At 39.4% G+C, this 105,728-nt stretch overlaps 1 protein-coding gene across 1 annotated transcript; it reads left to right on the top strand.

Annotated features, from left to right (window-relative positions):
- Positions 1–25,096: 25,096 nt before the first annotated feature.
- On the top strand, positions 25,097–101,240 carry Ptbp3 (polypyrimidine tract binding protein 3). Its single transcript, XM_059254408.1, has 15 exons — positions 25,097–25,225; positions 27,564–27,597; positions 47,894–47,978; positions 57,836–58,005; positions 65,073–65,219; positions 76,016–76,180; positions 80,727–80,837; positions 82,053–82,227; positions 88,214–88,291; positions 90,228–90,367; positions 90,605–90,638; positions 95,543–95,635; positions 96,860–97,076; positions 100,739–100,816; positions 100,962–101,240. The coding sequence occupies exons 1-15, from the start codon at positions 25,212–25,214 to the stop codon at positions 101,092–101,094; spliced, it is 1,674 nt and encodes a 557-aa protein (XP_059110391.1). The 5' UTR covers positions 25,097–25,211; the 3' UTR covers positions 101,095–101,240.
- The last annotated feature ends 4,488 nt before the right edge of the window (positions 101,241–105,728 follow it).

Genomic DNA, 105,728 nt, shown 5'->3' with positions numbered 1-105,728 from the left:
GAAATCCATACTTTCTGCTCATTTTTTGATGAACATTAAACTGTTCTAAAATGTATGTTCTGTTCAGAAACAAACAAAAAACTAAGATGGTACTAACATAAAAGCAGGCAGGTAGACCAGTGTAATGGAATTGGGAGCCTAGAAATAAACCTATCAGTTGCCAATTGTTTTCATCAAGTACGTAGACATCATTCAATTTGGGCCAAAACATCCTGTTTTACAAGGACGTCAAGATAACTAGAAATTCACATGCAAGGAACTGGATCCACCCTTGCACTTCACAGAAAAATCAATGAAAGATAGATAAAGCCCTAAACATAAGAAGCAGAACCGTAAAGTTCTTAGACAGAAACACAGAGGTCCAGTAACAAAAGCCCAAACAAGAAATACAAGGCATTGGGACTCATCAGAGCGTAAAAGTTCTTAGGCAGAGGGTACACAGCTGTCAGCCCACTCACTGTCCCTTGCTCTGTACTCAGCAAACCTATTTTCTCCCTACTAAGTGTTTTTACTTCCCCCCTTTTCCAATTTTCGTGTGTGTGTGTGTGTGTGTGTGTGTGTGTGTGTGTTTGCTCTTACATGTATGGGGGTATAAGTGTGTGGCACACATAAGCATGTGTCTGCATCCATATGGAGGCTAAAGTTGACGTCAGGAACTTTACTCTGTGAGGCAGTGTCTCTCATCCAACCAGAGCTCGTCAAAAGAATATGGCTAGTCTTACTAGCCAGTTTGCCTCGGACACTGAAGCTGGAATTAAAGGCAGGTACCACGTCTGCCCAGCATTTACCCGGGTGCCTGGGGGGACCTGAGGCATTTGCTTTAACCTCTGAGCCTCAAAATATTTGTGCTTCCAAAAGATGCTATCTAGGAATGGAAAGAGCGCTGGGCATGATGGTACATGACTGTAATCCCAGCACTAGGGAAGTGGAAACAGATGGATCTGGAGCTCAAGGCCATCTTTGACTTTACCAAGTTCAGTGCCAGCCTGGTTACCTGATACCCTGTCTAAAAGAAAAGAAAAAGAAATTGATGGGCTGGAGAGATGGCTCAGAGGTTAAGAGCACTGACTGCTCTTCCAGAGGTCCTGAGTTCAATTCCCAGCAACCACATGGTGGCTCACAACCATCTGCAATGAGATCTGGTGCCCTCTTCTGGCCTGCAGTCATACATGCTGTATACATAATAAATAAATAAATCTTAAAAAAAAAAAAGAAGAAATTGAAAGGACGATTGACAGAATGGACAACCAGATTTATAAATTGTCTATCTGATAAAGAGCATTATCTAGCATTTATGAAAAGCTTGTAACATAGCAAGAACGATAAATGGCCCAAGTTCAGAGTGGACAAAGAGGGCCACTGAAGAGGCTCTGTGGGTAAAAGCACTTGCTGTAGAGACTGATGACCTCAGTTCAGATGCACGTGGGTGGAAGGAGAGACCTGATTTCTGCAGGTTATATTCGCTGTAGCACTCAGGTGCACACATGGGACTTTAATAAGTGATCAGAGGGGCTGGAGACATGGTTCCATGGTTAAGAGCACTAGTTGCTCTTCCAGAGGACTCAGTTCAATTCCCAGCATCCACATGGCAACTCACAACTGTTTCTAATGCCTGTTCCAGAAGACCCAATGTCCTCTCTGCCTCTGTGGGCACTGCATGCATGTAGTGCACAGACATACTTACAGACAAAATGCCCACACCTACAAAAAATAAGAAATAGCCAGGCAATGGTGGCACACTCCTTTAATCCCAGCACTCAGGAGGCAGAGGCAGGCGGATCTCTGTGAGTTCGAGCCCAGCCTGGTCTACAGAGCGAGTTCCAGGACAGGCTCCAAAGCTACACAAAAACCCTGTCTTAAAAAAAAAAAAAAAAAAAAAAAAAAAAAAAAAAAAAAAAAGCTGCCGGGCCGTGGTGGCGCACGCCTTTAATCCCAGCACTCGGGACGCAGAGCCAGGCGGATCTCTGAGTTCGAGGCCAGCCTGGGCTACCAAGTGAGATCCCCGGAAAGGCGCAAAGCTACACAGAGAAACCCTGTCTCGAAAAACCAAAGAAAAAAAAAAGCTAAACTTTTAAGTTAAAAAAGAACTAGAAGCAGTACACTTGGAGGCTGAGGCGGGAGGATCATTTGAGCCCAGAAGTATGAGATCAAACTAGGCAACATACGACACTCTACATTCAAAACAAAAACAAAAACCCTTGTAGGAACTGAATAAATTCTCCCCAGGGGTTGAGGATTTAGCTCAGTGGTAGAGCGCTTGCCTAGCAAGCACAAGGCCCTGGGTTCGATCCTCAGCTCTGGAAAAAAAGAAAAGAAAAGAAAATTCTCCCCAAAAGACACGCAAACAGGCAGCAAGCTGGATAGGGAAGAGTGTAGCCGCATTAACTATAAGGGACATGCAGCTAAAAACCATGAAATTACGTCACTTTGCATCTACTAGGATGGCTACAAATGAAAAAGATAATAACCAGTGTTCAGGGCACGGAGAAGTTGGAACCCTCAGACATTGCAGCAGGGAATGTAAAATGGTGCAGGAAGCATTAAAAAGCCCTATCACAATCTCAGGCAATGGCCTTAGCGGACATCCATTCGCTTACCTGAGAGAGTAGGGCAAACACTCAAAACAACCGCCAGATGGCGGTGTTGCGTTAAAATTCAAATTTATTAGCCAGGAAAACATTAAGCTGGTAACATTGTGACAGACAATTAACATTAGAGTTAAGGCAAAAATATGAGATTCTCTATAGGACTACCCTTTAAAAAGAAAGAATATGCCGGGCAGTGGTGGCGCACGCCTTTAATCCCAGCACTCGGGAGGCAGAGATAGGTGGATCTCTGTAGGTTCGCGGCCAGCCTGGTCCACAGAGCGAGATCCAGGACAGCCACAGGGCAACACTGAAAAAACCCTGTCTCAGATAGAATATATATTTTGGGACAACAATAAAGGTTACAATTTAAATCCCTAAAAGAAATGTTTTGGCCTCAAGCTCTCACTTTTCCTGTTTCTGCCTCTCAAGAACTAAAATTACAGTTCCTGTGCTCAGAGAAATGATACTTTACCATTAAATGGTCCTCCATTTGGTGGCTAACAGCCACCTGCAACTCCAGATCCAGGGCACCGAAAGCCCTCTCTGGCCTCTGTGCATACATTCATGTGTGTGCACACATGCACACATGCACACACAAATAAGTAAAAAAGAAATATTTTAGAAAGAAATTAACTCTATGTTACTACCAAGAGCAGATATTTTCAGTGGCTTTAGGAAAGTCAAGGGTCTCTTGGAAATGTTCGTTTTCTTCTCACAGATAGGTCACTCTGCCCCAGAGTTGCCTTCTGAGAAATCCCTGGGGTTTTGAGGGTGTGGCAATTGCTTCTGATGTGGGACCAAACCTTCCACACAGAATTCCTGGGTCTTTTCTTGCTTTGTTATGCCAGTGGTTACACAATAACTGTAGGGTAAATTCATCATTGTATTCTTATTTATGTTCTTTCCAGTGATGTATAATTCCAAAGACAAAGGGGGAGTGGACAGCCTCTTCTAATACTAGTCTTTGGAGAAAATTATCATTACATTTTCCATCTCCTTTAAGATTGAAAATTTTGCATTTGTTTTGAAAGATTTTAAAGCAGAGGAGAGATTTTTTTTTTTTTTTTTTTTTTTTTTTTTGGTTTTTCGAGACAGGGTTTCTCTGTGTAGCTTTGCGCCTTTTCCTGGAACTCAACTTGGTAACCCAGGCTGGCCTCGAACTCACAGATATCAGCCTGGCTCTGCCTCCCGAGTGCTGGGATTAAAGGCGTGCGCCACCACCGCCCGGCTCAGAAGAGAGATTTTTATATTCACTACACTGTCTTGAAACCTATTTTTGGTTTTGTTTTTATATTAAAGATGGGGTCTTCCTATGTAGCCCAGGCTGGCCTCAAAGTCACATTTCTCCCACTTGAGGCTTCCAAGTTCTAGATTACAATGTGTGTGCTGTGGGTGTGTTGTACTCAGAGTCCCCCAAAGACCACCAAGAGACCGAATCTGAAACAAAAGCAGAGTCTTTGTATTGTTACGAGTTAACTCAGGACTCTTTGTCCGTCTGACACAGCAACAGAGCAGGAGAGACCCTGAGTAGCAATGGAGCAGGGTTTTTAAAGCAAGGAGACTTAGGGTCTACGGATTTCATAGGAACAGACTCAGGATTGGTTTATGCGAGTAGCAATTATGTTAGTAACTTTTAATTGGCTAGGGTTAGTTAGGGGTTACCATTTTTGGGCAGGCCTGGACAACTCCCAGGCTTTGTCCTTGAACTGCCATGGAGGCTGGCTGGCCTAGTACGTTCACACTGACCCATGCACGTAGCTCTAAGTTGGTGAGGGGTCCCAGACAGTAAACAATTGGCTGAACCTTGAGCCATCAGAGTATGTGCAGAAAGGGAGCTACTGCAAGGACTATGTCTTTTGTTCATGGCCCTTCCAGAAACTGCTTGCTCAGGTCTCAGGAAACTGAAATTGAGGCCTGATCTCTGAGAGAAGACTGAGCAGCCTGTTATGGCATCTGCCTGGTCCTTTAGGTGTGCATGTGAAGGTCAGAGGACAACTTTGTGCGGTTCTCCACTTGCACCTTTAAGGGAGTTCTGATGATCAAACTCAGGTCACCAGGCTCCCATGACAAACGCCTCCACCGTCTTACCAGCTCCTTACCTGAACTTTGTAGTAGTAGTTGTTGTTTGTTTTTTGAGACAAGGTTTCTCTGTGTAACTGCCCTGGCTGTCCTGGACACAAACAAACAAACAAACAAACAAAAAAATCCAGATGACAAGTTGCTGTGGCGACTTGTAGCATCACAGAGATGACTGATGCTAGAAGAGGGCTCCGGATCCCCTGGAGTTGGGGTTGTGAACTCCTAGATGTTGGTGCTGGGATCCCGAATCGGTCCTCGGAAAGAGCAGTTAGCTCTTACCCTGTAAGTAAGATGAGTCTAGCCATCTCTCCGCCCCGCCCCATTGGTTGTTTCCGTGGGACTCATTCTAACCAGGGTCAGATGCTACCTGTATGGTTTGGATTTGCAGCTCCCTGATGATTAGCGGTATTGACCATGTTTCACACACTTCGGGGCCGTTTGTGTATTCTCTTTTGAGAATCGTCTATCCAGGTAATTCACTTCTTTTCTGATTAGATTTTCTTTCTCTGGAAATGAATCCTGGCCGGTCTGCAAATCTTGCCTGCCATTCCGTCTGCTGTTCGTTCCTCTGTTCATTGTTTCCGTTCAGAAGCTTCTTAGCTTGATGTCATCGCTTTGGCCAATTATTGCTTTTGTTTCCTGTGATTTGATGATCATACCCAAAAGACCTTTGTCAATAGCATTTGTTCTGAAGGGTTTCTCTATTTCCTTCCTGTGGCTGCAAAGTTTGGGCTCTTAAATTTAAGTCTTTATCCCCTTTGAATGGATGATGAAAGATGGGTTTCTAGATTTCTTTCCTATTTCTCTCTCTCTCTCTCTCTCTCTCTCTCTCTCTCTCTCTCTCTGGTATATGTGTATGGGGTGCATATATGTGATGCTCACATGTTCGTGTGCAGGTGTTCATGCATGTGCATTCTGAGATCAGGGTAGTACACCAGGCGTCATTTCTGCCGCTCCACCTTGCTGCCTTGAGACAGGCGAAGTCAAAGTAGACCTCTCTGTTTTGTTCCTGGTCTTAGAAGAAATAATTTCAGCTTTACACGTTCAGTATGGCAAAGGACTGGGGTTCATCATATATCGCCCTCATAGTGTGAAGCCACATTCCCCCGTCCGTAATTTATAAAGGATATATATATATATTTTTTCACCATCACGGCTGTCAAATTCTAACAAATGCTTTTATATAGCTGTTGAGATGGTGGATAGCTTTCTCCTTCACTCTGTTGCTGGGATGGAGTGATCACGTTTGCCGTTTTCTGTATATTAAACCATCCTGCATCTCTGGATTAAGTCCCACTTGACCATGATATATGTTCTTTTTATCCACTGCTGGATAAAATTTGCTAGCATTTTGTGACAACTTTCTTTTCTTTTTGCATCTCTGTTGATCAAGGATGTTAGCGTAGTTTTATTTGTGGTTCTACAGTCTGGTTTTGGGTATTGGGCTAATGCTGACTTTACAGAGTGAGCTTGGAAGTATTTACTCTCTTTCAAGTGTCTGGAACAGTTTGAGAAGACTCTGCATTAACTATTCTTTAAACCTTTGATAAAATTTAGCAGTGATGCCATCTGACCTTGGGTGTATCTTAGTTAGAGACGTCTTAGGAGTGATTCGGTCTCATTACACCGTATTTTTCTGTCCCTATGTCCTATGGCTCAGTTCCAGTAGGTTATATGTTCCATGTTTTCCAACTTCTTCACATATAGTTATCCCTAATGAGTCCCTATATTTCTGTGGTTCCAAGTGTAATGTCTCCTTTTTTACCTCTATATAGTATTTTTGGGGGTCTTTTCTGGATTAGTCTAGCAAAAGATCTGTCCATCTCATTTTTGCTTCTTTTCTTTTATGTGTGTGTCTTTGGAGCACGTGTGAGTACACACTCATGTGGGTGCATGGTACCCTGCGTGCCTGTGCATGTAGAGGTCAACTTTGGGTGTTCCTTAGGAGCCAAACACTGTGGGGTTTGTGTGTGTGTGTGTGTGTGTGTGTGTGTGTGTGTGTGTGTGAGAGAGAGAGAGACAGAGACAGAGACAGAGACAGAGACAGAGAGACAGAGAGAGAGAGAGAGACAGAGAGAGAGGAGGGAGGTGGAGGGAGAGACACAGTCTCTCATTGGCCTGGAGCTCACTGACTAGACTAGCTGGACTGACCAGGGAGCCCCCGGGGAACTGGCTGTCGGCCTCCCAACACGCCACAGCTCAGGGCTCTTTGTATATAGGTTGTAGGATCTAAGCCCTCAGGTCCTCATGCTTTCAGGACAAGCATTTATCACCTGAGCTGTGTCCTCAGTTCTGTTTTTTCAGTCCTTTCACAGCATGTACTTATCCTCTCCGTAGTTTTTTTTTCTGCCAAGTTCCGGTTTGTTCTCGTCTCTCTAGTTCCGTATGATGCATTGTTCGGCTGTGTGTCTGCAGACTTCCTTCCTCTGACTGCTGCTTTTTTTTTTTTTTTTCCCACTGAGTCCTGGAGGTTTCAATATGCTGTGTTTTCATTTTCATTTCTTTCAAGACATTTTAAACTTCCTTTTTTATTTTTCAATGGCTCGTTCATTTGAGAGAATGTTGCTTAATTGACAAGCATTTGTCCAATTTCTAAAGCTCCTCTTGCTGACCCTTTTCTCTCAGAGAATGATTTAAATGTTATTGAATTTGCTGAGACTCAGATTATAGCCTAGCATACAGCCCGTCCTAGGGGATGGTTCACTTGGTGATGAGAAGGAAGTAACCATGTGCAGCCATTTCTGCAGCCTGCTCGAAGACATGCCGACATGCCGTGCAGATATCTGCCAGACCCATTTGGTCCATCGTATAGTTAAATGGTTCTTTGTGGATATTTCAGTCTGGATAATTATATATTCATAGGAGAGGGATAGTAAGGTGTCTGAATATATTGTGTTATAATTTGTCTCTCTTTTTATACCTAATGGTATTTGTAGTCTATAACTAAGTGCTATTGTATTCATTGTATGTTTATGAATTTAGAATAGCTATTTTTTCCTGTTGGATTTGTCTTTTTATTCATTCATCAATGAAGAGCCAACTTCACTGACTTTTTTTTTTTTTTTAAGATATAATCCCTGACTGGCCTTAAACTTGACATGAAGCAGGGGATGGCACTGAACATCTTCTTTTGTTTGTTTGTTTTTGAAGCAAGGTTTCTCTGTATAGCCCTGGCTTTCCTGGAACTCAGACACATCCAGTTTATTCAATTATTTTCTCTTTTAGATATGGTCGCACTATGTAGCTCTGGCTGGCTTACAACTTGCTACGTAGACCAGGCTGGCTTCAAACTCACAGAGCTCCACCTGCTTCTGCTGGGATTCAAGACATGCACCACCACACCCAGGCTTTTTAAATATAATTTTAATTTAAAGTCTATTTTATCTCATACAATTATAGTGACTCCTGTTCCTTTTTTGATTTATGTTTTCACAGTGATCTTTTCTCACCCCTTCCTTTGTATCTGTGTGTGTCTTTTCTAGTGAAGACAGTTTCTTATAGGCCACATATAATTGTGTCTGTGTTTTTTGGTTTTGTTTTTCTATCCACCAGTGAGTCTATACCTTTCAATTGAGGAAATCCAGCTGTTTGTATTCAAGGTTATTGTTGATCAGTAAAGACACACTTCACTGATTTTTCTCCTGGTGGTTCTGTGTACACTTGTTCCTTTCTTGGCTCTCTGTGGTTTGGTGGTTTTCAGAACGCTGAGGTTTGATTTTCTCTCTCAGGTGTGTGTGTGTGCTCGGCTGTTAGCTCTCGCTTACCAGAGTGGACAGCACCCTTTCACTTCGGGGGAGGACACATTTCACTGTTTCCACAGGCTGATCTGGGGGGTTAGGAAGAAGCCCCTCTGCTTCTGCCTGTTTGAGAATGCAGGATGTCCTGATTCCCGCTTCACTTCTGAAGGCTAGCATTCCTGAGGGTATGAGTGTAGCTTCTACCCGCCACCCCTCAGTGTGCGTGCCTCCCTTTTAACTCCATTTGAATGAGGAGTCTCAAGAGAATATACCTTAAGCTCAGGAGTTTGTTTTCTTCCTGATTGGTGCTGCTCTGTCCGCCACCCCCAGACAGATGGAGTCTCACTGTGTAGCCCTGGCTGTCCTGGAACTCACTAAGTAGACCAGGCTGATCTGGAACACACAGAGATCCACCTGCTTCTGCTTCCTGAGTGCTAGGATTAAAGGCACGTACCACCATTCCCTGCCCACTACAGTAGTTATTAACTTTGATTGCAGATTGAAATAACTTGGGAGAATGTTAGAACATTCTGAGCCTGGCTCTTACATAAAGGGGTTCTCATGAAATCAGTAGTGGTTTATACTGGTTGCTCTTCTATTGTTCTAGTAAATACCTACGATAATCAGCTTCTAGAGAGTTGGGGGCTTCTAGTCCATGGTTGGTTAGTACAAATACGTTTAGTCCTGTGTGAGGAAGCACATCGCATTGGAAACATGCAGCAGAGCTTCACGAGTGAGTTGAAGCTTATTCACGGCCAGGAAGCAAATGGAGGAAGAGATGGGTCCCACAATCCCCTTGGATGGTAAAGTTCCCAACAGCTCAAAGCTATTCCACTAGGCCCCATCTTCTACATTTTCTGTCACTTCCCAATAGTGTTAAACTGGGGGCAAAGCCTCCACGGGCCTTTAGGGGGCTTTTCCAAACTCAGATTATAGCAGGGATGCACACAGGAAGCTGTATGCTGCAAAGTCCTTCGGCTGGTTTTCACATGCAGCCAAGCTGAGAATCACTGATCTTGACCAATACAATCTTTATTCTCTTTGTCAACGTCTCGTTCAGAAGTGAGTGGAGGATCGGGTTTGGACAAGTCTACGAAGTTCTCCTGGAGAAGCCAAAGAGGGTGTCAAATCCAGAGTCTTCATGGATTATATATAGAAAATGACAGGCCAAACGGCCCTTTTTGCACTTAGCAATTCCTCAGCTGATTTCAACTTGAAGCAATTGATCCAGTGTATTTTGGGGTCCCACGCCCTGCTTCCTCCATGTGTATGCAGATTATAGCATGCTTTGCGTCTCGTGTTCTGTTGCTTTGCTCAGCATACCACTGATACAGCTGATTCCTTCAGGATCCTGTCCTGCCCTCCCTCCAAGAACGGAGTGAGTGACCACACAGCTAACGCACAAACGAGGAGGACTTTTATTTGCAATGCGCGATCAACAATTAAACAGGAAAAACTCGAATAGGAACCCAAATAGGAAACGGGAAGGTCCAAACTTCGCCGTAGTGGGGTACCAACCCACAGGTTGCTGGCAAATTGCAGCTCTGGGCTCTCAGCTGGCTTGTGACACCAACTGAGAGTCGTCCTCTGAAGAACAAGTGTGTGGAGCAGGCTGCAGAAGAGGCAGGTCTCAGGCGAGTCTGTCTCAAAGGTTCTCCAAGGCAGGAGCATCTCCCTTCTCCAACAGTGAGACTGACTTTGACTCCTTCCGTCTTTTTCTGAAGTCTGGGGCTGACCTCACCCCCTCCTCAAGCTGCGCTGGCAAAACTTCTCCATGTATGGGGCTCAGCCAGGCCCTGATTAGTTTGGTGTGTGTACGATAATGGATAGTAGGTGACTCTTTTTCTCTGTCAGTTAAAGAATTAAATGACGGGGCAGAGTTCAGAGCGATGCAAAAACAAAATGTGTTTGTAAGTGTTATAGACTCTGGACAGGGAGGGGTCCCCGAAATGGATGCCTCTGGGAACAAGGGGGTTTTGGTTTTCGTTTGGGTTTACAGTGTTCTGCCTGGTGATTCTCCCTCCCTCCCTTTCTGCATGGGTCTAAAAGGTGTTGACAAGCCCTTTCTACAGCAGGGATTGGTTCCCGGTCTCTGTTCACAAACATAGAAATAGGAGCCCCTATCCTGGAGTATGTATTAGTTACTTTCTGTTGCTGTGATTAAAAAAAAAAAAAAATACCATCACCAAAAGCAAATCCTAGAAGAGTTTATTCTGGCTTCTAGTTCCAGAGGCCATAATGGCAGGGAAGTCATGGCCGGAGCAGGAAGCTGCATTCCCTCACACAGAAAGCCGGGAGGGGTTGTAGACTCCTAAAGCCTGCCCTCAATGATGTACTTTCTAACAAGGCTCCTGGTCCTGAAAGTTCCCATTCTCTGTGAATCCCACCGGGTGAGAATAAGACCACCGCCACAATTTCAAGCCAAACTGGAAGCAAACTTTAAGTAAATACTGGCCAGGATAGGATGATGGGCTCTGGCCAGGCTCATTTCTGGGTTCCCAGAAAATGGTGACTATCGGGGACTTGGGAGGTCCAGCCCCTCGATAGTCCCTTCCCAGGGTCCGGGAAGAATCTACAACCAGCTGATAATTAATCTTTGATAAAAAGAAATGAATCTATGTACACGAAACTCCTTAGTTCATGCACTTTATTATTCTGTGCTAGTTCTCTCTGCACAGCTTCTATTCTGCTCTCATGTCTAGCTCCTTTCTTGCCTGATTTCTCTATATTTATCTGCTGTTCCCTCTAGGTTCTATCTTAATTCCTTCATCTAGTTCTGTCCCTTCTAGGTTCTCATCCATCTAGTTCTTTCCCATATCAGCTCCTCTCCCGTCTCCTTCTCTCTCATCTGGCTCTTCCTCATCTTGTTCTTCCCCATCTGACTCTTCTTCATCTTCCGTCTCGTTCCTCTAGTACTCTCTTCTAGCCCTTCAATCTAGTTCTTCCCCATCTCAGTTTGTTCCTCTCAAGTTCTTACCCATCTAGTTCTTCCATTCTCTTTTCTCTTCTCTGTTCCGTGCCCTGGAAGTCCCGGTATATAAAGGGAGGGTCCAAGCTAAATTGTGTAAAGCTATTTACTTAATGTCCACCTCTCCTAGGCGGTGTCTCTTTGTGGAATTTACCTTAAATCAGGAGACTTGCCTGTGGGATGCTATCCTTGTTAGTCCTGGGAAGTTGGGCGCCCCCCTGGGTGATGTCTCCTTGTGGAATTTACCTTAAGTCAGGAGACTCGCCTGTGGGTTATTATCACTGTTAGTCCTCGGAAATTGGGCGACCACCTGGGTGGTGTCTCCTTTAGTCCTTGAAAGTGGCTAGGGGAGATATCTGATTCCAGAGAAAGCCTTTCCTGAGGCTGTTCTCCAAATGCCTGGAATGTGTATGTCTAGAGAGTGATCAGTCCACACTGTTAGCCCTTCTTAGGGAAAAGTCAATTGGGAAAACTATGAAGGTGCACATGATTTTCATAACAGAAGACAGCTGATATATAACAAGCCAAAAACTCCTTGGGATTTGGCTTCCTCTGGAGGAATTCCCTGATTCCTCCAGTAGTGACTTGGATGAGTTCTTATGATATATTACTGCGGCCCGCAGCAGGTGACATTTTGCTGAGGCTTATAAAGGCAAACCCATAAGGCTACGTATTTCCCACCAGGTCCAATCAGAGGCAGCATACATCTTGAAGTATTTCCTGCCTGCACACCTCCCACCTACCTGTGATCAAGCACATAGGGTGGGGTGGGTCAACAAACCTGTTCAGAGGAGCCACAACACATTGCTTGTTTTCTCCCATAAACCATAGCCTCGGGCATCTCAGGAAGTACCTGACCTTGGGCAAGGGGCTTACAGGTTAGAGGCATTTTTGTTTCATGGATCTCTTAGGTACAGTAATTAACACTTAAAGTATAACTTTGGTTCTCACACCAAAAGAGGAGCAAGTGTTCAAATACAGGAACCCATGGGGGACATTTCTCATTCAAACTGCCACAGTGCACTACCATAGTAACAGCCATTGCCGGGCGGTGGTGGCGTACACCTTTAATCCCAGCACTCGGCGGATCTCTGTGAGTTCGAGGCCAGCCTGGTCTACAGAGCGAGATCCAGGACAGGCATCAAAACACCACAGAGAAACCCTGTCTCGAAAAACCAAAAAAGCAAAAAAAGAAAAAGAAAAGAAAGAGCTGTAAGAGGGTCCCTTGCACTGATGCATGAGTACACAAACAGTTGTTGGTGACTGGGGTTACAGTTTTCCCCAACCCCCTTTGTCCTTTGTGGTGTAGTATGGACAAAGAGACTCATCCCAGGTAAAGGGAAGTGACCCACTTTTTGGGGAAATGGAAACTTACTGCTGGGACCAAAAAGCCACGTAATAATAATAATAATTTTAAAACTCTCATGTTAACTCAAAATGTAGTTATTCTATTCCCCCTTCTTTCATCCTAGGGGGCTATGGACCAATTACTGGAATAAGGACCAATCCAGGCTGGAGATGTGGCTTAGTGGGTAAGAGTGAGTACCGCTCTTGAAGACAATCTGCGTTGTTCCCCAGCATCCATGCTGGGGAGGTGGGGGGCTCACAACCTCCTTAACTCCAGCTCCAGGGAGTTTGACACCCTCTCTGGCTTCTGAGGTCGCCTGGACTCATGTGCACATGCCCACACACTTACACATAATTAAAAATAACATAAATCTTGAGAGAGAGAGAGAGAGAGAGAGAGAGAGAGGGAGAGAGAGAGCGAGAGAGCCAATTAATTATGAGAGAGCATCAAACCTAGGGGAGCAAGGAAAAGCCAAGCCCATCAAAAAGTTTCCCACCCAAGTTTGGTGGCTCCAGCTTCCCTTTCTGCCTAGTGAGGTTGTAAGGAAGCAGGCCCCCTAAGTCGTCAGAAGAGCATAACTGGACAGTCTGAGCCCAGGAGTTTCCATCTGTTTCTGGCCTCCAGGGATCTTTGCAAAGTCTCTGACTCATCAGTTGTTAACTGAGGGCCATCAAAGGCAGTCAGTGCAGCCTCTTTGTCCCTGAGGCTTGGGCTCCAGGCTACCACCGGGAAGCTCCAAATCTTGCTGAGACTTTCCTCCTGTCTGGAACCCCGTCACCATATAAGAAAAGAGTTTTCCCTTTGCATGACAACAACTTTATCAGAGGTTCCCAGTGACCTACCTATTTAGTCTCCTTTCTCCACTTCTTACCAACAAGCTTTACTACGAGTAGTAGAAATACATTCTTGCAACTAAGCGTGGTCATGAGACCAAATTACAGCCGAGATATAAATTGAAAATATTTGGAAAGATTCTGGGAAAGCTTTGTTTTTCGTTTCTTTTTTAAGTGTGGAGAGAGAGGGAGAGAAAGAGAGAGACGGAGAGAGAGAGACAGGGGGAGAGAGAGAGGGGGGAGGAAGGAGGGAGGGAGGGAGAGGGAGAGGGAGGGAGGGAGGGAGAGAGAGAGAGAGAGAGAGAGAGAGAGGTGTTTGCAAGTGTGTAGGGACACATCGTGTGTAGGGAGGCCCGAGGCTGACACTGGGGCTCTTCCTCTGTCACTCTGGACTTTATGCATGGAGGCAGGAGCTCACACTCGAACCCAGAGATTGCTGGTGTGGCTAGTCCAGCTAGCTACCTTGCTCTGGAGATCCTGTCTTTGTCTTCTATTGCTGGGATTCTGGGTGGGCTGCCACACCCACCTTGCATTTCCCTGGGTGCAGGGATCTGAACTTAGGTCCTCAAGCTTGAGCAGCAAGCACTTTACCCACAAGCCACCTCTCCAGACTCCAGAAAAGCTTTCAAAAGACTGCAGACACTTAGGAGACTAAGAGTGAGAGTCATAGACTCACGTGATGAGACCAAAAGGAGACTGGGTTATTAATGAACCAGCCTTGAATCCATAACTTTGAACTTCTTTTGATTGAGTACAAAATTTAAAAACAAAAATAAATTTTTTCAGTTACTTTGAGTTTTCTTTTAAAATATGGGTGGACCCAATTCTTAATGGATATCCTATTTCAAGACAAAAGGATCAAAAAAATATGGTCCATTACAGGATTCTTAAGCACAATCACATTCCTAATGTTTTTCTTTCTGAGAACATCTCTTTTGTTCAAATTTCCTTCATTAAAACTGCCTTTCCTATCTCCAACTCCTGCTGCTCCCCGCGCACAGGACTGCTCTCACACCAGGATCCAGCCTCCTTTCCCAAGTCAAACATTTTCTTGTCTGAACTACTAATCTTGTTTTGAAAATAACTAGCAAGAAGGTCCAGGGTGAGTGTGTGTAGTCCAACTTCCACTGGAGATATTTCCACCTAATTCTTCCTGGTGCCTTGTCAGTAAATATTATGTCAAATGGATCTGCGTTTTCCAAAGATAGATGTGAATTTTGAGAAACAGAATTACTGCATTTACATGTTGAGAAAGAGAAATATTTGACATTCTTTGGATCAACGGAAGCTTCCTCCCTCCTCCATGATAATGGTAGAATAGTTAACAGGTCCTTTACCTTCGGGCTTTTAGGTTGTGCCTGATGTTTGCATTAGTTTAAGATCAAGCCCGATAGCTTCTCCCCGTATCTCCCAATGGCCTGTAGTTTGCTACACAAAGGTCAAGCTTTGGAACACTCTGCATTTCTACTCTCTGCCCAACGGCATTCCTCCTAGGTGTCATCCTCCTGCTGTCCTCTACAAAATTAAATTTTTGATTAAGGTCTCATCCTCCCTGTGTTTTGGAAGACAGGCAATATGAAGACCTAAGCCCCTGGTGCAAGTCACAGTCCACTGCCCAGGGTGGGAGTGAGGCAGGGAGGTTCAATTTTCCAGTTACATGAATAATACATTCACAGGGAGAAACTTTCCAGACAGGGGTCTGTTTTCTTGTGTGTGTGTGTTTCTTCTTCTTTTTCAGACTGACCTTTTGCTTATTTGCCTGCTCAGGGTTGAACACTTGCCTGGTGTCCCGTGGAATCATCGGCAGCTGAACATTTTTCAGAGCCCTGCTGGGAAGCGAGAACAGCTCTATCCAGTTGTCTGACATTCCAGGAACTTTCCCACTACCTTTTTACGTAAGGCCATTATTTCAACGAAGGCAAGTCTGGAAGAAAGAAGATAGGTATATGCTAACCAACCCACTTGGCTCTATGCTAAAGACTTCTGTCAAAGGTTTACATGGATGCATTTGAATTAGTGACTAGAATGAAGGCTTTGTTCTAATTGCAAACTAAAATTTCTATTTCCTGCTGGGTGTGGTGGCCCAAGCCTCTAATCCCAGCCTTTAGGAGGTAGAGGCAGGCTGATCTCTGGAAGTTTGAGGACTGCCAGGTCTACAACACAAGCAAGTTCCGAGCCAGTCAGGGCTACATAGTGACCCCTCCCCACAAAAAAAAAAAATTTATATTTCGTGCTTGTAATGTGGCCTCAGATACCCTAAAAGAAACTATCTGTTCCCTCCTCCCCGCCCCCCATAGACCAGTGCTAACAGTAATGCTGTTATGGGCATCTATAATATTTATCTACTTCATACTTCAGCAGACAGAAGGAATGCTGAGTCCGCACAGAAACTGTCTTGATACATATACAGCCTGCAGGAAAGCAATTTTCTGCTACCGTAGAGCAGTTGTTTTCTACCTTTACTTCTTTGAAAAGATTAAGACCAGGCCCCAGTTTCTTAGTCAATTAGAGATATCTAGATAAGTTAGGAAAAACTCACGCTAAGGGCTGGTGAAAGGCTGGATGAAGAGAGTCAAAAGACTTTAATGAAAGTCATTGAATGCTACAGAACTTCTGGGGGAGATGGTATCCTAGTAAAGTGGGGAGAATGAACCATGACCAGAGAAGAAATGTCAACAGTAATGATTCTGGGGCGCTGATAGAATCCACGCCACGGACTGTGAAGAGGACTTTGCATTGTGTCCCCAAATCAGGGGAAGCATTGGGGTTTGACAGGGACTCCCTCCAAATGGTAATTTAATGCCAGTTTTAGCAAGTGAGACATTCCTAAAGGTGCAGTAGCAACTTGGATCTTGAAAGAGTAAAAACTAGAGCTCAAGTATGTCATCTACAAATTAAGAACACCCCTGGGGTCCGTTCCCAGGAGCAGGGTAGACCGGAAGAAGACAATGCACCCTATGTTTCTATTTCCCAGAAGTCAGTTTCCTGATCCATTATTGAAATGTAGACATGAAGGGAGGCAGAAGGGCAGGGCGAGTGAGGGACCTGCAAAGCTGATCCGCCACTGTGGACCAAAGGAAACCAAGTAGTATACATTTGTACTGATGGTAACATAAAGACCCTACAACAGAGAGTGGGTGGGTGACGGCATCTCAGTTGATAAAGTACCACACACAAGGACCTGAGCTGGATCCTCAAACTCTTTTTTTTAAAGAAAGAATGAAATCTGGGTGTGACCTGCTTGTTTGTAATTCCAGGCCTCGGGAGGGAGAGATAGAGGGCCCCCTGGGGCTCACTAGCCAGCTAGTCTTCCTTACTCAGCAGTTCCCCGCCAGCAGGAAAACCTGTCTTTGCAAAAATAGATTGTACCTAGGGTTGTTCTCTGGCCTACACACATGCCCACTCATGCATACATACCTGAACACACTGGTGTGCACACACACACACACACACAACACACCTCATTACAGGTTAGATCTTTGGAAATTCTCAAGTTAAAAACTCTAGAAGCAATGAGCACACTTAGTACCCAGATCTTGTTTTTGACAAATGACTGATCCTGACACGGAGGCAAAAAATAAACAAGATGACTCTGGAACATCTTGTAATACCGTGAAAGTTAAAAGTCAAGGAGTGTTCAATAAAAAGCTGGGTACGGCAGTTTGTGCCTGTGGGCCCAGGGTTCAGGCGGCTGAGACAGAGGATTCCTTGTGTCCGGGAGTTTGAGATCAACCTGGGAAATACTGAGAGACTAAAGAAAAATACACAAACATGCCCCCAACACTGACGGGAGTGTGTCAAGGAACACAGAAGTCAACTTAAAGAGTTCCCAGTGGCCAATGGCTAGAGCAATTTGGAAATTAAGATAAAATGACACTAGGTTATAATCAGATTGTAAAATGAATGTCGGTGAGTCTGTAATGAAAAATTAAATGATTATATATACAGATTCATGGGGGAGAGTGACGATACATAATCCTAAATAATTTAGGTAAATGCTGTCCCTTCAAGGAAGTGGAGAGTAACGCCCCATTCCTTAAGCACGAGCTGTGTATGATGACATCTTTCTAGAGAAGATAGCTGGAAAAAGGATGGCAAAGAAAAAAAGAAATAAATAATAATAATGACTAAAAACCCCTACTTTACAGTAAAGAAAACTCTGAATTCTTATCTCAGTCAGGTGTTCAAAGTCAGTCTCAGCTTGATGACTCACGGTGCAATATGCACCTTAGATACGGTGTGATGAAAACGATGTTTTATCTCTGTATCTTCCTCTCTAATCCTACAAACAAATTCCAGTTGAAGGGCATCCTACAGGATCTCTGAACAGTATTATTCAAAGATGTCAAAAGTTTGAGAAAAGGATCCTCAAGAGACCTAATGACGTAACATAGCTTGCTATCTTAGATGGGATTATAGGACAGGTATATATCATTAGGTTAAAAATTAAGGAAATTGCTGGGCGGCGGCGGACGCCTTTAATCCCAGCACTCGGGAGGCAGAGCCAGGCGGATCTCTGTGAGTTCAAGACCAGCTTGGTCTACAGAGCGAGATCCAGGACAGGCACCAAAACTACACGGAGAAACCCTGTCTCAAAAAACAAAACAAAACAAAACAAAACAAAAACAAAAACAAATTAAGGAACTCTATTAATAAAGACTTCAGTAATAATATCAGAATTATTTAACTTCATTAAATACATTGTTCCAATGTAAGCTACAATAGCAGAAATGGTGTAGGACATGCATAAATGCTATCTTTGAAATTTATCTGTAAATTCAAAATTGCTCAAAAATTATGTTTATTTTAAAATTTTGCCAGCTGTAATGGGGCATGCTTCTAATTCTAACATTTGAGAAGTAGAGGTAGAGGGATCAGGAATTCAATGACAATGATATTTGGCAAAAAAAAATGCTTTACTTAGTTTGGATAGCTTATTATACAGCATACAACAGAGGAATATCAAGGTAGATGTGGATATGGTAAGGTACAGGGGTGGAGGAAGAATTTCTATGCCCTCTCTGGGAAGACCATCTTCCCAACATCTCCATGTATCCAGAAACCTGGAAGTGCCTCAGATCTCTGTGTGTGAGAAATCTGTCATAGAGGCTAGAGAGAGGGTGTCTTAGGGATTTTACTGCTGTGAAGAGACACCATGACCATGGCAACTCTTATAAAGAAAACATTTAATTGGGGTGGCTCACTTACAGTTTCAGAGGTTCGGTCCATTATCAACATGATGGGGAGCATGGAGGCATGAGGGCAGATGTGATGCTGGAGTAGCTTTGAGTCCTGCATCTTGCAGGCAACAAGAAGTCAACAAGTCACACTGAGGGAAGCTTGAGCAAGAGACCTCAAAGCCTGCCACCACAGGGACACACTTCCTCCAACAAGGCCACACCTCCTAATAGTGCCACTCCCTTTTGGGGGCCATTTTCTCTCAAACTACCACAGATGGCACAAAGGTTAAGAGCACTGGCTGCTCTTTCCAGAGAACTTAGCTTGAATTCCGGGCACCCACATAGTGGCTCACAACCCTCTGTAACTCAGGTTCCAGTATATCCAGTGCCTTCTTCTGGATTCTGTGGGTACCAGGCATACCAGCAGTGCATGGACATCCATACAGGCAAAACACCCATACACATAAAATTTAAAGAAAAAAAAAAGACATTAAAAGAATTTTATTGTAGTTGGTTTTTTTGACTGCTGGGGAATACACACACACACACACACACACACACACACACACACACCTATAGGTTTGTTTTTTTTGAGACAGAGTTTCTCTGTACAAAGCCCTAGCTGTCCCGGAATTGTTTGTAGATCAGGCTAACCTCAAACTCACAGCCATTTGCCTGCTTCTGCTTCCTGAGTGCTGGGATGCACCACCACATCCTTTGGGAGTGGATAGTTTACTTCTGAGCTATGTAAACCTTCTGTCCCAAGAATTTCTATAGAGCTTAATCTCCGATTTCCCGCTTCCTGGAGGTGAGTGGGTGGGCTGAAAGCAGAAATTCTCTACTGTCCCAGTGGTTTAATCTTTCTGATGTCTGACCCCAGGAGACTTCTAGTTTAAGAACCTGTTCTTGAGGTACAGACTAGGGGTAAGAGGTTTTTGTTTTTGTTTTTTCAAGACTGGGTTTCTCTGTGTAACAGTTCTGGCTGTCCTGTAAATCCCTTTGTAGGCCAGGCTGGCCACAAACTCAGAGGTCTGCCTGCCTCTGCCTCCCGGAGTGCTGGGATTAAAGGCGTGTGTCACCCCACCCACCTCCCACCCCAGCTGGGTTTTGTTTGCTTGTTTTGTTTTGAGACAGAGTTTCTCTGTCCTAGTACTCACTATGAAGACCATGCTGGGCCTTGAACTCACAGAGATCCTCCTGCCTCTGCCTCCTGAGTACTGGGACTAAAGGTGTGCGCCATGACACCCAGCTAGGGTTACCAGTTTTAAGGACAGGGGTAATGATTCTTTAAACACTGGTGTTTACCACTTGGACTATCCTCCAGTTTAAACCTTAAAGACTTTCCTCTGAATACAAATAGGAAGGAGAGTTGTATTAAAATCTCTGGACAACACTGGGAGCCTTGTGGCACAGGACGACAAAAAGGACAGGAATCTCCTCCCTCTTTGGAAAAGTGCTTCAGAATGTCCAACGCAAGTCTGGCAAGGGTTGGCCACTCTAACTAGAGTGACAGAAGATAACAGCATCTTCAATACAGACATAGGGATCCTGTGCACCAGGTATTGTCCACGTGCAGGTGACTGTACTAGGGCGGTCACAGGATGAGCAAAACAGACATTACTCATGGTAGTTTCAGGGGAGGAATTTCAGCAAACCAGGAGAAAAATACAAGGAAAATGAAATTATACATTTTTTAGAACTATCAGAGTGTACAGTAACCTGCATCGAGCACACAGGAGACACTGTGATGCCATCTCCTCCAACCGTGGGGAGGGGTTTGAAGAAGGGCTGAAGCCACACACTAATTCTGTACGTGTCAGCTATTACAGCCTCATTTGACAACCACAGTGAGGTAGCCTGAAAAGGAAGACCATACCCAAACGTTTTTTTCTTCAGCCTTTGAAGTTGGTACTGTATCAGTACTGAGGAAATATCAAATACTAACATAACAATCAGATAACACTGATCTCTAAAATTGTTTTATTTTGAAGTAACTGCAGTATACAGACATTTAAAAGGTAATGCAACAAGGCCCTGTGTTCCCTCACCCAGTTTCATCTACTGGTACCATCTTAACCCAAACCAGGAGACTGACACTGATGTATCCGTGTATTTGACACTTTTATATGGGTGGGCATCTGAAGTCCTACACAATCTTATCACGTGAAGATTTGTATAAGTTCACCCACACTGCAAACCAAGACTCAGAACTGTTTCCGCCACTACAAATATTCTCCTTGCATACTACTTTACAGTCACAGGCATCTATTCCCTGCATCCCATTCCTAATCTCTTCCAAATACTGACTTGTTCTCTGCTATATATTTTGTCATTTTGAAAATGTGATAGAAATGGAGTCACAGTCTATAAGCTTTTGAAACTGGCCTTTTCCATTTAGTTTGATTCCAGAGGTTTCTATTTTAAGGAATAGATGTCAATGTTTATGCTTTGGAATTGTCATGAGATAAAATGTTCATATAATGACCTTCTGAGACTCATCTAATGACTAGTATTATTTCTGAACTATACTGGCATCTTTTATGTCTTAAGAAGTCCTACCTGTAAGCAGGAATGTGGGTTAAATGTTAACTATCCACTGCATAGTGGAAGAGCTTAAGGCAAGTGTTCAAAGGTTACTTTTTGTGTACACATAATAATGAAGGGGTGTGCCTCTTAGCAGATAAACAAGTTTCAGGGGGATTTTCTTAAGCAAACTGGAACAAAAATACAGGGGAAAAATATAAATTATTTAGAGCCATCTTTTCAAAGTATACAAGAATCTGCAGAAATTATCCTCTTTGGCACCAAGAAGACAGAATATTATAAAGTGCTTACTCCAAAGTCATGTGGGTAATATCAGATTGCTCTGAAAATCCAGAACCTTCTGTTGAAATTACAGAAGACCAAGTCTCCTCTATGTTATATGACCTATGGGAATACCTGAAATCCTGAACATAGGCTTTAAGAAGCAAACTTCAGTCTGTGAGTTCGAGGCCAGCCTGGTCAACAGAGGGAGTTCCAGGACAGCCATGGCTATACAGAGAAACCCTGTCTCAAAAAACAAAAACAACAAAAAAAAAAAAGCATCAAACTCCACCCTGTCCTCTGGTAGTTGTTGTGTATGTGTGTGTACACATCTGCAGAACAGAGGTCAGCATCAGGTTTATTTATTTATTTACTTTTTGCTTCTTTTGAGACAGGGTTTCTCTGGGTAGTTTTGGCTGTCCTGGAACTCATTTTGTAGACCAGGCTGGCCTGGGAGCCACCGCCACCCAGCTGTTCACTTTTTTTCTTTAACCTTGTAAATCTGTATATTTTTAGAATTACCTTTGCAGTGTTTATCAAATTTGATGTGCTTATACCTTTTTTCTACAATTCTATTTACAATATTCTACTCCTCAGATGTAATAATGTGTTTATAGCTACATGTTGTTTCATGTGACACTGTTAGTGATATTGAATAGCTACAAATAATTTAAGCTTCCACTATTTTGGAAAAAGTTAAATAAATTATGGCATATTAAATTATGGAGTACTATGGAGTATTAAAAAGAAGTCAATTAAGAAAGTATTATAAGCCAGGCGGTGGTGGTGCACACCTATAATCCCAGCATTTGGGAGGCAGAGGCAGGTGGATTTCTGTGAGTTTGAGGCCAGCTTGGTCTACAAAATGAGTTCCTGGACAGCCAGGACCGTTACACAGAGAAACCCTGTCTCAATAAATAAATAAAGATCTAGACCAATATACACAAAATGGTTATACTAGTTAGCAAGGGAGTGGTTTGGGGAGAAAAGCAAAAGATTTTCAGGCCTGTATGGCAGTACATCTCTGTAATCTCAGGAGGTTGAAGCCAGAGAATCTTAAATTTGGTGCTAGCCTGAGTTCCATAGCAAGTTTCAGCCGGGCTATTCTAGATTTAAAACTTGATCTCAAACAAACAAAACTATTTACTATTGTTTGAGTTTTGAAAAAACAAAAAGCATTATATTTACATGTGTAACTAAAAAGTAAGGGAGGAAACTTATAACACAATATGCCCCAGATACAGAAATATAAACACTTCACCGGCAGCTTCTCTTGTTAAAATAAATAATATAAATAAATAATGATAAAATATCATTAGTTTTTTTGTTGCTCATTTGTTTTTTGTGACCCAGGCTGGCCTGGAACCTACAATGTAGCTCAAGATGGCCTCAAACTCAGGTAGGAACTGCAGGCACACACTAGTTTAAAATCCTACATAGCGCCTGGTGGCGGCGGCGGCGGTGGTGGTGGTGGTGGCGGCGGCGGCGGCGGCACGCCTTTAATCCCAGCACTCGGGAGGCAGAGCCAGGCGGATCTCTGTGAGTTCGAGGCCAGCCTGGGCTACCAAGTGAGTTCCAGGAAAAGGCGTAAAGCTACACAGAGAAACCCTGTCTCGAAAAACAAAAAAACAAAACAAAACAAAATCCTACATAGCAATGTAGGGTGGCAATGTTTCCAAACAAAACTTAATATTTAGATTTAATATACATTTTTGACATTTTGAATAGGGGAACAGAAATAACTTTAAAAATGACTTTCCTGAATTACAAACTGAAAAGTGTCTACTATTTTAAAGTAGAAAATCAGTAGAAAATCAGGAAGATAGATTGAAGTTGTTACTTCCTTTGAAATGGGTGTGGGCGGCCCACTCTTTCGTTTCAGAGTTTGAAGACTGGCTTAAATTTCAATGATCTGTGAATTGGAAAAGCACTCAGTTCCAGAAGTAGGTAGGCTGTGAAAGGTGTGTGGGTGGGTGGGGGAGCATGTTCTCAGTAGTTGTACGCATTATATTTATCAAATAGCTCTTCTATACTTTATGTATAATCTGTTTTTGCTCACACTAGAGGAAAGGGCTTTGGTGGAAACGAAACGTTTTCTGACTGAAATTCCGGAGATCACCCGTGTATTTTCATCTGGAAAAACAATAATCCTTTCCTATCTCCCCCCCCCCCCCCCCCCCCCCGCCAACGATGAATGACTAAACTTTTAATCCTGGCACTATAATGATCATCCCATAGCTATGCAACGAAAGTTTCGTGTGTACTTAGTATTAGACTAGAAAAGGACTCAGATTAAAACTGTAAAAACGAAGTCCGGGGCAGTCTCATCTACCTAATTCCTTCCCCAACCACACCTATCCGGCCACTGCGGGTCTCTGAGGCTGACTTCCAGGGCCTGGCGGCCGGCCGATCGGCCGGCGATCTCTCACCGGCTACGGGTCGCTGCTCTCAGGTCCCGGAAGACCACTGCCCGAGCCTGCACCGTGGCCGGCCGTCGCGCCGGTCCCCCGCCGTGTCGCCCGCCCGCCCGCCCGTCCACCCGCAGAAATGCCTCCGGGCTTCAGATGTCCCTTGGGGTCCCGAGGCTTTTCTCGCCGTCAGCAGGAAGAGTTCAGGCCCCTGCGGAAAGCCGGAAGGCCTGCGGGCTCGCGGGAGGGCGAACCGCGAAGCGGGAAGCACAAGGCGCGCGTCCCCGCGAGCGCGGGCGCGACGCAGGGGGGCGGGGGCGCGCACGCGCGCCGGGTCGCGGGCGGGGGTGGGGCGAAGAGGCGAAGGCGGGAAGAGGGCGCCCTGGAGTCCAGCCGAGTCCGGGGAGGGCGTCGACGCCGAGGGGGCGGGGCCAGGCGAGGCGGGGACGCGCTCGCGGGCTGGGAAGGCGGGGGCGCGGCGCTGGCGAGAGCGTGCCCGGTCCCCGCCCCTGTTTCCCACTCTTCCTTCCACCTCCGACCGGCCGGAGCTGCGGAGCGGCTCGGCTCGCCGGTCCCCGGAGCCGCCGCCTGCTTTCTCGGCCCGCGACGAGCCCGTCAATCCCCGCACAAGGCGCTCCTCCATCTGGGCCATGGATGGGTAAGTGCCGGGTGGCGGCTCGGGGGCCGCGCTGGCCTCGTTTCCTTTCGGCGTCGCGTCCCGCCGAGGCCGGGGAGCAGGGCGCGGCGCCGGCTAGCGGAGGAGCGACCCGGGGCCGAGCCCGACGGCAGGGACCCGGGGGACGCGGGGGTCCGTCCGCCGCAGTCTCCGCTTCCTGCGCGCGGCGCCCCCGTCACGTCCGCCCCTCGCAGCCCCGGGGCGCTCTCGGGAAGCGGAGACGAGCCGGGGCCGGGGTGCCGGGCCAGCCTCCCCACACTTCCTCTCAGAAAATGGTGCGCGGCGCTGGCGGGGGCGGAGGCTGAGGCGGCCGCGGCGCTCGGGGAGTTGCTGTTTACCGGCGGGGTGGGGCGCGCGGTGGAGCTTTCCCCGGCGGCGGGCCCGGGCGAGCGGCGACAGCCGTCTGGGCGGCGACCGGGTCTCGAACCGCGGTCCCGTACGGGTCTCGGGACCGGCGGCCGGGTCTCCTGACTTGGGCTGTGAGATACGTTAACCATTTCTACATAACGAGCGTCTGCACTTTGTCACCGGGGACGCTTCCTCCTCGGTCCCCCACCCCCCAAGAAACTTAGTGAATTCGCCGCGGGCGATGTCAGATATTGTGTAAGTGCAGTTTTCCGGGCGCTTTCAACTGCTCAGTTTAAATGGGGTCCGTGACTAAAATTAAAGGAAAAAAAGATTTACAACCACCCTTTCCGAGTTGATAATTTCTCTTGGAACTTGAGACATGGGCTAGGACCTGATGTATTTTAATAAAAGTGCTAATTGAAGGATTTTAGTAAATTGGGGGTCATACAAATAGTTTTGTTCAAGATAAAAAAAATTCTCCAAGTCTATTAGAGATTCCAACTCCTTTTATTTATTTAATCCTTAGGCGTTTGAGTTGTTCTTAATTAACCCCTGCCACCGCCGCCTTTTGACAAGATTTCTGTAAACTGCTGGATGGTGGAGCATATAACTTGTTTGAAAAGTAAAAGCCATTTAACAGGTTGCCGCGTATTTGATATTGCTTGCTACGCACTTACGTGAAGACACTGCGATCTTACAACAGTTGTTTTTTTTTTTTTTTTTTTTTGCCCTCGCTAGGTTTCGTTTATCTTAGTTTCACAATATTGTGATATGGATTATCTCGTTTGAATGCAGATTGCACGCTGCTGCAGATATCAAAGTGCAATTTTAGATTTGATTTATGGTTGTGATGTTCTTTAAAGGATTTTTATTTAATGGAAGCTGCTTTGTGAAAGCTTCTCCTTAAGCATTGACTTCTCTTTACCTGACTGATTGATTTTACTTGTGAAATCATTTCAGTGATTTATGCCATAATGCCCTATATCAATCAGTCAGGAAGGGCTGTGAAGTTACCGTCTTTAGAAGGTTCCACTTCGGGCTTGGGGAAACAGGTTCGCCTTTTGTGCCCTGAGATTTACAGTTAAAGGACTTCACTTGCTGCTTCAGTGTGAAGTGCAAATTCCTCCCCTCCTGCGCGCTCAGGGATAGGGGGAGGGGGAGCAGGAATAGTCAACCGTATTCAGCTTCGTGCTGAACTGATCTAAAGCATTAATTGCATAGGCTTTTAGTCATCATCTGCTACATACTACATCTTACTTGTTAAGAATTACCTTTTTATTTGGCACACAAAGTAATGGGTTTCATTATGCCATCTCATACATACATATCCTGGCACTCCGCTCATATTTGCTCCTCCACTCACCTTCCCAAACTTAGTCTTGCTGATAGTTTTTAAGAACTTTGACGCGCTTGTGGTGTTAAAGCTACGAAGGCAGTGGTGCCGAACAGAGGAGGTCAAATAGGAAAAATATTTGCTTTTTCTATTAGGACCAATAATGACACTATTACACACTTTCAAAACTGTAGCTTACCAGTTACTTACAAGGTTTAAATTTCAGAAAAATGAATACAAGTTTCAGAATTCTAAAAGGGAAATATTGTTAAAAATATTGTTTAAAACATTGAAATTTATACCACTTGATGCAGACATGTGTTTGCATATCTTTAGAAAGTTATGATGGTATTATGATTAGTAACATAATACAAAGCTTACTTGTAGCTTTTAGCAAATATGGAGATAAAACTGCTAACTGAAGATGTAGAAGAGTTAATTTTTTGTACAGAATAGCTGTATAGGGCTTTTTACACTCTTAAGGAGTGTAGCTTTGAATATAGCCGACTATGCTGCAGGCAGGTTTATTAAATTTTATTTTTCCACAGCTTGAAAAAAAGCCCATTTCCTTTATTCAGAGTAGTTAAAAAAGCAAACAAAAAGACCACTAGCCAACATATTTTTAGTTTCTCTTCGAGGTGTGTGTGTGTGTGTGTGTTCATTTCTACCAAGGAGGAATACTTTTGTACTCACAACATAGTATTGATGTTTAACTTCTTTTTAATAATAAAATTTACAATAAAAATCTTACAGTAAAATTTGATGTGTGAAATGTGATGTATTTATTCTAGCTATGAGAGACAGTCATAACAATATTTTGCTGAGTTTTGGGGGTGGTAAGATGGAGGTTTCTGAGATGCTTTTTTTCATGTCTGTAAAATCCAGGCACAGGTTTTGTTTAATTTAAAGCTTTATGGTTTGATCACTCATTTCAGGGACTTAATGAACTTTGGTGATTTTAGTTTTTGTTTGGATTTGCCAAAGTGAGATAAACACACGCTTATTGCATTGAAGCACAACTATACTTTTCTACACACTAGAGAGTAATTTTTCTCTTGCGTTGAGGTGTCGAGGCTTTGCTTTTGAACTCTGCTGTTGCTACACTGTCTATTGTTTTTTCTTTATTAACATTTCACAGTTCATCATTTTTTCATTATTTATTATTATAATGCTTTTTCTTTTTCTTTAATCTTACCTGTCTTTTAAAACTTGTTCTCTAACTTTGTTTTCCATTTTCTCTTTTTACTTTTTTCCATACAGTGTTGTTACAGATCTTATAGCAGTCGGTTTAAAGGTAGGAATCTTTTACTATCCTTTCATAATCATTTTTTATCTTAATTTTGACATCTCTCCCAGTGGTGAAATAATTTCACCTGTTCATGAAATTGTATTTTGTTTTGTGTGATGATAATCTTTACTTTTAACTCCAAAATGAGGTAGACCCATAGCTAATTTTGGATTTTATGTACTTTTCAGGAGGAACTATAGTATTATATATGTAAAATTAAAAAAAAACTAAAGTTTTACTTGACTATCAGGATGGTATTTTTTGTTTGGTTTTTGTAATTAAAATAATCCTAGTCTCTGATTTATTTTTCTGATGAGTCCTTTTTAAAAAAACAACCTTTGTGGGTGTACTTATGAGTAGTAAAATAACAGTACTTTTTTTTTTAGTGCCAGCTCTGTGCCATGTGCTTTACATTTACATGTATTCTCACTAATCATTATAACATTCCTTCAAGATAGGTAATTACTATTTTTATTTATTTATTTATTTATTTATTTATTTAATTTTATTTTTTTCCAGACAGTGTTTCTCTGTGTAGCTTTGCGCCTTTCCTGGAACTCACTCTGTAGCCCAGGCTGGCCTCGAACTCACAGAGATCCTCCTGGCTCTGCCTCCCGCGTGCTGGGATTAAAGGCGTGCGCCACCACCCCTGGTAGTAATTACTATTTTTATTTTAGAGATGAAAAAGCAAGTTGAGAAGGTTTGTTCGAGATGTGATGTTCTGGTGTTCAAATGCTTGTCTTCCCTTTGTGTTTTAAAAGCCTGACCTTTGTTTCATTATACCTCATTGCTAGCAGTGAGACCTCTGTCTAAAAAGGTGGCCATCTAGAGAACTCTGTATTTTGTAGTAATGATTTTTCCAAGTTACAAATCTTTAGTTATACCAGGACCTTCTCATTACTGAATTAAAAAAATACAAATCAGCTGGGCGGTGGTGGCACTCAGCACTCAGCACTCAGGAGGCAGAGCCAGGCGGAGGCAGGCGGATCTTTGTGAGTTCGAGGCCAGCCTGGTCTGGTCTACAGAGTGAGTTCCAGGAAAGGCGCAAAGCAAACAAACAAAAAATATGTATAATTGTCTTGGAGCTGCGAGATGGCTCAGCTCTTAATAGTACTTACTATTCTTGCAGATGACCCAGGTTCTGTTCCCAGCACCTATGTGGTGATTCACAACTACCTAACTTAAGTTGCAAGGGGTCATATGTACTTTTCTGATCTCTGAGTGCACATACATACCCAGGCATGTACACATACATGAAAATTTTAAATAAAATAATAAAAGATAACTGTCATAAAGTTCCCTTTGGTATTTTGGTATTTGATACTGATGTGGGAAATCTAGTTCAGTAGGCCACACAGTGCAGATTACTGTAGAAAGTAGAACGAATTATTTAACCTTTGTATATATTTTAAATAAGCTAGATTCATTTATATAGTTGTTTGATCACTTTCTAGTCTGTTTTTGTCAAAGTAAGCACAAATCCCACCACTGTCTGCCTAATTTTATACACTTTGCTAGCTAGTTCCATATTTCTATTTCTTTACACTTAGTGGATCTGGTGGTGGTGCTTATAGTCTATGACTTCTTAAGAAATAAGCATAGCAAGAATCAGCATTTAACACTAAGAATGGGATGTCTGAGACTAGCATAATTGGGAGCTGTTGTTGTACTGTCTTTTGGGGTTAGATAGAGTTGATCTGCTTTGGCAAGCTTTGAATATGTTTATGAATAGGAAATAAATGGAGGCAGCCTTTTCTGGAACTACCCTCTCCATATGTTGTCTCATTTGAGAATGATACTCAGATTAGAAATTAAGTTTTCAACTATGTGTCTGAAGGTGTCTGTGGGAGAAGAGATATTTAAATGAATTATTTTGATCTTTAAAGATGTGATTTGTGGCCGGGCGGTGGTGGCACTTGCCTTTAATCCCAGAGGCAGGCGGATCTCTGTGAGTTCGAGGCCAGCCTGGGCTACAGAGTGAGTTCTAGAACAGGCTCCAAAGCTACACAGAGAAACCCTGTCTTGAAAAAACCAAAAAAAAAAAAAAAAAAGTAATTTGTGATTCTAGTGTTTTTTTTTTTTTTTTTAATTTTATTTTATTTTATTTTTTTCGAGACAGGGTTTCTCTGTGTAGCTTTGCGCCTTTCCTGGAACTCACTTGGTAGCCCAGGCTGGCCTCGAACTCACAGAGATCCGCCTGGCTCTGCCTCCCGAGTGCTGGGATTAAAGGCGTGCGCCACCACCGCCCGGCTGATTCTAGTTTTTTATCTGGCTGATTCTAGTTTTTTATCTGGCGTATAAATACAGCAGACATTTAAAAAGTTACCACTTAAAAGTTAAATTATGCTTGAAGGACCCTTGCTTGTTTTTTTATGGTGAAAACACATCCATAGTAAATGAAAGAATATTTAAATGTTATGCCTAGGAACCACATGTGAATACAGGGCATGATTTTTCTTTCTATGTGTTTTGAAATAAGCACTTTAGAAGCAACAACTCTGAAGAGATGATAAGCTGATTAATTGGTTTAGTAGGCAGCCTGAATATATATGCCCATATGTTTATATATTATAAATATGTTCAATATTTATATATTCACGCTATAAAATTATTCAATATATGTACTTTATCTTTTTCTTACTTTTTTTTTTTTGTGAAGGTTTCTCTGTGTAGCCTTGTCTGTCCTGAAACTCCCTCTGTAGACCAGACTGGTCTTGAATTCATCATAGCAATCTACCTGCCTCTGCCTTGGAACTGCTTGCATCTCATGGCTGTCATATGTACTTTTTGACAGAGTTACTCTTTCTTTGATCTCACCAAAGAAGTTTAGTTATTACCAAATAATGAGCCATTAAGGCTTGCATTTCATCTAGAGTATGTGAAAGATAAACCAACATTTGCTTCCTCTGTTTGGTGTCTGAATAATAAAACAATTAATGGCTTTAGTTAGTAGCAAGGATGGAATTCAAGTTGTGTTCCCTAAGTTTACTTTTGTGGATTAAAAAAGTTATTTTAAAATTTATCTTATGTGTATGAGTGTTTTTCCTGTGTGTGTTATGTATATGTTACATGTGTGTCTGGTGTCCATGGAAGTCAGAAGAGGGTGATCTGGAACTGAAGTTAAGGATGATTATGAGCTACTGTGTGGTTACTGGAATCTGAACCTGAGTGCTCTTTTCAGTCCTGGAAAGTTATTTAGATTTTGGAAAAGATAATTAAAAATATTCTTAAATATAAAAATTATTTTAGCAACGGAAAACTAGTTGGGTTTAGAATGATTTAGAATGTGTCACAAAGGAGAACATTTCTGATGTTTTCTTTACTATTGTGTTTCCAGTGTCTGTTATATTATAATCTCAAAAGATGTTTGATGCATGAATGAATGCTGAATTGTAACACACTTAAGTGGCATATATACTGGAACCCAAGCTCTTCGATACTGCTAATATTTCTTCTAATAGGCATAGACTTAGTGAGAAATAATTCCTTTTCTTTCAGATTTTACTGAAAACATGTTTACATTTTCAAGTGTTTAGGATTCTTATCATGGTATGTACTTAAATGTTCTTTGTGGAGTATTAATTTTTGAACCTTGACCAAATTAAAAGATTAGCTTTTGGAACTCATCATGAAACATTTCTGTTTTGGGGTTATTGAGAAAGAATCTTGCTAGGTTAACCAAGCAAGACTTGAACCTTCTTCAATCTCCCAATGGTTGGGGTCACAGGAATGCACTACTGTGGCTGGCTGTGTGTGTGTGTGTGTGTGTGTGTGTGTGTGTGTCATTGCGAAACAATGAACAGTGAGTTCTTTTAAATGAAGACACAATCTGATGATGAAGAGTGATAGGGCACACATTTTAAGGATTTTATTTTACCACATAAATCAGTGTCAGCATTGTAGGTGATTACTTTTTCTGCATGCCTTAGTGCATTTTAAAATTTCAGCTTATGCTTTCATTAGTTCTAGCTGGCTAGTGCTCAAAATCTTAAAACCACGTTTCCTGTATTTCTTGTTATTTTTGTCTTCCATATTCACTGTCATAGTCTTTTTTAGGTACTCATCCTATCTTTAGTGGGTTGTTGAATATAGAGAAACACACTTAAAAAGAACTGTAAATGGCTTCTGATAATTGTCATGCCTCCTATGTAGAAAAGAACAATACAGCATATTGAAATTAATTTTGAGCATCCGTTTTCTTTATTCTGACATTGGGGGTTAACAAGCAGCAGCCCATGAGCACATCCTGCTCGACACCTGTTCTCTGTAAGTAGTGTTATTGGAACACAGCCATGCTTATTTGTTTCCATATTGTCTGTGGTTACTTTCACATTATATATAATTGCAGAGCTGTGTAGTGGTCACAGTCTGCAAAGCATAACATATGCACCTCCTGGCCCTTTACAGAAAATGTTTGTTTGCTTACTGTTGTGCATCACTGTTGGAAACACAGAAGCCTTTGACTGCAAATTCTTACCCTTTAAAAATGAGATGTTATTTATGTAGAGTGCAGTTCAGTAACCTTTGATAAAATTTAACACTTGATCAAAATGAGAGAATGCTACTCTAAAGATCCCTGTTATCTCTTTCCAGACACAGTTTAGGCAGCTGTTCTGAATTCTATTAATGTAGATTAGTTTTACCTGTTTTTGCACCTCATATGAATGGATTCATAGATCATAAGCTCTCTAGTGTATGGCATTTTTTATTTAGCAAAATAAATTTTTTAGACTTACCTATGTTGCATAGTAGTAGTTCTATATAGTTAGTAGTCCATCTTCATTTATCTGTATTTTATTGTGTCTTAAAGTCTGTTCTCATGTTGATGGGCACCTGAGTTCTTTCTGGTTTGGGACTATTACAAATAAAGCTTCTGAGAAGGAGTGTGTGTGTGTGTGTGTGTGTGTGTGTGTGTGTGTGTGTTTAGGATACTGTTATATATATCTCTTCTGAGCCCAGGAATAGAAGTGCAGGGTGATAAAACAGGTATGTATCTCAGAAACTGTTAATATTGTTTAGATTTTGAATGTTCCCCAAATGTCTGTATGTTAAAGGCTCACTGTGCAGGGTAGCAGTTTGGGGAATTAATAGAACCTATTAGGAGGTTTAGTCTCCAGAGGTTTTACGTTTCCGTGAGATTGTGGGATGTTGGCCCTCTCCTCTTTCCCTTTGCTTTCTGGCCTTAAGGTGAACTGTTTGTCTATCATGTACACACTGCCATTTCTACCTGGCATTCTCATTAGAGGCCCAAGCAGTAGTCCATCTGCTTGATCTTAGACTAGAACCTCCAGAACTATGAGCTGAACAAAGGTCTCATGTAAGTTAGTTGTCTCAAGTATTTCATTATACTGATGAAGCACCTGCTCATGAACTGTAGAGCCGTTTTCTAAAATGTACTTCACACAGCCTGCTTTATATTGGAGGTCACATCTATGGCCATACTACCTTGAATGTGCCTGACCTCCTGGTCTCATCTATAGAGCTCAGGTTGTCTTTCATCCTTTGCAACCCTTGGTGCTGCTGGTTTTTACTTTTAGGTGCTTTAAAGGGCATAGTTGAATGACTAGTATCAGTAGTATTTCAATACACTTGCAGTTTTGTTTTTTGTTCTTTTTCTTTTTTTTTTTTTTCTTCGAGACAGGGTTTCTCTGTATAACAGCCCTGGCTGTCCTGGAACTTGCTTTGTAGACCAGGCTGGCCTCAAACTAACTGAGATTCGCCTGCCTCTGCCTCCCAAGTGCTGGGATTAAAGGCATGTGACACCACTGCCTGGCTGCAGTTTTGTTACTGATTCGACGATTCGTAGTGGTATTTATTAGTACTCTTTTTATGTGCTGTCTAGTGGGTCACTTTTTGGGAGGGATGTCTGTTAAACCTTTTAAAAAAATTTTTTTTAAAGATTTCATATGAGTGTTGACTGCGTGCGTGTGTGTGCCACATGCATATCTGGTGCCTTTGGAGGCCAGAAGAGGACATCTGATCCTCTAGAACTAAAGTTGCAGAAAGTTGTGAACCTCTGTGTTGGATCCTGGAAGTTGAACCCCAGAGTAATAAGTGTTCAAACCCTGAGCCATCTTTCCAGGCCATCTGTTAAGTCTTTAATGTTTCATTTTGTGTCTCTAACTCTCCCCCCCCCCCCCAAGAGTTTCTCTGTGTAGCTGTCCTGGAATTAGTTCTGCTTCTTGAGTGTTGGAATTAAAGATGTGTGTCACCACCACTATCACCACTGGCTCTTTAATGTTTCTTATAGACAAAATGTAGCTTTTAAAAATCACATTTACTTATGTACTTAACTTATGTAATTGTGTGTGCATGTGCCACAGCATGTGAGTGGAGGTCAGAAGCATCCTGCTGGAGTTGATGTCACCTTCCAATCTGTTAAAGTTACAGTACTTTTTCCCCCTTCTCTTTCTTCCCTCCAGCCCCTCCCATACATTCCTTTTTGTTTTCTCTCAGATTTATGGGCTATAATGTTTTGTTTTTTTTTGTTTTTTGTTTTTTGTTTTTCAAGACAGGTTTCTCTGTGTAGTTTTGGTGCCTGTCCTGGATCTTGCTCTGTAGACCAGGCTGGCCTCAAACTCACGAAGATCTGCCTGGCTCTGCCTCCCAAGTGCTGGGATTAAAGGCGTGCGCCACCACCGCCCAGCTATAATGTTTATATATATTTTTTCTTCCCCTTTTGAACATTTTGGTTTTGTCTTTTTTACTCATTGAAATTGTCACACATTATTAGGTGTTCTGGGTTTTTATTGTTTATTTTCACTCAGCATTTCAGTTTGGGAAGTTTCTATTGAAATATCCTTGTCTTTACTCTCCAAAGTACCGGTGCTAGGTGTACATTCTGTGACTGAGCTTATACCCATAGCCTTTATTGAAATACGCTGAAGTTTATTGAATTCTTTCTTCAGTAATTTCTAGTCTACTAATGAACCCATCACAGATTTCATTTTTGTTACGTGTGTGTGTGTGTGTGTGTGTGTGTGTGTGTGTGTACACTGTGGCATATGTGGGGGTCAGAGGACCATTGTGAGAGTCCAGTCCTTCCACCATATGGGACCTAGGGATGAACTCAAGTCATCAGACTTGGTAGCAAGTGTTTTTACCCCTGGAGTCATCTTACCAACCCAAGATTTTATTTTTAATACAGTGTCTGTCCATCTTTACTTCTTTCTGGCAGGATCTTAGTATACAGCCCTAGAACTCTTATGTACACCAGGCTAGCCTCAACCTCACATAAATCTACTTCCTTCTGCCTCCTAAGTGCTGGGATTAAAGGCATGTACCATTGCACCTGGTCAGTATTTATTTCTAATATTTTATTTCTCTTTTAGAGTTTACATCTCTGCTTAAATTGTCTTCATTATGTTTTCTGCTTGTTTTCAATAGAGACCTTTTTAACATATTCGTCATAGCTACTTGAAATCTTGTCATCTAGTTTTAAAATTTTTTCCCCTAGCTGGACATGGTGGTGTGTGCCCTCAGTACCAGCACTGAGGGGATGGGGTGGCAAGAGGCAGGTGGAGCTCTTAAAATTGATGCTAGCTACATCTACACAGAGACACCCTGTCTCAAAAAAAATTATTTTTTTTCTTCTGCATGATTCTGTTTAGAGGCTTAATACCTGTCTGTGTTTATATTTATTTACCGCTTAAGGTAACTTTTACATTTTGGAAAGCCAGATATAATATATCAGAACAGAAATTTAGAGGCAAAAGGTCCATAGTGTGGCAAGGTCTATGCTGATCCATGAGTTGAGTTGGGTTTGGTATTTGCTGTAGTGCCTAAAGCTTCAGTTTCCCCTTGTTTGGGTCTTTACATAGAGCCTGACCCTGCAGCTCTTTCCGCTGTAATCCATTGCTGTTCCCATTACCAACCAGCCCTGTGACGTGGTAAGATTTTGAGAAGGGACTCATTTGGAGTGTCCTTACATTTCAGCTTTTTTTTTCTTTTTTTTTTCTTTTTGGTTTTTTTGAGACAGGGTTTCTCTGTGTAGCTTTGCGCCTTTCCTGGAGCTCACTTGGTAGACCAGGCTGGCCTCGAACTCACAGAGATCCTTCTGGCTCTGCCTCCCAAGTGCTGGGATTAAAGGCGTGCACCACCACTGCCCGGCTACATTTCAGCTTTTAATGGACCCCTATCCTTGTTCTGTGCTGCCTTAAATTCCCCCATACCCCTTTAGGAAGGCTTGCAGGGATAGAGTTTGAGGAACTGCTCTTTCTTTTTTGGACAGAGTAAAGTGGTTTACACATTAGTGCAGGAATACATTAGTCAGGGTCTTTAAGGAACAGAACTGATAGAATGAATGAATACATACACATGTATGTTAGTTTATTTGATCAGCTTAGAGATAGTAGTCTAGGTAGTCCAACAGTGGCTGACTCATGACAGAAAGGTGGAGAATCTGGCATTTGTTCAATCCAGAAGGCTGGATTTATCGGCTGTCCCAATCTGGTGCTAGAATTGGGGTGGATTCCTAGAGAGCTGCTGGTTTTAAGTCTGTGTTGGATTTATTTGATACTGGCCATAGCAGCAAGATAGATCAACTTGCCAGTAAGTGTGAAGTCAGGCACTCAGAAAGAAAACTGCCCTGGCCCAGTTTATGGATGGGTCTTCCTGCTTCAAATCTGATTAAGAAAAATCCCTTACAGGAGTGCCCAACAGTTTGATTTTTTTTTTTGTGTGTGTGTAAGTATTCTAGGGCTGGATGTGGTGCCACATGCCTTTATTCCTAGCACTTGGGAGGCAGAGACAGGAGACTGAGTTCAAGGCCAATATGGTCTACATAGAGTTTCAGGTAAACTAGCTGTAAGCTGAAACCCTGACTTAAGAGACAGCTATGTGTCTGAGGATATAAAAGGAAGATTTTCTCATTTATTTGTTGAAAAAATTTACTAGACTGAATTATTGGGCACAATTGTTTGAAATCAATTTACCACATGTGAGTTGGGCTATTTCTGCTCTATTTGTTTATTCTTATGTTAATATCACATGCTTCTAATAATAGCAAGTATGTAATATATCCTGAAATCATGTGGTGTAGAGCCTCTAAATGGTTATTTGTCAAAATTGCTTTAGCTATTCTAGGACATTTAAATTTCATTTTAAAATTTACATTGAACTTATTTTCTACAAATGGTATTAGCTGGATAACCATATGGAAATAAGTGTATCTGAACTCCTTACAGGAGAATTTGAGATTCATTTTAGATCTAGCCATAAAAATAATGTGTGATACATATGTATATACACATATACCATATATACATACATACACCATACATAGGTATGCGCTAATGTAAATAAACGTTTTTTTTAAAAAAAATTGTACATTTAAGGAAAAATTGCAAGAATAATAGAAATAACTTGTATACCTTTTACATATTTAGTTAACCTAAAAACAATTTTTTTTTTTTTTTTTTTTTTGAGACAGGGTTTCTCTGTGTAGTTTTGCGCCTTTCCTGGAACTCACTCTGTAACCCAGGCTAGCCTCGAACTCACAGAGATCCACCTGGCTCTGCTGGGATTGAAGGCATGTGCCACCACTGCCCGGCTTAAAAACAATTTGTTACTGTGTGTATGGGGTGTGTGTGGAGGTCAGAGGACAACTTTGGTGAGTCAGTTCTCTCCCTTTATGTGGGTTCTAGGAATGGAACTGAAGTTGTTAGGCTGCCATCTTTGGGTGGTACTCGTCTTCACTTGCTGAGCCATCTCACCGGCCCCCTTTTCGCGAACATTTTCCCCATTTGTTTTTCCATTCCCTATTCCCTGTCTGACTCTTAACTCTCTTAAGATGATGGCTAGTCTTTTGAACTGTAAAGCAGCCATATCATTTCACTTTTCAGTCAGTAGTTTTTGGAGTGATTCTTAATAGTTTATTCTCCCCAGCTCTCCCAACTGGGAGCTGAGCCAGGACTTCCCACATACTAGGCTAATACTGTACCACCAATATAAGTCCTGAGCCCTCTTTCTCTTTCTCTTTTTTTTTTGAGACAGGGTTTCTCTGTGCAGCTCTGGCTGTCCTGGAACTTGCTCTATAGACCAGGCTGGCCTCGAATTAATTCACAGCAATCCACCTGCCTCTGCCTCCTGATTGCTGGGATTAAAGGCATGCACTGATTTTTGTTTTGGGTTTTTTTTTTTTTTTTCATTTTATTTTGAGACAAGCTGCTGAAAGTGGCTTTGAAGTTTCACATTTGTGATTATTTATATTATTTCTAAGTACTTTACAGTTTCTCTTTTGTTTTCCTTTTTTACCCATGGATTATTTAGTTCTTTTAAAATTGGAATTTCTAAGTACAATCTATTCTTTTGTTACTACTTGTAATTCATTTCATTTCTTCTTTGCCTTCCTCCCTTTTCTCCCTTTTCCTTCCCTTGTCTTTCTTCCACTTTTCAGCCCCAGTAGCCTGGAGTATGGTTCTTGTTTCACCTTCCTGAGTGCAGGCCTTTTAGCACCATGGTCTGCTTATTGCTTATTTGGTCACAGAAAAATAGTTTCAGGAGATTCCTTTGGATGAAAATTGACACTTCTTTAACAAACTAATACAGGAATTGGCAAACTAGGGCCAAAGAACTAAATAGAGCTCACTGTCATCTGTTTGTATATGCCTTGCAAGCTAAAATAGTTTTTAGACACTAAGTGTTAAAAAATAAGATTAATATTTCATGACAGGAGAAAAATAGGTGAATTTCAAATCTTAGTGTTTTGTGTTTTGCTGGAACAGAATGGCTCATTTCTGTGTTGTATATGGTTAACCTTTTATTCATGCAGCAGTGTAGTTGAATAGTTGGTCCAAGACTCTTATTATCTGGCCCTTGATAGATAAACTTACCAACTTGATAGAATATCTGTGGTATGCTGCCTTCTTTGTACATGGGAGATAAATACTCTACCACTTAGTTATAACTGTGGCCATGCTGGCCTTGAAATCACAGAAATCCACAGAAATCCATGTGCTTCTATTTCCCTGAGTGCTGGGATTAAAGGTGTGCACCAACCGCCATGCTGGGTCCTCTTGTCATATTTTGTATCTTCAGTTTGTTAGTCTTTAAGGATTTATTAAAAATTTTAAATATACTGTTGATTTTCATCTTTCTATATTTCATTGGCTTTGCTTTCTTTGGGTTGCAATTTTACTTTTTGATGGTAAATGCTTTAACAAGATATCTCATTATTTTTATGTGTTGGTGAGTGTGAACATACATGTGCCTATGTGAGAGTTTGTGTCTTCATTAGTCCCTCTCTATCTTGTGTATATGTGGTATGTATGTGTGCCCATGTGCATGAGTTTCTGAATGGTGGTCGGAGGTTAATATCTGTTGGGTTTCTTCTCCAATTGCTTTCCACCATTCATTCATTATTTATTTATTATTTATTTATTGGTTTTTCGAGGCACGGTTTCTCTGTGTAGTCCTGGAACTCACTCTAGACCAGGCTGGCCTTGAACTTGGAGATACACCTGCCTCTGCCTCCCAGGTATCCACTTATTAAATTTTAATTTATTTTGTGTGTGTATGTGTGTATGTGTGTGCTATGCCTGTGTACCCACGCACTTACATATGTGGAGGTCAGAGGATAACTTTGTGGAGTCGTTTCATGCTTCCTTCCTTTATGTGTATTCTAGGTTGCCAGGCTTGTGAGGCCAACACCTTTACCATCTGAGCCATCTCCTTAGCCCTACGTTGGCAGGGTCTTGTGCTGAACCTGGAATTTACTGACTGTGCTGTTGTGTGGACTGCTGGTCAGGAAGCCCCAGGGATCCATCTGTACCTCTTCAGCAGAGGGAGGATGTAGAGTACTGTACTAGGCCCTTTCTGTTGGTGCTGAAGATCTAAACTCAGATTTTCATGACTGCATCACACACACCTTACTAGCTGAACCATTTTTTTATTCTTTTTTTTTTTGTTTGTTTGTTTGTTTTTTTGAGACAGGGTTTTTCTGTGTAGCTTTGTGCCTTTCCTGGATCTCACTCTGTAGACTAGGCTTGCCTCGAACTCATAAAGATCCGCCTGTCTCTGCCTCCCAAGTGCTGGGATTAAAGGTGTGCACCACCCCCACCCAGCAAACCATTTTTTTTAAAAAAATTATTTTTTTGTTATTTTTGTTTGCATATATCTATATTCACTATTTAGATACTCATGGAGGCTAGATTCTCTAGAACTTGAATTACATAGGGTTGTAAGCTGCCATGTGAGTACTGGGACTTGAACCCAGGACCTCTGGAAGAGCAGCCTGTGCTCCTAACTGTGGAGCCATCTCTCCAGTTCTCATTTCTGTCTTTCTTGAATTACCTGTTGGCTTTGGTTTTCTCTTTTGACTTGAATGATTTCCCCCCCTTCAAAAAAAAAGTGGATGTGTATTTGTATGGCAAGTCTTCTAAGGTTTTGTATACTTGAGGGTCTTTTTAAGGAAGAAAATTTATTTTAAAAGCTTCCTTCAAACATCCTTTCACTGAGACTTTGGTTCTTCAACCTCAGTCTGTAGCCATTTGTCTATGTCACCCTCACATATAATGCTTGGAGTTATTCTGCTTTCTTGGGGTTGTTTCTTTTGGTGTCTTAATTTCTGGAACTCATATATTCCTCTAGCTTTTGTAAATATCCAGTTAAATTTGGGCATGAGAGCAAGCTATTCATATTAATTTCATGCTACAGACCAAAGGCCAACTGGTTAGCTAGCACCATGAGTATGAAAGATCATCACCTAGATAAGTCCTTCTGTCATGAAATTTCAGAATTTCATGGATGAGGACATGATTGTGACGCACCCGGGAAGAAAGAAGTCAGTTTTAAGTAAGTGAAGGTCTGATTAGACTGAAGGTCACATTGGAAACTTAGCAACCACACTACATGCTCCATGAACACACTCTCATTTTCTTGAGAAAATAATTTTAACCCAGTACTGTAAGTCAAATGATCCTGTTTATAGGTGGAGTTCTCACATAGGCATGAGCCTATAAACCGTGCTGTGCCGACAGCCATTTAGTCATTTAGGGATGCACCTAAGCAAAATGAAGACGTAAACTAAGAATAAGAAAAAAAGGTTTTAAAAATGTCGAGCCATCCCAGAAGAGCAGAGAAAAGACTTTGGTAGACAGCTGTCTAAGAATGCTTAGAAAGCTGGCATTCTAGATTTGTACAAGGAGAGATCCTGGTGGGATGAATACTGTCACAGCTTGAAACAAAAGTGGGTATGATATAGGACAAGAGTATAAACGAAACCAAAGTTAAGGTCATTAAAGATGTGATGGAAATTTAAACAAGCAGGGTGAGAAAATTATGGTTGTTTATGGATCAAATTAGACTATGACACGATTTTATGCAGTTAATAGGACTGTAATAATGCACTTGACCTTAAATCTAGGGAGCATTTTTTTGTCTTCATGTAGCTGTAAGGTTGTGACATTGGACCATAGAATAGAAAATGAACTGTATCAGGACTGTGATTCCTTAATAATAATGGCATAGTTATAAAAGTGCTATTTCTTGATTTTCAACTTTGAGTCAGCCTTTTATTCACCACAGGAATGGACAGATCCCACTATGCTGTGATCACAGGGAGAATGTGACAATTATAATAACAAAAGGGATAAACTGGTGGAAAGGGCAGGGCGATTGCTACCTCTAACAGCTTTGTTTTTCACAATGGGAATCAAGAGTAATGTTGAATTGACAAATAAGCCATAAAGATACATTGTTAAAGTTCGAAGGTGTGCTGGGGCACACCTGTTCTCCTATAATTTGGGAGGCAAAGGCAAGAGGACTGTCAGGTTGAGAATCGCCAGCCTGTATAGAAAGTTCCACAGCAATACTCTATCTCAAAAAAGTTTTTTCCATGAAATGCATGAAGACTTTCCAAATATCAGGAAAGAGATGGGTATCTAGATCTAACAGGTTCAAAGGAGTCCATAGATTTGGCCTTTTTTTCTTTTTTTTTTTTTTTTTTTAAATCCTCTCCGAGGCTTACAGTGAATCCATCAAAAGTATGAGATAAAGAGAACTCGAAAAATAGCAAGAAAAAAGGTGTCAAGTTAGCCTGTGCATGTAAGCTTAGTGGTAGAGCACTTGCCTGGCGTGCACAAAGGACTGAGTTTGATCCCATCACCACACACACATACACACACACACACGCACACACACACACACAGGATCGAGTTTGATCCCATACCCCCCCCCCAAAAAAAACAAAACAAAACAAAAACCCAAAAATATAATAAAGTGAAGTGCTATTAAACTTCTAATAGATGTCTCTGGAGAAATCATATAGGCCAGAATCAAGTGGATGTTATGTATTCAAAAGTCCTGGGGTGTGATGAGGAGGAGCAGCCAAGACTACTGTACCTCCTAGAGTTATTCTTTAGAATTGATGAAGACATACTTTCCAAGACGACAAAAGCCAAAGGCATTTGCTACCACTAGAGTAGCTGTAGTAAATGAAGATGTCAAAAAGTATGAAATGAAGCTCAAAACAATCAATTAGAGAAAACCACCAAGTAACACAGGATACAAAACAACCAAAAGTATTTTAACAGAATAGCAAGGTTTTTTTTTTTTTTTTTTGTCTTTTCGGCGACAGAGTTTCTCTATGTATCCCTGGCTGTCCTGGAACTCACTCTGTATACTAAGCTGGCCTCAAACTCAGAGATCTGCTGGCATGTAATAACCTTGAATGTAAATGGATTTAGTTATTCAGCTAAAAAACTGGGAAAAAATGGCTGAATAAAGAAAACATGTGGGATCAGTTTATATGCTGCCTATGAGAAACATAAAAACTGAAAATGAAAGGATCAAAAAGGATTCTCCACAAGCAGAAACCAAAAGTGAGTAGAGAAAATATACATTAAATAAAAAGACTGAAAAGAGGTTACTCTATAATGATGAAGGGATAGTTTAGCAGGCTAGAATAATAGTTACAAATATGTGTTTGATTCTAGAGCCACTCCTTTATATAAAGCAGATATTACTAGATGTAAAAGGAGAGTAGGCTCTAATGCAGTATTGTTTGAGACTTTATCCCATGTTCATTTTTAGAAAGAAATCACCAGGGAAGCATCAGAGCTAAGAGTATACCGTAGAATAAGTGGATCTGACAAACATTTACATAATATGCCACCCAGTAGCTACAGAATGTATATTCTTCTGCATGTGGAATATTCTAACTAGACAGAGGCTACAAGACAAATCTAGACTTAAGAACTTGACATTAGCCGGGCGGTGGTGGCTTACGCCTTTAATCCCAGCACTCGGGAGGCAGAGCCAGGCGGATCTCTGTGAGTTCGAGGCCAGCCTGGGCTACCAAGTGAGTTCCAGGAAAGGCGCAAAGCTACACAGAGAAACCCTGTCTCGAAAAACCAAAAAAAAAAAAAAAAGAACTTGACATTAGAGGGTTTTTTTTCTCTGACAACAGCGAAATAAATAAAATCAAGAGAACTCTAACTCTAGAAATAGTAGAAATGAGCTTGGTGTTGGTGGTGCATGCCTTTAATCCCAGCACTCAGGAAGTAGAGGTGGGCAGATCTCTTGAGTTCAAGATTTACCTAGTCTACAATTCCAGGACAGCCAGGGTTACAAAGAGAAACCCTTTTATAAAAAACCCAAATAAACCCCTAGGCGGTGGTGGCACACGCCTTTAATCCCAGCACTTGGGAGGCATACAGCAAGAGACAAGACCCAGGACCCTGACGAGGCTGACAGAGAATGGAGAAGGGAACCAAAAGGAGATGCCTTCAGGCATGCACACCACTGCCTGGCTCAATGGAACAGTTAACTAAGAGCAGGACAAACGTTTTCCATTCTAGAAAGTTTCACAAAGGCTTGTTAATTCATCTGCTAGAAATTTGGCTTTGATTGAAGGTAGTACTTGGGTATTAATTTCAATATTTTGAGATTCTGTTCATATGAAGAAAAATTAGAATCCTAGAGAATTAAGAATTTTTGGATAGATAGTAAAACAAATAATATCTTATCCTAGAATTTCATGTGCACGTTAGGTATGATCTGAAATTTAGATTTTGGTTTAGTTTCAAAATCTTACATGTTACTTCAGTGGCTTTTTATTAGTTGTACAGATTGTCTTTTAATCACATTAATATTCTCACTTGAAATTCAAATAAAACCATTTTCCATCAAATTTGATAATGGAACATTTTATTTATACTGCTTAATCACAGTATTCCTTTATTTTGTTGTCCTATATATTTAATTGTTTTTAGTAGGAGGGAGCATCAATAATTGATGCTTGAGACAAATGAAGCTGATTTATGTGTTGACTTAGTCAGAGAGCTGACAAGTCCACAGGAAATTGCTGGACTTCTGTAAACTGACCATGTGTTTCTAAGGAGACTGTTGATATAGTGCTAACCACCCTCCCACACCTGCCACATGATGTCTTCATTTTTTGGCCTGTTAAGACCTTCTTGGCAATACTGTTAATTGTTTACCCGTGATTCAGTCTTTTTTCCTTCTACAAAATATTTTCGTTGTCTTTTGAGGAGAAAACCGACTCCCTTAACACACACATACATCACCCAAATTAGTAATAGTAAACCTAACATAAGAGTGTGTTCTTGGTGATTGACCTCTTAATGTTTGAGATTACCCTGTTCTGTGGGACAGCAACTCATTATTGCTCCCGTGTAACTGTTGCATGCATTGATCATTGAAGCTTTATTCTGTAATTATGACACTTGGTTGTTTCCAGCTGCTCTAGTATGAATAGTGCTCTGGGAATAGTCTTATATCTAAGTGTGCATAAGTAAGCATCTCTTGGGTGTGTGCAGAGGGTAGGATACAGGGATCCTTTAGATATTCATGTTTGGCTTTTGTAGGTTGAATAGTGTTAAAAGTTGTACCAATGTAATTTCCATTAAATCATACCCGGTTAAAGTTCCATTTAATTCTAAGAGTTTTGTTGCTCTGCCTTACCAATGCTCCATTTTGCTACTTTCCTTCACATGATGGTATTGTTAGGGTCTTAACTTACATGTCCATGAATAACAAGTTAGATTAAACTTGTTTTCCCATGTTGATTGCATATAATGCTAGAAAAATACTACGTGTTCATTTCCAGTGTGGGTGGTTTTACTTATTCCTGTGCTGGAATTGGGCTGCAGATTTCCGTCTGTGTTCTTGTTATAGAGTGAAAGCAAAGACAAAACAACAAATAAAAAGCTTGGCAAAAAACATTAGCCTATGCTTGGCTTAAATATATGTCATGTCTGTACTCCAGAGGCCAAATGTCAGTGAGGCAGGAGGAGGTTCTACTCCAGGCATCACAGGTCATGGGGCTGGGAATGGAGAATTGGTAATTCTTTCACGGAGAAGGGCAAAGTACAGGTGCTCTCCAGTGGTCACAGTCTACTGCCCCTTGGTGAGATGTGTCTTGTGTTTTGTTCTTTTGTTTATGGTGGTTTGTTTTGTTTTTTAAAGGCTATGGCTATAAATCCTTTGCAGATTATTCACATACATATGAGCATGCCATTATCATATTTTCTTTCACTTTTTCTTTTACTCTTAAGTACAAATCTTAATTGTCAAGTCTGTATCTGTATTTTGTTGTTGTTGTTGTTGTTGCTGTTTTGTTTGAGACAGTTTCACTGTGTACCTTGGGCTGGTCTAGAACTTGTGGTTCTCCTGTCTCAGCCTCATAAGTGCTGAGGTTATGGGCATGTACCTAGCTATTTTTTGTTTCCTGTGTAAGAAATAGTGTCCTACTCTAAAATCACAAAGTTATTCCTTTATCTTCTGGAGTTTTCATCATTTTTCTCTATTATTTTAGTCTGCAGTCCACATAAAATAGTTTTTGTCATTTAAACATAATCATCTTTAGAGTATTCTGTGAAAGGGTTGCTCCGATTATAATGAGAATTTTAGTGCAGTCTCAACCCACTGGGCTTAGCCACCTGTCTCAATTTTGTGAGCGAAAGAAATGAATAATTGTGAAAAGCAGAGAAAGGAGAGCTAATCAACATGCCTTAGGAAGAGGAACAAAAAGAGGGGTCCCCATGACCATCTTGGATAGAGGAAGCATGATGTTGGGTGGAGCAGGAGGTTTGGAAAGCTAAGCACTGCTGATCAAGGTGTGGTCTGTTTATTGTCTCTTTTCTGGTTCTGCAAGGTGGTCAGAAGGCGTTCTTACTACAGTAAGGGACAAGCTGCTTTTCAGATACTTAGTCATGCTCCAGAGTGCTGCCTTGTTGTCATGGACAGTACCCATTTGGCTCATGGTCTGTTCTGTGAGGTTCTGTTTCTGGAATCCATGGTGACTGCAGGTTTAGGACACTGACTGGAGACCTTTTGACACTTTGTGGGGATCTGGAATAGGACATTATAAGATGCCTCAGGTACTCTTATCTTTGTGCCTTCCTCCTTGAAGTGAAATGAGAGGTTAGTTATTACCTAGGTAGTGATTATCATGCCTATGTGCAGAATTAAGGAGTATAGTTGCAAAATGAAGGGGGAGTTACCAGGGTTTTATCTTGCTTTTAGTTACCTTGTGGGCCCAAGGGAGGAGTCAGTGGTTTTAGCAAAGGCAGGTTTTTAAGAAACTTTTTTTACCAAACCGGCTCTATTTTGACATGAAACATATTGATACTAAAGACACATATGTAGAAGATATATTTATCAGCAAAGTACATTTTACCAAATTCTTCAGAAATTAGGAAAGCCTGTGATTTAAGTAACACACTATCCTGGTCTTTTGGCGGAGAATTGGGATTTGAAATTTTTTTTTCATCCTGCTTGGTTATTAAATTCCTTTGGGTTTTTTGGAGGTGTCTTTGATAAACTTAAGTAAAAGAGCTGAGGGTAGTAATTTCTGGGTGCTTAAAGCAGTAATTGTTTAAATAATTGTATTTGTAGTAATGCAGACACTCGAGTTAGTCCTTCAGCAGAAGCCAAAATGTTTGTTGTAGGGGCTGGAGAGCTAGCCTAGTGTCTAAGAGCTGCTGTTGCAGAAAACCAGTTTGGTTTCTAGCACCCACACTGGGCAGCTCACAACCACCTATAACTCCGTTTCCAGGGGATCGGACTCCTCCTTCAGGCCTCCTTGGGCTGCCTTCTACTGTATGCCCACGACATACATTCACACATACACACACATGAATTAAAAATGAAAATAAATATTTGTGGTAGTATTATTCTAAAATTTATAGTGATTTGAAGATTATGTTCTGTCATCCAATGAGCCAAAATAACTTATTCTTAACAATTCACCAAGATGAACAAATTTGATCCATTTGTTCAATAGATTATAGTCAATAGATTGGTTTTGACTTTTTACTCCATATTACCATTTTATAACCTTGGTGATATATACTAGGATTATAATGAAAAGGATTATCTGATACATTTTAGCATTGAGAGTTCAGATGTGTAAGTAGGACAGAACTCTTGCTTGGACAGGTGCTGTGGCTTATTCTGTAATTTCTGCACTCAGAAGGCCGAAGCAAGAGAATAGAGAGATCACCTTTCAGCCTTGGCTGTATAACACGACTCTCAGAAAAACCAAGGCCTGGGGCTGTAGCTGAGTGGTAGGATGTTTGCCTTGCAAGGCCAATACCCAGCACCAGGAGACAGACTTCTCTCTTACCGTAAATGAATAAAATTTTGAAAACATTTGCTTAAGATGTAGTGTACATCTCCAATCATGGTGGTGTGCACCTTTAATCCCAGCACTCGGAGGCAGAGGCAGGCGAGAATCTCTTGAATTTGAGGATAGCCTGGTCTACAGAGCAAGTTGAGGCCAGCCAGGGCTGTACAGAGAAACCCTGTCTTGAAAAACCAAAAAAAGAAGGTGTGGAGGGAGAAATATAGTGTACAGCAAAGGTAGTTTTTAGGATTAATGGTATGGAAATCAATAATCATGAAGTTTTGACCAGTATAGATATAAATTGTGTCCTTGTAGCTCTATTTTTAGAAATGAGTATTGAAAGTAGGATTCTTAGAATGTATACATTAATTGTTTGCATGTAAATATATTTCACAAAAAACTTTCAGAATGTAGTCTCCTAAATACAGTTTAGTACTTCAGACATAGCATTTTGGACAGTTGGAATTGGTCAGAAGCATTTGCAAAATTATGTCCCCACTGTTTCTCTTTTTATCTTTTCTTTCTCTTTTTCTTTTTTTCTTTTGATGACTAGTCTGAGCATCTGCTGTAATTTTTCTTTACTACATACTTTGCGTCCAACCATCTTTAAAAATATCTTTATATTTAAATAATACTTTTAGTAAATTTATTAGTAAACACAAGCCATTATTTTAAAACTTGCTTTATTAATTGAGCATTAATTTTGCTTTTCAGCGGGGATCTGATGAGCTTCTTTCTCCTGGTGTCATTAACGGACCTTCTACCATGAACAATTCTACTCCTTCTGCAGGTGTGTATGGTAAGTTTTGCCCCTCCCCCCATGTTTTCTTTCTGTGAGCTCCCCCCCCTTTTCATTGTTCTTATATGCCCCTATTGACAGTAAAAATCTGTGTGAATTTTACTCAATAAGAAGTGAAAGAGTCAGTTAAGGAAAAAAGAAAGTATTTGTTGAAGACATTTATGAATGAGTCCACCATATTTTAATCTACCAAAAAATTAATCGGAAAGATTTTGTAGGAAGAGGATTTGTTACTATGAACATGCGAACAGAGTGATCTGGGAATTGAGACTAAAGCCAACTTTGTAAAGTTGAGCTCACTTTGGGTTCATCGGAGAAGAGGCTGGGGAGATATGGGTATAGTTTAGTGGGTAAGTCTTGCAGTGTAAGCATGAGGGCCTGATTGGATGGCCAGTACCCATGTCTGTAAGCCCAGTGGTGGGGTGTGAGGGATGGAGAGTAGAGAGAATCCTTGGGGCTTGCTAGCCAGCCAGTCTAGCCAAAACGGAGCAGCTCTAGGTTTAGTGTGAGACCCTGTCTCAAAAAATAAGGTGAAGAATGGTAGAGGAAGAAAACCTCCCAATCACCTTCTGGCCACTGTAAGTCCATGCACACCATCAGTCAGCAGAGGATGAATGCTGGCACTCACTACCTTTTCCTTTTTATTCATTCAAGGAGCCTAGCTCATGGAAAGAGACTGCCCACATTCAGGTTGGGTCTTCCCACTTCACTGAAGCCTCTTTCTTTGGAAACCCTTCCTAGATAACACCCAAGGGTTTGTCTCCCAGATGATTGGAAGTGTCCTAAAATTGACAATCAGGATTAACCAGAACACTCAAGAATAACTTGGAAGTGCTGAAAATCTGCAAATGGCCTGACTTACCCTTGAAGTTTTTGTGTATGGGATATATTTGCCTTTGTTTTTAGAGCTCTTAGCTGTTGCATGTGAGGTACAGACAGGCTTGAGCACCATTACTGAAATTTTCACTGTCCTTCTTAGGAGTGATCTGACTCCCCACAGAGTTGTCTCCTCCTGGAATTCCAGTTGAACTTGTATAGGACCAGCACACCTACCTGTCTTGCTTGGTCTTAGCTTCTCTTATATATTTTGTCATTTCTTTCTCCTTAAGAAAATGCTGTTTTGGATAATTAGAATAATTTTCTGATTCACTCATTTTGCCTTCTCCAGTTTGCTGTGCAAGCATGAAGGGCCTGACTTAGATTACCAGTACCCATGTAAAGGCTAGTCACTGCCCATCTCTGTAACCCTGGTGTGAGGGGTGAATGGAGAACCCTTGGGGCTCCATTGGGTATTTTGGAGTTTTATAGTTTTCATTTCTCTATACCCACCCGCCCGCCCATCTGTCCGTCCGTCCGTCCATCCATCCATCCATCCATCCATCCATCCATCCATCCATCCATCTTTTGCCAAGGGGTGAGAGTATGTTGTTAGGGATCTAATCTAGTCCTTGCAAATGCTGGGCAGGCCCTACTCATCCAGCCTTGTTTGATTCATGCACCTCCTAGATTGTCCTATAGATTGTCAGAGCACTGTGTCCTGGAAGGTGAGAGGGGGTGGGTGTGGTAATGAGTGTGGGTGTGTTGTTAAATTAACAGTACCTTGATTTTCCTTATGATTTCCATTTGGTAATAATGTAGAATAAACTTTTTTTTCTTCATGCTGGGAAGTAGACCCATGGACTGTTTTCATGGGGTCCAGAGCTGAGGCAAGAGCCATATCTGAAGGGACAGACTAGCTTTCTGCCCTTGTTAAATATTAAGCTTTACAGTACTAGTTGTCTCTGGAGACTGATCTTTGGGGGTCAGGTGCCATGGATCATTGGGAGTTTGTCTTGGAATGTTTGTGTAAGACAGCACAGGTTGCTAGAGAATGCTCCAAGCAGTTGAGTTTTGATTGTTAAATGTGGAGACTGAAGGATTTGTTTTTGGCGTTTTTGTCTCTATGATTTTCAGTAAGAACAGTGTTCTTACCTTGAGTATGTGGCACCAATATTTTCATTTTAGTATTACCTCAAAACGTTTTTTTTTTATCTTAGCCAGGACTCAGGAAGCTGAGGCAGGAGGATTTTGAATTCAATGACAGCAAGTTCCTAGGCCAGCCTTCACTACAAAATTCTATCCTACCTCAAAATGATGATAGCAACAATTTTTACCTTTAATGTTGAACTTTTAAAACTGAATTTAAATATATTAGGTAGAATTACTCCTCTAATGTTAAGTTGGATTCCACTGAAAGAATTCAGAAGTATGCCAGTATTGTGTAATAGTTGATTTCCTAAAGTTAGTAAATGATGACAAAACTGAACGGTTAACAGTCTGCTAGTGGAGTTGCTAACTGTCTCTTTATTGCATATACAGGAAAAGCTGCATGTGAAATTAAGGAAAATTGTGAATTGATTCATTGCAAGATATTAAACAGAATAGTGATAAAGTTATATTTCATGTGTACTTTGCCCATGAAAGGGTGTATGTGTGAGGGAGAGAGTGACTGGAAGTTGTTAGAAAAAGCTAACTATTCCTACTTACTCATATTCTACTGTATCTGCTGCTTTTAAATCAAAGCTCTGTATGTTGTCCCTGAATTTGTAAAGATGTCCGTCTTTCATTGATTATGTTTCAGATTTAACTGCTCTGTCTAAATGAGTAGATGAGACTGTAGCAGAAACCTGTGGCTAAGGAATTCAATCTATGAATACCATTCTGGCTTTTTTTTTGGTATAACTAACAGTATAGACAGATATATTTAAAATGAAGATTTTTATGTTGCCTGAAGATATTGGAACATTGGTGCCAAGTTATGACTTCCCCAGGCAACTTGGGACCTACGGTTATTCTCTTTAAATGTTGTTAATGTTCTTTTAAAATCTCATCCTCTGTGGGCTGCTGAGGTGCTCAGGAGGTAAAGGTACTTGCTGCCAAGCCTGGTGACCTGAGTTTCCTCCCTGGGTTTTACATGTGGAAGGAGAGACCTGACTCCTGTTGTCCTTTGACTTCACAGGTCTGCTGTGACACAAGCATGTCTGCACATGCACACATGTGTACACACAAGATCAGTAAATAAAATGTAGCTAAAAAGAACAGAAACCTTTCTTTCTTGTAGCTACATATCCTGTAAGAGATTTAAATTATGAAGCTTAGTTCTAAAATAAAGAATATCTCTTCCTATGAGCTTTACCTGTAAAACAGACTTGAAGAGATTTTTATTCAACTTACATTAAATTTATGTTACTATAATATACTGGTTTCACTGGGTGTGTGTGTGGGTGTGTGTGTGTGTGACCCTACTGAGGCATTCTTAGTCAAATCACCACAATCACCATCATTCCCTTCCCTAGTGGAGAGGTAAAAGGAAAGTTAAAGCTGAACTTCATCCTTGTCAATCTTCTTTTTCTACTGACCTTCCAGTTTCAAGGAGAAGGTGTGGCCTTGTTGGAGGAAGTGTCACCTACCCATATTTCAGAAAATCTAGAAATATTCCCAAGTCTGTAGTTTGGGGTTTGAATTACAGCACTCTCACCTCTATTTTGAGTTAACGTAACATATGAAATAATATGCCCATGATTGACCTAGCTTAATCCATACATATGAGAACAGGTCCAAAACAGGAAATTATAAAATATGTCACTACAGCAAATAAATGGAGACAAAACCTTATAACAAATTAATAACATAATTAGGCCCAGAGGTGGTGATGCACACTTTTAATCCCAGCACTTGGGAGGCAGAGGCAGGTACATCTCTGTGAGTTTGAGGCCAGCCTGGTCAACAGAGTGAGTTCCAGGACAACCAGGACTACACAGAGAAACCTTGTCTCGAAAAACAAAAACCAACAAATGAATAAAAATAAAAGCATAATTATAGCTGTAATAAAGCAGAAAAAGAAACTAACAAAGTATGATAATGAATTATTACCAAAATCTAGTAATCAAAAGATCAAATAATGGATGAACTTGGGTGTAGCTTATTTTCTATGACTCTTCTTTGAGAAACCACACCCATTCTCTGGGGTATGTCTTACTCTCCTCTGAGCAATTTAGTGCTTAACCATATATTGAAATATCTTTATTAAATCCCAACCCTGCTTAATTAAAAAAGATTTAAAAAGCCATTTTCATTACAGTTTAAAATGAGACAAATAACAGTTATAATTTACCACTACCATCCAACTTATTTAGAGGGAGGTGCCAGTGAATAATTAACAAATTAGTGAAATAATCTTTGTATTTATGTACCTGAAATTACCTTCATTACAAAGTCTGGAAGACTAATGACATAGCATGTATGAGGTTCTGGGTGCAATACCCAGAATTACAAAGGCAGCAGTACACTAACAGTACATATCTAGTAACAAATACAGATGGAAAAATAGTAATAATCTAAATGAACTTAAACATGGTAGTACTTAACCTATGCTCCTCTAACTCAGGAGGCTGAAGGAGGAAGGTTATGAGCTGAAGGCAACCTTGGGGTACAAAATGTGTTCCAGGCCAAACAGATCAACAAAATGAGACCCTGTCTCAGTTCCCGCCTCCAGAAAACTAAAGTTTATGTGCATATGACAATGTTAGAAAGAAGTTACTTGAAAGTTTGTAATTCGTGTAAGAAACTCTAGCAGTTGGAAAAGTAGCCTAGTCATAAACTACTTGTCTCATAAATACTTGAATCCCACATAAAAAACTGAGAGAGAGCATGCTTGTAATACTAGCTTTGATGTGGTGAGACTAGAGAACTACTGGAGTTTGTGGCCGTCTGTTCGAGCCTAACTGAGGAACTAATTTAAATCAGTGAGACTCTCTCTTCTCAGAGAGGTGGACATCGTTCCTGAGGATGACGCCCAATGTTGGTTTCATTCATACATGTGGATCTGAGCACAAACATGAAAATACTAACTGCAAAGGAAACATGCGATGGTGACGGTATTCTATCTCAAGTTTGGTCGTTATAATACAGATACATAGATCAGTCAGATCATCAAAATCTGTATTGCTTGACATTTCTTTAGTTTTGTGGTGGACATACAAGATTGGTTTCATTCTTTTTTTTTTTAAGATTTATTTATTTATTATGTATACAGAAGAGGGTACCAGGCCAGATCTTACTGCAGATGGTTGTGAGCCACCATGTGGGTGCTGGGAATTGAACTCAGGACCTCTGGAAGAGCATTCAGTGCTCTTAACCTCCGAGCCATCTCTCCAGCCCTGGTTTCATTCTTTGAGACAATATTTCCCTGAGTAGCCCAGGCTGTCCTCAGCATCTACAGTACTGGGTTATAGGGGTGTGCCGCTGAATCCACCTGGGATACAATATAATAATAAACAAAAACACCACCACCCTGAGCATTGTGGCTGGAGAGATGACTTGGCAGTTAATGTTTGTTGCTCTTTCAGAGGACCTGAATTCAGTTCCCAGTACCTACATCAGGAGGCTCCCAATTGTCCAGTAACTGACAGCTGTAGATGTTCCAATGCTGCTCCCTTTTGGCCTTTGCAGGTGCCTGCACACACATGTGGCATACACATAAATAATAAAATTCAAAACAAAATAAGACCTGGCAGGGTGTCTCTCATCCTCTAATTCTCAAACTTGTGAGGTGAGGCTAGAAAGATGGGTGAATATCAGGCTTGCCTGGGCTTGATAAAGAAACTGTTTCCAAACAAGGGTTGGGGAATATAACATTATAGTAGAGTATTCGCCTAGCATTTTCAAGGCCCTAGGTTTACTCTCTACTACTGCCAAATAAACAGATAAGTAAACAAAGTATAGACACTTCCACATACATGATATTTGATAATTTTTAGTGTTTACTTGGTGAAATACAACATTTATAAAAACTATATATTACTATTTCCATATTGTTTGTTAATACCATATTCTGTTTATTTATTGCATATGTGTGTGGGAGTGTGTGCCGTGGTGCATTCAGAGGACAACTTTCAAGACTGTTCTCCTTCCACCTTGTGGTTTTTGCGAATCATACTTGGGTCATCTAGTTTGTTAATAGGTACCCATTGAGCCATCTTGCAGGAGCCCTACTTTGGCTTTTTATGTTCACATGTTTGTTTATGAACATTTCTGCAACTTCAGTTTTTTGTTTGTTTGTTTGTTTGTTTGTTTCTCTGTGTAGTTTTGGGTTTCTCTGTGTAGTTTTGATTCCTGTCCTGGATCTTGCTCTGTAGACCAGGCTGGCCTCAAACTCACAGAGATCCGCCTGGCTCTGCCTCCTGAGTGCTGAGATTAAAGGCGTGCGCCACCACTGCCCGGCATAACTTCAGATTTTTTTTTTAATCAAGTCTTTTAAATAGTCTTTTGTTGTTGTTGTTGTTGTTGTTTTTCGAGACAGGGTTTCTCTGTGTAGCCTTGCGCCTTTCCTGGAACTCACTCGGTAGCCCAGGCTGGCCTCGAACTCACAGAGATCCGCTTGGCTCTGCCTCCCGAGTGCTGGGATTAAAGGCGTGCGCCACCACCGCCCGGCTAAATAGTCTTTTTTTTCTGAAGTAAGACTTTTAAATTTTATAGATAACATTTTCAATTAGTGTGTAGCAGTGTCCTGAACTGCTGAAAACATCAAGAAAAAAAATTTAGAATTATTTGACACCAAATAGTCGAAACAATGTAATTTTTAGGTTGAAAAGTTTTGTTTTGTTTTTAAAGAAAAACCAGATATGCAGTTGATTGCTTTGTATTAGACATTGTGCCAGGCATTTAAAAGATGCTGAAAGTTAAGATGATTTAGTTTTATAATTTCCCTGTTATCATATTTATAGTAAAATTTGAGGCATAGTAAGTAACAGGTAGTCTATCCAGAACGGAACATCTGATTGAACAGCTGACTAAGTGCCCTTTCCCTTCTCCTTTTTTTTGCCCTTCCTTTCCTCAGTGTTGACCATGTATTTTTATCATGCAGAACAGTTATTTATGTAAAGATGCTTGTTTATAACTGCTTGTGTCTTGGTAAAGTTTGCCGTGTTAGGTCTATTGATAGTGCAATGCACTGGGAGTTCAGATAATTGCTCACTTCTAGCATTCCGTTTTTTCAAACCCAGGATACCTCTGTCAAAAAACAACTTGCGTTTTTAAATTTTAGTTTTGATTACCTAGTTTATATGTATGGTTGTTTTGCTTCCATGTGTGTCTGTGCACCATGTGTGTACCCTGATGTCCAAGCTGGTTAGAAGAGGGCATTGGATTCCCTGGAACTGGAGTTGTGGGTGGATACTTGTGAGCCATTATGTGGGTGCTGAGAATCAAACCCAGGTCTTTTACAAGAGCAACAAATGTTCTTCACCTCTAAGCCATCTCTCTAGCCCCAGAAACAACCATAATGTTCCTTTATTATGTTTAGACTATTCAGGATGAGCTTACAGTAACTCCATGCCTTGAGCAGTTTCTTCAAGTACTTAATGCCATGGTGGTCATTAGTGTTGAGCTCTCTAGGTCCCAGAGTATGCCCTTGCTCAACTTCTGTCTGAATGGCAGGTGTTTGGGGTTTAAGTCTACTAACAATATTGCAGAACTACCATTTGTTACTCATATATGTAAACCTGCTCATCTGCCCATTCTCCTGCCCCCCCCCCCCACTCCCTGGAAAACTGACAGTATCTGTTGAATTTGCTTGCCCTTTTCTAGGAGTGCCAAAATACTTCAGAGATTTTTGTGGTTAAAAACTGCCTTTAGCCGGGCGGTGGTGGCGCACGCCTTGCCTTTAATCCCAGCACTCGGGAGGCAGAGCCAGGCGGATCTCTGTGAGTTCGAGGCCAGCCTGGGCTACCAAGTGAGTTCCAGGAGAGGCTCAAAGCTACACAGAGAAACCCTATCTCGAAAAAACCAAAAAAACCAAAAAAACCAAAAAAAAAAAAAAAAAAAAAAAAAAAAAACCAACCAAAAAAAAAAAAACCTGCCTTTAGAGTTAGACCTTAATTTTGATATTTAGGGAACTAAATTAAGTCAGTTTAGGTGAAAAAGGTTTAAAATAAGGAACTAAAGGATATTTTAGTTATTTGGAAGTCTGTCAGGGTTCTTAGAGCTAGGTATTAATAAGATAGACTTTTGGTTAGGTTGTCATATTAAATTCTGAGGACATGGATGGGGATCCATAGGAAAGGAGATCTAAAAGGGACAAGGTCAGAAGTGCTGTTGGTGATATATAGAGTGGAAATGAAAGAAGTCAGAAGTGAATTTTGAGAGACAAGCCTGTGTTTCTTGATGTAGTAGTTTAATTCACCAGTAAATATGTCAGTGCCTATTTGTTGGTTCTGTCCAGGACACTTCCTGAATTCATGGAAAATTTGGGAGCAAGTGTTGTGTGTACGGGTGTTCAACTCATTCATGTATTTTTAGGTCAAGTTGTGTATGCCACAGACATGACATAAAGTATTGTTGTATTTATATATGGTCCTCATGATAATTTATTTAGGATTATAGGTAGTATATTTTCATTAGTGTTTAGGGAAAAGATATTAGGGGGTTTGGCAAGACTGTATTTTTCTGTCAATATGGCAAATATATTTAATATTTAAAGCAGTATAATGAAACTTTTACTTTTAAATAATTATATTCAACCTGTCTTCATTCTCAGAAGAAAAATATTTCTGAATTTCATCTGCATAAACTTGAGTAATCATTGTAGGCAGGTTAATCCTAATTAGTAAGATTTAAATAAAATCTGGCTATGTGCTGGGATATGAGTTTACTTTTGCAACAGCCATTCTGAAATTTCAGGGCAGAACAGCACTCTTGTGGACATGCTGTACTGTAGATGGGCAGCACATCTGTAGTTTGAAGTATGTAAAGGGTATTGGAAAATGTGGATTTCAACCAGGGTCTGCTTATTATTACTGAGTAGGATTATCATAAGAACACAAAATTTAGCTAGTAAAGATAGAGTGATAAAACCTATAATGCCTGAGAAATACACTAACATTTGACATGTAGCTCATCCACATCTCCTTGGTTGTGTTAGATACAAAATGTATATTATAATATTTTCTAAAATTTATTGTTTTAATTATTTTTTACTTAGTAGTACAAGGAATTGGAAAAGGGTCTGTAAAAATGTATTAGTAGGGTTGGAGCTGTTGCTGAATTGTTGAGCACTTGGTGCTGTTGCAGAACACTCGGGTTCAGTTTTTAGCACCCACAGGGCAGCCTAAAACTCTGTAATGTCAGCACCAGGGACTCCAGTACCCATTTCCGGTTCCTTGGGTACCAGACATGTAGATTGTATATACATGTGTGCAGGAAAAACACTCATCCCCATAAAAATAAACTTACATATATGAGACATTCTGAATATTGTTCTGAACATTGAGTTTAGAGGTATAGTCATACCTCAGTTAATGACTGGCATGCATCTCGCCCGTTTTGTCATTAGTAAGTAAACATCCTAGCGTGTGCTTACACTTATTTACTACACACTTAGTTTACATACACACATATGGTATATGTGGTTTAGCCCGTGCCCCAGCCTGCAAGTCTATACAGATTGTCACTGTATTGAATACTGCAGGTATTTGTAGTTAGTGCTGTGTATCTAAACATAGAAAAGGTAGACTTGAGTGCTTACTCCATGAAGGTGGTATATATGACTCTTTATGAAGTAATATACTTCATTTATCCTAATACTTTTCCTTTAAAAAATCAGACAACAATTAAAAAAATTTAATGGACATGGTGAAAAGCCAAAAGTGGTTCAAGAGGTAGTTGGTTTTATTTTCTACTCATATCGTTCTTATCAACCCCATAGCTCCATGAATTTCAAATCTAATATACTAGAAGGTCAAGTGTGACAATCCAGTTAAATGCAGTATGTCAACCCAAATTAGTTTCAGTAATTAAAAAAAAAATCTTATGTTTTTTAGCTAATGGGAATGACAACAAGAAATTTAAAGGAGATAGACCTCCCTGTTCGCCTTCCCGTGTTCTCCATCTTCGCAAAATTCCATGTGATGTCACCGAAGCAGAGGTCATATCATTAGGTCTACCATTTGGCAAAGTAACTAATCTTTTGATGTTGAAAGGAAAAAGCCAGGTATGTAATATTTAAAGATCAACACTGAGTGATTATCTTCTGGGTGGTAGTATTTCAGATAATTTTTATTTTCCTTAACTTAAAAATTAACGAGTTGATTTGAGACAGGGTCTTTTTTTTGTTGCTCTGGCTGGTGTCAAATTCATAAGCTCAAGTGACCTTTCTGAAATTCAGCCCTCCAAGTATCTGGGACCTCAGGAGTGTATGCCACCATGCAGCTCAGCTTTTCTTACTATCCATGACCACAAATTAGTTTTTAAGTAGATTTTTTCCCCTTGTTTAACACAAGAAACAGGAGTATTTCTTTTCTATTGACTTGGGGTCATTTTCTTAAGCCCTATTTTGTATTTTACTTAATATTTTCTACTATAGGATGTTTTTTGTTTTTGTTTTGTTTTGTTTTTGGTTTTGGTTTTGGTTTTGGTTTTTCGAGACAGGGTTTCTCTGTAGCTTTGCACCTTTCCTGGGACTCACTTGGTAGCCCAGGCTGGCCTCGAACTCACAGAGATCCGCCTGGCTCTGCCTCCCGAGTGCTGGGATTAAAGGCGAGGCGTGCGCCACCACCGCCCGGCTAGGATGGTTCTTAAACATTCTGTAATTACTGATAGAGAAGTTATAAATTATGCTTTGTTTGTCTAAGAAAAGACCAGTTAAGTTTTCCATACTACGCAGTTATCACTATAAGCTAAAGATCTAATTGGCTTTTACATGGGATTCAAGAGTTGGGAACAGCTAGGCATACTGGCACACACCTTTAATCCCAGTACTAGAGGAGCAGAGGCAGGTGAATCTCTGTGAGTTCGAGGCCAGCCTAATCTACATAGTGAGTTCCAGACAGCCAGGGCTGTATAGAGAGACACTGTCACAAAACCAGAACCAACAACAGTAACAACAGAAAGAGTTGGGAGATACCTCATTCAGTAAAATAGAAATAAATATTTAGCTAGACATTTTTTAAAGGCTAGAGATTTAGCTCCGCAGTTAAGAGCACTTGCTACTCATGCAGAGGACCTAGGTTCAGTTTCTAGCACCAGGGGATCTGACACTCTCTCCTAATTCTATGGGCACTAGGTGCACATATTTACAGGCAGGCAAACACGTACAAAAATTTAACTTTTTTAATGGATTGGTTTACAGTCGGCCAGTTTTCTTGTAAGAGCTAACCCCCTTTTTAAAAAAAAAAAAAACTGATTGCTCTGAGTCTTTCACTCTGGTCTGTTGTAACCTGTTGCTTTAGGCTAGACTAAACCAATGTCATGTCCCTCATTCCATAAAATCATTGAATACTGTGTATATTCTAGTTGTAGAATTATCATGTAACTTCTTTAATATGAGAGACAGAAGAAAAGCTTCATTGTACAAATGAGTTTTTACATTCAATTATTTTTAAGATTTTATTACCTTTTTTGTTGTTTTGTGAGTTTCATACATGTTGTGATCATATTCACCCCCTCTCTCCCAACTCTTCTCATATCCCCTTCTCTTTCCTACCCACCAAACTGTTTTTTTGTTTGTTTTTGTTTTCCTCTTCAACTTTCAGAACACATTTTAATGGATACATGCAAATATACAATTTGTATGTATGAATGGGTTACTAATTGATGTTTTAATTCATGAGTATATCATATAATGTTTAAATCCGATTCAAAACATCTGGAACATTCTTTCTTCTTCCTCAACCCCCCTTTCCCCCCCCCCCTTTTTTTTTTTGTAGGGACGGGTAGAGGGAGCAGTGTTAGGGATTGACCTTAGGGTTTTGCTTGTGCTTGTAAAAGTACTTTACCTTTGAGCTACAACCTGACAATATTATTTCTTTATGATAAAAACATTCAAAATCCTGTTTTCTAGCCTTTTAATTATGTAGTATGTTATCTTTATCTCCTCCCCCCCCCCCTTTTTTTTTTCTCCAGTTTTTCAAAACCAGGATTTCTCTCTGCCTTGGCTGTCCTGGAACTTACTATGTTGACCAAGTAAACTAACAGATCTGCCTGCCTCTGTCTCACAAGTGCTGGGATTAAAGGTGTGAGCTACCACCCGATTTATTAATATTTTCTTCAATGATGTTACTGAGAGAAAGCACAATCAAACTTTTACTCCTATCTAAGGATAGCTTAGGCTCATTGGTCAACTTTGGGGAAAGTCTTTTGTCTCACTCGTTTTTCCCAGCCTCTGGTACCTACTACTCTGTGCCTAACTTGTGTGAGATCAGTATTTTAAAAGAGTCTATGAATGAATAAGATAATGCAATGCTTATCTTTTGTTTTTAAGCATAGTTTACTGAACACAACAATCTCGAGTTCCATCCATTTTGTCAAAAATGGCAGTTTTTTTTGTGCCCCCCCCCCAAATGACTGAATCATTTTATTGTATACAGGTAACACATTTTCTTTATATATTCCTTGGTTGATAAGCACCTGAGTTGTTTTTGTGTTTTGGCTGCTGTGAGTAGTAATGGAATAAATATGGGAGTATAGATGTCTCTGTGACTCTCTGGTTTTGTTGCTTTTGAATAAATACCCAGTAATGGATTGCTAGATCATAGGTTAGCTCTATTTATTTTTTTTTTGTAAAAAGAAATCTCTTTACTGCATGCATAATAGCTACATCAATTTATGTTCCCACTAGCAGTACAAACAAGGCTTTTTTTTTCATATTCTTAGCACACTTTTTTTTTTTGAGACAGGGTCTCACTGTGTAATTAGTCCAGGTTGGCCTTGAAATCAGATCCTCCTGCTTCTGCCTCATTAATGGTGCATACCATCATGCCTTGCCCTCCCCTTAGTATTTTGACAATAGCCATTCTGTTATCAAACAGCTAATTGTAAGTTTGATTTTTATTTTTCTGATTAGTGAAATTGAGTATGTTTTTTTCAAACAGCTGTTGACCATTTGTTTGTTTTCTTTGGGAAAAAAAAAATCTGTGTAGGTCTTTTATCTGTCCCCTGCCCACCAAGGACAGGGTCAAACTAACCTCTCACCTTTTCTTCTTGAGGAACCTCTTGCTTCCACCTCCTACCTTCCGGAATTACAGCATATATAATACTAGTGCTCTAACTCCTGAACTGTGGAGCCCTCACCTTATAGCTGTGTACAAACAGGCCCAGCTCTATTACCTGGTTTTTAAAATAGAATTGTTTTTTAGTTTTGTAGTTGAATATGTGGAATTCCTTGTCTATTCTGGATAATAACCCCTAATCAGATACATAGTTTGCACATATTTTCTCCCATATAGTGTATTTCTTCCTTGTCTCTTTGTCTCCTCTCCACCTCTTCATCGAAAACCAAACCAAAACAACAGCACAAAAGTTGGATTTTTCAGTGTTTCTGCAACAGTATTTCTTAAGGTGAATAAGGAAGCTTCATTTTTCTGATACCTGACCAAATGTAGTACCTGTCATGCTCGTAGAATTGAATGCTTCTTGTTCCAACTCAGACCCTAGTAGAAAAAGTTCTCTTAACACATTTTTGGTTGTCCTGAAAATCTTGTGTGCCCAGCATTGTAATGAAGAAGACTCTAGGCCTTAGGAATTTTGTAGCACATTGTAATGTGTTACCTATTTCTTCTACTTTTCTTGAGTAGTTCCATTTATAAATAATTCAGACATGACACTGGATAATGCCTGATTGAGTTCATTTTGTTTAATAAACAATATCCCTATTTAATTTAGATGAAGTCACTAAGAATTAGAGACATCAAGTAGCATTCTGTAGTATTCAGTCTGTGCTTACATATTTCTTGGAATTGGTACATGGCTATCACTAAAATCATAGTCTCTGCTACTAAAAATTGTATGGGTTGTATGTTCATATCTAAAATTGTCTGTGAAAGGCAGTCTACATGCAAGCCCACAGCTTCTCTTTGTGTTTACTGTTAATTCTGTAAGTTAACCATAGCTGTTGTGTTTTATTTTGGTCATGGAGCTCTTTTAGTAATTCATTTCACCAAGAGATTGTGATGTCATTGGAAACACTTGCGAAGGTGGGATGTTAGGGAGAGAGTTGGTGGTAGTTTTACCAGCTTTCTCCCTGGGTAGTACTTTGGATTATAACTTTCAGATTATGAAAGTAGAACTCTTTACCAGTTATTTTGAAAAAGCATCAGTAATGCCTTGTCTGGATTCCATATGGAAAATTTATTTTTGTTTTTAAGATTTATTTAAAAATTTTTATGTGTATGTATGTTTTGCCTGCACTCACATATGTGCACCTTGTACATACCTAGTACTCAAGGAGGTCAGAAGAGGGTGATGGACCGATCATTTGGGAGTAGAGTTAGAATTCTGAGCTGCCAAGTGATACTGGGAATCAGACCTGGGAGCAGATCAGCCAGTGTTCTTCAGTTTGTTTATTCTGAGACCAAGTGCTCTCTTTTGTGGAGAACAGGCTGGCCTGAAATTCATGGAGATCCATCTGCCTCTGCCTCCCAAGTGCTGGGATTAATGTCTGCCACCCTGCCCGGCTGCAGCCAGTGTTCTTAACCAGGCTGGCCTTGAACTCACAGAAGTCTATCTGCCTGTTTTTACCTCCTAAATTCTGGGATTAAAGGCATGCACCACCATGTCTAGCTTACTCAACATTTTAATAATTTATATTACCAGTACCTATTATAGATGCTTATGTTAATTTTTGATCAGGTTTTTTTGCATAAATTTGAGATACTCTTACAGGTAGTTCTGAGTGCTCAGTATGGTTGGTATGTTTATATTCTTTTTCATCAGCCATTAAAAAAGGAGACAAACCTTGATTCACTATAAGTTTGTGTGGTGACACATACCTTTGATCCCAGCACTCAGGAGGCCAAGGCAAGGGATTTCTGAGTTCAGGGATAGCCTGGTCTACATAGTGAGTTCAAAGACAGACAGGTCTATATAGAGAGAGCCTGCCTTCCCCAACAACAACAAAACGAAGAAAATTGTATTGCTGTTTTAATCCTATTACAGAAATCACGGCAGTCTACAAAGCTAGAATCAATGCATAGGATAAAATCTAAATGTCAAGAAGCTTCTTCCATCCCTGCTTTTCCATGCTATCTCTCCCGCCTTGTATTAGTACAGTGATTATAGGTACCAAGTGTCACTTGAACGATTCATCAGTATTGAATTCACGTAGGAAGTTCCTGTATTTCTCTATTTCAGTAATTGATCCTTTGCATCTTATTTTAAAAATAGTCTTTATTTGGAGGGTTTGAAACTATTTTATTTTCTAGCATCTCCAGGTCTTATGTGAAATATGGTTGTATTTGTGTTTATGTGCTATAAATGTGTACATGTGTGTTTTTAAGAATCCCTCAACACTTATATCTAAGCCCCAGGAGCATTAGCTAAAATAATGTGAGTTTCTGCTAAGGCGTGGATGATAGGGTGCTGGATTAGGTAGTAAGTATATGTTCAAAGAGATTTCTTCACAGGAGCAAAGATGGATAAGTGGATATGGAACGTAGCAAGCTCTTGGTGTACCTTAAGTTAATGCTGTCTGCTGACAATGTATACTTGATTTCTCATTGTGGTCTACAATTTTAAGTTTTATGAAGTTCTTATCATAAATCTTAAATTGGGAAACCTTTAAGTAATTAAAAGTATTTCACATGTATAATGAAAAAATTCACAAGTAAAGAATTTTTTTTTTTTTTTTGAAATGTGGTATTACCCAGTCCTGTTCTTTGCTGGTAATAGTTCAAAGTGCTATGTGCAGGTAGGGGTGTGTGTGTGTGTGTGTGTGTGTGTGTGTGTGTGTGTGTGTGTGTGTGTGTGTATGTATACATATATGTACACATATACATACACATATACATAATATGCAAATGTGTAAACATAAAATGTTTATGTGCATACAATGTGTGTATAAACATAATGTAGATATATAAAACAGGAAATACTTTATAGAGATTTATATGTAGCTTTTGTTTTAAAGTATACAGAATGAGTGTTGGTTAGAAGCATAATTGAAAAGTGAGAAAAACTGAATGTGGGGGCTGGAGAGATGGCTCTGGGTTGGGTTCCCATCACCCACATAGGTTAACAAATAAAGCTGCATCAGCCTATGGCAGGGAATAATGGGAACAACACATACTCACAGCATACAGAGAGACATCCCACAGCAGATAGCTGCATATTTTAACAGAGGAAACTGAGGCGCAGAGGTGTCTGACCAAGTTACTGTAGGTAGGTGGAGATTTAAATCAGGTTTTTACTCAGGCCATGACATTTCTTATTCCCTGCTATCAGATCAGATTGGTTGGCTCCTTGTTGGCAGTGTTTGAGATGATAGGAACTCTGACTGAAAAAGGAATGTTCCATTTCATTTGTAGAAGAAGAGCAAATTATTATGCCCGGATCCTATTTAAGAATTTAGGCAGAGTAGTACTTTTCCACCAACTGTCCCCCTTTCCTCTCCTCTAACAGGTTTTTCAACTTTTCTTGTTTGTTTTAAAACAGAAAACAGGGTCTCACTATGGTCTGTACCATGCTGTCCCAGAACTCAGAGATTCTCCCACCTCTGCTCCCAGTACTGGGGTTAAGGTGTTCACCACCACACTCACACTTGGAGTTTTGTTTTTAACTCCTTTATTTAGCCCCATTGCATGAAATTCTATTATTTCTTTTGTGTACTCTAGCAATTTAGCCCCAAGATTTTAACAATAACAACAAAACCCATTAAATCATAACTCCTCAAAGTATTTATTTGTCATAGTGATGCAAACATTTATTTTTACCTTTGTAACTATTTTTAGGCATTTGAAGAAACAGAAGTGAGGAAAAAAAAACAAAATAATTACCAACTGGCAATTTCCCAAATTGTATCCCCCCCCCCCCCCCCCCCAGCGTACACACAGGGTTTCTCTGTATAACAGCTCTAGCTCACTTTGTAGGCCAGCTGGCTTTGAACTAACTCATGGAGATCTCTTGCTTGAGTGCTGGGATTAAAGGTGTGTGGGCTTCAAAAACTTTTATTGATCCCAATTTTCCAAATTTATTCCATCCTCTTGGGGGTAATGTCATGTATGGTAAGAAGGCAGGAATTTAGACCAGTATACAGTAATTCTTAACCATCTTTTGTGTTTATTGCAGGCCTTTTTAGAAATGGCTTCTGAAGAAGCTGCTGTTACTATGGTAAATTATTACACTCCTGTTACTCCTCATCTACGAAGTCAGCCTGTTTATATCCAGTATTCCAATCACCGAGAACTTAAGACTGACAATCTGCCTAATCAGGCTGTAAGTATTATAGGCATCTGTAAGAATAATTATAGAAACGTGGTATCATAACTTAAAATTAATTTTCTATACTTTAGAGAAGAACTACCATATATTCATTTAAGTGCACTTTATTATAATTGAGTATATAATTTGTTCTTAAAGGCTTAATAATAAAAACAGTTTTGTTTGGAAAAGTTGGAAGTTATGACATTAGAAATGACACTTATTGGGGTCACATTCTTGTAATCCTAGCAATAGGAAGCTGGACTATACAGGAAGACTCTCAGAAAAAGCAAGAAGTAACATTTTTTCCCCCTCAAAACTATTTTCACTGCTGTGGGATGTCTTTCTGTACACTCTGAATATGTGTTGTCCCCATTGGTTAATAAATAAGCTGCTTTGGTGACTCTTTGTGTAAGAGTAGGACCTGTGAGATTTCCCTCTTCCAGTTTAGCATTTCTATTGGTGTTGTTTTTGTTCAAGTCTTGGCTTAGGCAGCCACATGTTGATGTAGGTATCCTGGATGTGGCTTCCCAGTCATTTCTAGGAGATAGCATCTCATAGCAGACTTCCTGTCCTCTGGCTCTTACAATCTCTTCCCTTTCCCCCCTATGATGTTCCCTGAGCCTTGGATGCAGGGGTTGTGTTGTAAATGTATCCGGGGGGCTGGCTGGGCACCTGTCCATCAGTTGTCCTCTGCATTTTGACCAGTTACAGTTTTCTGTAATGATCTCCTGTCTGCTGCAAAGTGAAGGGTGTTTGATGAAAGGTCATCTGTGGGTATATGCGGGAGATTTTGTCCAGTCAGCTGCTCCCAAATGAACACACTGAGGCTTATAGTAATTATAAATGCTCAGCCAATAGTTCAGACTTGTTACTAGCTAACTCTTACATTTAAATTAACCCATATTTCTTTTTTTTTTTTTGTTTTTTTGTTTTTTTGTTTTTTTGTTTTTCCCGACAGGGTTTCTCTGTGTAGCTTTGCGCCTTTCCTGGAACTTACTTGGTAGCCCAGGCTGGCCTTGAACTCACAGAGATCCGCCTGGCTCTGCCTCCCGAGTGCTGGGATTAAAGGCGTGCGCCACCACCGCCCGGCTAACCCATATTTCTTATCTATACTTTGCCACGTGGCTTGGTACCTTTTCTCAGTACAACATGCTCATCTTGCCTCTCCGTACGACTCTGGCGACTCTTAATTTTGCCCTTCTTCACCCTAGCATCCTTAGTTTGGCTCTCCTACATAACCTCCTGTTCAGTTATTGGCCAGTTAGCTTCTTTATTGAACCAATCTAAGTGACAAATTTTCACAGCGTACAAAAGAATTGTTCCACAGTATGTGGGTATAAGCATAAGTATTTAGAATGTAAGATTTTTTTAATATAAAGAGAATTTTGCATGTATTCTTGATCTAGGGCAAGAATTCTCCAGCTTTTTAGTTGAGAGATTATTATGGGAACAGCATTTGTACTTGTATTAAATTAGTATTTTCTACATTAATACAGGAACATTTCCTGCACATAATCCTTATTTTAGTACATAATGACATATAATAAACTGATGCAGTATTTGATATTGTTTAATTGAACAGACTTTCTATTAATCACCACTCATGCTCTTTTTCTTTCTTGGTGATCAAATTTAGAGCCTTAAGCATGCTAAAGAGGAGCTGTACTATTGAGCTATAGCTCGGACTATTTTCTTCAATGAAAATTGAAGTTTATAGATCACAAATAAGAAGCCTGCTCATGGTTTAACATTTGAGCAATCTAGAAAAATATGGAGAAAAAAAGCAAGCGTCTATTTGACCAGGATAATTGGTGCTAATGTTTTCCTATATATTCTTTTGTTGCGGTATCTATGTATGTAACTGTGCACAGATGGAATTTTGGTGTGTGAAGTGCTTTCATTTTTACTCTGTAACAATATGTTATGGACGTTGTTCTACAGCATGAGACATAGAGCCACTTTTGAATTTTCAGTGACTGCTTGTTATTTCCATAATAGAAGAGCTATAATTTGTCCAGGTTTTTGATAAGCATTGAAATGTTTTTCCTGTTTTATGGTTTTACTAATAGTATTGCAACAGTATACTTTTTTTTTTTTTTTTTTGTTTTGTTTTTCGAGACAAGGTTTCTCTGTGTAGCTTTGTGCCTTTCCTGGAACTCACTTGGTAGCCCAGGCTGGCCTCGAACTCACAAGAGATCCGCCTGGCTCTGCCTCCCGAGTGCAGATTAAAGGCGTGCGCCACCAACGCCCGGCGGAACCTTATCTTATTAGATCTGTTTCTAACAGTGAAATCCTTGGGTTCAAGCATATCCATGTTTTAATAATCTGTTCCTGATTTCTTTATTTACTTAATATTAAATAATTGTATCTTATTGTTAAACTCTTACTTAATAATTCATAACAATTTGCAGTAGTTTTTCTTAGAGTCATTTCCTTTAACTTTAAAAAAAACCGTGTGTGTGTGTGTGTGTGTGTGTGTGTGTGTGTGTGTGTGTGTGTGTGTGTGCGCGCGCGCGCGCGCGCGCGCGCATGTGCAATATGTTCATGTTTGTACATTGTAGTATGGGCACAAATGTGTGGCTTTTTTGTTTAGAGGTCAGAGGACAGCTTTGGGCATCATTCCTTGCCTTCCACCTTGTTTGAGACTATGTTATTGACACTGAGCTCCAGGCTGGCTGGCCCTTGAGTCCATGAGCATTCTGTCCTCACCTCCATCTCCTGGAGGAGCACAGGCATACATATGGCAGTGCCGAGAGGTTTTCCACACGTTCCCTGGATTGAGAATCAGGTCCTCCTGCTTGCATTGCTGCAGATGCTTTAACTGATGAGCCATCTCTCCTGTCCTCCTCTCACTTTCTGAATTGTAGGAGACACATAACAGATTGTTTTTTCCCCGTGAGACAGGGTTTCTCTGTGTGGCTTTGGTGCCTGGATCTCGCTCTGTAGCCCAGGCTGGCCTCGAACTCACAGAGATCTGCCTGCCTCTGCCTCCCCAGTGCTGGGACTAAAGGTGTGTGCCACCACCGCCTGGCCATATAACAGATTTTTAATGGTTGTTGAGGACAACCATGACTCATTCATCTTTGGAACTTCTTCACTGTTTTGAACTGAAATTCCCTGTCTTAAATAAGAACTTTCCAGTTCCTCCTTTTCTTGGCCTCTATCAACTACCATTCTACTTTCAGACTATGAATTTATGTTTAGATATTTTTTTATTCATTTAGCAACCTCTCTTAAGATTATCTTGTCTTTCCATACCATGCTCCAGTACAGTGCACCAAGATTTAAACGAAATAAGATTTCTTTGAATATTGTTAAAATGTATTTATTTATTTTTGTTGATGGTGTGTCTATGAATGTACACCACATGTGTGTGTGTTGCCCATGGAGATCAGAAGAAGAAAGCATCCAGTTGCTTGGAACTTAAGTTATGGTAGTTGTGAGCTATGATGTGGTTACGACAAGCTCAACCCATGTCCTCTGCAAGAGCAACAAGTGCTCTCAGCAGCTCAGCCAACTCTCCAGCCTCTCTTCCAATACTTTTGATTGCTTCGGGTTTGATACTCAAGTCTTCGTTCTCCTGTTGGTTTCTTTGTTTGTTTTTTTGTTTTTTTGTTTGTTTGTTTTTTGAAGAATAAAGATGGGGCTTTATTCTTTCTTATGGCAAGATAAGTTTCTTTTTCATTACTTATTTAATAACCCATTTATTAATCTACTGATGAGAAACTTATCTTAATTTTTCATGCATGCCCTTCCTGCATGCTTACAGTATGCATTTATATACACTTGTTAATAAATATATGTTGCATTCGTTGTTCATGAATGCTGCTCACTTGGCATGCACTCCAAATCTAGTTTGGACCGAACATTTCTATTCCATTCCTGCCTTAGTAAGCACTATAGCTTAATCTATTGAGGAACAATATACTGTACTGTCTCTTCAGAAATTAACTGATCATATTCTTTATAATTATTTTGTTAAGTCTTTCTTTCTTTTTAATAAATTGGAATTGGGTTGAGTTTTGTAAGTTTGGAAATAACTAACATATTCTTCTCTGATCCTTTATTGCCAGAAGTTCTGCTTTGTTTGTTTTTCTTTTAGCCTTTCAGTAGAATTTAAACATTTTCTTCATGTAAGTCATACAGTTTTAGCAATAGTCTGATTCCTAAGGATGTTAGTATAAATTGCCAGAAGAAAAGATAATTTAATAAAAACTTAAAGATTGGATTATGCCAAAGGGAAACAGTGAGAAATCCCAGTTGCTCGGCAACCACAGGCACCCAAATGGCCTAGTTTATTCTTAGATAGCCTTGATTTCTTCCCAACCCTTTTTTACTTTCACTTTTGTACAGTTTCATTCCAAACCCTACACCAGCATTAAGTCAAAATGGAAAGTACCTGTTTACATGTACTTAAAAATGTTGAGATTTTTGTTTGTTTTTATTCTGAAAGCCTAGGAAGTGGAGAAATTCACATTTCTTACCTTTTTGGGGTTCTCTGAGTATCAAGATATACCTCAAAGCATGCATTTGACTTTCCCAGCTGTGGATACTTGTTCAAGTCCATAGGAAGTCAATGTTTCTCCACATGTAGGTTGCGACCCCTTGATGAGTCAAACTAACATTTTCAAAGGCGTTGTCTAAGACCATCGGAAAACAGATATTTACATTACAATTCATAACAGTAGCAAAATTACAGTTATGAAGTAGAAACGAAAATAACTTTTTGGTGGGGGTCACAACAACACAAAAAACTGTATAAAGCGTCGTAGCATTAGGAAGGTTGAGAACCATTGATAGGAAATAGTTTTACCTCCTTGATTTACAGGAAAATCATAATTATTAAATGTAATTGTGGGTCGATGTGAAAAAAATGTAATTATGTTATGAAGCACAAAATTTGAAAACTTCTTACTTTGGAGTTTTTCTTGACCTTGTTAAGTAGTTTATGAATCTGCAGAAATGACTTTGTAAGGATTTTACCTTAAAATGTTTTCTAAATAATTATTAAAATTAAGAGTAAAGACTAGAATATTTACTCTGTGCTAGTTTCTGTTCTTGACTTTGGAAATGTATCTTCACATCACACAGATACTTGGTGTTTAAGATAGGGACATACTATGATGCCCACATGAGGTTGAACTCTCTTTGTAGCCCAGGCTGTCCTCCTACTCCTCTTCTCTTTTATCAGCTTCGAAGTGCTGGATTACAAGTATGTGCCACCATGCTCCCTTGGGCACGTTTAAGCTTTATGAGACTTAATAAAGTCCTTGTGCTTATTTGATTATACTGCTTCTGTGTCCCTTATTAATAGTATAGTCATTCTAGAATTGTTGCCCCAAATTTCTAAAAATCATCTCCCACAGTAATTTTATTGCATTATAATTTGAAACATCAGAAGCATTTTTATCTTCTCTCACTTTTTGTTTGCTTAAATGTTTTTGCTTAGTTAAAAATTGCTACTGAGAACTTGGTGTGTGGTATTAATGCATATTTATAATCCCAGCACTGGAACGGCTGAGGCAGGAAGATTTTAGCTCAAAATTGCCCTTGGCTATACCATAAAACCCTGTCTCAATTCAAAAGAAAAAGCTCAAAATCTTACATTTATAAAATATATCTATCATATTTTCACTACCCCCCCCATTTTTTAAATTCAAAAGTTCTTTTCTTTCCTTCCTCTCTCCCCTTCCTGTCTTTATTCTTTTCTTTGCTTCTGCTCCTCCCTCCCCCTCCATCTCTTGAACTTTTGATCTTCCAGTCTCAATCCCCTCAGTGCAGGGATTACAGGTACCAACACACCCCACTTTAAAAGCATATGTTCATTTTCTTGTTAGTTCTTTAGAGAGCACCAGTGCAGACTCTATTGAATGCTCTAGTGATGAGAACATTATGCACCATTGAATCTCATATTTTTCTACCAAAGAGAAAAAGTGAAGAAAGAACGATAGCAAAACTAGCAGCAGCAAGCACTCACTAGAATTAAAATTAATAGACAAGGCAAGTAAAGAATTAAGTGAGATGAGATTTGTGTTTAGTTGCACATGCTTTAGGTATTCAATCATTTTTAACGTGAGAGGAATGCTCACTGTGAAATGTCTTTGTCCAGATACTCCAGAGCTGTAATACCTAATGCAGAAGTAATGACCTATATTTTGATAATTGTAAAATTCAGCTCCCCAGCCGGGCAGTGGTGGTGCACGCCTTTAATCCCAGCACTCAGGAGGCAGAGCCAGGCGGATCTCTATGAGTTCGAGGCCAGCCTGGTCTACAGAGCAAGTTCCAGGACAGGCTCCAAAGCTACACAGAGAAACTCTGTCTTTAAAAAAACAAAAAAACGCCGGGCGTTGGTGGCGCACGCCTTTAATCCCAGCACTCGGGAGGCAGAGCCAGGCGGATCTCTGTGAGTTCGAGGCCAGCCTGGGCTACCAAGTGAGTTCCAGGAAAAGGTGCAAAGCTACACAGAGAAACCCTGTCTCGAAAAAACAAAAACAAAAACAACAAAATTCAGTTCCCCAGTTACTGTAGCTGATAGCTGTTATATTGAGCAGGGTTAAAATCTAGGCTTTTTTACAGGAATCTGTTAGCTGTAGGATAGCACTGACTAATACCTTCCATATGCCTCTTTAACTTGTGGTGTGTGTAGAATACAGTTCATACAATATTTGCTTGTTAATTCTAATCTTGTAACTTTAACTTTTTTTTATTGGTACCCCTCACCCCATACACATCAAGTTAAAGATTCAAATGGAAATCTGAGTTAGTTTTCAAACTTATAAAAGCGGCACCACCCTCATTTTCTAGTAAAATCTTACTAAGAATCTCACAGAGGTAGATTGTCATGTTTAAAGCAAGACTGGGGTTCTAGGGCCCCACACTATTGGCTATAAGAGAATAAGTTTTGAGAAGTAATGATACAAACAAAATATTCAGTTAATTCACATATTGTTCTTAAGGTGATGTTGCTTTGGAAACTAAACATTGGGTCGTTTTTTGTATTATCTGATATGTAAAAAAAGTCTATATTATAAAATCACTATTAAAATACACTAGCATTTTTGAAAGGATTATGTTCACCTCAGCATATGTAGACATTGGAATTGATAGAGAGATTAGTGTGGCCTCTGCACTCATACAGATTTGTGAAGTATTCTGTATTTTTTTTTAAAAAAAAAAAGACTTTCTCTAATTTATAAGGAACAAATTAAGTGTTTAAAATAGACAAAGAACATATTCATAGCCAGGGACAATGGTACAGCCTTTAATTACAGCACTTGGGAGGCAAAGACAGGCAGATCTCTGAGTTCAAGAACAGCCTGCTCTATGTAGTTAGTTCCAGGACAGCCAGAGGTATAGTCTCAAAACAAAGAAAATAATAAAAGAAAAAGAACAAATACAGGTGTATTAAAAAAAGGGGGGGATTTGTTGAATTAAGCATACAGAAGTAAAAGGCTCCCAAGTTTGATAAAGGCACTTAATTTTAACAAAATTCATTATAGCAAAACATTAAAAACTCAAGCATTTGGGGTTGGGGATTTAGCTCAGTGGTAGAGCGCTTGCCTAGCAAGCGCAAGGCCCTGGGTTCGGTCCTCAGCTCTGGGAAAAAAAAAAAACAAAAAACTCAAGCATTTCACATTAGAAAAATTATAAACACAAAGTATAAACTACCGCCAATTATTTAAAATAACAATTCTATGACTAACATTTTGGAATTGATTATAATGTATGAAAATGAAAGCTATATTAAATTTGTAGAATTTTTCATTTTGATGTACACACATTTTCCATATTATCACCATTCTTAAGTAAATATTGCTAGCATGGAGGAACTTTTTGTAATTTCAGCACTACGCTGAGTTTGAGGCCAGCTATGTCTCCATTGGGGTTGGGGTGCACAAGGCCTCAACCATGCACAAAGAACCACAGGCAACTAAGGAGTGCTGAGAACTGAAGAAATAGTCTTCCTTGGGGAAGAGTATACCAATTTTTTTCCAATAGCAAAAGGTCAGCTCTAAAATATATATACATACAGTTGATGTTATGCAGGTTGTACTTATTCTCCTTTCAGTTCCTGTTTAAAAATAATTATTGTAAGTTTTGAGGGAATTAAAAATGTAGAAAATATATGCAGGTAGAGTATAAAGTTTCAATTCTCAAGCCTTTTGAGAGTATATGACCAACCCGCTCCTTTATTATTGACTGGTACTTTGTGTATGCTTCCTACAAATGGGGCATTTCTTCTACCAACTAGAATAAGGTAGTCAACACTTGTTTGGGTTGGTAACACAGACCTGTAATCACATTTACTTAGGAGGATCATGAGTTTAGGATCTATTGGGACCACACAGTATATTTTAAAGCCAGCTCAGATATGACTTTATGCAGTGTGGTACCTTGCGCAGCCTTGATGCGGAGGGGGGGGGGGGTGGTACCGCCGGTGGTGCCGCCGCCTCCGCCGCCGCCGCCGCCGCCGCCGCCGCCGGGCTCTGCTGACTCCCCATGGGAGACCTTGAATTGAAGGATGTGGGGATGGGGAGTGGCTTGGATGGGGGGAGGGAGGAGGTGGGATCTGTGGGTGTTATGTAGGGTGAGTAGAAAATTTCTTAATTAAAAAAAAGTACCCCAAAAATTCTTGGATAGGATGTTTGCCTGGTGTGCATGAGGCCCTGAGTTCAGTATCTACTTCTGGACACACATCCCCCAAAATAAGAAATTAATATTGATACATTACTCCTCTGCCACCTGTAGATCCCATTTGTGTTTTGCTAATTGTTCTGATAGTACTGCGTGTAGCAAAATGGTATAATTAGGCTCATGTATGTGTTCTGTTTGGTTATGTCTTTTTAGTCATTTTAGACAAACTCTGCTTTTCTTTTAATCTCATGTCCTTATAAAATGAAAGGCAGAGAGGTAGACAGATCTCTGTGAGTTCAAGGCCAGCCTGGGCTACGAGTGAGTTCCAGGAAAGGCACAAAGCTACACAGAGAAACCCTGTCTCAAAAAAACAAAACCAAACAAAACAAAACAAAAAAAGAAAGAAAGAAAGAAAGAAAGAAAAGAAGAAAACGAAAGGCAGTTTATTTCTCAAAATCTCCCTCAGCTTTTGTTGGTCTTATATTTCGTTGTGATTTCAGTTCAGGATATGTATCTTTGACAAATATCTAAAAGTGACACAGTCATGTTTGCCAGGCTTCTGTACTTTGAAGTTAGTACACTTCTCACCCATTATTCATTGAGAAGGGTGGTAGGTTGGTTAGTTGTTTCTTGGACCCCCCCCATTCTAAAAAAATCCAAGGATGCTAAAACCACTTCTATAAAATGGTGTAATAGCTGTATATACCATAAGCACACATTGTTGTGTACACTTTACATTCCCTCTAGATTACTTAAAATACCTAATGCAGTGTGAATGCTATGTAAGTAGTTGTAATACTGCCAGATGTGGTGATATATACCCTTGCAGTACCCGGCACTCAGAAAGGAGGGTGACAAATTCCAGGCCAGCCTTAGCTACATAATAGCAAGACCTGGTCTCAACAAAAACCCCTAAGGGTGTGTGTGTGTGTGTGTGTGTGTAGATGGAAATTTTTTCATTTGTGTTTAGATGTTGTACCTGCAGATATGGAGGGCCCGACTTCAAGGGGGAAAGAAGTAATATCTCGTGCATAGGCATTTATTTGGAGATACCATAAATGCTGTTCTTTACTAGCTATCAGTTGTCAGTTAGCATTATGGACTTAGGGGTTTCTGTTTGTTTTATGGATGACTTTTGATGTTCAAATTTCTTGGATTGGTTCAGTGGGAGCCCTTTCAAGTTGTTTTCTGTAACCTTTTGACGTATCACCTTTATCATTTCAGTGATTTTTACATTCTGGAAAAATGTAAAAAAATACTACAAAACCAAAATTATTTCACACTTACCTTCTGCTTTTCCTGCTACAGCTCTGAACCAATTGTTTTTAGAAGTCCTTGTTTCATTTCAGTGGAAATGTATTAGAAGCTTGCTTGTACACTAACACCCCTTGCCAGGCTAGCTCTTCATACCGGTTCATTGCTTGCCCACTCCATGGATGGACCTCTTCATCCTGCTCAGGCTGTCTTCATCACATTGGCTACCTATATCGTTGTGGGCACCCTTCTAACTCCTTGGGCTCTGGCATTCTCCATCAGCTGCTCCCCACCCATCTTCTGATTCTTCTCATGCTCTTCAGATGATAGCGAACATTGAAAGCACCTTACACACACACACACACACACACACACACACACACACACACACACACACCCATAGATACCTTCTTTTCCTTATTTGGGTCCAGATTTCCCTTTGCAAGGCAGCCCTGGCTGTGGATTTGCTCCTCTGCTTGTTCATGATGTTCCACGGCAGGGAGGCCTGCTTATAATAATGACCTACTTTCCCCACTAACACACCAGTCACATTTACACTTATCTTAAGTCATCCAAAGACTTTAGAACTGAATTGTTAAGCAGTAATGCTGGAACTAAAGCATGCACCGCTGCTCCTGGCTTTTTTCATGTGTGTTTGGAGGATCAAACCCAGGTCCTCATGCTTACACAACAAGTACTTTATTGGCTGAGACATCTCCTGAGCCCCATCTTTAAAAAAAAAAAATACAAAAAACCAAGGACACTGAAAACTTGGCTCTCTACTACTTGGGATATGTGCATCCAGATAAAGTATATGGGAATGAATTGTTTTATGTCATCTCAGCTTCAGGATCCATTCACTGCTTCTGTGATCAAAAGTGGTAATTTTTCTTTTTTCTTATTTTTGGCTTGTTTTCTAGAGAGCCCAAGCTGCACTGCAGGCTGTCAGTGCTGTCCAGTCAGGAAACCTGTCCCTTCCTGGAGCTCCTTCCAATGAAGGCACAGTGCTGGCTGGACAGAGCCCTGTGCTCCGGATAATTATTGAAAACCTATTTTACCCTGTCACTCTGGAAGTTCTTCATCAGGTAAGGAACAAGCTCTCTGAAAGCAGAATCAAAAGTGGTTTCTCGAACTTTAGTTATTATCTGTTTTCTAAGTTGGGTGTGATAGCACACAGCTTTAATCCCAGCACTTGGGAGGCAGAGGCAGGCAGATCCTTTGAGTTCAAGGCCAGCCTGGTCTACAGAGTGAGCGCCAGAACAGCCAGCACTACACAGAGTAACCTCCCCCCCCCCCAATCTGTTGTTTACTGATTTGATTGATATTTTCTTTTCATTATCTGCTTAAATAATAAATAAGATTTACCATCCTGTTTCATAGAAGAAATTGTGTCAGGTATTTTTTGACGGCCTCCCTTTTCTAAATTTTCTTCCTTTGTTTATTTTGAGACAGGGTCAACCTATATACCCCTGTCCTGTAACTCACTGTAGACCAGACTGGTCTCAAATTCACAGAGGTGTGCCTGCCTCTGCCTCTCGAGTGCTGATATTAAAGGTGTTATGTCATTACACCTGGCCTAACTTGAATTTTAGATTTTAAAAGATGCATAAGAGTGGCAGGGCTTAGGATGTAACTGAGTGGTAGAGACATGTGGCATGAATAACTTTCATGCATGAGATCTTACATTCAATTCCTAATACCAGTAACTATGAGAATAATACCAAACACTAGAGGGAAAATAGTGGGTAAAAAATTCTAATTTTAATGTAGTGGCATACATTTATAACCCTAGCACTTAAGAGGCTGAAACAGGAGGATTGTCCAGTTGATAGCAAAACCCCATGTCAAAAATCATCAAATTTGAATTATTTTCCTGTCTTTAGTCATTGTACTATTGCTATGAAGGGACACCATGACCAAGACAACTCTTACTGAAAGAAAACATTTAATTTGGGGCTTGCTTATAGTTTCAGAGGCTTATTATTAGTCCATTATCATCATGGCACATGCATACACACACACACACACACACACACACACACACACACACACACACACACCCCTATAAATAAAAATAATTGGCTAGGCAGTGGTGGTGTACACCTTTAATCCCAGCACTTCGAAAGCAGAGGATCTCTGTCAGTTCAAGGCCAGACTGATTTAGAGAGTAAGTTTGAGGACAGCCAGTGCTACACAGGGAAACCCTGTCTCAACTAACCCCCTCCAAAAAAAAAAAAATTGCACATAGATAGGTAGGTAAGTAGATAGGTAGAGATATGTATATGTGTATATATGTATATATAAATTCTGAAGGGAAGATCTCTAATAAGCTTTAGTATATACACAGATATATGATATGCATTATGTTAGATAATCACTTATGTCCAGTGTAATCTTTGTAGGTAATTCATTAGTGCATGTAAACTGTCTTATCAAAGATATTCCACTAAATCAGGGCTAGTGATATTTAAAATTTACAAATTGGAAGGTCACCTACTTACATAATTTTCTAGTGAGTAAAACTGGGGACACATCCTTCAATAAGGCCATATCTCCTAATCCTTCCCAAATAGTTCCACCAATTTGGGGCCAGATACGCAAACATGAGCCTATAGGAGCTATTCTCATTCAAACCACCATGCTCCACTCCATGGCCACTCCTAAACCCTGTAAGAAGATTCCACAATCTCTTTACTCATGTGTCCTTCACGACTCTAAAGCCAGAACCACATGGATGACACTGCTATGTTCAGCTGCTTGCTTTACAGTAGAGCTAGGCACCATTACTTATTTTATCTCTCAACATGAGCCTTGGCTCCTCCCCTGAGGCTCTTTTTTTCTTCAAACTGTACACTTTATACTTCTTTTTCTTCACTTGCTCTTATCCATTGTGGATCTGCATAAGTGTGATCACTAATAACCACATGGCAATCATTGCTAGGCTGTCTTGGAATTTTCTCCATTAAAGAAATTAGTCTATCACTTTTGGTGGGGGGCAGGTTGAGACAGGGTTTCTTTGTGTAGCCTTAGCTGTTTTAGAACTAGCTCTGTTGACCAGGCTGGCCTCAAACCCACAAAGATCCACTTGCCTCTGTCAACTGAGTGCTGGGATTAAAGAGATGTGCTGCCACCACCACCCACCACCAACACTGGCTTATTTTATTACTTTCAAATTTAGCTGAAGGCAAATTCTTAGGACAAGGCCAGAAAGTAGTCACAGTCTTAGCCAAAATTATGCAGAAATGGTCTCTAGCCCAGTTGCTGATATTATTGTTCCCCTCAGAAACATCTTAAGCCAGGCTTCCATAGTCCTCAGCACTACTGTCTTCCAAACTTCTTCTAGGATGACCCATTGAACTCCACTTTTCTAATTCAGAATTCCAAAGTCTTTCACATTTCTCAAAAAAAAAAAAAAAAAAAAAAAAAAAAAAAAAAGCATGGTCAGTTTTGTCACTGTAGTAGTCTACTCCTTGATTCCAATTTCTGGGAACCAGGTATCTAAATATTTGAGCCTATGGGGGACATGCTCATTCAAACCCTCATATGTGCCTTTGGATATATATGACTAAATGAAGAATTGCAGGGTGGGTGTGTGTATGTTCAAAAACTGAAACACATCTTAACCTGAATTCAAACATATAAATAAGTGGGCTCTTAGCCCACTTCCACCATTAGCATTTCAGTTTATGATAGGAGTTGGATCCTTTCCCAGTGTGTTCCCAGGAATGTAAATACCAAGTATACCAGTTAGTAGGACTACTGTGTTTCTTTCAATAGTTATCTAAGTACCGTTTTCAAAATAAAGTGCACCTGTGAAGCATTTCCCAGGGAACTTTAACAGTCATGTTTGTAGCCACCCTTGTCCTTCCCTAAAAGTAGTTTAGTAGTTGCTTAAGTCATTGGTTTCATTGTTCTGTTAAATTTGTTTTCTGTTTATTGCACAAAGTAGCATTTAACAGTCAAAGTACTGGAGACTTGATTTGTAACTTGTCTTTTATTCTGTTTCTTTCACAAAGATAACGACCTCTATTACCTATCAGTAGAGTGTTTGCATCTGCTTTTGTAATGCTGTTGCTTATTTATATTCTTAAAAAAGGTACTTTTAAACCAATGACTCAACATTGCCACCATCCATCAGGTGCACTTGGTGTCATGAGGTCATGTCCTAATGGTCTAGTGAGCATTTTCCCCAAACAGTAACAGACTTTCTTATATAGAAAATCATGGAATCCTGGGTGAGCAGGACTTTTCAATTTTCAGTACCATCAGTTTGGTTAAGACTTTCAGTCTTTAGTTACAGAAGTCATTGTTTAGTTCTTCTTTCCAGGGCAATGGGGAAAAAAATCTTTTTACCAAAGCCTTTAGGCTTCACATACAAATGTTGCCCCCATTTACTTATCCTCAGTACCTAAAATGCTTTAACACCTTGTCTTTTCTGGAACCCTGTCTATCTGTGTTCTCTGTTCTCTAGTTTAGCCCTATCTTTACTTCCCTTTCTGTTTCTTGGGCTTGGGATACTCCTTAACCTACAAAGTCAGTTGACTGATGTTCGTCATTCAGTCATCTCAGATGTTCCTCCTTAAAGAGTCTTCCTTTACTTTAAGTCCTCTCCCTCAACACTGTATCTCCTTCACCCTGACTTAGTCATTGTTCTGTTGCTGTGAAGAGACACCAAGACCATGCAAATCTTACAAAAGAAGACATTTAATTGGAGGCTTGCTTACAGTATCAGAAGTTTAGCCTATTATCATTATGGGGTGGGGACTGGGCTGCAAGCAAGCAGGTGCTCGACCAGTAACTGAGAGCTACATCCTGATCTATAGGCAAAGAGAGAGACTCTGAGCTTGGCATGGGCTTTTGAAACCTCAAAGCCCACCCCCAGTGACACTTCCTTCAACAGGGTCCCACCTCTTAATCGTTTTAATCCTTTCAGATATTACCATTCCCTGGTGACTAAGCATTCAAATATATGAGCCTGTGGGTCCATTCTTACTCAAACCACAGTGCCCTTCTAGATTGTGTGCTTAAAGTTAGAGGAGCTAGAGCTGGTTTGAATTTTGCTCTACCAATGCACTCCATTTAATCTCATTCCTCTCTCTTGCTCCTATTTTTCTTATAATACTTTGATAAAACCAAACATTATGGTTTCCTTTGCCTATTTATTGTCTCAAGAAAGGCAGATCATTTTGGTTGCTCTTTAATTTGCCAGTACTTAAAAAAGTATCTTAAAATTTGAACAAGCCTGTATTTGAACATCTTGTTTCTGCCTATAAAAGCCTCCAGAAGTAGCTGGTGATTTACAGGGGTGAAATAAGTCATTTGACTTCTTATTTTAATTCATACACTTGTGAACATCATTGTATCACTATCAGTTAATAACTATTATAGCCTTCTGTTTTAAAATTGTACCATTTGTACATACTATAAAATTGGTTAAATAATTGAGTACCTGTTGTGTGCCAGGATCATGCATAGGACGCTAACATCTGAGGCTTATTTTAAGACATTTTTGTACCAGAAGTTTTAATAGAGAAAATTATATTTTACATATTAAAGGGTAAGAGATCATGAATTTGAGGCCTGCTTGAACCACATAACAAGAGATTGTCTTAAACAAACCCTTTTTTCCAGATATTTTCTAAATTTGGCACGGTCTTGAAGATTATCACCTTTACAAAGAATAATCAGTTTCAAGCCTTGCTTCAGTATGCTGACTCATTGAATGCACATTATGCCAAAATGGTAATTATACTTTTCCTTTTCCATTATTATTAGTCACTCACTTTGGAGACACCTGAAGAAGCCATCACATCTCACTTGCTCCTTGTGTTTTATTAAATGTGCTTTTTGATTGTTGTAAACTGTATTGTTTCCTTCTAAGCTAAAACTTACTGCTTTCCCATTGGAAAAAGCAGCTTTAGTCTATCATTTCTCAGATCTCTGAGACTCATTGCTGGTGGTCACATTTAAATCTGTACCTAAGCATAGCACTCCTGATGCAGTCTGACTGATCAGTAGATGTTTGACCTTGTGCTTTCATTTACTTGTCTTCAATCAGCCAGAGATTGATTTCACTACTTTTATAACCATATTCAGCTCTCATTGTTATTGAGCTCTGAATTGGTAAAGACATTAAACCTTAAGAAATATGCTGCTGTCAGTCTATGTTTTCTTTTTTTAAGTACTTGAATCTTTGGTTTTGTTTTAATGAGACAAAGTAACACACTTGGTCACATTAGCTACAGCTCTCTTGGAAAGCTGTCAATAACCTTAATTCTGCTTTGTTACTTGTTTAGAGATAGAGATACAAGTTTAACATACTTTTGTTTCTCTTACAGTTTGTGGAATAGTTTTTTCATTTTCTGTATCCTCTAGCTGCATGTTTATCATACAGTTGACATATTTTTTGGGTTTTGTGTCTGTTTTTATAAATTTGACTATTTGTGAAAGCAGGCAGTAACCACAAATAGCCCACTGGTAAATTTATTCTAGCGAAGGGGAGGATTACTAATCTTTGGTCACAAGTGACTGACTCCCTTTGTTTTTTATTCAAAAAAGCAATTCTAAAAAAAAAAAAAAAAACTATGGCAGATAATATTTTATGTAATATGACTAACATACTATTTACAGTGTTTCATCAATACATTATACTCACCAATATAAATTATACTAAAATGAAATTGAAGTATGAAATTAACACCTTTATATATTTACTGTGGACAAAATAACCATGATAATAGTGTTTCTATAATATAATACAATACAATAGTTTTCCAAGCTTTTATGTTTTTTTCTTTCATTGATCTGACCACTTGAGAATAATAAAAGTAAACCTAGATCTTTGGCCTTTTGTCCTCTGCTCTCTGCTTAGTGTTAAATTGGTGCTGTCTCAGAAGAGACTAGTCAGTGAGTCAGTATGGTCTTGACAAAACACCAGTCCCTTTCTCATCTCTTTAGGCTTTGGATGGCCAGAATATCTATAATGCATGCTGCACTCTGCGGATTGACTTCTCCAAGCTCACCAGCCTTAATGTGAAATATAATAATGACAAAAGCAGAGACTTCACTCGCTTAGACCTTCCGACTGGTGACGGTCAGCCATCTCTTGAACCTCCTATGGCTGCTGCTTTTGGTGAGTCGTTCCCTTTTCAGTCACAGAGCAAATTTTCTAAAGTTAGAGTTTCACTTATTTATGTCAGTCTTTTTCTTCTTGGCTTCTCTTGGGACTTCTAAAGGAAAGCATATATTCTAAAGAAACAAATATGCCTGTATATTAAACCTTAATAAGGTAGTGCTGTTAGTTCACAAAACATAGAAGTATGAAATTCTGTTCCAAGTTATTTTTCAAACATTAACACATTAATAATATTACCCAAAAGCTACTTATTTGCTTTAAATTAATTATCTTAATGTTAACTTTGATTTTAAATTTGCAGATTTGTAAGCAGAATTTTGGCATTAAGTGCTCTTGAGAAAAATAATTTTTCTTTTAAAGTAATGATAACTTGCTATCTGGTGGTGACATACGCCTTCAATCCTAGCACGTGGGAGGCAGAGGCAGATGGATCTCTGTGAGTTCTAGGCCAGCCTGGTCTACAGAGTAAGTTCCAAAACAGTCAAGGCTACACAGAGAAACCCTGTCTTGAACAACAACAATAGAACCAACAACAACAAAAAAAGAGTAATAACTTTCAAATCAGTGTCCTAAATTAGCATTTTGTTTTCCCTTTATTCAAAAAGAATTGATCTTATTCTGTTTTACTTAAGCAGTAAACTTCATCTTTGTGAATATTAATATTTTACAATTAATATGTGAATATTAATATTTTACAATAAATAGACCCCTTGAAAATATTTGCTTTCCAAATTAGGTCTTCAAAAGTAGGTTTGAAGAGCTTCCCTCTTATTTAAAATAATATAAAAATTTATTACTTTAAGTAAAGATTTTTTCAAGACAGGGTTTCACTGTGTAACTTTGCGCCTTTCCTGGAACTCATTATGTAGCCCAGACTGGCCTCGAACTCACAGAGATCCGCCTGCCTCTGCCTCCTGAGTGTTGGGATTAAAGGCGTGCGCCACCACCACTCAGTAAAATAAAGTAAATCTTAATGGCCAGGTATGGTGGCCCACACCTTTAATCAGGAAACAGAAGAAGGAGGATGTCTGTGAATTGGAGGCTAGCCCTGGTGTTCATAGTGAGTTCTAAAACAGCCAGGACTACATAGAGACCCTGTCTCCAAAAAAACCAAAAACACAAGCAATAACAACAAAAATCTTAAAAAAGATAAACCTTTATGTAAAGGCCAAAAAAAAAAAATGAATTGACTATCTTGCATGTATCATTAGATTAATTTTCAGCTTTATATATCTAAAAAGTAGTATTTATTATTTAGGAAAGTTAAATTTAAATATCATTGGGCTTTATTTTCCTCTGCTAAGTAACACCTTAAAATATTGTTGATACCTAGTAGTATTTAATCCCCCTCCCTCCCTCCTTCCCTTCCTCCCTCCTCTTCCTCTCTCCTTCTCTCTCATTCATTGATTCATTCATTTTTCTGAAATTATGTCTTTATGTAGCCCTGCCTGTCCTGGAACTCAGTATGTAGACCAGGCTGGCCTTGAACTCAGAGATCTGTCTGCCTCTGCCTGCAAAGTGCTGGGATTAAAGGAGTGTGCCATCATGACTAGCTCAGACTTCTTTTATATGTGAGAAAAGTAAAGCATTAAAATAACTAATTGGTTTTCCAAAATTTTTGTAGAAAATAGTTTGTAATTCTATTTTAAAGTAAAACCTTTTTGTCTTTGTCATTAGAAATTAGGACAAATTTAAGCTTGCAAGCACTTGACTATCAAATGTAGAACAAGTTTTATTACAATAATTGGAAAATATATATTATATATACTGATATAACAAATATTGTTATGAAAGGAGAAGCACCTTTGAAAATTAAAATAAGAGTTTTTGGTTTCTGAATATAAGATACTTCAAAATAATGTCTACATTCTAAATGTAATTTATCAGAGAAAAATATTTATGTCTTATATGAAAGTTTGTTCTCTAATATTTGACACTGATTCCTTCCTTGCTTCTCTTGGCTTGGAGACTGCACACTCTCCTTTCCTCTGACATCACTTTAAAGGTTGTGTGTGTGCACATGTGTGCTTGTGCACATGGAGGCCGGAGTTTGACTTCACTTGTCATCTCTGTCATTCTCTACCTCTGAATCTTGAGCTCACTTACTGGCTAGACTAGCTGGCTAGCGAGCCCTCGGGATCCTCTTATCTCCACCCTCTTCTATACTCAGACCTTCATATTTGCATGGCGGGCACTTCATAGACAGCTATTTCCTTAGCCCTGTAATGATACCTTAACATCGAAGTTTTTATCACTATTAATAAAGTAGAGCATTTTTCATTGGACACCCTTTATAAATTTTTTCTTCAATTCTTCTCAATTTTTATGTGTAGTTTCTTGTTTTTTTGTTTTTTGTTTGTTTGTTTTGTCTTGTTTTGTTTCTTTTGTTTGTTTGGTGTTTTTTTTTTTTGTTTTTTGTTTTGTTTTGTTTTGTTTTTCGAGACAGGGTTTCTCTGTATAGTTTTGGTGCTTGTCCTGGATCTTGCTCTGTAGACCAGGCTGGCCTTGAACTCAACAGAGATCCACCTGGCTCTGCCTACCGAGTGCTGGGATTATAGGCGTGCACCCCCACCGCCCAGCTGTTTTTTGTTTCTTGAGACAGGGTTTCTCTGTGTTGCCCTGGCTTTCTTGGAACTTGCTCTGTAGACCAGGCTGGCCTCAAACTCAGAGATCTGTCTGCCTCTTCCTCTTGAGTGCCGGGATTAAAGGCCTGTGCTACCACTACCCAGTGATAGAACTTGCTTATGAATGAGTTCCATATTCTAGTCCTTTTCTGTGTAGAAAGCTTTCTTGTTGGACTGTCTTTGGATTGCCAGCACCCAAATAATGACAGGAGATTTATTATTATGAAAGCTTGGCCTTTAGCTTAGGCTTGTTTCCGATTAGCTCTTATAACGTAATTATCCCAAATTTTTTAATCTACCTTCTGCCATGTGGCTCTTTACTTTTCCCCAGTATGGCATGTCCCACTTGCTCTGCGTCTGCTGGCAAACTCTATGTCCTTTGATTACTCTGCAATTCCTCTCTGCCCAGAAGTCCCGCCTATCTTCTCTTGCCTAGCTTATCGGCTGTTCAGCTTTTTTTTTTTTTTTTATGTATTTATTTGTATTTTATGTGCATTGGTGTTTTGCCTGTATCTATATCTGTGTGAGGGTCTTTGATCCCCTGAACAGGAGTTACAGACAGTTGTGAGCTGCCATGTGGGTGCTGGGAATCAGGTTGTCTGGAAAAGCAGCCTGTGCTCTTAACCACTGAGCCATCTCTCCACCCCCCTCAGCTTTTCATTAAAGCAATTAGAAGAAGCCTTAGGCAGAGACACAAGCAGCCTGTGCTCTTAACCATTGAACCATCCCTCCATCCCCCTCAGTTTTTTATTAAACCAATCAGAAGCTTTAGGCAGAGACATTTTTTTACAGTGTAGGAAAAGATTATCCAAAAACATTGGCTATTTAGAAAATTTCTCCCAATTCGGGCTTATTGATAGTCAAGTTTATTGTTTCCATTATATGATGTAATTGTTGTTCAGTGTGAGGAGTCTTATATAAAAAATAGTTATTAGCCTGAAGTTATAAAGATATTTACTTATATTGGGTATGGCAGTGCATGTACCCAGTACCCAGGAGGCAGAGACAAGGATTGTGAGTTCAAGGGTAGCCTTAGCTACATAAAGAGACCCTGTTTCAAAAAACAAATATTTTTTTCATACAAAGATCACTACTTATATTCTAAAATTTATAGTATTTTAGGTGGCTTTGTTTTTAAAATAATGTAAGCTATAGGAATAGCATAAATAACTCCATTCATATTTCTCCATTGTTACTGTCACGCCTCATTTACTTTATCATCTCCAATTGATTTTGTATATATTTATAGCTGTGTCGCCCACTTGAAACCATTGGAGAGTAAGTTGCAAATATGATTGACTTCTAAATATTCACTGAATGTTTACTAAGAACAAAGGTATTTTGTGTGTCTGTATTTTGTGGTTTTTTTGTTTTGTTTTGTTTTGTTTTGTTTTTTTGGAGACAGGGTAGCGCAGGGTGGCCTTGAGCTCATAGCAGTCTTCCTCAGCCTCCTAAGCTAGGATTCCTGGTGTGAGCCAACATGTTTGGCAATCAGTATCCTTAAATTTATTTGTCAAAATCAGAAAATTAATACAAAAGAACTTGTGAAATTTTGCCAGCTACAACAATAATATATAGCTATTTTTTTCTAAAAACTTGAAAATTGTCAGGATTGTTCACTGAGGCATTTCTCCAGCCCAACAAAGAAAACTTTTAGCGGCACTTCGTGTATTTGTGGTGTCTGTGTGTATGTGTGTGTGTTTACTAGCACACACAAATAAGTATAATTACTTGCCTGTGGAGGCCATAGAACAAACTTAGGTATAGTCTGCAGGCACCATCTACCCTCTTTCCAAGACAGGATCTCTTCACTGGTTTGGAACTCACCAGTTCAGCTAGACTGACTGGCCAGTGAGCCTAGGTGTCTGCTTGTATCTGTCTTTGAAGGGCTAGGGTTCTGAGCACCACCAGGCTCACTCAGCTCTGTAATGTGAGTTCTGGGGAATAAAAGCAAGGCAAGCACTTTACTCTCTTGGCCATCTTGCCTGCTCTCAATGCCATTTTTTAAAATTAATGTTACTGTACATAGATGTGGTGAATAATGTAATAATTAAGTACATTACAAAATGCCAAATGATCACACCAGGGTACTTAGTATTTCTTTGAGTTGGGAAAAACTTTTTGTAGTGCGTGATGACTTAGAAATAGGTTTTGTCTTTGTATTACCTTAGTTTCTGTCATGGGACATTTTTTTTAGATGCATGCAAAGTACCTGTTCTTAGTTATTATAAATAATTATTAATGGTCTCCAACCATTTTTCTTAAAATTCTATGTAATCTCTTAATAAGATGAAATATGCAGGCTGTTTTCTGACAGATTATTTCCAAGTGGAAATACAAATGGAAATAGCTGAGGCTTTGCTTGGACTTCTGCAGTCTGATTTCTTTTTATTCCCTGAAAACTGTTCCTTTCTCTTTATTTCTTGTATAACTCCTATTGAAAGGCCTCCCACATTTTTAGTGTAGTCCATAGAATCCCAGGGATCACTGTTTTTCCCATTCCTAAAGCTGTTGTCTTTCTTTCCTTCCTTCACTTCAGCCCTGATCATCTTACTGTTTATGCACTTTTTACTGGAGCCTTCTTTTGTCTGTAGGCACTCATGGCTAAGTCCACATTATCCCAAGTATGTTGCTTATGCTAATTATTCTGAGTTTGCTTTGGTGTTTTCAGTTAGGTATCTTACAGTCATTTCACACTTGATTCCTCCATTGGAACTGACTCCTGTTTTATTAACACTGTCACCAGGCTTCCTATAGAAAAGACTGGAATTGTTTGTCTAAATATACATGGCACTGTGCTTTGTAGTAACGTACTGTCTAGCTCAAACTTTCCCTTAACTTGCAGAGATATCTTCTAATCCATCATAGTGAAGTCTCTGTAATTCATACTCTTGTATCTTATAAACATCTCAGTGACAAAAATTTATCTCATGTTTGTTTAAACAGAATCATACCTTAAATTCATGATCCTCTTTCTTCAGTAATAGAATTAAAAGCATGTGCCACAATGTCCAGCTTCATTATTTCTTTTCATCAGTCCAGTGCTACTTCAATATAGTATAGTTTAACAAGCATTTGATGACTTTCCATAAAGGAAAAAAAAATGCTCTAGAGAATCTTAGCCTAGTCCAGACTTAATTAACAGCTAAGCTATGCTCTTCATCCTTGAACCCAATTGAAAGCCCTCAGCCTCTGGAGACAGTAGGGACTTTTATACTTTAGGGATTACCTACTGAATAACTATGATTCTATAATGGTTCAATTCCATTTATAATATATTTTCATATGGGCAGTTCATAGTGTATTGATAAGCATAGTTAGCAGGCACTATTATTTATTATAACCTTTCTTCTTCACAGGTGCACCAGGTATAATTTCTTCTCCATATGCAGGGGCTGCTGGATTTGCCCCTGCCATTGGATTTCCTCAAGCTACAGGTAAATCTTTTCAGGTTGAATTTCAAATGGTTCTTTAAATGAAATTCTTTGTCTTCTAGGAGCTCACCAAATTTGAACGATTTAAAATATTAGGTGTAACAACCATGGAGTAACTTGCTTAGTATGCTCAGCATCTTTATAGTTACAAACAATTTTCTCTAGTTCCACTGTGCACTTCAGTAATTCCACTGTGGGTTTTTTGGTTTTTTTTTTTTGTTTTTCAAGACAGGGTTTCTCTGTGTAGTTTTGGTGCCTGTCCTACATCTCTCTCTGTAGACCAGGCTAGCCTTGAACTCACTGAGATCTGCCTGGCTCTGCCTCCTGAGTGCTGGGATTAAAGGGGCGCACCACCCCCACCCGGCATAAGTTTTTACTTTAATATTTTAATTCTGTAAGTTTTAACTACTATCTTTGTTGGGGAGAATAGAATTAACTCAGAAAGACTGATTTTGAGATTAAATATTAAGTCCTAGTTGATTGATGGTTTTAATACATTGAAACACATCTTTATGTGACTGTTCTAGGTAATCTTTTTTAACAAAAGAAAACAGAAAACTCCATAGAGTTTGCTTGTTTGAATCTCCAATTTTAATTCTTGGGCATCTGGAAGTGATAGATTGGTTTTCTTTCATTTTAGATGTTTTGCTTAGACACACTGTAGTTTAAAACAGAATAATATGCATTAAGGGGGCCGAAAAAAGATCAATGAATGCTCCTAATTTGATAAGACTTATAAGGCTAAGTAGAGCACATACATATACTGTAGTTCTTCTTTTAGTTGATATATGTGCCTGACCTATAGATGGTAGCAACAGTTGCAAGGTTGGATCAGAAGGGCATAGGAAGTGGATCATATAAAGGAAAACATTTACTGTAAAAGGAATTCAAGCTAGGTGTGGTGGTGCACACCTTCATTTGTAGCAGTCAGGAGGCTGAGAGAGGAGGATCTCAGAGTTCCAGGCTAGCCAGCGATATAAAGTGACTATTTCCCCCACCTCATCCTTCCAAGGGCATTTAATTGGAGAATGCCATCAGCACAGTCTTAAATTATTAGATTATCAAACAAAATTGGATGAGTTTCAAGTCTGTTGCAATTTAATTACATGGTGTATAATAGAGTGGTCAGATGAGAACAAAAAAATGTTAAACTGAACGAACCAAATTGAGACTGGAGATGTAGCTTAGCGATAGAGTGTTTGTCTAACATGCAAGGCCCTGGTTTCATTTCCAGTACAGCAAGATAAATACATTGGTTCCCTTTATAGAACAGAGGGTCTCTATGTTATTAAATACTTTGAAAGCAAAGGTATAAGTAGTGGTACTTCTGAGGAAGTGCTGTTTTAAGTATATATAAGCCTTTTCAGTTGTTCAAGAATATCTTGGGCAGTAATCCTAAAATATAATAAATTTATTGTTGATCATAATCTGTATATATATAGCACTTTACAAAGTTAAAAAATATTTTCCTATGTAAGCATACATATTTGAGACTTCTTTTGAAGGGCTGTATATTAATATATATAAAATAGTTACGTATGTGTCATATATAAATATAATCAGAAGAGTTTATTTTTAGCTAATTTTATTTGTGGTCAGTATGAAAATTACATCCACTTGACATGAAGGTGCTGGATAAAAAAGTGGTTGCAGGTAATAGGCCCTCTGTGAAGCTTAACTGATTTTTAAGACCAGTGAGTCCAATTACTCTGCAGATATTAATTTAATTAATAGAATGATATTAATTAAAGATAATGCCAACAAATAAGGAACTCATCTTTCAGACAGACTATGGGAAGAAAGCTGGCCTTGGGTAGCCTTTATGATAATCTGGACACTTTATTTTTTAAATGTTCACTTTCTTGGCTTAAGTTCTACCTATCAAATGTTATTCTCCTGATAACGGGAATGTAAGAGTCTATTTTGGTGTTTTTAATAGGTCTGTCTGTCCCAGCTGTTCCTGGACCCCTTGGTCCTCTCACACTCACCTCCTCTGCTGTCACTGGAAGGATGGCCATTCCTGGGGCAAGTGGTATACCAGGGAATTCTGTTCTGCTTGTCACCAACCTCAATCCTGATGTGAGTTGAGAAGTGGTCTGAGTAGTCTTACAGGAAGTGGGATGATGGGTTCTTACATATAGTCTAGGTTTGTGTTACAATGCTTAAGTTTGTTTTAAGGATTTTAAATAATATGTGTCAACAGGACATATAGAAACAAAACAGTGCTGTAACAGAGTAAACTGTCTTTATTACATTGTAAATAAACTAGTTTTAAAATTGTGCTATATTTAGTTATATCTGTGTTATCTTTTTCAGTTTATCACACCGCATGGGCTTTTTATCCTTTTTGGTAAGTTCTTTTTTGTTTATTTTTAGTATCATCTGTAGATGTGAAATGAGCACATGTGATTCATTTAGTGATATTTGTTGATTATTTTTATATGCTTAGTAATATGTTTGACACTGAAGATAGAGCAAAGATAATGATCAGGTGTAGCAGAAATCTTAGAAGGTCTTATTAATAAAATCAAACCTGAGGCCAGTTACTGCGGTGAATGCTGGAAGATCAGAGAAGCAGAACAAGCCTACCTCACCTTGCCAATTCCTCAGCTGATTCTGTTTGCTCAGACTGGAAGCCTCTGAGTCCTCATCCAGAGTGAATCTCAGCTGAACTGCTGCTCAAAAGCCTAAAAGCTTAACCAGCCCAAAGCTTCTAGTTCCTGGTCTTCACGCCTTATATACCTTTCTGCTATCTGCTATCACTCCCTGGGATTAAAGACTCATTTCTTGGGATTAAAGGCGTGTGTCACCATGCCTGGCTGTTTCCAATGTGGCCTTGAACTCACAGAGATCCAGAGGGATTTCTGCCTCTGCAATGCTAGGATTAAAGGCATGTGCTACCACTGCCTATCCTCTATGTTTAATATTGTGGCTGTCCTGTTCTCTGATCCCAGATAAGTTTATTAGCGTGCACAATATTTTGGGGAGCACAATACCACCACAATCAGGGAACTTAAGTTTGTAGATGGTAGTATAAAGCAGGGAGTGCTTATTTAGCTGACTCAGAAGTGGTAGTTAAGCTGACTTGTAAAAAATGAGGAAGAATCAGCCAAAGAGACGTTGAGGGTATATGTCTTCACAAACAGTTGTAGGCGGAGTTTTACTGTCCCGCAGTCACTCTCAAACATATACTGAGGCTTATATTAATTGTAAATGCTTGGCCAATAGCTCAGGCTTATTACTAACTAGCTCTTAACATTTTAAATTAACCCATATTCCTTATTTACGCTCTGCCATGTGGCCGTACCTTTATTAGCATGGCACATTCATCTCCTGATCCCTCTGCGTCTGGCTGGTGACTCTGACTACACCATTCTTCCCAGCCTCCTTAGTTTGGTTGTCCTGCCTATACTTCCTGCCTGGCTACCAGCCAATTAGCTTTTTATATTAAACCAATCTGAGTGACAGTTCTTCACAGTGTACAAAAGGATTATTCTACAGCAAATAGTAGCATTTAGAGATTTTCTAGAATAGGGGAGGTAAAGGAAGCCCAATGGAGAATATAAGACAAACATGTTGAACTGAGACTGATGGACTGGTGAAGAGTCATAGAGGGTTTATAAAGTATGTGAAGAAATTTGATTCCCTAAGAAAGATGGGAAACAGTATCTTTTTAAGCAAGATTAAGACAAAATGACTTTCAGGTATGGTTTTGATTTTGGAGTACTGGGAATCAAATTCAGGACCTCTTCCATGGAAGGACAGAGCTACTAAATTATACCCCTCAGTCTTTCTCAGGCTAGTGAGACTCTGTCTTTAAAAAAAAAGTTGGAAAACTTCAAACAATCTTTTTCTCTTAGTTAAAAGCATAATAATTAAACATGTATTCCAATTTCATAAGACTTATATATCTATCTTTTATTATACTCACATGTAGTATTAGTATACAAGCATAGAAATGGGAACACAAAATAAGCAATACTTAAAAATTTAAAGAACTTAATACAAAGCTTTTCTCCATTACAAATATTAATATTTCACAAAATACATGATATATTTATACTTTATTTTAAAGAAATTGGTTTCATTTTAATTTGGTATTCCAAGGATAAAATATAAGGCTCAAATGGAAGTGTTTCATTTTGGTGTACTTGTACTAATATTTTTAGTTGTACTAACATTTAGTTGAATCCAGTCCTTTTTGATATGCTTTATCTAGAAAAGTTCTGTGTTTCTGTTAGCAGATTTTTAAAACTGTTGTATTTGAATGTTAACAAATGGGGCAGATATTCATTTCTAAATTCTTTAGATGGTAATAGGTTGTTTTTTCAGACCTGGAGATTGAACCTAGGACCTTATGTTTGTTAGACAAGGCATCTACTACTACTGAAATGGAGTCTCGTTTTTAGCCCAGAATATCTTTCTACCTCAGCCTTCAAAGTAGCTAGGATTCTAGAATGCTGCATTGTACTTGGCTACAAGAGGATATAGGGTAGTTTTTTGGTGTTTTTTTTTTTTTTTTCTGTCTTGTTTTGTTTTTTGAAGTTAGAGATACGATATAGCAGTTAAGAGTGGGTACTTTCCCTGCTTGCTAATCTGTTGAGCTCATTTATTTCATTTATTAAATTTTATTACTGTGTTGTGTATGTGATATATGTGATTACACACAAGCCGCAGCTTACATATGCATATATGAAGGATAAAGAACAACAGTATAGTCACTTCTCTCCTTCTACCTTTAGGAGTTCTAGCAGTTGATCTCACTGGCTCTTAAGATCAAAAAAAAAGTTTAACGTTTATTTACTTTATGTATTAAGGACATGTTTTAGTCAGTGTTATATTGCTGTGAAGAGACACTATGACCACGGCAACTCTTATAAAGGAAAACATTTAATTGGGGCTTGCTTACAGTTTCAGAGGTTTTAGTCCATTGTCATCATGGTGGGGAGCATGGTGGCATGCAGGCAGACATAGTACTGGAGAAGTAGCTGAGATTTCTACATTCATATCTGCAGGCAGCAGGAAGAGAGAGTTACTCTGGGATGGGCTTTTTGAAGTCCTAAAACCCACCCCCAGTGACACACTTCCTCCAACAAGGTCATACCTCCTAGTCCTTTCAAATAGTACCACTCCCAGTGACCAAGTATCAGATCTGTGAGTCTTTTGTGGCCATTCTCATTCAAACCACCACAGGACATGTGCATGCTGTGGTGTGCCTGTGGAGGTCAGAAGCTAACTTGCTTGAGTAGGCTCTCTCTACCTTGTGGGTCCTGGAAATCAAACTCAGGTTGTTGGGTACCATCTCTAGACCTGACATTTTTAGTTTGTGTTCACAGTTGCTTAGGATTATCATAGTCCAGTTTTAGAATTATTCCATCACCCAAAAGAAACCACTTATGCTCCTCTTTAGTCACTATCAATGTTGCTAATAATGACACATGTAATTAATGGTTATATAATATTGAATTAATTTTCAGTACCTTTTGTCTGAAGTAGATCTTCTTTAATAGTAAAATACTTCTTCATTAAAAAAAAAAAAAGGAAATCTCTCATGTCTTAACAAATTGTATGTATCTATTTAGTTGTTGGGGGTTTGGTTTTACTGGTTTTTTGAGATGGGGTCTCACTGTGTAGTCTTGGCTGTCCTGGAATTCTTTGTGTAAGCCCTGCTGGCCTTCAATCCAGAGCTCCACCTCCTTCTGCCTCTCCCGAGTGCTGGGATCAAAGATGTGTGCCACCATGCCCAGCTCTATATGTAATTTTCAAAAAATGCCTACTTTAGTCTCTTGTCATTTTTGAGAGAGGCAGTTGTAGCTGAAATTTTCCTGTGTCCCGCCCAGTCCTGCAGCCGCTCAGAACCAAGTAAACACACAGAGGCTTATATTACTTATAAACTGTATGGCCATTAGCTGAGGCTTTTTACTGACTAGCTCTTACACTTAAATTAATCCATAATTCTTATTTTTAGCCAAGTGGCTTGGTACCTTTTCTCAGTTCTACCTTGTCATCTTGCTCCTTCTGTGTCCAGCTGGCAACTCCTGACTCAGCCTTCCTCTTCCCAGAATTCTCCTTGTCTGCTTATTCCACATATACTTCCTGCCTGGCTCCTGGCCATTCAGCGTTTTATGTATCAACCAATCAGAGCAACACACATTCACAGCATACAGAACGACATTCCACAGCAGGCAGTAGATTCAGAACACTTGATTTTTTTTGTTTTAAATTTTAAAATCCATGTCTAGATTAAAAGTTGTCATTAGGTGTTGGTAACCATCTCTCTTCTGTTTGCCTTGAAGATTTCCATAACTATTTTTTTTATTGAATTACAAGTGTAGTGATGTTGCTTCTATACAGAGATCTGCTTTTATATACTGTATAAACTGCAGTATATTATAGTTCATTAGACAGAAGGAAATGAAAGAATGCTTTTTACATCATAAACCCTCTTGACTTTAATTTTTGTAGAATTAAAGTTCATGAAATGTAATTTTTCATGTTGGCTTTTATTGTCTTCCCACACCCAGATTAATTATTTTGCCTGTCTTCTGTGATAGAGGACCCACTTTGGGAACCAATAATAATGATGATGATGATGTCTAATGAGATGAGGTGTTAGGATAGTCCTTCAGTACAATGGTAAAGAAAGCATTCTCATAACTTAACAGTTGTAAGAATGGAAGAAGTGAACAGTTGTGAGGGATGCTTACTTAGGCCATAAATTCCAAAGGTGCTGATGATTGGATGAAAGATTTTTTGGTTTTTTGAGACAGGGTTTCTCTGTGTAGCTTTGGAGCCTGTTCTGGATCTTGCTCTGTAGACCAGGCTGGCCTTGAACTCAAAGAGATCCACCTGGCTCTGTCTCCTAAGTGCTGGGATTAAAGGCGTGCGCTGCCACCGCCTGGCAGATGACAGATTTTAAGAAAGATATCAAAAATGAGTGCCTGACAGGAGCAGTTGTGTGCCTAGTGCTCCCTTTTATCTTTAGCCAGGCTGTTCATCTCTAGAAATAGGAAGAGGTAAGAGCAATTCAATTCATTGGGGATATAATGAATCTTCTGTATTTATGAGATATCTGTGACAGATTGAGAGGTGAAAAGCTGTGAAACTTAATTAAGACAGCATGCATGAAATTGCCATGGGATGGTAGGTAGTAAAGTAAGAAAAAAAGAAACCTGTAAATACAGGGGTAAAACTAAATACAGCCAGGCATTTAAATGCAGTGTTTTGTGTTTTGCCTTGTTTTGTTTTAATTAGGGGTGTATGGTGATGTACATCGAGTGAAGATCATGTTTAACAAGAAAGAGAACGCCTTGGTGCAGATGGCCGACGCCAGTCAAGCTCAGCTAGGTACTGACAGCGGGGATGCCCGATTTGCATGTGAATTCCTTCAGGAAGAGCAGTGGAGAACTAGCAGGGATATAATTTTGCACTAGCACTTCTTTATGATAGTGTTTTCCTTATTTACACCTGCTTTACTTGAGGCTCTGAAGTTCATTATTTAAAACACACAACACATTCACTTTAAACTGATAAACATGACTTGTTTCACATATCTGTATGAGTCTTCACTTTTCTTTTAAAAGTTGAAAAATTATATGATCTGAAGGGAAATGAGAATATTCTTTTCCTTCTAAATTAAATTTTCTAGAGCTGTTGAGTAATTTAAAAGTGGCAAATTTTCTAATAATGGTACAAGAATTTGTCATTCCCTGGCCACTAAAATATAACTACTCAGCTGTCTTAAAAAATGCTTTGTGGGGTTGGGGATTTACCCTAGTGGTAGAGCGCTTGCTAGCACAAGGCCCTGAGTTCAATCCTCAGCTCTGGAAAAAAAAAAAAAAAAAGACAAAAAAAAAATGCTTTGCATAAGACAAAACTATATAGTCAATAACCATTCCTTGAGGGTCTGTTACGTTCTGTGTCTGGAGCTTCCTAGCACTCTGCTCAGAAGTTACTTTGTTTGATTAGGCTATTTTTTAATTGCTTTTATTATAACAAAATGAAGTTATTTAATGCTTTTTCCTATGAGCTCTTTTTTTTTTATTGTTGTTGTTTTGTTTTATTTTTGGTTATTTTTGAGATATGGTTTTTCTGTGTAACATGCCTGGCTGTCCTGGGACTCAATCTGTAGACCAGGCTATCCTTGTGAGTTCACAGAGATTCTCCTGCCTCTGCCTCCTGACTGTTGGGATTGAAGGCATGTGCCAGCACTGCTCAGCTCTTACATTTATTTTTTTTTAATTTGTAAAAGCTTATGTGTGTGGGTATTTTGTCTGCATATCTGATTGTGTACTACATGTGTACCTGGTGCTGGCAGAAGCCAAGAGAAGGCATTGGACCCCTTGAATTGGAGTGAAAAGACAATTTGAAGTTGCCATGTATGTGCTGAGCACTGAACATGGGTTTTCTGGGAAAAAGCAGCAGGTGCTGCTCTTATCTTAACCTAGGAGCCGTTTCTCGAGCACCTGAGCTCAGACTGTTTACAGTTTTAAATGACAAAATGAAAAATGTGGTAACAGATATTAAGTATCTCAATATTCAAAGTTTCCTTATTTTCTTCCTGTACAATAGCAATGAATCATCTAAGTGGTCAGAGACTTTATGGAAAAGTACTTCGTGCTACACTGTCCAAACACCAAGCAGTTCAGCTCCCTAGAGAGGGACAAGAAGACCAAGGTCTAACTAAGGACTTCAGCAATAGTCCTCTGCATCGTTTTAAAAAGCCCGGCTCAAAGAACTTCCAGAATATCTTTCCACCATCAGCCACTCTGCATCTTTCCAACATTCCGTATGTATCTAAAAAGTTATTTTGGTGATTAATCTAAAATATGTGTTTTGCGAGAAGCAAAAGCCATAACATTGTTCTAAACTTAATAGTTCTCTTGGTTGCCAATTTTTTATATACCATCATGCTGTGAAGAGCCTGTATTTCCAATCATACCCTTTTTAAAAAAACATTTTTAATGATTTATTTAGTCTTATTTTATGTGCATTGGTGTTTTGCTTTCATGTATGTTTATATGAAGGTGTGTGATCCCCTGGAATTGGAGTTAAAGATAGTTGTAAACTGACATAGGGGTGCTGGGAATTGAACCCACGTCCTCTACAAGAGCAGCCAGTGCTCTTAACCGCTGAGCCATCTCTCCAGTCCCTAATACCCTTAAAAGTGAAATTATCACTTTTAATAAAATAAAGGATTTTCAAATAAAGAATTTCAATTAGTTGCTTCGCTGTTTAAAGTGGGCATAAAAATAAGTATATGTAGACATTCCTTTGGTAGACGTTTGTCCACTTCTTTGTGTTTCTGTAACACGAGAAAGTAACTAAGTTGTAAATGTGGTATAAAACCACTGTGCCACTGTGCTCATTCATTTACACAATACCTTTGTTGCCTTGGAGCTACTTAAGAAATTGAATGCTTTCAACAAAGATTGTACAGTTCACACACAGCATGAGATATTTATAGTCTCTGACACTTCAAATAAAACATTTATTGTAATTCCTTAATTTTTAAATTTTTTTGGGTCTACTTTAAACTTACTCATGAAAGGGGTACACTTTGGAACTAGTGTTAAAAGTTGTGGGTGCTCCTTCTTCCTCCCCCGCCACCCCCAAGTAACAGCCTAAACAGAAAACAATTGAAGAGAACTCTAAAAAATTGTGATGAGGAAGCTAAAGGGTTAGCTCTCCACAATTGATGCTTCTGGCAGGGGTGCAGGTGGGGAAGGACTCAGATTTCTTTAAGGGACTGGCTACCAGGAGTTTGACCATGCTCCAGTGAGTCTATGGGCAGTACAAATTAGATTTGCGCCCCCTTTTCTAATTTTTTTTTGGCAGTGGGGGTCACAAGGGTGTGAGGACAGACCTGGGAGGACTGAGAAGTGAGTGTGCTCTGGGTTCATGGTGTGGAATCCCATATATCAATAAAAATATTATGGGGGAGAGGAAAAGTTGTGGGAATATGTATTTGTGTATTTATATGTGTATAGTTTAAAACCCAAGGGAATGGATGGGTTAAGTTTTGGAATCTAATTGTAAGAACCTGAGCTAACTAGGAAAGAAAAATAATTACTCAAAATAGTTTTGACTACTCAGTGTCTCTGCTGGTGTACAGTCAGGCTCGATGAGAGTCTTTTCATCTGAATTAGGCAGTAAAATCAAACCTCATGCCAACTGGTAAATGGAGGAGTCACTTTAAACAAATTCCTGCTGGGCAGTGGTGGTAAACACAGGGTCTCTTTGAGTTTCTGGTCAGTCTGGTATACAGAGTGAGTTGCAGGACAGCCAGGGCTACACAGAAACCCTGTCTTGAAAAACAAAAAATTCAAAAGTACCAGCTCATCACTGTGGAGTATGTAAATGGGCCTGTTATTGTTAGATGTCTGTCTCTGTGTGTGGTTGGTTAGTTGGTGGTTTTTTTTTGTTGTTGTTGTTTGTTTGTTTAGTGTTTTTTGTTTTTTGTTTTTTTTTCTGGTTTTTCGAGACAGGGTTTCTCTGTGTAGTTTTGGTGCCTGTCCTGGAACTCACTCTCTAGCCCAGGCAGACCTCAGACTCACAAGAGATCTGCCTGGCTCTGCTTCCTGAGTGCTGGGATTAAAGGTGTGCACTACCACTGCCCAGCTTTGTTTTGTTTTTTAATCCCTGTACCCGGTCCTCATGTATGGTTAGCAAGTTCTCTACCATTGAGCTAGACACCCAGTCCTTTTTTATTTCGAAGCGTCTCAAACTTGAGACCCATTAGCTTTTAGCATTATGCCCAGCCTATTTGTTCCTTAAATATAGCAGTTATGCAGGAGCTGGTCACTGATTATAACCCACATAAGACATTCTAGGTGAGAAGAGAAATGAGTATTTCTGAATTGTCTCTGTGCTGGTGCTTTACATGTGTCACCTCGTTTTATCTTCATAAAAACCTTTCGTTTTGTTTTTATCTAAAATCTATAGAATGATGTTGATTTTTTTTTTTGGCTGTTTTTAAGTATATAGTACAGTGCCCATTCACATTAAGAACATTCATATTTTTGTGTAACTATCCTCTATCTGCATCACCTTTTTATCATCCAAATTGAAACTGTCTTATTAAGCAATAACGCTCCACTTTTCTAGTCTGGTAAGTTCTCCCTCTTACCAGTTTATCCATAATAATCTTTGAAATATGGTCATTAGTTTCAGTTTATTGATGGAACTCAGACTCAGAATTGTAGATGAATGGTCTTATTAAATAAACACAGAGCCAAATGCAGAGTTTAGAGCAATAGCTAAGCACTAAAAACCTTACCCTTCACTGTCGCTGCTGTCCTTCCTCTCCGCAAGAGACCTACTTCCTGTGTGTTTGTCCTTTTTATTGACTTTCTGTTCTGCCTTCTCATTGGTTGTAAACCCAACCACATGACCTCCTCGTCACTGCCTGTCTGTATAGACCTCCAGGTCTTTTATGGTAGGTATTGAGATTAAAGGCATGTGTCTCCATGCTGGCTGTATTCTTGAACACACAGAGATCCACCTAGCTCTGCCTCCCAAATGCTGGGATTAAAGGCGTGTGCCACCACCGCCCAGCTTCTGCTATGGCTTGCTATTAGCTCTGACCCCCAGGCAACTTTATTTATTAACATACAAATAAAATCACATTTCAGTACAAATAAAATATCACCATACAGAATAATTAATTCAAAAGGCTATACAGGTGAGTAAGGAATATAGTGTAAGCACTGATGTTTTCCTGAAGAATCAGTGATTGTTTATGTTGTGCTTCTCCTTTCGTTATGTAACTGCGTGATAGACCTCTGTACCAGTTATTTATTACTGTATAACATTACCCCCAAACTTAGCATACTATTAAATATTTATTATCTCATACTTTTAATTGAATGTAGAGGTGGCTCAACTGAGTGATCATCTCTTGAGTGTGTCTCATAAGGTTGTAGTCAAAATGCCAGGCAAAGGGATACCAGAGAATGTGTAGCTCAGTGGTAGAACTTGTACTTGGTGTGTGGAAAACCCTGGATTCTGTTCTTGGCACATACTGTCATTTCTATACTATCCTAAGGGTTACGGGAGACATCTCTATGCAGTGTGAGAGGAGAATGAATAGCCCAGGTGTAAATATTCTCAGAAACTGGCTAACTCAAAAGCTATAAAAAGTGTATAATTCTGGGCTATAGCAGGTAAGCCAGAGCTGGGGAAATAGCTTTGATATTACTAGAGCTAATTACTAATGCCAGTAGTGTGAGAGTAATAATCATTTTGAAAGAATACATAGTTATTTTTTGTTTTGCCTTTATATACTTTCCACTGTCTACAAACATATATGTATCCATCTTGACTATTGGCTTGTGACTTAGAAAACATTGTTGGGGATATAAAGTACTTTAGAAATTGGATGATTATCAGAGCTCATCCTTGATTGTCTTGCAAATGGGACTAATGTAGTTGACACTGATATTTTCACAGCCCTTCTGTTACAATGGATGATTTGAAGAACCTTTTCACAGAAGCTGGATGCTCGGTGAAGGCTTTTAAGTTCTTTCAGTAAGTTCTTGCTTTCTAAAGTAATTAACATTATTCACAGAGTTCGTAGTTTTTTAAAGTAGTTCAGCAGAGTCCTTTGGTAAAAGGAGGAAGTTTAAAAGCAAAATTAGTTCTAAGTACATTTCTCTTTCTCTTGTCATTTTAGGAAGGATCGTAAGATGGCACTCATTCAGTTGGGGTCTGTGGAGGAAGCAATGCAGGCCCTTATTGAGCTTCACAATCATGATCTTGGGGAGAATCACCACCTCCGAGTGTCTTTCTCAAAGTCCACCATCTGAGCTCTCTGAATTTTCTCCTTCAACTGGACCATAATTTCAGTAACGTCTTCAGGCATGGACTGAAGCAGCTCGAGACCAATTCTGCCTCTTTCACAAAAGTCACTCTTGGGGAGTTTGTTTGATACTCAAGTACATTCAAAACAAGAGATAGTCCTTTTCTTTCTCTGATTTCTTTTCCCCCCACCAGTGTATGATCAAAGATTTGCTTTTCCTTTGTACTGCAGTTTCTATGAAAATAACTTTCAGGAAAAAAGATCAGGAAAATATTTTTTAAATAATTTAATTCCCTGAATTAGATTTCAAAAGGACAGACTTTCTTTAAGTTTTGGTCCAGATCAGCCTTATATGACATTTCTAATATCCTTTGTACTTTGAGGAATTTAGACATACAGACTTTTACAATTTCTTGATGTAATTTAAACCACTTAAAACCAAGTTTTTAACTTTATGATTCAGAAGTTTCCCTGTAGAAAATGATGTTCACATATAAATTATATCAGATATTTGCATCTATTGATAGTTATTATACATAACCACATGGAGTTATATTGGAAGCAGGTTTATAAACATGCATGCTTTCTTTCGATTTTTTTATTTCACTGTATGACACTCCTTTGAATAACGCATATCTTCTCTTTCAAAGACTATTTAGAAAAGTAAAGTGTTGCAATTGTCCCCAGGGAAACAGAAGTGGAATTCAGCCTGGATCTGTTACAATATCAGAATAATTAATCATTTTAGAAAAAACCATGTTTTAAATTTCAAAATGACATTTGTCAAGTAATGTAATGTGATCTTGGAAAATTCTAAAAGAAAAATAATCCTACTTTTTTATAATTGTTTTCAGAAAAAAAGTTTACAGTCTTAAGGAAAATATTCAGGTCTATCATATGGTTTGACAGATTTTTTAAAAGTTATTTTTGGTAAGGTCTTCTTTTAGAAAAAAAAATCTCAAGGGTTTTTTGTACCACTATAATCTCTAATACTCAGAATTACTGTGTATTTACTTAATTTCTTATGTGCCTTATTATGTGCTTAAGATATAATAGATTAGAGTTTTATCTAAATATCTGGAAAGATAAATTGTGGGCTTGGTGAGCATTCTATTATTTCTTTCCTTGTCTTGGATTTTAAGGTTTTTTTTTTTTTTTCCTTTTTTCATTGGAATTTTAAGTGGTTTTCAGTAAGTAATAGTTTTTATTCAAACTTTTGGTGCTTTGGTGTAGTGATGGGATAGGGAGGGGAATGGTTTGGAAATCACTTGCTGTGCACCTGTAGGCCTCTGTCGTGACTGCTGGTTGTCTCCAGCCTTTATGTACAGTCAGAACTGCAGAACTGGATCTCAGTTCACATCTGTCTGATCTTTCCCGCCCCTTAGGATTTGTCTCAGGATTACTTGGTTCTTTCTCAGCACTCAAGTAAGAACTTGATTTTCTTTGTTAATGGAACTTCATTACTGAATACCCACATATTTGGAGTATGAGAAAGTGGGTTATTTTTTATACTCTGACCCTCTTACTTTTTTGATTGAATGTAAAAGTACTTGTTAATGTTGCTTCAGTGATTGTATCATGTAAAATTGTTTCTTTTTAATATAAAACTGCTTTTGTTAATTATTCCTTCAATGCTTAGTCAGTTTTTAAAATACAGAATTTGTCAAAGGGATCAGTTTTGTCCACCCCTTTTCACTTCAATATTCTCAGAGTTGATCATCTCATCTTTTAAAGAGTATCTCAGTCTTCTATTTTCGGCCATTAATTTGAACATAAATTTTTCTCTTTTTAAAAACAAAGGAAGAAAAGTTTTATAGAAAATAGAAGCTGAAAGAGATAATTATAGATTGTTTAAAATCAAATCAAAATTCCCTCAATATGAAGCAACAGTTGGTACAACAGGCAGAGAGATGCTAGGTTGAGACATTTCAGATGGGTCACCTTAGTATTGGCTGAATAGATAGGCATGACAATTGTCTAGTTGGGTGTTTTCCCACTTATATTTGAGGTATATTTTCACCTGGATACTGAATAAAGGAGGGGAGAAAGTTGCAACAGTCTCCCCAAATTTGCTTTTTTCTTTTCACACAGACACTATATTAATCTTCAGTGACATTTTAAATTGGATTGCTTCCTTTATTTTGAGTTGGGAACGACTATGTAATTTATTAATTCATGACACATAACATCCAGCATAAGTGTAGCAAAAATTATTGATAACAGAAGGGAAGTCATAATAGTGTTGAATGTAATTCTGAAATAGGGATGGCCTTTAAATCTGAGAGAACATTGAAATCCTTTTCAGGGATTTGTGTAGATATGTGTGCGTTTGTGTGTGTGTGTATAAATAAGTGTATATACATACATATACTCTTTTAATATTATATATACATATGCACATTACGTACATTTTAATTTATTGACAAAATTAACAAAATTAAGATTTGGGAACGTAGGATATGCTTACTTTAAAAGCATGTTTGAAGTCATCAGATTGTGTCTAAAATTAGCTGTAGCATATGGATGCTGTCCATATTGAGCTCTTTATTGTTTAAATTATAGAGGTCTACAGTATTTGTGTTGGCATAGTTTTAAATATGAGGTGGTGGAAAAATTAGATCTGTGTATTTTTATTTTGGCATGCACTTATTCAGTATCTTTTAAGCAGTGGTTTATTTTCGCTGTTGATCTTTGAGAATACCTTGCTGAGTTAATTTACTTTATTTTGAAGAGTGTTGTCATACCACTCTTCAAGGTATCCTAACTTACACAGTTTATATAAATTCAGGACTTAAGGAAATAGCAGTACACATTTATTAATTAATGGCACTGTATATCAAGATGCTTTACTTTGGGGTTTGGATAACTCATATACTGGTAAAATGTGTTTTGTGACATCTGAGAATAGATAAATCATGCATTCTCTTAATTGACAATTACCTAAGAGTTTCAGGACTACCCTGTATTCCCATAAAATGACATGAGATCCTTGGGACTCAATACTAGAAGCAGTTCTTTGTAGCAGTGTGTGAACTGAATATTCTGGAGTCACAGTTGCTGTCTTTTTAATTCCTTCTTTGTCTTTACTTGATGTGGTGAGTAAGAGTCCTGTTGAAGTTTAGGAATTAGCCTTTTGAGCCAGGCATGGTAGCAACAGAGCTGTAATCACAGTACTGGAGGAGGCTAAAGGTTGTGATTTTAAACCCAGCCTGGACTGCAGAACAAGTTCCATGCCAGCCTTGCTTCATAAGAGCTTGTGTCCCATCTTCCCCCAATTAAAAACAAAAAACAAAAAAACTCTTAGAAATCTACAAAAGGAATCTACAAAGTGTCATGTTATCAGGCATTTATGTTTGAATATATTATGTAGTTTCTCTTCTAGTTTCATTAAATATTCTTGGACAGAAAATGGCAAACTCAGAAATAATGACCTTTTGTGCCTCAGTGAATCCACATGGAAACCCCAAACTTATCTCTTAGAAAACCCATTGTGTACTGCTATTTTTAAAACCAAAAAGCATGACTGTGATCAGAACATTTTTCTCAGCTTTTCCTTTGTCTTGATCTACTGTCAATGAAAATAAAACTGCCAGACTTAAAATATTCACTGTTGTGCTAAAACAAACACAATTTAGATTGTACATAACTTTAAAATATAACTCAGCTGTCTTTTTAAGGGTTGTTTTAGGTAGAAGACTGTTTGCAGTCTTTTTCAGAGCAAATCCTAACAGGTACTTGTGAATTGTTTTTTAAGAAAAAAAAAATAGAAAATTACAGAAATGTTAATTGAGGGGAGGTGTAAAGGAGAAAAAACAGGACCAAAGTTTATGTGCCTTCTTCAGTAGTCTTAATTGACCTTTCCTCCTATTTGAGCTTAAGGTAGCATTGGTATTTTGATTTTTCAGGAAATATGTACTATACAGTTTAAGAGAATGTTGTCCCACAGACTAGTCATATAAGCAAATAGTTATAACTGAATAAACAAAATCTCAGTTACTCTTTGGCCTTCAGTACATAATGCAGAGCCTTGTACTGGTCCAAAAGTAGAGCTGCTCTCAGTCATTATGGTAGTCAACTTAGCTTTTGTGGGCTGAGGCACATACTCCAGAGAACAGAGCCTTGGTGATAATAGCCATGCCTGAGAGCTGCTTATGGCAAACTTCACTTACACTGTCAACAGAGTTTTGTTGTTTGTAGTAGTTTAAGAACAGGTATTTTAGGTAGTTGTTTTTGGTGTCATTAAGAATAATATCATACTCTATTCTTTTTTTTTCCCTTACCACTTGTTGTTACCCAGATCTTTAAAAAAATACATCCCATATCCAGGAAGTACTAATTACAAAGATTGCTGACCACACCAAGTTTTACATTGAAATTTCACCTCATTGCTCTGACCAAAGACTGCCTGTTCTGGTTTATTTAAACTTGTCTGTGAAGCATTTTCCCTGAGCTCTTTTCTGAAAGATCCTATGCAGAGCGGCCTTGACTTTTCATTTCCTATTGATGAATATACTGCTTAGAGAAAATGGGAATTTTACTGTGAACAGAATGGAGTGGGGCAAGAAAGATGGATGATCCTTTTCAGTACTATATCTGAAGTGGAAAATAGCACAGCTAGAAGCCTCTAACATTGTCTAGTGT

This window comes from Peromyscus eremicus, chromosome 2 (genome assembly GCF_949786415.1).
Source record: "Peromyscus eremicus chromosome 2, PerEre_H2_v1, whole genome shotgun sequence".
Taxonomy (NCBI): domain Eukaryota; kingdom Metazoa; phylum Chordata; class Mammalia; order Rodentia; family Cricetidae; genus Peromyscus; species Peromyscus eremicus.
This window is presented reverse-complemented; position numbering and strand designations above follow the sequence as displayed.

Excerpts from the sequence above, each read along its gene's own strand:
- Ptbp3 (XM_059254408.1), top strand. Across the intron at positions 76,181-80,726 it reads CTCTGGAAGTTCTTCATCAG|ATATTTTCTAAATTTGGCAC; the intron begins GTAAGGAACAAG and ends CCTTTTTTCCAG. Across the intron at positions 97,077-100,738 it reads CTGCATCTTTCCAACATTCC|CCCTTCTGTTACAATGGATG; the intron begins GTATGTATCTAA and ends ATATTTTCACAG.